Source organism: Topomyia yanbarensis, chromosome 1 (genome assembly GCF_030247195.1).
Source record: "Topomyia yanbarensis strain Yona2022 chromosome 1, ASM3024719v1, whole genome shotgun sequence".
Lineage (NCBI taxonomy): Eukaryota > Metazoa > Arthropoda > Insecta > Diptera > Culicidae > Topomyia > Topomyia yanbarensis.
In genome coordinates this window covers 78561088-78705266 of record NC_080670.1, presented here as the reverse complement: position 1 = coordinate 78705266, position 144179 = coordinate 78561088, and the positions used below count along the sequence as shown (strand labels likewise).

The 144179-nt window shown below is 37.4% G+C and overlaps 1 protein-coding gene and 1 long non-coding RNA gene across 3 annotated transcripts in view; both read left to right on the top strand.

Moving 5' to 3' along the window:
- Window positions 1–47742: 47742 nt before the first annotated feature.
- Window positions 47743–123014, top strand: LOC131677998 (uncharacterized). Its single transcript, XR_009303521.1, has 3 exons — window positions 47743–47800; window positions 122493–122590; window positions 122663–123014. It is a non-coding gene; the product is annotated as an uncharacterized LOC131677998 (long non-coding RNA).
- Window positions 123015–133749: 10735 nt separating this feature from the next.
- Window positions 133750–144179, top strand: part of LOC131677992 (beta-galactosidase-like) — a 327898-nt gene continuing 317468 nt past the window's right edge. For both annotated transcript variants that reach the window (XM_058958103.1, XM_058958104.1), the window contains exons 1-2: window positions 133750–133843; window positions 136574–136731. In XM_058958103.1, coding sequence (XP_058814086.1) covers window positions 133763–133843; window positions 136574–136731 — 239 coding nt within the window. In that variant the 5' untranslated portion in view covers window positions 133750–133762. The remainder of the gene's footprint in view (window positions 133844–136573; window positions 136732–144179) is intronic.

Below are 144179 nucleotides of genomic sequence, written 5' to 3'. Positions count from 1 at the left end.
CGGGTTACACATTGGAAGCGCGATAATTTCTTTGCAAATCACTGGGCATCTGCACACGTTCGAACGATATGCATCTGGTAGCCTTTTTATCTACTGACACTTTATCCGACAGCCAAACACAACATACATTCTTTCAAAAAAAATTCTCACGAGTGGCGAAAATCACATTCGCATGAAAATGCTGCCTCCAGATTCAGTGAGCGTGGCATTCGGAAGAATTTGCTTCATCCATCGAACGAAATGCTGTGTGAGCAATTCTAAGCTAGATTGTGCCAGCCTCTACTCAACTACGCCACTCATCAGGCATTGTATTCATCGCATGAACAGAGAGAGGGGGATGAACAAACTATTATTAGATTCGACGTGTGCATCATCACAGCACAAAGCGAAACGGGAAAAAACGACGTTCACTCAGCAATCAACAAGCTTGAATAAAATCTCGAATAAACTGAATACCCGCATAAATAAAAACTTTATCTGGAATCATCCATATTATACAAAAATCATAAGTGCTATGGTAACCACATACGTTAACATCTATTTATGATATTACAATAAATGCGTTTTCCTGTAAAATTATATGAAATTATAGAATGAAGATACGAGTTATTGTTACAATATAGGGAATGGTTGTAATATAATATTGTATGTTAGAAAAGAATTGAGGTGCTTCCGCAGGATTATTAATAAAAATATATCGAAACGATTTGAATTGAAGTCCCAATGATGGTAGTCGTTTTCATATGGTTCTGTAAGGTTTGCTTTAAAGAAAAACGTGTATCGCTACAATTTCCATAAAAGATTACCATAATGTTCACCTCAAGTCGAATCGTTTGGTTACAGTTTTCAGTAATCCTTTATATTGAATTGAATGTGTTGTTAAAATGAAATAACGAATCTTTGTTTATTGCACATATTTATTGGGAAAAAAAAATAATTTATCCACGGATAAAGTGCTTTAATACTTTATTATTATTTCTTACCAAGTTGAAATCTGATTATTTAGGTTGGATGAAAGAAATTCCAAATTTAATATTTCTTTCAAAAAAAATTCTCACGAGTGGCGAAAATCACATTCGCATGAAAATGCTGCTTCCAGATTCAGTGAGCGTGGCATTCGGAAGAATTTGCTTCATCCATCGAACGAAATGCTGTGTGAACAATTCTAAGCTAGATTGTGCCAGCCTCTACTCAACTACGCCACTCATCAGGCATTGTATCCATCGCATGAACAGAGAGAGGGGGATGAACAAACTATTATTAGATTCGACGTGTGCATCATCACAGCACAAAGCGAAACGGGAAAAAACGACGTTCACTCAGCAATCAACAAGCTTGAATAAAATCTCGAATAAACTGAATACCCGCATAAATAAAAACTTTATCTGGAATCATCCATATTATACAAAAATCATAAGTGCTATGGTAACCACATACGTTAAAATCTATTTGTGATATTACAATAAATGCGTTTTCCTGTAAAATTATATGAAATTATAGAATGAAGATACGAGTTATTGTTACAATATAGGGAATGGTTGTAATATAATATTGTATGTTAGAAAAGAATTGAGGTGCTTCCGCAGGATTATTAATAAAAATATATCGAAACGATTTGAATTGAAGTCACAATGATGGTAGTCGTTTTCATATGGTTCTGTAAGGTTTACTTTAAAGAAAAACGTGTATCGCTACAATTTCCTTACAAGATTACCATAATGTTCACCTCAAGTCGAATCGTTTGGTTACAGTTTTCAGTAATCCTTTATATTGAATTGAATGTGTTGTTAAAATGAAATAACGAATCTTTGTTTATTGCACATATTTATTGGGAAAAAATAATAATATATCCACGGATAAAGTGCTTTAATACTTTATTATTATTTCTTACCAAGTTGAAATCTGATTATTTAGGTTGGATGAAAGAAATTCCAAATTTAATATTTTGCGTACAGGTTTCGTTTTTGGATAAAATCTAAAGCTTCATTACCTTAATTCAGCAACAATTTGTTTATAAGCACATTCAGCAAAATGGTAAAACCATCGACACGACTAGACACTTGCATTCAGAAAGTGTATCACAAATCGGACTACCCCTCAGTGACTCTGGTAACTGGTAATGTCAAAATTGACATTTGATTAGAAAATGCACGAACACTGATGAATCTGTTGTTATTATTTGAAATAGCCTTTAGTTACCGTTGGGACCATTGGTTACGCTTTATTGCTTAACAAAGAAAAAGCGATTTTTTCTTGGATTGTTGGTCGAAGTTCGGCAGTATTTTCAAAATTTGATTAATTAATGTGCTTAGGATCTGAAAGTCATCAAGTAAGTCCTAGAACAGATTCCACCGTTTTTCACCGAATGGTTCCCTCACCCGGCGACTTAAGCTGGAATATCGGTAACGCCTGGGCCTACGAAGACTGGACATCGAGACAAAACATTTGCTTGTTCAGATGGCGGAAGCGGTCTGCTGTCTGATGCACGATTAACACCACTGCATCATCATCAAACTTTTGACTTATAAAGATGGGGCGTCTTATTGTCATAAATTCATCCGAAGATAGTATATCGCTACAACTAACTATTTCGAAGTTATTCAGAACGATCGCGTTTTTCGCGTTTTGGACCACTGTGCACTGTCGGTATCTGTGACTGTAGGATCCGGGTTAGACAGTACATACAAGAATTGATGCTGAAGGCGGCTATACGAGGGGCGAATATAAAAGTTAAGGGTGCCGTTTGTGGTGATGTAGTGGAACAGAAGGCATCCGATGATCCGTTGCTGGAAAACTACGCATCTGTATAAAGTTAAGGAGTTGCTATTGGCAAGGAGACCACAACTGCCGCGATATTCCATATGAAAATGTGTGCTCGGTAAGTTTGTGTTCATATTCGAACTAGAATCGTCATGTTTAATTTTTGTTTATGAAACCGATAACAAATATCAGTCCGGAAACGTCGCATTCTGAAGCACTGGGTAGCCAGTGGACAGAAGTAGAGGCAAGGATCAACCGGAAGCTAAGGCCTCGCAGAACAGATAGCGCTTAGAAGGAAACTGAGAAACATGTATCTGGAGGATTCTGCTACTTTTTGAACGCTACTCATAAGGATTGTTCATCGAACAGGGTGGGTAATGCGTCGTCGAAAGATTTTTAGAAGTTTTCGGAGAATTGGTTGGCCGGTACTGGAAAGACGGTAGTGATAGAAATGGTAAAGATATACTATTGGGGAAATAACAGACCGAGCAACAGGACAGCTTGTGGTTTCGTTGGGAAAAGATAAGCTGACGAAGAGTCTGAGCGAAAATGATATGGGTTGTGAGCGGCGGTTAGAGGCGGTTGAAACTGTACTGGATGACGGCGAGCGGAGCAGTTGAACGCAAAAAAAATCTCAGTGTGAAGTTTGTACCGAAGGATGCAATCTAAACATTAAACTTATTGTACAACATACATAGCAATGAAAACCCTAGCCGTGCAAGGATACCTTGATTTCTGTTATCGTCAAGATTGTAAAAGATGAAAATACTGATGAAAATATATGGAAGTGTGACTGACGTATGTGATCGTGAGATTGTAATAAACCTTAACCCCACACGGCACAAGCAAATGCACCAGCAAATGTGATGTTTTATAGTTGGTCAACTACGCCAATCAGAAGCGAAGATCTGAATGAATCTACTGATGGAACGAACACTAAAGCATCTGTAACCAATATTATTTGAGTTTTAAAATTTTAATAAATACGATAGTATTGCTGATTATCGCCAGCATATAAAACATTACTTTTAAGTGAATTCCCAAACGTTCAATTATATGAATATATATATTTAGAAAGGTGGCTGTTTTATAATAGATTACACAAATAGTGGGATTATTGCGTCACCCACACTAACTAATTTGTCAAACCGATGGATCGAAGAATTTGGGGTTCCAGAAAAGTTCGAAAACAACAGTGTTGTTTCAAAAAATGAGAAAATCATCGTACCAGGACCACGGCGTCTCGGAATGTTTATAAGACTGTTTTCAATGGACGATTTTATATCTTGGAATAAGGATAAATCCAAAATATGGCTTATGCAAAGCCAGACATTCAAAATGGCTAACTTACCATACATCAATTTTAAATTATTACATTTACATTTAAATTTTTAGAGTTTTAAACAAAAACAGTGTAGAACTATATCCAATTTTACATAACAAAATTAAAACCTCAAACACAGTAGTGATACACCCTTGATCGAGGTCTTATAAGATCGATGCATATTTATAAATTTCCAAAACCCACAAAGTTTCAAATAGCTTGGCGGAATCCCGGCGGAAATATGAAACATCAACCAAGATTCCTCGGCGGAACGCATTTTTAAATTGTTTTATTAATCGTACGATATTCTGCTAGTTTAAAATTGCACATCAGTGCAAGGAAAAAACTGCATCAGTGGTTTGCAAAAAGGGATCAGCGTATCACTTGAAGTTAATATCCAAAGAATTCGGTTTACGTGGGCGATTGAACTGATGGAATGGAAGTGATTGTAGTGAAAACGAATTGAAAATTACACTATAGGCATTGTATCACCGTGATTAACCTAGATACAGTCCAGCATTTCCTGAAATTTTCGCCCATTGGAAAAGGAAGAGCCTTGTACACTTCCTTGAAGTGCTTTTCCATGTATTTATTCAGGTTTATTCTCTTTTTAACGATTATAAATTTGAGGTTGTTTTCTCTCTGAAAAGTTGTTTATTTTCCGATAAAGTTTATCAATTGCTTGGATACGAAAATCAAACCAGTGTTGCGCGAGAAATTCTATTTTCATTATTGCCGAGGGGTAACTCGATGTACCGGTAACTGGCGGTAAATCACTAGGGCATTTTTTCGTCTAATTATTTTCTTGAGTTTCAGGTCGTGTCGTTGATAAAACTAATCATAATCAAATTTCGTATATGGCAAAATATATCACATCATAACACTGCCGTTTAAGAAGTTCTGTTAGTAGGAAGGAGCTTCACGAATTTAGGATGAACTTCTAAAGGAGGGCTAACAGCATGTATTGCAGTCTTAGCAACTCAAGAAATTCAAATCCTCCTCTAATACCCGAGCTTATACCTATTTCTTAAGTAAATCAATGTAAATGTATTAGATTTTTCGTATACATCACGAGTCCTTTTAACAACGTAAGTACAGCTGTCGGAAGTTGCTACACCTGTCAAGACGAGGAGGGATGGTCAATTCTAATAACGGATGCATCATCCAGATTCTCGATTTGCCTAACCAACCAGATTCAATGGTTTATATATTATATATAAATGTATTGTATCAAACACACGGCTCACCATCACCGAAAGGCTCGCAAACCTCCTCTTAAACCAATTCAGGGAAAATTTGAATTGAAGTTCCAACCACATAGGGTGTGCTCATTATGCAGTTCTTACAATCATGGTCATTCGTAATCATCAACAGTTTATTAGTATATGACATGTCGATTTACCCTCTTCCTAAAGTCGATTGTGGCTAGATTATTATGAAGACCAAAATACGTTCCACAAGATTACAGAAATAGCTCAATTGGTAAAAGCAGCAGTACCACCACCATAAGATGTCAATAACCGAACAATGGAGGTCGGCATGTAATCAAATCCAGATTACCATAAATCGATAGAATAAAAAACGTTATTCGAACTGATGAGGGGGGAGAGGGAAGAGGCTCTTGGGTGAATCAGAAAAAAAAGTTAAAGGGTTGTGTACAGGACACGACCACAGTGACATTAAAAATGTAGCTTTTTTCAAGAGCGTGCAAATGAATTTTATCTATCACACATATCAACTCACGTTCTTGTTCACTCGCCTGTTTTCATATGTTACAATTTGCTATATACCCTCCCCATCAAAACATAATTTATTGAAGGTCTTTTAACGGTAATCTATTAATTAATCCAGTATCTCACTAGGTGATTGGCATTATTTGGCCATCTAGTAAAAATAGGCTGGTCTGTCCAGAAAATATATTCAAAAGAAAAGTTCCATATTGAGAGCTGTGTTGAGGAAGCCCACGCCCGCCAATGGAAATATACAGATTCTCCATGAAATATCGTCGCTGTTGTGCTATCTTATGACAAACGCCATTTTGGGGTAAACTGGCTTAGATATACCACATTACTCGTCTAACGAACCTCTATAAGATGGCGTTTCCAGAATTTTGAAATTTTGCTTAGTTACTGAAATATAGCGAGAAAAGTGATTAGAAATTGTGAGTTTTTTTTATTCAAATCATTATATCTTGGGAATGGCTCAAGTTATAATGATGTTTTAGTTGCTTTTATGTGTAAAAATGTCGTAGGAATACAATGGCATAATAATTTTCGAAAGAAAAATACATGTATTGGGAGCAAAATGCAGTTTTAGCTTTAAACTGGAAATATTGCCTATTTGGCAACACTGTAACCAAAAATAACTATTTTTTGTAGATTTCCTGACTGATTTCCTTCAAAATGCATCTAACCGATTGTTTATAGACCAAATTAAACCAAAGATATGAATAAAAGTTCATAATTGGTGATTTTATTCTAGGGGCCGTACACAAATGACGTAGCTTTTTTTCGGCGATTTTTGACCCCTCCCTCCCCCCACGTAGCATTTGGTCACAAAATTCTAACCTCCCCCTCGTAAATAACGTATCATTTACCTACCCCCTCCTCCTCGTCCCATGCAAAGCGCCCGGGAGATGAAAAAAAATTACATATGTTTTTCAATTATTTTAAATACATGTCCTTTCAAAATGTTTGACGACTTTTATCAACATTTTCATTATAACAGCAAATTACGTGCAAAATAAGCCCATTTCATGACAAATATAGTGTTGATAGTTTTGTTCTGAATTTTATAAGTCAAAGGGAGCATGAAGAGAAGTTCTTTCAGTTCACAATCGTGCAACCGCCAATGATTGTAAGAAGCATACGTTCATCTAAATTACTAAATTTTGTTTGGTTGAATCCGAAGTGAAAATTTAATTCAGCTTTCAAACTAAGTCTACTAATTAGCAACATTAGCTAACTAATGTAGCAAGTTAAATCCGCATACAAAATCTTTTTGTATTTTCGCGAACTTGCAATTCCGCGAATCGTAAAATTTACCTCATGAAAAAACCGCATCAAAAGTAACTTGTTTGAATTTAAATTTATTTCTCTTGGGAATGGATGATCATTAAATTGTTTTCTCTAAACAATGGGTTTTAAACTTAATGCTACGTCGCACAACTTCTGACCCTACCCCCCCCCCCCTCGTCAAACTTCGTCACAAATTTGGTATACCCTCCCTACCCCCCAAAATGCTATGTCATTTATGCATGGTCTTTTAGGACTTAATACTTTAACACGCCGGAGACATGCAGCGCAAGCTACCTTCGTGTCAAAGATTCTGCTGGCTGAATATGATGATCCGGAGCTACTAGCGCAAATCAACCTCTACGCGCCTACCCGTTCTCTTCGCCCTCGAGCCCTGCTGCATTCTGAAATGCGCAGCACTAACTACGCTACCAATAGTCCAATTTTAGCAATGAGTCGTCGCTTCAACGAGTTTGCTGAAATTTTCGACTTCGTCATGAACTCTTCGCAGTTTCGTCGTCGTGTATTGTCACTATTTTAATTATGTTTAGTTTACCTTAGTTTAGTATAGTTCATTAAGACAAATTGTCAGTTGTACTTTTTTTTATACAAATACAAATACAAATACAAATGGAAAAAAAATCATGCACGATTATGACACGTCATACAATTTTTTTCAATACACACCTATGACACGTGTGAGTACAACTTTTGTTTACATTTTGAGTGAAAACTCGCAACATAGTCAACCGATCTTCGTAATATTCGTGAGATTGATACAGAATAGGTAGAAGCATCAATTGTCTTCTCTGAATTGTTTCTACCATTTATAAATTTCATGATATTCAATCTCAAACTTTAAAAATAGTTTTTCTCGAAATGTGCAAAATGGCGCTTGTCATAAGATAGCACAACAGCGACGATATGAAATTTCATTTTCCATTTAAATTTTCAATAATGTACTAATGGACTTAAGTAAACAATCTTAAGTTTAAGTATTTCTTGATCGATTAGTGGTGGAAAAAATGAAATTATTTGATAAATTACATTGTTATGCAACGTTCGCACTACCAGTTAAAACGGGTTTTTATGCTATCTTGGCGACATTTTTCTTGTTGCTAATTATTAAAACGTGTTATAACTCTGTAGTGTAAACATTGTATTATTAAACCAATTCTGCAGCATTTTATGTCATTTAGGTGTTTTATGTGGTGATAGGACTGACATAATTATATCTTCAGTACAGCGGTTTGTTTCATAATTTAAAGCAAATTTATTTTAAAATTTAAATTAGTATACCCAACCGTTCTATTTGTTGTATACTTTAAAACGCAATTAGAACTGTGTTTTAAATACATAGGGTAGGACAGATATTCTGACTGGATAAACTGGGAAAACAATTTTAAGTCCAGTAACGCTTAAGACATGGCTTGAATTTGAATCGAAAAAGAACACCCGCTTCAACTGCTGCTGGGACGGTAAGTTCTGTTTTAAAATTTTCCGTTGTGTGCCGTTCGAAACAAAAGTGTTTGAAATTAGAAAACAAAAAGTTCTGCTGGGAATGTGATTGTTTCCGATGCAATTACACTCAGATTTTTCACGCAGGGGATACAGGCCGTGTAAATGAAAACCGCGTAATTTAGAAAAAAAACGCGTTAATGAAAACCGCGTAAATTTCAAAATTTGCGTAAAAAACTACGCTGCTGAGCAGTGCAATAACTACAGAAGCACGTTGTCAGATGCCTTACTGATAAAAAACATATAACCGAAATATGAAACATGAAAACCAATAGGCTCTATACCCTACGCAGCTACAAAGCGCCGTAAACATGGATTAACAAGTTACAACGCACACGCATGCATAAAAATAATATTTTTTTCAAACGCAACACTCTTAAGCAGCACACACCGTATTGAATTAAATCCAAACCACCCCGCCCACCCACTTTGCAAATCATTCTGTGACACCGTGCTGGTACCCGAAAAATCCGCACACGGCCACCGCTGCCGAAATTGCATAGCGTCTACCGCTTATTGTAGTGCCCAGACGCTGCAGCCATGATCTTACCCGTTCGACATAAGAACAAAAACTGATTCAAACGGGTACGCGTCACCTCTATTTATAAACTAACCGTATATGGTTTAGTCACTTAGGTGCGAGTGTGTGCAAATGCCAACGTTACCGAAAATCGATAGCGCTTATTGCATCGCCCGGAGACGATGTTGCTCGTATTGGACAAGAGCAACAACTGATTTAAACGGACATGCGTTGCTTCTATTTATGACTTTTCGTGTTTCATTGAGTAACTAAGCTGTCCTCTCTTGACGGCTGTGTCTGAGAAATCTGCCTCACGAATGGTAATTTTCCCGTTTTTCGTGAACATTTTAATTTTACCAATTTCCAAAAGTCTACTTTTATTGTATTTGTATTTGTATTTGTATAAAAAAAAGTCCAACTGACAATTTGTCTTAATGAACTATACTAAACTAAGGTAAACTAAACATAATTAAAATAGTGACAGTACACGAAGACGAAACTGCGAAGAGTTCATGACGAAGTCAAAAATTTCAGCAAACTCGTTGAAGCGACGACTCATTGCTAAAATTGGACTATTGGTAGCGTAGTTAGTGCTGCGCATTTCAGAATGCAGCAGGGCTCGAGGGCGAAGAGAACGGGTAGGCGCGTAGAGGTTGATTTGCGCTAGTAGCTCCGGATCATCATATTCAGCCAGCAGAATCTTTGACACGAAGGTAGCTTGCGCTGCATGTCTCCGGCGTGTTAAAGTATTAAGTCCTAAAAGACGACAACGGTCCTCGTACGGTGGCAGGTTTAATGGATCGTTCCACGGCAATTCACGTAACGCATATCGTATGAATTTACGTTGGACTGCTTCGATCCTAAGGCTCCACGTTGCTTGATAGGGGCACCAAACGACGTTTGCAAACTCCAACTGCGGGCGCACCAATGAGCAATAAAGAGCCTTGAAGCATAGAGGATCCCGAAATTCGTTGGATATTTTGAAAATAAATCCCAGCAAACGATTGGCTCTGTCGATGGTCGCTGAGACGTGATGAGTATACGTTAGCTTATCATCAAGAATGACTCCTAGATCCTTCACGTGGTCAACGCGTTGTAGTAGAGTTCCTGCGATGTTATAGTTGAAGGTAACCATATTTCTCGTTCGATAATAGCTGATGACAAAACATTTTGCAACGCTAAGGACCATCATGTTTCTTACACACCAGCTATAAAAGGTGTCAATAAGATGCTGTAGCTCACGGCAATCGGCTTCATTCCGTATAACAAGAAAAAATTTTAAGTCGTCGGCAAAAAACAGCTTTCCTCCACGGCTTAGAACGAAAACCGCATCGTTCACGAACAGTGAAAAAAGTAGTGGACCTAGCGTACTACCTTGAGGAACTCCGGAAGTGTTGAAAAAGGATTCTGAAACAATATCGCCAATTTGAACAACGATTTCACGGTGCACAAGGTAGGATCGAAGCCAATGGCAGAATCTAGTAGAACACCCTAGCTTATCAAGCTTTGTTATCAGTATCTCATGATTAACTCTATCAAAAGCTGCCTTTAGATCAGTGTAAATAGTATCCACCTGCAATTTCTTGGACATTTGTTCCGTGCAAAATGACGTAAAGCAGACGAGATTCGTCTCGACTGAACGTCCTGGGAAAATCCGTGCTGAGATGTACTAATGTAGTGTTGACAAGCAGAAAATAACGCCTCGTTGATAATTGATTCAAACACTTTAGATTCGACTCCTAGCGAAGTGATTCCGCGATAGTTCGCTATGTTGCGTTTGTCACCTTTCTTGAATACCGGGAACATAACTGAGCATTTCCAATCCTCAGGAAACGTTTGCTGCTGAAGCGATAGGTTAAAAATATATGCAAGTGGTGTTACAAGTAAGTCCGAACATTTTTTCAATACAGTTGAAGGTATAGCACTGAGGCCGGGTGCATAAGATGACTTGGTTTTCCGAATTGCAGATATAACCATTTGTTCGTTTGCGGTTGGCGAGTCAGTTGAAAAAACACTCGAGAAGAATCTGGCAAACAGCGTACATTTCGCCACAGTTGTCGTAGCTTCTTCGCCGTCGTAAAGCATCCTTGATGGAAGTCCAGTTTCTTTTCGCTTCGTGTTGACAAATGACCAAAAGCCCTTCGGGTTTCGGCGTAGATTATACTGGATGTGGTTTACATAGCGTTTGTACAGAAGCTTGTTGTAACAACGATACTCATTACTGGCTAAAGTGAACATGCGCTTAGAAAGAGGACACCGTCGATTTGTGTACTCACGTAGGGTTTTTGCTCGAGTACGTTTTAGCTTTTGAAGAGTGCTGTTTGACCAGGGCGGCTTGCTAGGAGGCTGACATTTAGGCACTGAGGTCTCAACACACTTCAGTAGTAGTCGCTTGTAGATGGCAACTGCAGCATTAACACTCACTTGGGCATGCAGTACACTCCAATCAATTTGCGACAGAGAACTGCGCAGCTTTACAAAATCAGTTTTGCGAAAGTTGAGACGGTCGACAGAAAGAGTTTCTACATACTGAACTGATCGAATAGTGCCAATTGAGATTTCAAGCGCGGGATGAAAGTTGTCAAGTGGAACAATCACGCTGGATGCTTCATTGACGGAACATACAGGTATAATAGTTTCACTAACAAAGACGAGATCCAGAAAGCGTGACTGGTGGTTAGGAATCATGCTTACTTGACTTAGCCCGTTGAAAGCAAATCCGTCCAGTAGCAAACGACTGGCGATGTTGGTTGTCGAAGCAATCGGGTCTGGGTAAGCGTATCCGTGTCGTGACGGCACCCAAATGAGCCCTGGCTGATTGAAATCACCAAGGACAATCATCACGCCATCCGCGCCAGCTTGTGAAGAAGCGTTATTCACAGCATCCATGTGAAGTTGCATGATATTGCAGTCGAGTCGCTTTTCAGGAGGAATATAGACAGCACCAATATAAAAGTTACTCGATGGAGTTGTAATTCTAACCCAAACAGCCTCAACACTGGTTAAACTACCTACATCAATCTCACATGAGGCAAATGCGGTGGAAACAGCAATCAAAACTCCTCCTCCACGTCCGCGAATACTGTTGCCACTATTTCGGTCCGCACGGTATACGGTGCAAGCATCGCCGAAAAGCGGCACTGATGTTATACGCGCATCGAGCCATGTTTCGGTGAAGACGCAAACATCGTAGTCACCGTCCACAGCAGCTAAATACACGTCATCAATTTTCGTCTTAAGCCCTCTCGCGTTCTGATAGTAAATCCGCATACCATCAGTGTCATGTGAGAGGTGTCGTGCTGCATTCCAAGTTTCAGGACTGCGGGCTCGATGATCACTATCACCGCAAATAGCGCGGGGAGAGCAGGATATACTGTTGTCAGGAAGGGGAACAAGCTGCGATACGGAGGGAATGACTGCGTCATAATTGTTGCGTCCAGCGGCTGACTGCAATGGGAGGCATACTGAGCGGACAGATGCGATGCGATCGAAATTATCATTTTGACATTGAAGGTTCGCTGGAGCGGTAGAGTCGATTGAGTAGTGTTCATCAGCAGACTGTAAGTGAAATTTACATTGAGGGTGTGCAGCATCTTGAAGTGCTTCGGAAGGACATATACCCTTCTTGGCTTTACCTGACAGAGAAGAAGTTGCCGATTCGCCAGGTAGTCCGATGTCGCTCACCGAGGAACATGAAGTTAGAGAGACGAGTTTATCCGGGATAGCTTGGCGCTACTGTCCACCACCAGATGGATTCTTCTTCGCAGCGATCCTGATGATAGGCCGTTGAATTTTTGAATTGGTCACAAATTCACGAAAGTAGATGTTCTCCGGCCAAGAGTCTTTGGACAGAGCCTTATCCCTGCATGATTTGCTAACGCCAACTTTGAAGGTGATGAAGCTCAGCGATGAGAGATCCTTATCCTTAGGAACTAGGCGAACTATTTTTGGTTGCATATCCTTTCCCAGACAATCTTTCACAAGTCTAGAAACTTCATCGTCCGTCGTGCTGGGATCAAATGCAGACAAGTAGACCCATAACAGCTCCTCAGGTGGTGATACTGTTTTTATCGTTTCAAACGCAGCTTTTGCTCCACGAATATTAGTGATTTTTTCTTTGAGTGGATCATCTTCACGCTTGCGCTTAGGAGTGTTTGGAACGGGATTATATGCAGCAATCCCTGTCCAAGGTGTATTTACCGTTGGAGATAGCGGTTTTGTGTCGACTTTAACCGAGAGAGCTTTAACGACATCTTTTAAATCAGCTATGTCATCCTTTAATGATTTCAGAGAATTGTCGTCGGGCATTGCATTGTCGCAACAACGCGAAGCCATTCTGCGGAAATTATCGTTACAAAACAAATCAGCACATCCGTTACACATCCAGAATAAATTCCGTGAATGGATTCCCAGGACATCACGAACTTCATAATCCAACTTGACACATATCATGTGAAACGAATTTTCGCAATACCCACGACAGGTGATTCGCTCAGAATCATTTATGACTTTCGAACAGTTGGTACAAGCCATGCTTTTGAGCGAAGAAAATAACGCCTACCGGGTATGCAATAAACGCAGCAAAAATGAAGCGAACTTGCATGCAACTATCAGCTATCCACCAGAAGATGTCGCTTTTGTCAACAAAATGAGCGTAACGTTGTGCAAAGTGATAACGTCAAGTAGAAAAAAAAACACGAAACTATCACTTTCACTAAAAACAACACTTGCAGCTATCAGATATGATGCTGGTTAAGTTCACGAAACTTCAAAGTTCTTGCACAACCGATTAACACGAAAAATAAATAGTACAAAAATAAAAACGATCACGATTGTTCAACAAGTATAAATTAAAAAGAAAACTACTAGCTTTGTTGACGACCGGGGTGTAGCAAACAGTGATGCCAAGTTGGGGAGATATTAAATTATTACCAATATTTAAGTTAGGTGTTTCTGAATCGGTTGGTGTATGAATGGTTAAAATCCATCTAGTAATATCGGAGTTATAAGTGTGCAAACCTTACATAGTTTCGTTACATGGGAGATAGTTTAGATTTTAGAATGACACCCAGCCCCAGATAGTGGAGTAAGACATTTTTAATGTCAAAAGCGTTTCGGGGAAAAAGCCATATCAATTTATTTTTATAAACTTATGCTTGTTTATTTTACTGAAAAATGTGCAACCAAAATATTATAAGTTTGATGTAATGAAATAATTGCATTATTCTTTTACGTAAATTCAAACTTTCTTGACATTTTTATCACTAAAAGGTATGTAACCCCTTAATCGAGAATCCCATTGAAAAGTGTTTATGTCGTTAAACAAATATTCCAGTATTACTTTTTTATTTTCTTGTTTAGTGCCGAGGAAGAAGCAGAGAAAGAGATAACCACTACAACATTATGTATTGAATTTTACATAATTATTTATTTATTTTTGTATATTACATTTGTCTTAAAACTATCTTCATGTATGGTATTTTGTATTATTTCTATACAAGGAAAATATTTTTGGTTCATCTTCTGAATTAGAATATCTTTTCGTCTCTACTTTGTCCCCAGGAATAGGCACAAAACTGTGGAATTTTTAAGTTCCAGATATTGTTTTGGCGTTATTATACAGCGCTTAGAGTTCTTCTGACATTTTGTTGTACTGTTCAGTGAATATGTAGCAGAAAATTAATTTTGTGATATTTTTATCAGTTTCTTCAAGTTATACAACTCTCGGGGACTTATTATGGTATTTCCATAGTATCGAGCAAGACTGGCTCTTTTTGCCATTCGCTTGAGAGTGCCACCAATAGCATCACAGGGTCCTTTTCCATGGGATGCTGCAACAAACTGCCATTCTGCGCTTAACTCATACTTTGACTGGAATCTACACAAGCTTGCAAAGTTTTTCTTATTTTTGTATTGTGCTGCTACTCCATCAGACATAAAATAAATTTTAGAAAAGTTTGTCAATTGTTTCATAAAATTTATCAGTTTTGAGAGAAACAAATGAACTGCAGTCTTACTGTCTAAACGGCATAATTCCGAAACCATAATTTTTGAAGTTTTAAAGTTATGCAGAATTAATGATGTTAAACCCCAAAACCTTCTCTTGGCTTACACATCCAGAATAAATTCCGTGAATGGATTCCCAGGACATCACGAACTTCATAATCCAACTTGACACATATCATGTGAAACGAATTTTCGCAATACCCACGACAGGTGATTCGCTCAGAATCATTTATGACTTTCGAACAGTTGGTACAAGCCATGCTTGGAGTTATTTATTTTGCTTTTCATTTTCCGATATGTTTCAGATCGATCCGATGGTTATAAGTTAGAAAAAAAATGCAATCAGAAGGTTCGCACAAATGAACATTTTTGCACTGATAAGTTATCAAGTTCCTTCCAGACAACTTAGAAGTGTTCGGTGATTATTTCTAGCGGTTGTAGATAGAAAAATGAAATACAAAATTTGTTTTATCGAAATAATGTTTGGCTTATTTCAATGGATTATTACTATATTAAACAATAAATAGGCGACAAAGAGTAATCCACAAACAACAAGCCATAACTTTTAAAGTATTGAAAATAGATATTTGGAATATTCAGCAAAGTAATTCGCAAAAATAAGAGCTACAAACACGAATGAGAGTTTGTCCGTTACATACACACAAGGACACACACACAGACATTGTCCCAAAGCATCGAGCTGAGTCGATTGGTATATAAGACTCGGCCCTCCGGGCCTCTGAAAAAATCTTGAAAGTTTAAGCGAATTCTATACATTTCTTTTATAAGAAATGTAAAACGTTCTCGAATGTAGGAAAAAATTATTATTTATTCAACTAATCGTTAAGGTACGATACTCATATACTAATGGATTTTTTTTGAGTTTTGGGATTTTAGATGATCTATTGGTCTCCAATCGTGATCACCACTAACCTCTTAAATAAAAAAGCGTTTCGGGGAAAAAGCCATATCAATTTATTTTTATAAACTTATGCTTGTTTATTTTACTGAAAAATGTGCAACCAAAATATTATAAGTTTGATGTAATGAAATAATTGCATTATTCCTTTACGTAAATTCAAACTTTCTTGACATTTTTATCACTAAAAGGTATGTAACCCCTTAATCAAGAATCCCATTGAAAAGTGTTTATGTCGTTAAACAAATATTCCAGTATTACTTTTTTATTTTCTTGTTTAGTGCTGAGGAAGAAGCAGAGAAAGAGATAACCACCACAACATTATGTATTGAATTTTACATAATTATTTATTTATTTTTATATATTACATTTGTCTTAAAACTATCTTCATGTATGGTATTTTGTATTATTTCTATACAAGGAAAATATTTTTGGTTCATCTTCTGAATTAGAATATCTTTTCGTCTCTACTTTGTCCCCAGGAATAGGCACAAAACTGTAGAGTTTTTGAGTTCCAGATATTGTTTTGGCGTTATTATACAGCTCTTAGAGTTCTTTTGACATTTTGTTGTACTGTTCAGTGAATATGTAGCAGAAAATTAATTTTGTGATATTTTTACCAGTTTGTCCAACTGTCCAGTTATACAACTCTCGGGGACTTATTATGGTATTTCCATAGTATCGAGCAAGACTTGCTCTTTTTGCCATTCGCTTGAGAGTGCCAGCAATAGCATCACAGGGTCCTTTTCCATGGGATGCTGCAACAAACTGCCATTATGCGCTTAACGCATACTTTGACTGGAATCTACACAAGCTTGCAAAGTTTTTCTTATTTTTTTATTGTGCTTTTACTCCATCAGACATAAAATAAATTTTAGAAAAGTTTGTCAATTGTTTCATAAAATTTATCAGTTTTGAGAGAAACAAATGAACTGCAGTCTTCTTGTGTTCTAGTCTTACAGTCTTTATTCAAGTTTGTTAAGAATATATACCAAATTCGTTACTGATACTTTTTGCATGTATCAGGCAACTAGCAGCTGGGAAATGATTATGACTATCATTGGTTTAGTTTTCGATAAAAATACACTGAAAAAAAATTCAGTTTAAACAAGGAAAAGTTTTTTTCATATAACTTTTTTTCCTTGAAAGTGCCCATTTTGAATTTTTGACGGTAGGTAGGGAACATAATTAACTATCTTGCAACAAAATTTCATCCAAATCAAAAATGGTTTTTTTTTGTAAATCGACTTTAAATTTTTAAAATCGATTTTTTTAGTGTAGGAGTCCATTGACACAGAATTTTTTCAATATTTTATTTGCAAACATTTGACTAATTTTGTGAAAATGACTCCTACAATTTTTTTTGAAGGATTTGTCATTTTTAGACTATAACCATTTGAAAAAACCTGTTTTAATCCACCTAGCGGTGCAATTGTGCCTTTCTCATTTCTCTAAACTATGGCACGGAGGCTTTTTATGTTCAACATAATCGTGGAAATGTCCATTACATTCTTAGTACACTTTGCACTTATACATAATGGCATGCCAGCCACGAACTTGATGAGCTACGTGTCGACGGTGAATCAGGAATCAGGAATCAGAATATATTGGCTCAAATGGCACGTTCCCCGTACATAGTCGGGGATTTGTGCCTTGCCGTGTGTTTTCATCATTTCCTGAGCGGAAGGAAAGGACAAGGAGGTGTGGGGAAGTAGACTTGGAAGGGTGGGAAAAACAGCACAAAACAAAAAATAAACAACAGGTAAATTAAACTCACAAGTAGTTCAACTTGCCTGCGAATAAGCCTAAAGCTCTTTACCACATTGGATAAGAAACTTTAGTATGTCTCTGAGTTTCAGTCGACCAAACATGGTTTCGTCTATATAAGGACGGCTGAAGACTCGTAATCGCAATTGCGCTAGCGCTGGGCAGTTGCATATCAGATGATATGAAGTTCCGTAGTCGGATTCACAAAGATCACATGAAAAAGACTCAGCGCGCTGAATAGTTGCCATGTGATAATTGAGTTTGCAGTGGCCGGTTAAAGCCCTGGTCAGCATGCCGCAGTGGAGCTTCGAAAAATGTAAGAGATTTTTCGAAACCACTGGGCATGGTTGTTCTAGAAACACCTTTGTTTGGCGACACGTTTGTAGATTTCTCCAATAATTGCGGTGCTCGGACGAAGCCCAGGACCGTATTTTTTCCCTTATCCAACTTGTCGAAATTGGCAGCGCGGGCTCAGGACCAATGAAGTCAATCGCTGAACCTGCCCTGGCCAATTCGTCAGCCCATTCATTTCCAGTAATACCGCAATGTCCGGGCACCCAGACAAGGTAAATAGTGTTGACAATGCTTAGTTCTTCGATTTGGGTTCGGCACGCGATCACTAGCTTGGACCGGGATTTGTCTGAGCTAAGGGCCTTGATTGCAGCCTGACTATCGGAGCAGAAGTTTATAACTCTGCCGGACAAACTCAGTTGAAGGGCCGATTGCACCCCGCACATAATCGCAAAGATTTCTGCTTGGAATACAGTACAGTATCTACCTAGTGAGTGAGATTGTTCCAGTCTCATTTCACGACAGTAGACACCAGCACCAGCACGTCCCTCCATCAGAGAACCGTCAGTGTAACAAACCACTTGCGTTTGTTGTTGTCTTTCCATAAAGCCAGACAACCACTCCTCTCGAGAGGGAATCTTAACATGGAATGTCCTGTAAGGAAAACTACAAGTGAGTGTAATATCGCTGGGAGCAAGAATATCTTCACCCCATGTAACCATTTGTGACCACAATCGTGTATGACTGGTAGCAAGATCAACATGATTACTGTTCCAAAGCCCAGTAACCTGCAGTCTGTATGCACATGATAGTGCTTCTTGTTTTAAGTGTATGTGTAATGGTTTGATATTTAGAAGTGCCTCAAGAGCAGCAGTCGGAGTCGTGGTGAAAGCACCAGTCAACGCCATGAGCGCCATTCTTTGCAGATGGTTTAGCTTTGACTGGACTGTCACCACCTCTCCCCTCTGCCACCACACAAGGCATCCGTATGACAGTATTGGACGTACAATTGTCGTGTAAATCCAATAGATGTATTTAGGTTTGAGACCCCAGGTCTTTCCAAAAGTTCGTCTGCACTGCCCGAAGGCCATGCACGCTTTCTTGACTCTGAACTCAATGTGAGCAGACCAATTCAGTTTGGAATCCAATATGACTCCAACGTATTTGACTTGATCTGCACACAGCAGCTCAGAATCAAAGAACTGCAAGGGACGAACCCCGGTTGTTATTCGCTTCTTCGTGAAAAGAACCATTGAAGTTTTGCTTGGGTTAACTGATAGTTTAACTTGTCGACACCACTGTTCGACAGCTCTTAATGCCTGTTGCATCAAGTCAAAGATTGTTCCGATGCAAAATCCAGTAATTAGTATTTGGTAATCGTCAGCAAACCCGTAGGTTGGAAATCCAAGCTCATTGAGTTTCTTCAACAAGCCGTCAGCTACTAAGTTCCATAACAAAGGTGACAGAACGCCGCCCTGAGGACAACCGCAAATACTCAACTTCCGTATCTCAGCCTGTCGCAGTGACGAGCAAAGTATGCGGTTACTAAGCATTGCGTTTATCCAACCTGAGATACATGCAGGTATCCCATGACCGCGCGTCGCTTCCAGAATAGACTGGAAGGACACATTGTCAAAAGCACCCTCAATATCTAGGAATACACCCAAGCTAGATTGCTTGAGCGAGAAGGCTTTCTCAATGTTGTAAACAACATCGTGAAGCAGAGTGATCGTGGATTTCCCACACTGATATGCATGTTGCATTTTGTGCAGAGGATATTCAACTAAACTAACGTTCCTGATGTGATGATCGATTATCCGTTCCAAAGCTTTCAGAAGAAAAGAACTTAAGCTGATAGGCCTAAAACTCTTGGCTTCTTCATAGCTTGAGCGCCCCCCTTTGGGAATAAATCTAACAGTTATTTCTCGCCATGCTTTCGGGATATACCCGGTAGCAAGACTGGAAAGCAAAATCTTTTTCAAGACATGTTTAAGAATATCAAATCCCTTTTGCAGTAGCACGGGAAGTATCCCATCTTTTCCGGGTGATTTGTATGGAGCAAAGCTGTCAACTGCCCACTTGACCGATTCAGTGGAAACCAATGTGCGTGCTAGCGCCCACGAGTCCGAATCACCAGAATGAGATCTGTGAACATTGATCAACTCCGGATCGATACAACCTGGAAAGTGTGTGTCGAAGAGACAATTAAGAACATCTTTTTCGTCTGTCACATAAACACCATCTCTGGTTTTCAAGGAGTTCATCTGAAAATCATTCGATTTGGAGAGAATTTTATTTAATCTGCTAGCCTCGTTCAGACTAGAGACATTAGTGCATAGGCTTTGCCAGCCAGCCCGTTCTGCAGATCTAAGACATTTCTTATATGCACTACGAGCTGAGCTGAAAGCCCTGGAGTCATCACGCTGACGCCGGTTCCAAGCTCTTCTCATAACTTTCTTCATTCTATCAAGCTCAGCCCTCCACCAAGGGGTTCCCCTAGTCGATTTAACAGTACGAAGTGGACAAGCTTCTTCGTAGGATGCTAATATGAATGAGTTTGTCGTATCCACGACGTCATCTAAGTCGTCTAGTTGACTAATTTTCGGAAAATATCCATGAAATTTAGTCGCTAAGTTTTCCAAAAAGAGGTCCCAGTTTGTAGACTTAGGATTACGATATGTCACCACATTGAAGGTGACATCAAAATGCTCGAAAAATATATATTTATGATCGGATAGAGACGGTTCAGTTTCATTTGGAACCTGCCAATTTCCCAGTTCATGCAAAATTCTATCAGAGCAAAGTGTTATGTCTAACACCTCCTCCCTCCCAGACCTCGCAAAAGTTGGTCGGTTTCCCACATTCAGAATATGGAGATTTGTACTACTTATGTACTCCATCAGTTCAGAGCCTCTCAGATTGATGTCTGAGCTGCCCCAAATGATGTGATGAGCATTCGCATCACTGCCGATAATGAGCGGAAGCCCATTTCTGCTACAATATGATACAACGCTTTTGAAATCATCAGAAGGAGATGATTCGTTATGCGGTAGGTATGCTGAACAGTATATATATTTCTTGTCTACGTTTCCGACAGTCAATGTAACTGTGACAACACAGATATCGCGAGTTGTGAGCTCCGATATGAGACACGCGTCAATAGCCTTATTTGCAAGAATGCAAGCACGAGGCATTTCACGTGGGTTAGTCATGCCTGTCTTGTTGTAAGCAATGAAGGCAGTGTTAAGTAACTTTCCAAAATAGAAGTTTCCTTTATGGAAATACGGTTCTTGAACCAATGCTATGGAAGCTTTACCTTCCTGCATGAGTCGAGATAAATTCATAGTTGCTGTACGTTTATGTTGGAGATTGACTTGTGCTATTCTAACCATTGTTGATTAGAGAACTGTACATTTCATCTCCAACACAAATTGCACAACAACTAGAGGACACCAAGCGAGTTGGGATGTTAACGCATTTAGCGAGCCATATCAGGTTTAAATGGGACATGATCATTTGATTCCCACGATTTGCGAAGAAAATAATGGTCCACTGTGTCAGAGATTCGCATAACACAGCAAGGGCAAAACCCAAAATGCTCCGTGCGCGACTGGCATATTTTAGACCCTCCAATCATTAAGTCCTCGGCACGGAACTACACCTTGACTTAGGGTCTCCTACTTTCAGTCGCCTCCTACGACATGGCAGCAGGACTCCAGTGGCTCAATTCTAGGCCGGATACCACACGGCCTCTGGGCAGGTTCATCTGTACACATCGAAATTTGATAATCGAGACTCAACAAAACTTCACCGAACTACCATCAGCCGAGAGTCTCTGCAAACCCCCAGCCAACAAAAATTCGGCAAAATTAAGTGGATCATCGGTGAAAAAAATCGGAGTGTAGAGTGAACGTTCCGCTGCGTAATGCAGCGTACTTGGGAGTTCGCCCGACTCTTCCCAGGCTCCGTTCGCCATTGAGAATGTTTTCAACCCCCTCAACAATTTTACCCATAGCACGGGTCGCATGACACTATGGAATTGGGGTTCCCTGTATGGTAGATTTTTACCACTGAAACAGGTAGTCCGTAGTGTAATTCTTAGCCGGTTGAAACAACCACTACCGACACTACATGGCTTATCTAGGCTGTTCGGTGAAAGAAGCTGACATTGAAGAACAGCTTCCATATTCAGATGGGCGAACAGCCGCAGAAGGAAGGAAGGAAGGAAGGATAACGGGAGGAGAGGGATTTGGGCTAAGCGCTTATTTAAAGGCGGCACTGGCTCGCCTTGTCAGGGCTGCTTTAGGGCATGTGGTATTTAGGCCTAGGACGTATAGGGCCCACTACCTCGTCCTACCACACCCGCAGTCAGCCCCCGCTGCTGGTTCGGGTCGCGAATCACAACTAGTTGCTATCGCGATTAAGCATTATCCACCACCTATGACCCGCCCGGTTGCTTGCAGCTCAGCTTCCCACGTAGCGTTCCTCCACCACCACGGGGCCCGGAACTTGATGAGCTACGTGTCGACGGTGAAACACTTGAAACAAAAAAATATCATACTCCATTAGCCTAATCAGCATTAGATCAATGTTATCTGCTTGCTAACTCATTTTGTCATGCGGGGCTGGGTATGTGAAGAGGGCGAAAGTCCCATGAACGAACGACTCCCCAGCTTAAATTGGTATGCTTTGTGATATAGTGGTGGTTTAAAGATGATGGGGTTGAAAGGGAGGAGTATGAGGGCTGGATGGGGTGGTGGTCTGAGGGGTGATTTAAGGAGATTTTTAAAGGAAGGGCGCGAACAGTAGAGGGGGGGTGTAACCCCTCTCCGAAAAACCATCAACTACGCCCCTGTTAAAATCCAGAAACCCAAAACGAGTCGAAAAAAAAATTAGGTTGACGTTTTTCAGAGTGATTGCATTGAGTGATTGAGTTTGCATCAAATCTCGACGTTTCATACACCTTGAACACATTTAGCATCAAAAATAAAAATTCTATTTTTAATTTTTCCTATAGTTTATATGAGAAATTTCTGTGTGACCGTACTCTGAAACCCGTAATTCCGGAACCAGAATTCCGATCGATCCAAAATTCAATAGCAGCCGATGGGAAGGTTGCACCTTTCATTTGAGGCTAAGTTTGGGCAAATCGGTCCAACCATCTCTGAGAAAAATGAGTGACATTATTTGACACATACGCACATACACACACACACATACACACACACATACATACATACACACACACACATACAGACTTTTTCCGATCTCGACGAACTGAGTCAAATGGGATATGACACTCGGCCCTCCGGGCCGGGATTAGGTTGACGTTTTTCAGAGTGATTGCATAACCTTTCTATATGAGAAAGGCAAAAATGTGCCAAAATCCAAAAAAGTGAATCGTAGTCAAATTTTTTTTTCGAGTTTGCATCAAATCTCGACGTTTCATGCACCTTGAACACATTTAGCATCAAAAATAAAAATTCTATTTTTAATTTTTCCTATAGTTTATATGAGAAATTTCTGTGTGACCGTACTCTGAAACCCGTAATTCCGGAACCAGAATTCCGATCGATCCAAAATTCAATAGCAGCCGATGGGAAGGTTGCACCTTTCATTTGAGGCTAAGTTTGGGCAAATCGGTCCAACCATCTCTGAGAAAAATGAGTGACATTATTTGACACATACGCACATACATACACACACACATACATACATACACACACATACAGACTTTTTCCGATCTCGACGAACTGAGTCAAATGGGATATGACACTCGGCCCTCCGGGCCGGGATTAGGTTGACGTTTTTCAGAGTGATTGCATAACCTTTCTATATGAGAAAGGCAAAAATGTGCCAAAATCCAAAAAAGTGAATCGTAGTCAATTTTTTTTTTCGAGTTTGCATCAAATCTCGACGTTTCATGCACCTTGAACACATTTAGCATCAAAAATAAAAATTCTATTTTTAATTTTTCCTATAGTTTATATGAGAAATTTCTGTGTGACCGTACTCTGAAACCCGTAATTCCGGAACCAGAATTCCGATCGATCCAAAATTCAATAGCAGCCGATGGGAAGGTTGCACCTTTCATTTGAGGCTAAGTTTGGGCAAATCGGTCCAACCATCTCTGAGAAAAATGAGTGACATTATTTGACACATACGCACATACATACACACATATACACACATACACACACACATACATACATACACACACACACATACAGACTTTTTCCGATCTCGACGAACTGAGTCAAATGGGATATGACACTCGGCCCTCCGAGCCGGGATTAGGTTGACGTTTTTCAGAGTGATTGCATAACCTTTCTATATGAGAAAGGCAAAAATGTGCCAAAATCCAAAAAAGTGAATCGTAGTCAAATTTTTTTTTCGAGTTTGCATCAAATCTCGACGTTTCATGCACCTTGAACACATTTAGCATCAAAAATAAAAATTCTATTTTTAATTTTTCCTATAGTTTATATGAGAAATTTCTGTGTGACCGTACTCTGAAACCCGTAATTCCGGAACCAGAATTCCGATCGATCCAAAATTCAATAGCAGCCGATGGGAAGGTTGTACCTTTCATTTGAGGCTAAGTTTGGGCAAATCGGTCCAACCATCTCTGAGAAAAATGAGTGACATTATTTGACACATACGCACATACATACACACACATACACACACATACAAACATACACACAAACAGACAGACTTTTTCCGATCTCGACGAACTGAGTCAAATGGGATATGACACTCGGCCCTCCGGGCCGGGATTAGGTTGACGTTTTTCAGAGTGATTGCATAACCTTTCTATATGAGAAAGGCAAAAATGTGCCAAAATCCAAAAAAGTGAATCGTAGCCAAATTTTTTTTTCGAGTTTGCATCAAATCTCGACGTTTCATGCACCTTGAACACATTTAGCATCAAAAATAAAAATTCTATTTTTAATTTTTCCTATAGTTTATATGAGAAATTTCTGTGTGACCGTACTCTGAAACCCGTAATTCCGGAACCAGAATTCCGATCGATCCACAATTCAATAGCAGCCGATGGGAAGGTTGCACCTTTCATTTGAGGCTAAGTTTGGGCAAATCGGTCCAACCATCTCTGAGAAAAATGAGTGACATTATTTGACACATACGCACATACATACACACACACACATACATACACATACATACATACACACACATACAGACTTTTTCCGATCTCGACGAACTGAGTCAAATGGGATATGACACTCGGCCCTCCGGACCGGGCTTAGGTTGACGTTTTTCAGAGTGATTGCATAACCTTTCTATATGAGAAAGGCAAAAAGGCAAAAATGTGCCAAAATCCAAAAAAGTGAATCGTAGTCAAATTTTTTTTTCGAGTTTGCATCAAATCTCGACGTTTCATGCACCTTGAACACATTTAGCATCAAAAATAAAAATTCTATTTTTAATTTTTCCTATAGTTTATATGAGAAATTTCTGTGTGACCGTACTCTGAAACCCGTAATTCCGGAACCAGAATTCCGATCGATCCAAAATTCAATAGCAGCCGATGGGAAGGTTGCACCTTTCATTTAAGGCTAAGTTTGGGCAAATCGGTCCAACCATCTCTGAGAAAAATGAGTGACATTATTTGACACATACGCACATACATACACACACACATACACACACATACATACATACACACACACATACAGACTTTTTCCGATTTCGACGAACTGAGTCAAATGGGATATGACACTCGGCCCTCCGAGCCGGGATTAGGTTGACGTTTTTCAGAGTGATTGCATAACCTTTCTATATGAGAAAGGCAAAAATGTGCCAAAATCCAAAAAAGTGAATCGTAGTCAAATTTTTTTTTCGAGTTTGCATCAAATCTCGACGTTTCATGCACCTTGAACACATTTAGCATCAAAAATAAAAATTCTATTTTTAATTTTTCCTATAGTTTATATGAGAAATTTCTGTGTGACCGTACTCTGAAACCCGTAATTCCGGAACCAGAATTCCGATCGATCCAAAATTCAATAGCAGCCGATGGGAAGGTTGTACCTTTCATTTGAGGCTAAGTTTGGGCAAATCGGTCCAACCATCTCTGAGAAAAATGAGTGACATTATTTGACACATACGCACATACATACACACACACATACACACACACATACATACATACACACACACACACACACATACAGACTTTTTACGATCTCGACGAACTGAGTCAAATGGGATATGACACTCGGCCCTCCGGGCCGGGATTAGGTTGACGTTTTTCAGAGTGATTGCATAACCTTTCTATATGAGAAAGGCAAAAATGTGCCAAAATCCAAAAAAGTGAATCGTAGTCAAATTTTTTTTTCGAGTTTGCATCAAATCTCGACGTTTCATGCACCTTGAACACATTTAGCATCAAAAATAAAAATTCTATTTTTAATTTTTCCTATAGTTTATATGAGAAATTTCTGTGTGACCGTACTCTGAAACCCGTAATTCCGGAACCAGGATTCCGATCGATCCAAAATTCAATAGCAGCCGATGGGAAGGTTGCACCTTTCATTTGAGGCTAAGTTTGGGCAAATCGGTCCAACCATCTCTGAGAAAAATGAGTGACATTATTTGACACATACGCACATACATACACACACACACATACACACACATACATACATACACACACATACAGACTTTTTCCGATCTCGACGAACTGAGTCAAATGGGATATGACACTCGGCCCTCCGGGCCGGGATTAGGTTGACGTTTTTCAGAGTGATTGCATAACCTTTCTATATGAGAAAGGCAAAAATGTGCCAAAATCCAAAAAAGTGAATCGTAGTCAATTTTTTTTTCGAGTTTGCATCAAATCTCGACGTTTCATGCACCTTGAACACATTTAGCATCAAAAATAAAAATTCTATTTTTAATTTTTCCTATAGTTTATATGAGAAATTTCTGTGTGACCGTACTCTGAAACCCGTAATTCCGGAACCAGAATTCCGATCGATCCAAAATTCAATAGCAGCCGATGGGAAGGTTGCACCTTTCATTTGAGGCTAAGTTTGGGCAAATCGGTCCAACCATCTCTGAGAAAAATGAGTGACATTATTTGACACATACGCACATACATACACACACACACATACACACACACATACATACATACACACACACATACAGACTTTTTCCGATCTCGACGAACTGAGTCAAATGGGATATGACACTCGGCCCTCCGAGCCGGGATTAGGTTGACGTTTTTCAGAGTGATTGCATAACCTTTCTATATGTGAAAGGCAAAAATTGGTAAAAAATGTTTGGCCCTTTTCAAAAGACAGTCTAGATCATTTTTGGAAAAACAAAGTATGCAAAGTGGCTTTTTGTGACAAAGTTCTCATGTACAGAAAATTTCATTAAAATCTGAGAGGGTGCTGCAAACATTTGTTCGAGTTGGCGCGAAATTCGTCACTTGCGTTGACGATTGTACTGTGCCGCAATAGGAAGATCTACTTTGTTGCGACGAACAGTAGGGCATCGCAAAAAAAATTTTTTTTTTTGAATTCTCAAAGGCCCCCCTCTCATATTGTGACAAATGTCAAAGTAAACTCAGATGCCAAATTTCACATCATTTGGACAATTCTAGACCCCCGCCCACTTTGCTTGAAATTTTTGAAAATGGTGCTATGGGAAAATGTGGAGGAAAAATATATTAAATACTATAACTTTTGAAGTAGCAATCAGAAAATTACAATTTATACCTCTTTTTAAAGGAAATAGACTTAGTATTGTAATGAAGATATTCCTGTATCTATAAAAATACGGGAAAGTGGGTACTGGGTCATTTTGACCACAAAATCCCCTATTTTTTTAATTTTTCTGCTCCGTTGTGCAAACCATACATATTTTGTTGTTTTACATTTCTTATAAAAGAAATATATAGAATTCGCTCAAACTTTCAAGATTGTTTCCGAAGCCCGGAGGGCCGAGTCTTATATACCAATCGACTCAGCTCGACGATTTGGGACAATGTCTGTGTGTGTGTGTGTGTGTGTGTGTGTGTGTGTGTGTGTGTGTGTCTGTGTGTGTGTATGTAACGGACAAATTCTCATTCGTGTTTCTCAGCAATGGCTGAACCGATCTTATCCAAACCAATTTTAAATGAAAGAACTAAAAAACAGTATGAACGCTATTAATTTGTTTTTGATTCTGATGTTTAGTTTCCAAGATATGAATGTTTGAATGCGTAAAAATGGCGTTTTTTGCAGTTTTTTCGAATTATCTGCCGAAATTGACAATATAGATTAACAATTTATATGTTTTTAGACAGCTTTAACGAATACCTTTCGAACAAGCTATAGATTGTTGAAATCGGACTATAATAAAAAGAGATATTTAACATTAAATGCGGACGAAAGATTTTTATCATTTCCCATTGCCAGAAATATGACCAAAAACAGGTAATCTATTATTAACGCCAAAACGGCTTATTTTAGGTCAATAGTATCTTCGGAGAATTTAATGGAGGCAATATGCCCTTTCTTTTGGTATAGTGCTTTTCCTGATTAATCTCCCTATGAGTGAGATATTTTCATAAATTTTCTTGAAAGTGATTATATCGAAATGATTCCTTCAGCAAATTTGTAGCTCTTGCGAATAACTTTACTGAAGACTTCAAATATCTATTTTGAATACTTTAAAAGTTATGGCTTGTTGTTTGTGGATTACCTTTTGTCGCCTATTTATTGTTCAATATAGTAATAATCCATTGAAATAAGCCAAACATTATTACGATAAAACGAATTTTGTATTTCATTTTTCTATCTACAACCGCTAGAAATAATCACCGAACACCTTCAAGTTGTCTGGAAGGAACTTGATAACGTATCAGTGCAAAAATATTCATTTGTACGAACCTTCTGACTGCAATTTTTCTAACTTATAACCATCGGATCGATCTGAAACATATCGGAACATGAAAAGCGAAATAAATAATTCCAAGCAACGGCGTAGCCAAGAGAAGGTTTTGGGGTTTAACACCATACAACCCCCCTCCCCCCCCCCCCCCACCACAACCAAAAAAAATAATGGATTGAAGTTGAAAATTTATTGATGCAGACTGATTTAATTCAATATTACAATAACAATTATCTGATCCGTAGATTGATAACCTGTTGTTTTAAACATCATGAGGACTTTTGATAAATTGTCGGAATGGGGTCCCGATATGTAACTGATCTATTGGTCTTGATTTCAAAGTTGTCTAATAGCATCAATATCAAATTCCTGCCTGAAAACATTCCAATAGAAAATTCCAGAGTTCTGTAATCAATCATAATCCTCCAGATTTCTTTTCAAATTGAGCTCGCTTTTGTAGAGATGTACTGTAATAAAGGTCTTTATTTAATAGGAAGCGAAGTTAAAATTGATTTAATGTCTATGAAACATAGAACTGCTCACCAAAAAAATGCATAACTTTCAACATTTGCTAAAAATGTTTTTGCCTTTCTCATTCACTCTAAAATTCGTCAATCTAATCCCGACCCGGAGGTCCGAGTGTTATATGCCAATCGACTCAGTTCGTCGAGATCGGAAAATGTCTGTGTTTTTTTTTTTTTTTTACAATGGAGAAGACCTTTATGTCCTAGCCCAGTACACGTGCTAACGGTAGGGTCCAATCTACCACACGGGGTGCACTGGGGGCGTGTCGGACTCAAATGGTGACCAGCCATTAATACCGACTAAACTCCATTGGGCTCCGCCATCATTCCTCCCAGGAACTACCTCTCGGTATTACTTCTGGGGGGATGGCTGTACTGAATGTACTCATTCACTCTCACTCGCGCGATCATACATCCTGTATGAGGCTTACTTGGGTGCTCTCTCAATCACACTTTGATTCACTCTCAAACACTCCCACATGAGGCTGACTTTTGTGCTCACCTTTTACGTTCCATGCGAGGCTGACTTGTGTGCTCACCTTACTCATTCCTTGCTAGGCTTACTTTTGTGCTCGCCCTACCCATCCATGTGAGGCTGACTTGGGTTCTCACCCTATCACCTGATTCACTCTCAATCGTGCCACTCTATTGTACCTTTGTCACTCCCTCTGGCATCCCATGTGGGACATTTTTCTTAGGCCCCACTTCTGACATACCATGCGAGGCTGACTTTTGTGCTCACCTTTTTCATTCCTTGCTAGGCTGACTTTTGTGCTAGCCTCTACCAACCTGTGAGGCTGACTTTTATGCTCACCCTTAACATGCAGTGTGAGACTGACTTGGATGCTCACCCTTTCACTCCTCTGCCACGCCATGAGGCATCGATAGCTTAGTTCCAACATACTACGCTACGACCCTCCCGTCTTGGCATGAGGCAGTCCACTTATACGCCTATACACTCACTCTTCTGTCTTGCTTCGGGGTGGCTGGGTTTACCCCTTACGCGGTTGCCATTCGCTGCGCCAACCTACCTCGGCATGAACAGACCATTCACTCTCTTATTTTGCGCTTGGCCTTTTTCGCTCCAACTAACCAATCACTAGTTAGCCGTGCCCGCCGTCTGTTGCTCGGTTCGCCAGATTACCTGTAGCCTACTGGCAATCTGGATGGTAGCAGCCGAGACTGCGTTCCACTTCTCCACCGTTTGACACATCCGCTGAATAAGGGTATCAGGGGTTGTGTCCCAGCCACAGACGTCAAGCATTGCTCTTCTTTCGACGTCGAACCGATGACATACGAGCAGTATGTGCTCGGCAGTTTCATCTACACCTGGGCAGTCCGGGCAGACTGGGACCTCCGCGTGTCCGAACCTGTGGAGGTACTGACGGAAACAGCCATGGCCTGACAGGAATTGTGTCAGGTGGAAGTGAACTTCCCCATGGGGTCTTCCCACCCAGCTCGATATGCTAGGTATCAGCCGGTGGGTCCACCTACCTTTCGAGGAGTTGTCCCACTCACGCTGCCATCTGGCGACCGAGGTCACCCTGGTGCGCTCGCGGGCTCCCCTATTTCCACGTAGCTCAAAGCACTCCTCATCTTCCCGAATGACCAGCCCGACTGGCATCATGCTCGCTATCACGCAGGATGCATCGTGTGATACCGTGCGGTAGGCAGATATCACTCTGAGGCACATCACGCGGTAGGTGCTCTCCAGTTTCTGTAGGTAACTGGTTACCCTCAGTGCTCTTGACCATGACGGGCCGCCGTACCTGAGGATAGATACGGCAACGCCTGCCAGTAACCTACGTCTACTGGCGCACACCTTTGAGCTGTTGGACATCATTCTCGATAGTGCCGCAACAGCAGTCGGCGCTCTCTTGCACGTATAGTCGACATGGCTGCCGAAGGTCAGCTTGTCGTCTATAATGACTCCGAGAGACTTCAGACTTCGCTGTGAAGTGATCGCGACTTCTCCCACATGGATAACTGCATGTTGTGCCGACTTGCGGTTGTTGACGATAACTACCTCCGTCTTATGATGAGCGAGCTCCAGGCCTCTCGCGCTCATCCATTCCTCCACCGTGCTAATCGCGTGTTCTGCGGTTAGTTCTACCTCAGGAATTGACTCCCCGTAGACCTCCAAGGTTACGTCGTCGGCAAAGCCGACGATCTTGACCCCAGGAGGGAACTTCAGTCTCAGAACCCCGTCATACATGAGGTTCCGTAGCACCGGGCCTAGGATCGAGCCCTGCGGGACTCCGGCGGTAATCGGAACCCTTTTCTGACCGGCATCGGTCTCGTATAGCAGTACGCGGTTTTGGAAGTAACTTTCCAGGATCCGGTACAGACCCACCGGTAGGCTAAGCCGGTGTAACGAGAGCGCGATGGCATCCCAGCTTGCGCTGTTGAATGCATTCTTCACGTCAAGTGTCACTAACGCACAGTATCGAATACCTCGCCTTTTTCGTTGGATCGCTATCTCGGCAGTATTTATCACTGAGTTGAGAGCGTCCACTGTGGACTTACCCTTCCGAAAGCCAAACTGGTTGCTTGACAGACCGTCCGTACCTTCCGCGTACGGGGTGAGCCTGTTGAGGATGATCCTCTCAAGCAGTTTGCCAGTCGTGTCTATCAGACAGATTGGTCTGTACGCCGATGGGTCGCCTGGCGGCTTCCCGGGCTTCGGCAACAGCACCAGTTTCTGCCTTTTCCATCTATCGGGGAAACGGCACTCGTCAAGGCATCTCTGCATAGCTAGCCTGAACATGTTCGGGTTCGCTATGATCGCTGCCTTGAGAGCGTTGTTCGGGACTCCATCCGGCCCTGGAGCTTTGTTCATTGCTAGGGATTTAGCCACTGCGAGTAGTTCTTCGTTCGTCACTGGAGCCACCATTTCGACCGTGCCCGCACTGTCTCGTAGTGCAGGTGGCCAGGGGCTTGTGGCTCGAGACGGGAAGAGTACTTCGATAATCGTTGCCAACCGGTCCGGAGACCGTTCTGGGGGTGAGGAGCCCCCTTTGGTCTTGGCCATCACAATCCGGTAGGCGTCACCCCACGGATTCGCGTTGGCACTCTCACACAGGTTGTCGAAACACGCTCTCTTGCTGCTTTTAATAGCCTTGTTAAGGGCTAATTTCGCAGCTCGAAACACTTCACGGCGGTTCTCTCTTGCATCCTCGGTGCGAGCTCTTTGCATCCTACGTCTAGCTCTGAGACAGGCTGACCGTAGAGCTGCAATCTCGGCACTCCACCAGTATACCGGGCATCGCGGTGAAAGCTTCGCTGTCGAAGTGATTGGACTTCCACCCGCGTACCTGACAGGGATCTCCCGCCCTCGGATGCTGCACACCATAGTTGATCTTAAAGCGGATTGCTAGATGATCGCTATGGGTGTAGCCTTCGTCTACCCTCCATTCCATGCCTGGAGCCAGACTCGGGCTGGCAAAGGTCAAAGTGCTCAAAGTTATAGTGCTTTTCCTGATTAATCTCCCTATGAGTGAGATATTTTCATAAATTTTCTTGAAAGTGATTATATCGAAATGATTCCTTCAGCAAATTTGTAGCTCTTGCGAATAACTTTACTGAAGACTTCAAATATCTATTTTGAATACTTTAAAAGTTATGGCTTGTTGTTTGTGGATTACCTTTTGTCGCCTATTTATTGTTCAATATAGTAATAATCCATTGAAATAAGCCAAACATTATTACGATAAAACGAATTTTGTATTTCATTTTTCTATCTACAACCGCTAGAAATAATCACCGAACACCTTCAAGTTGTCTGGAAGGAACTTGATAACGTATCAGTGCAAAAATGTTCATTTGTACGAACCTTCTGACTGCAATTTTTCTAACTTATAACCATCGGATCGATCTGAAACATATCGGAACATGAAAAGCGAAATAAATAATTCCAAGCAACGGCGTAGCCAAGAGAAGGTTTTGGGGTTTAACACCATACAACCCCCCTCCCCCCCCCCCCCCCCACCACAACCAAAAAAAATAATGGATTGAAGTTGAAAATTTATTGATGCAGACTGATTTAATTCAATATTACAATAACAATTATCTGATCCGTAGATTGATAACCTGTTGTTTTAAACATCATGAGGACTTTTGATAAATTGTCGGAATGGGGTCCCGATATGTAACTGATCTATTGGTCTTGATTTCAAAGTTGTCTAATAGCATCAATATCAAATTCCTGCCTGAAAACATTCCAATAGAAAATTCCAGAGTTCTGTAATCAATCATAATCCTCCAGATTTCTTTTCAAATTGAGCTCGCTTTTGTAGAGATGTACTGTAATAAAGGTCTTTATTTAATAGGAAGCGAAGTTAAAATTGATTTAATGTCTATGAAACATAGAACTGCTCACCAAAAAAATGCATAACTTTCAACATTTGCTAAAAATGTTTTTGCCTTTCTCATTCACTCTAAAATTCGTCAATCTAATCCCGACCCGGAGGTCCGAGTGTTATATGCCAATCGACTCAGTTCGTCGAGATCGGAAAATGTCTGTGTGTATGTATGTGTGTGTATATGTGTATGTTGAAAAAAATGTGACCTCGGTTTCTCAGAGATGGCTGGACCGATTTGCACAAAGTTAGTCTCAAATGAAAGGTACAACCTTCCCATCGGCTGCAATTGATTTTTTTTTATTGATTGGACTTACGGTTCCAGAGTTACGAGTTGAAGAGTGCAATCACACATCAAATTCCCATATAAACTGAAATGAAACATTTGCAAAATCAAATTTGTATTTTTGATGCCAAATGACTTTAAAATGCATGAAACATTGAGATTTGATGTAAACTCGAAAAAAATAATGTTTGACAAAAATTGACTTTTTTGGACTTTTGCACATTTTTGCATTTCTCATATAGAAAGGTTATGCAATCACTCTAAAAATCGACAATCATACCGGCCCGGAGGGAGTATGCAGTGAGGGGTTGCTACTTTAAAATTTAAACTAGTTTAAAATTTCTTAACAAGTTGAAAATTTTCGGCAGGACCCGGACCTCCCGGATCTTTCTCCATGATCCGCCGCTGGTTTCAAGCGATGTTTCAGTATCACATAGTATCTCAAGATCGTGGCTGTTGATCCATTGTATGTATGTGCAAATCGTACTGAACATGTACTATTCATTTACACCATTGTATTGAACATAACCAGCCATGGAATCGTAGTCTGGACAAATGAGAAAAGCACAATTGCACCACTAGGTGGATTAAAACAGGTTTTTATTTTGGGAATGCGTCGAGTTGAGACGAAAACGTAATATGATTAATAACGAGGATAACACTTTCCGAATGTAGAGAGAAATTTATGAAATGCGACTCTAGCATGTCCTGATCGATTTTGATGAGCATTTCATTTTTGTTGTATGGCCAATTATATGTATAGGTCAAATGTTCAAAAACGGTAATTTAAGGATAGCATCATTCTGAAACCGCCAATCTCGGAGGTTTAGTATTTTCGATGAGTTTTACAAACGTTAAATAGCGCTTCATTTGATAAAATAATTCTGACGGTATATCGTCCAAGAAGTATTTATGGTTAATTTTCTCAGGTTAACATTCATGACTACAATAAAGACTCAACAAATTCACTAAAGACACGAACTCTGTTACTATTTTCTGAAAAATAATTCTGCTTAATTTTAAAACTTCAAAAATTATGGTTTCGGAATTATGCCGTTTGGACAGTAAGATCGATTTTCACCAAACCCTCACCAAACCGAATTTCTGGCTACGCCGCTGACTTCAAGTAAGTAGAAACAAAGTCGTTCTACACTCGTTGACAAGAACCTTCTTCGAATGCTGAATATCTATTATAATAAATTGAAACCCCGATTTTATCAGCCAAATATGAACACATGTTTGATGGGCTCTAGCAGACGAACAAGACTGAATTCGAGTAAATCCTTTCTTGAGCATGTTTCCTTATCATGAAGATGGAAATACGCAAAAATCAAAAGTTCATCATAATCAGAAATAGTTATCAGGCCACATCAAGGGACGGGAAGAATATTTTAACAGTTTCAGTTTATTATAAAGAAAAAAAATTGCCCGATTTAGTCAATGTCCCCATTTTGTCAGCCTAAAATGCACCAAGAGACTGATGAAAATGGGTCTTTATTGTATGTATTATTCACTGTGTTTCACATTAATAGGTACATTTCATTTTTGGGGATTTTTTATTGCTTCGAACTACAACAATTTTTAGGTAGTTTTCAAGGGACTATAGACTTCTTCCAAAATTTGGCGAACCTAGTCCAATTCGTATACCAATTAATTGGTATACTTAAGGGTTTATATGTTGCAGATAGAGAAAAAGCTGAAATTTTCAGCTTTTTTCCTACACAATATTACGAAAGCAATTTTACCTAATAAGTTTGTGAAAATTATAAATTATTTGAAATTTTTTAATAGTTTTATTTTTTATTTAACCGCGATTTTTTAATAAATAGTGACCAAATCAAGGAAGTCACCTTTAGAAAAAATCGATGTCGAAGTAAAATTTGGAACTATGCACGCATGCACTTCAGAGATAGCGTGATATCAGAAACTGCGATTTCATTTCAACGCTTTTTTGTGAAAAGGGCGATACTTACAAATGTAAATATAAGGCTTTTTTCATACATGCGAATGGGGGCTTTGAAACGCAACAAATTAACCTAAAAATTTGGATTCTACGATATTGCTTTCTTAAACTACAGCAAAAAATACAACGGGCGAAACTGTATTTTGTTTGTTTATTTAAAGTTTCGCCCTCCACGCTCCATGCAAACAAACAGGGCGATACTTTTTTTGCTAGCAGTTTTGAGGCGAGAAGTTGCAGCTATAGAGCCTTTTGTCATTTATATTAAATTTTATCATTTTCTCGTGCATATATCTTTATTATTCTTCATTCAATTTTCATAAATTGTACCTTGTTCAACGTGGAAAATCCTTAGGAACAAAATAAAAATAGATTCGTTACCGGTAAAATTCAGAAACATCAAATTATCTGACATATAGTCTCGATTTCACATTTTTATCATAAAATGGCACATATTAACTCCATTTAACTACAAAATTCTTAGTTCATTTACTATTTATAGTGAAAAATGCGCTTAGGAATCACATGAGAAAAGTTTCATGCCTAGAAAAATAGGTGAAGCTGAGGTATTAGGACATTTAATGAAAAAAATGTGGATTGCAGAGTTAATGTCAAAAAAATTTGATGCTTTTGAATTTTAACGCAAACGAATCTATTTTTGTTGTATTTCTAAGAATTTTCCACGTTCAACAAGGTACAAATCATTAAAATTGAATAAAGAACAATAGAGATATATGCACGAGAAAATGATAAAATTTAATACAAATGGCAAAAGGCCCTATAACCCCAACTTCTCGTAATCGGACAAAGGTCTAAAAGGTTTCGTTTGATTTCTGGGATTTTTTCACATTAGAAAAACTGCAAATTATGTATGGTTTGCACAACGGAGCAGAAAAATTTAAAAAATAGTGGATTTTGGGGCGAAAATGACCCAGTACCCCACAATCCCGTATTTTTCCAAGAACAGAAATATTTTCATTCTAATACAAAGGTTATTTCATTTAAAAAGAGGTATAAATTGTAATTTTCTGATTGCTACTTCAAAAGTTATAGCATTTAATATATTTTTCCTCCACATTTTCCCATAGCACAAATTTCAAAAATTTCAAGCGAAGTTGGCGGGGGTCTAGAATTGTTCAAATGATGTGAAATTTGGCATCTGAGCTTACTTTGACATTTGTCACAATATGAGAGGGGGGCCTTTGAGAATTCAAAAAAAAAAAAAATAAAGGATTGTGTACAGGACACGACCACGGCGACATTAAAAATGTAGCTGTAAGAGCGTGCAAATGAATTTTATCTAATATCGACTCACGTTCTTGCTCACTCGTCTGTTTTCATAGGTTACAATCTGCTATATACCCTCCCCATTAAAACATAATTTATTGAAGGTCTTTTAACGGTAATCTATTAACTAATCAAGTATCTCACTAGGTGATTGGCATTATTTAGCTGATCCATCTAGTCAAAATAGGCTGGTCTGTCCAGAAAATATATTCAAAAGAAAAGTTCCATATTGAGAGCTGTGATGAGAAAGCCCACGCCCGCCAACGGAAATATACAGATTCTCCATGAAATATGAAATTTCATTTTCCATTTAAATTTTCAATAATGTACTAATGAACTTAAGTAAACAATCTTAAGTTTAAGTTTTTCTTGATCGATTAGTGGTGGAAAAAATGAAATTATTTGACAAATTACATTGTTATGCAACGTTCGCACTACCAGTAAAAACGGGTTTTTAAGCTATCTTGGTGAAATTTTTCTTGTTGCTAATTCTTAAAACGTGTTATAACTCTGTAGTGTAAACATTGTATTATTAAACCAATTCTGCAGCGTTTTATGTTATATAGGTGTTTTATGTGGTAATAGGACTGACATAATTATATCATCAGTACGGCGGTTTGTTTCATAATTTAAAACAGATTTATTTTAAAATTTAAATTAGTATACCCAACCGTTCTATTTGTTGTATACTTTAAAACGCAATTAGAAATGTGTTTTAAATACATAGGGTAGGACAGATATTCTGATTGGATAAACTGGGAAAACAATTTTAAGTCCAGTAACGCTTAAGACATGGCTTGAATTTGAATCGAAAAAGAACACCCGCTTAAACTGCTGCTGGGACGGTAAGTTATGTTTTAAAATTTTCCGTTGTGTGCAGTACGAAACAAAAGTGTTTGAAATTAGAAAACAAAAAGTTCTGCTGGGAATGTGATTGTTTCCGATGCAATTACACTCAGATTTTTCACGCAGGGGATACAGGCCGTGTAAATGAAAACAGCGTGAATTTAAAAAAAACGCGTTAATGAAAACCGCGTAAATTTCAAAATCCGCTTAAAAAACCTGAGTGTACTCTCCTATATAAAATACTACGCTGCTGTCAGATGCCTTACTGATAAAAAAAAACATATAACCGAAATATGAAACATGAAAACCCATAGGCTCTTTACCCTACGCAGCTACAAAGCGCCGTAAACATGGATTAACAAGTTACAACGCACACGCATGCATAACAATAAATAAATTTTTTCAAACGCAACACTCTTAAGCAGCACACACCGTATTGAATTAAATCCAAACCACCCCGCCCACCCACTTTGCAAATCATTCTGTGACACCGTTCTGGTACCTGAAAAATCCACACACGGCCACCGCTGCCGAAAATGCATAGCGTCTACCGCTTATTGTAGTGCCCAGACGCTGCAGCCATGATCTTACCCGTTCGACATAAGAACAAAAACTGATTCAAACGGGTACGCATCACCTCTATTTATAAACTAACCGTATATGGTTTAGTCATTTAGGTACGAGTGTGTGCAAATGCCAACGTTACCGAAAATCGATAGCGCTTATTGCATCGCCCGGAGACGATGTTGCTCGTATGGGATAAGAGCAAAAACTGATTTAAACGGACATGCGTTGCTTCTATTTATGACTTTTCGTGTTTCATTGAGCAACTAAGCTGCCCTCTCTTGACGGCTGTGTCTGAGAAATCTGCCTCACGAATGGTAATTTTCCCGTTTTTCGTGAACTTTTTCATTTTACCAATTTCCAAAAGTCTACTTTTATTGGGGAGATATTAAATTATTACCAATATTTAAGTTAGGTGTTTCTGAATCGGTTGGTGTATGAATGATTAAAATCCATCTAGTAATATCGAAGTTATAAGCGTGCAAACCTTACATAGTTTCGTTACATGGGAGGTAGTTTAGATTTTAGAATGACACCTAGCCCCAGATAGTGGAGTAAGACATTTTTAATGTCAAAAAAATTTTTTGCAATGCCCTAACGAACAGCCATCCGCTGACTAACTCTCTCGCTGGCAAAACAACATTCGCTTCCCGAATCCAGCAGCGCACGAGCTGGGTGCTCATGCGCATTGTCGCAACTTGTTACCCCCGTGTGTGCAGCTGGTGTGGAAGAAACTGTGCCTTTGTGGGTAGGTAACGCTGTTGGATTTGAGTGGTTTTATTGTGGTGGAATCGAAGCTACTTGACTACTTCCCTCGGATCGCTGGATTGTACATAGCTGGGTATGGTGGCGACCACGGCATTTTCGACTGCTACTTTCCGAACTACAATCCTTCACCATATGTCCAAAAAGGATTCATACTTATAGTCTTGTAACAGGATACATTTTATTATCGTAGCGGGAAATAACTGTCAAATTCATTCCCAAAAGTGGCCGCGTCACTTATGAGGAGGCAAAGAGCTTTAGACCGATCAGTCTTACCTCCTTCCTTCTCAAATCAGTGGAACGTTTACTCGACCACTACATTTGGGATGTTAGCTTGGGCGAGCACCCGCTACATGCAATGCAACATGCATATCAGCGGGGGAAGTCTACTACCGCCCTGTTACACAATATTGTCTACAACATTGAAAAAGCTTTTTCACAAAAGCAATCAAATTAAAGATTTTTCTCGAAATTGAAGGTGCTTTTAATAACGTGTCTTTCGAATTCGTTTTGGAAGCAGCACGAGGTCATGGAGTACCTTCATATATCACGAACTGGATACACGCAATGCTTAGCAACCGACATCTGTGCTCATCGTTAAGACAAGTAGAGGAAATGGTTACTTAGGATGAATATACACTTGCCTCCAGTGACGTAAGGTCACACTCACATGTAGTTTTGCTTATAAAACTTTCAATGTGAGAATTCCTCTTCACAAGGAATGGCTGTCTGGCTGGATGGAGCGACAACTTGAAGAATACGTAGTTTGTTATACTGACGGTTCTTTGCTGGAGGGCCGAGGCGGTGCTGGTGTCTATTGTTATGAAATGAGATTAAACCAATCTCATTCGCTTGGTAGATACTGTACCGTATTCCAAGCAGAAATCATTGCGATTCTGTGTGGCGCACAATCAGCACTTCACCAGAGAATTTGCGGTAGAAGAATCTATTTTTGCTCTGACAGTCAGGTTGCGCTGAAAGCACTTAGTTCGGAAGATTCGAGATCGAACTCAAATCGAAGAACTTAGCCCTTCAAATGCTATCTACCTTCTATGGGTACCCGGTCATTCCGATATTACTAGAAATGAATGGGCAGACGAATTGGCTAGAGCTGGTGCTGCGACTGACTTCGTTGGTCCAGAATTAGTTCTACCATTGTCGATCAGCTGGATAAAGCCCAAGATTCGCTCTTGGGCTACATCCAAACATGCCAACCATTTATGTAGCTTGCAAACTTGCGTTCAAACAAAGACTTTTCTGCCGGATGTGAGTACGAAAATGTCAAAGAATTTGTTGCATCTTTCTAAGCACAACTGCAGTATTCTAGTCAGGGTACTGACTGGACATTGCACACTCAATTATCATATTATTCATGTGATCTTTGTGAATCCGATTACGGAACATCATATCATTGAATATGCAACTGTAGTAATGCAATTACGTATCCGGATTTTTGGTCCTCCATACATAGATGAACCTATGGACAGAAAGTTGAAACTGAAGGATTTGCTATTGTTCCGAACCCAGTGTGGTAAAGAGCTATAGTTTTAGCCGTATTCGAATGACAATATCTCTTTGGGGGTGTTATCGTTCTGTAATCTCAACATCCCCTCGGGAGTGTTAATATATCTTCTCACTGCTTAAATAAAAATTCTAAATCCCTCCGGGAGTTGGAAGTTTTATTCCTGCTATTGTAGTACCTGCAGATCGTTCAGCATTCCTCCGGGAGTGCAGAAAGTTCTGTTTTAATTGTTCTGTATCGTTATTTTCCTTACACCTAACCTTACCACTTCCCCAATCCTTCCCATCAGGAAAATGATGAAAAGACGATTCTATTGAAAAAATTCTACATCGACTCCTACACTGAAACAATCGATTTTAAAAATTTAAAATTGATGTACAAAAAACCCACATTTGATTTGGTTGAAATTTTGTTTCAAGACCTACCATCAAAAATTCGAGTTGGACACTTTCAAGAAAGGAAAGTTATTTGAAAAAAACTTTTCCTTGTCCAAACTGATTTTGTTTTTCAGTGTAATTTTATCGAAACTAAACCAATGAAAGTCATAATCTTCTCAGAATCCAATTTTCCAACTGATAGTTGCCTGATACATGCAAAAAGTATCAGTATAAATTCGTATATGTATTTGAATGTAAACTTTCAAATGAGTACAATAAATTATTAACACTAATAGGCTTCTACTTTTATATTCTTTAAATAATTAGCACGATGGCGAAGTCGACCGATAAATCGACACACAATGACCTCCACTGCGTGCCGTGTCCACCAAACCCGCCATTAAGCTGTGGAATAATATTTGCAAACACGGCCCATAGCAAAAATCAATTCACATCGACCCGCGAGACGGCCATGCCAGCGCGCACAGACCAGAGATCATTTGTTTGAGCAGGTGCGGAGTATGAAAAAACACCACACATAAAAAGGCCCAGAAGCTCTCTCGGTCTCCTCGATGCATTACTATCGAGGCGTAATGCAATAACCATAAAAAAACAATTGTCTGTCAGAGGTTCTTTAGCACTGATGCACGCAATATGCTTGATGAATCATCAAGTGATGATGTTTGCAATACCGTCGAACCCCTCCTCCTAGGAAGGAGGCAAGGTTGGATTTTTTTAAAACAAAAATGAGAATAACTCAAGAACTGTTCAATATATCAAATTATTCGGTACAATAAAATGGTGCATTTCTATGATGGAAATAATTTTGAGGAACTGAAATATTTAAAAATCTTTTTTTTTTCAAGAGTTGTCCTACTGGAGCTGTAGAGCTGGATTTTCGAAAGGGCTCTCCGTCAGAATCACACACTACAATTGCAGACGAGACAGACAACGTCGCCCACTAAAACACTACTTAAGGCAAATTGCAGCGGGCCGTGATTCCGAATGAAGAAAATAATATATTTCATATCACTAGAGTTCCCGGTCATGTCGCCATGGAACGTGCTGTCTAGTGGATATGAGCTTTATTTTTTTATTGGTCCAACTGAATGTATGGACCTAAGTTGCTAGGATGGAGGAAAATAATTTCCGGAAGTGACATGATCATGATCGCGCGAACACGGACGTTTGTAGGTTTGCGCTTGAGACCGCGTTTCAATCTTCGTAAGTGCTCAAACGTTTATGTTACTAACGGGGTGTTATCAAGTTTGCGCGATCGCGGGTGTTGATGTGCGTGGTTGATCGCAAAGGGCTGAAGCGTTCGAATGTTAAGGTGTTTGTCGCGTGTGCTCGCGTGCATCTGACTTCGCGTGTACGATTTTGTAATCGTGTGGCCATTCACATTTTCGCGTGCGTTCTTGGATGGTCACACGACCCGTCATTCTGATATTTAGTTTACGGTGTACAATAGAGTGACAGAAAAAAAAAATGACCCCCATCGGCCCACCCCCGAGTCGATTCCTAGTCCCACCAGGAGTGTCTACTCCAAATTTGAGCCAAATCGAACAAGTCTAGCTACCGGACCAACGTGCTTGAAGTTTGTATGGGATTTTTCGACAATTTACATGGAGAAAACCCTCTTGCTCACATTTTCGCCGCTAGGTGGCACTGTATACATCAGATTATCATCAAAAGTGAAACTTAAGAAGATAATTTTATTATCTACAACTTTGTTGAAGACTGCAAAGCGATCCGACTCCAATAGGAAAAGTTATTAAACTTTTAACGAAGTGATGTCTGAGTCAGTTTTGCATGGGGCCTAGCAGTGCATGGTAGTGTATCAGTACTAGGTTCTAACAAACTAAACATTTTTATGGAATAATGGTTAGATCTACCTGAATAGTATGTTCGGAAGAATTGTAGTACATAATACGAGCTATGTTTTGGTTAGAAAATTGTAGTTCCACATCTGACCGCATAGATGGCGCCAACACTAACTTTTCAACGAAGAGAGATAGAAATTAAATTTCTTCTACAAAGTTGTAGAACAAGAATATTGCAGTAATTCTTCCAAACATTTCGATATTCTATCTCTCTCCGTTGAAAAGTTAGTGATGGCGCCATCTATGCGGTCACAGATTGAACTAAAATTTTCTAACCAAAACATAGCTCGTATTATGTACTGCAATTCTTCCGAACATACTATTCAGCTAAATCTAACCTTTAATCCACAAAAATGTTTAGTTTGTTAGAACCTAGTACTGATACACTATCATGCACTGCTAGGCCCCATGCAAAACAGACTCAGACATCACTTCGTTAAAAGTTTAATAACTTTTCCTATTCGAGTCGGATTGCTTTGCAGTCTTCAACAAAGTTGTAGACAATAGAATTATCTTCTTAAGTTTCACTTTTGGTGATAATCTGATGTATACAGTGCCACCTAGCGGCGAAAATGTGAGCAACAGGGTTTTCTCCATGTAAATTGTCGAAAAATCCCATACAAACTTCAAGCACGTTGGTCCGGTAGCTAGACTTGTTCGATTTGCTTCAAATTTGGAGCAAGTACTCCTGGTGGGACTAGGAATCGACTCAGGGGTGGGCCGATTGTGTTTTCAAAAATTCATTATTTTTCTGGGCAGTCTAGTGTACAATTCACATTCTGACAGGGAGTAAGTTACCTCATATCACTGAAGCTCCCGGTCATGTCACCATGGAACGTGTTGTCCAGTGGATATGAGAGCATTCTTTTTTAATTAGTTTAATTGAAGGCATGGAGATTGCTGTTACCAAAGATAGAAACTTCCGGAAATGGCCGATTCATGATCGTGCAAGTGCGAGAGTTGTTGGGTTCACGCTTGAAACCGCGTTTGAAAATTTATAAGCGCTGTGATGTTCGCCTGATAACCGGGATGTTATCACGTTTACGAGATCGCACGTGTAGGTGCCATGAATGGTCGAGAAAGCCTCAAGCATTTGTACGTTAACGGGTTTGTCACGTGATCCTTCCTCAGGACTAAACAAGAAAATATATAAGTAATAATGGAATATTTGTTTAATGACATAAACTCTTTTCAATGGGATCCTTGATTAATAAAAATATACTTAATCGCTAAGTTAGACAATATCTTCTCGCAAACTGAGTTTTATTCGATTCTGAGATCATTATAACTTTCATTGGTTTAGTTTCGATAAAAATACACTGAAAAAAATTCAGTTTGGACAAGGAAATTTTATTCAAATAACTTTTTTTTCTTTGAATAGGCCCCAACTTGAATTTTTGACGGTAGGTAGAGAACACAATTACCTATCTTGTAACAAAATTTTATCCAAATTTTGTAAATCGACTTTAAATTCCAAAAATCGATTTTTTTCTGTGTAAGAGTCGATGACGAAATTTTTTAATATTTTTATTCAAAAATTTGACTAATTTTATGAAAATCACTCCAGCAACAAGTTTTTGTAGGATTTGTTAAAAATGTTTGACCCTTGTCAAAAGACAGTCTAGATAATTTTTGGAAAAACAAAGTATGCAAAGTGGCTTTTTGCGAAGACTGCATATCAAGAAGACTGGCAACTCTGTCCAGAATCAAGAGACAGTAACAGCGACGCAACTTGCGGGCAAAAGTGGTACTTCCGTAGTAGTGGTGGTAGTGATGCACACACACATATATACACTTTTACATAAAGCTTCCTACCATCCCCCAATAGAGGCGCTGTAACCTCTGTCGCTTCTCGTTTGTATGGGGGAAGGAAAGAGATATCAGTCTTCGCTTTTTGTGACATAGTCTTCATGTACAGAAAGTTTTATTAAAATATGAGAGGATGCTGCCAACTCTGAATATGATTTAACGCGAAATTCGTCATTTATAACATTGAATGGGGTAAGGGGTAAGGTAAGGTATTCTTGCCCTACTAGGGAAGGTACCACACTATTTCATTATTAATTTGATTATTTCAGCTTCTTTGCTTTGTTATTAAGAGCCATTTTTCGATTATACAGGTTTTAACTTTAAGGTCATTTGCCTGTTATTAAGAGTCAATATAATAAGAAAATTGTCTTGATAATGGTGAAAATCTTCTTTTTGAGCTCAGAAAAAACTATAATCGAGGGAATTGAAATGTTCAATGTTTACTCCAATTATCGCAATACCATTTGAGCCAATGCGTTGAGCAAAGATGGCAGACGCTGGGGTGTTAATAGAAACAAGGCAAAAATAGGCTTATTACCATACATGCCCTTTTAAACACGTTTTCAAAAAGGAATCAAGCGTCCCCAAATTAGGAATTGAGTCTCCACTAATCTAAGAATTTCTCTCTTTTTTGTTTTCCAGAAATGCTCATAGCTCATGTACAGTATAATATTTCTATGTATTTTTTATGATTGAAAGTCATACCTAGAAACAATATAAAACTACAAAAAATACATAATTTTTTTATCATTCCATGGAGTTGGATTGAAAAATAAAAAAGGGGATTTTTTTTATCCATTTAATTTTGGTTTGGAGGGGGTACCCCTAAAACCCCCCTCTGGCTACGTCGCTGGACCAAAGGAACATCTTTGAACTCCAAAACAAGTTATACATTCCAATTCCCTGATAACTAATTAAGGTCCATCAATACAGTAGAAATAGCAAATAATCTAAAACGATTCAACCAAAAAGTTTAAATGTGTCGCCAAATAGAATCTCAACGCAGCATTTTTTACCTGTAAACCAGTTTCAGAACAGAAATCGGTTTCAAAGCAGCTCACTTATATTTCCAAATGCATATTTTTCTTCTATAATTAATTTTAGTGATATTGAAGTGTTACAGGTTTGAAATAAGAAAAAGTTTGTTAAATCACCGAAAGTTCATGATTAACAAAATTTAGAAAACAGATTCATGCATCGCTTGTCATCGGTAGGCAAACATTCGAAAACAGGTTTCAAGCTAACGCCATTCCCGGGAAACATAAGATAAGAACTGTATGTTAAACTGTATGCTGGTCAATGAACTCCTGCAGTTAATATATCGGCTTTCTAAAGTATGGCTCAGTCAGAATAGAAACAAATTAAATGTAACCTTTCTCGAGTATTTGGTCATGCTGCTGACATCTAACGTAACATTGTCAGTTTTCTTGAAAGGAGGTTTGAGACCGCTCGTAATAGTAGGAATGACCGCCGAGTTGTGAATCTGAATTTTTTGACCGAAAATCAGTTTAAAATCCATACCAGTATAATGACCAATCAAATTTGTGTAAAATCAATATTGGCTTTGTCAACAAATCTAGCCATTTTTCAAACTGCTACGGTAGAACTTTCAAACTAAACTAATGTCATAAGAATTCATAACGGATTGAATGCAGTCAAAACCAGTTAACTGACATCCCTATCTCTACATACAGAGTTTGACAATTAGGCAATCCATGAGACGTTTCTGGTCAGCTAATTATTTCTTGTTTACTTCCTCTGACGTTACTCCGAGGGGTGCGACGTCCGACAATATCCTTGATTCGATCCAACATCGAACGAATCGCATTCCGAATCGGATTAAGGAAAGAATTTTTGTCGGACAATTTATTCTGTTCGCAGGAGTAGACTTGTTGACAGAACCCACCACTGAATTGTAAAACAAACGTCTAATGAATTGCCCAATAGCGAAGACTACATATTAAGAAGACTGATATCTCTTTCCTTCCCCCATACAAAATAGAAGCGACAAAGGTTACAGCGCCTCTATTGGAGGAAGGTAGAAAGCTTTATGTAAAAGTGTATATGTGTGTGTGCATCACTATGGGAAGTATCACCTTTACCCGCAAGTGGCGTTGCTGTTACTGTCTCCAGATTCTGGACAGAGTTGCCAGTCTTCTTGATATGCAGTCTTCGCTAATAGGCAACATCGTTTTTCCATTGATCGATGGGAGTCGATTTTACAACGTCAAAACCGCTTGAAATCTCATCAACAAAAAAAACAGTGGCATAAACAGAAAACAATTGCATACTTTATTTGATTTGTTGCAAGCTAAAGTGCTCCTCGTTTGTTTTTAGAACAAATTTCGTTAATTTTGTTACAAACAAAGTTCTTATGTTGACTACGATAAAATGATGTCATGTCACCCTCTTGGTCAAAACAAGCAAATTAGATATCCCGATACTAAAAGTGTCGCGCTTTATTGAACGTCTGAAACACACCTATTAATACATACGTTTAATCGGCTTTGTTTCTTTCGTTCTTACAGTGATACCCAGCAGTAGTACTTGAGCTGTGTCCAAGTGAAGTCGATCGGTTTAGTGTATAACAAGGTAATACCCGAAATTATCTAATTCTAAATTATCAATTCGTTTGTTATCAGTTTGGCCGCGTTACCTCATTTGCCCACAACATGCATATTCTGGTTACAGTTAAAAACTGGGAAATCCAACCAGCGACAATCGTATTTTCTCTGGATAAAACAACGAAATCACGTCAGAAGTAGTGCGCTCTATTCGTACAATGATGCACTATACAGCGCTCTACTTCCGACATCATGGATTAGCACTAAACAAGAGAAAAAAACGATTATCGTTGGTTGGATTTTTCAGGTTTCAACTGTACCGGTAATAAAATGCTGCAGCGCTAAAATTTAAACCAGTTATGCTACAATACCTTAAAATTTTTTGTTTAACATTTGTTTGAGAACGCGCCGAGGATAACTACAAGAAATCATTCAGTTTATAAATAATATTACACAGCATGTTTAATCATAACATAAACCATTTTACAATACTCATCCTGTTTATTAAGCATTCAAAACGTAGTAACAGGTTTCATCTTCCTATTAGTAATGTATGATATATCTTATAAGCTACGGCTACGTGTACAACCGAATGATATCTATAATAAATATGATGATTCTGTTTGGCCGTATTCGCCTGTAAAAATGCAAACAAAAGAAATATATAATACCTACATAATTTTCTTCGTTTTTTAATTGCGAAAACAGCTGTGTAAGTGAAAGTACGGAATTTATTGAATCAATGATGCATAAATTGGATTAAACAAAAAAGTGAAAAAATCGCGGTTTTGACTTCTTTTTACAAAAATTACTAGGGGAAGATGGGGTAAAACGCACCCCCGGGGCAAAACGCACCCCTTGCTTATATCGCAAGCTACTGAAAATTTATAGAAAAGGGTAACACTAGTCGGAAGTCCGCCAAAGTAAACATACTTTGTCAAAGTTTGATAACCGTACATCAATAGCAGCTCAAGAAATAAACAAAAGACAATAACGTGCTCTTCTCATGTCATTATCGTGGCTCGTGCAACAAGGATTTTCAGCTCTTATAAATGCAATTTGTATTATTATATCAGTGCATTCCAGTTCTATTTATACCGTTGTTCATTATTCTGTCGCACTATATATGAAAAATCTACTAAGTAATTCACTTTTTGCTAAATTTATATCTCTTCTCCATCGGGGGCAAAATGCCCTCTTCTTTGATTTGGCTGTTTTTTTAATCGAAAACAGAAAAATTGTTCTGAAAACCTACTAATTGCATAACCTAAGGCTATTTAATGGCACACTTTTGTGAAATCTCGTTAGAAAACAAAACTACTTGCTTGTTCACCGAGCATTCTGCCCCGTTGTTGCGATGCATTCTGCCCCGTTGTTGTAGTGCATTATGCCCCGTTGTTATGGTGCATTTTACCCCCGAACAGGTGCGTTTTGCCCCGCTTATTTTTCGAATGGCAATTTTCAATGATTTTGAAGAATTGAATATTTTTCATGTTCTTGATTAATTTTTAAAGTGTTATGATTGTGATTACAGAGGAAAATGTTGACAAAACGATATCATTAATTAAATTCTCTCGATTTATGTTCTATAGCTGAGGTATGATCATATTTCCTTAGGGGGTGCGTTGTACCCCATCTTCCCCTATAACTTTGCGACTTTTCAACCGATTTGAAAAAAATTAAATGATTCTAAAAGCTGAAATAATGATCTAGAAATGGCATAAAATGGAATTTTGATATTTTTGATAAAGTGCAAATATTTGGAACAGTGAAAGTTCAAAACTCGGGTTTTGGAAAATGCCACGAAATGGGGTGGAAATTTAAATGATAAAAATATTTCTGACCAGTACTACATTGGTAACACGTAATGTTACTGTTACAGTAGTTACTGTGCGCAAATTATACTCAACAAAAATGAGAATGATTATTAATTATCTAATTGATCCTACTTCCGGTTCCGGAAGTATAGGGTGATGAATACGAACACACAACAAATCCTGACTTCAACGTATACTGCCATGAATGTAAAATGGTGAAAATTTTTCGAAAATGTGACCACAACTGCTTGGATTTGAAGTTCCCTTTTTTGTCCGGAGGCAGGCCCGTAGCTAGGAGTTTATTTCGGGAGGGGCTTAAAAAATTATTGCATAAAGCTTTTTTATTTCGATTATAGAGGTTTTAACCTTATGGTTATTCGCCTTTTTTCGTGTTAGAATATTTCTTTAGAAAAATTTCTAACCCTATATGTGCGGGGTTGATAAACGAACCCTGATGAGCTGCGTACAAGGCAATCGATTTACCAACTACGCTTTACCCGCCCCCTGCATAAAGCTTTTAGTTCTAATGACTTGATATTGTCACTAGAAGCGAAATGAAATTTTGAAAAGTTCTTATTGAAAACAATGCCAAATCTAAGACAATCCATGTTCTAACAACGAATTATTGATGTTTAATATGATATTTATCATTTATTAACAAGTTACAATTTACTCTCGTTGCAACAATGGATATTCTAGAGTTCTCAGTATTTATGCGCTAACCGAATATGACAATCCTTGACGGTGCTGGAAAACGCAAGGTGTTTTAAGCTGCACGTTTAAAAGTTGTAGAAGACGCTAAATCGAAATGAGTAGAAATATATCCATAAAATGTTCGATCGAAGAGAATGTCAAAATTTGCACAAAATCTTCTGATTTAGCAAGCGAATTGTAGATGGTTCAACTTCAATTTTCTTGATCTGGCGTCCTGTAACTATTACCAGTTCTAATGCATCATGCCAGCATAATTTTTTGGCATATTCTATTTAAATGAAACTATTTTTGAGACTGGCCTTGGCCTAGCAGATCAGAACCCTAGGGGCAGATCACTTGTGATGCATTTTTAAAAATCGCCTAAATTAAATGCATTTCTTTCCATCAAAATAGAAATTCATAATGTATTTTGCGTTGCGTGTAAGACGTCAAAGCCCTACACAAACTAGCCCTACATTCAACAAAACGTCGAACAAAGTGAATCAACGTAGGACGTTTGTTAAACAAACTTTTCTGCGAGGAAGTGCAAGGTTGATGCAAAAATGGAAATTAAATGAATTTTTTGATGCAAGTTTGTTATACATTTCTAGAGTGATCTGCCCCTAGTCAAAACCCCAGTTAGGAAGGAGGATTTTGATCAATAGGATCAAAATATATGGATCATTCCACGTCAGATTTACAACCAAAATATTAATTCCTTCCAATTTTTTTTCTTGCATTCATTAGCTATAAATAATTGACACGTATTTTTTTTATTTTGGCTGAATATGATTTATTTTCAAGTTATTAGTTTTTAAACTTTTGAAGTTTATAACATTGATCATTTTTCAATCACTCGGAAACGATTGGATATATGGAAAAAAATATTAAATAAAAAAGTTGTGTTCTCTAACGAGCTTACTGAAAAAAATTGCAATTTCTTTTTGTTATATAACTTATGAAATTTGCAATTGTTTGAAACAAATTGATTTTTTTTTTAAAGTTGTGCCAATTTTTTTACTTATTATTAAGTATCATGTTAAAATAATTGTGCAAAACTTTGGGAGTGCATATCAAAATACTTTGCGAGATATTACAATTATAAACTTAAAACAAAGCAATTTTACACCAAACGCCTAGTGATAGGTCTATTGTAAATGAAATATCTCGTAAAATACTTCGAATTCCTTCTGAAATTCACAATCTTCTCGATATAATTATAAATTATTTGAAAATGCTAAAAATATTTTTTTGGTTCTATCCTGAAAAAAATTATTTGTTACTAATATTTGCATAATTCATCAATTATATAACAAAAACAAATATTACAAAAAAGATCCGGCGAGATCATCCGAAAACGCAGCTTTTATTATTTAATGCTTAATGTCTTAATTTAATGTCCAATTTTATTAAATTTATAAAACTTTTAAAAATATTATTAAAAGTCGATAGTTGCATGCATATGATTTATGGACTCCCAAACGGCTTAACCAATTGCCGTATAAATTTATACATAGTTGGAATGTGTTATGGAACGTGTTTTTTGTGCTATTGGTTGGGGATTATCTGCCTACAAGATGGCGCTTCGGAACAAAACGCGCGATGGGTACTAGCTAGTATTTTATAGAGTTAAAAAACTCATAACTTGAAAAAAATATCAAATTCAGCCAAACTAAAAAAATCGTGTCTATAATTTTCAGCTAAAAATGCAAAAAACATTTGAGGGAACTAAAATTATAGTTGTAAATCGTGGAAAGACTCGCATTCTGCAAATTTAAGACTTTTTTGGGGGTATTCAAATGTTAAAAGCAAATATTTTTTAAAAGTCCCCCAAAAACAAATTTATTTTGATTACATAACTATATTAAGAAGATTATGTGAAAATTTCAGAATGGAACTCGAAGTGTTTCTCGAGATATTTCAGTTGTAACAGACCTATCACTGGGCGTTTAGTGTAAAATTGCCTTGTTTTATGTTTACAATTGTAATATCTCGCAAAGAATTTCACTGCCAAATTTTTACACAATCTTTTTAACATGATTTTTAATACTTAAAGAAAATAATAAATAAAAAATATGGTCCAACTTTTAAAAAATTCAATTTGTTTCAAGTAATTGCAAATTTCATAAGTTATATAACAAAAAATGGAGGATGGAGGAGGATCTTTGGTGATGTGATGTGATTTTTTTTGTTAAGCTTATTTGAAAACGTAACTTTAGCTAGTCGTTTCCGAGTTATCAGTGATTGAAAAATGTTCAATTTTATTGATTTCAAAAGTTCAAAAGCTAATAACTTGAAAAAAAAAATATAATATTTAGTCAAAACAAAAAATACGCGTCAATTATTATTAGCTAAAGAATGTAAGAAAACATTTTGGAAGGAATTGAAATTTTGGTTGTAAATCTGACGTGCAATGACTTATGTATTTCAATGATTTAATCAACTAAAGGTAACTGCCCGGAATTTAATCTATTCAAGAAAATTATCCACAAATCGAATGAAAATCACTTAACACTGATTACTACTATCATCTAATTTACGTAAAATGTTACTAAATGCTTCATTGCTGACACCAACAACATAACTAGAAACTATAAATGTGAACAAGCTCAATAATTTCAGCATCTCTTCATTTCGACACATGAAAGGGAATACATCGCACTTAGTTCCCCTCGATTTCAATTTATTGATCCCTTTTTGCTTTTTTTCTGCATGATGTCTTATCATCTTATTCCATAAAGACCAAAAATAAAACGAAAGACTGTCATATACTGAAAACATGAAATCGATACAATAATCCCACCTTATTGATTTATAGACTCAACTAGTTACAACGCTTTAGTCGCTCTCCGTGATAACCTACTGATGTCTGATCAATCTATCGACACGTCGTTTTCAAACTTACATAGGCATTAATTAGAAACCATCGAAAGCGACTGAAATGCTGCTGGTGGTTGCAACATTATGTGGTTTAGCATCAATTGATCAATTGACATCCGAAGGAAAGTAAGTGTAAAATCACGTCAGGTAGTCCTACCGCTACTGTGTACGTTTCTGTATATCAACAAAATTAGTAATATACGATTCGTGGGTTGATGAACACCTCCGGAAAACCGCCGGTTTACCACTTTTTGGCTTGTTTACTTTTTCACGTTTTTCTTGCTTATTGTTCGATTTTCCAGACTAACAGTGTTTTAATACGGACCGCATTCCCCACATAAAATGAAATTGAGTGTCAATAGAAATACTATTGCATTAAAATGATGCGAAAATAAAAAAAAACTGTCGTCTCGGCTACAACTATGTCATCAGCTAACTGAATTATTTTTGTTTAGCGCGCTTGAGTGAGATGCCTGACGTTTATATTAAGCGTAGAGTGCTCTAATCTATTACAGAAATCCAATTTCCGTATGATTTAACTAACTTTCTTTATTCAGGCCAATATCTAGCATAACATGAGTTTTGTTAGATGCAATCACTAGCGATAAATGTTAATTTTGGGACAGTTTTTGTACTCAGTTTTCTATGAAACTTCTAAATTTTTATTATATAATTCGTTTATTTGAGTCGGCTCAATGCATTAGCTAAATGAAGCCTTGAGTCTTTAATATATTCCACGATGTAAACAATGAAAATGATAAAACGTTAATGGTTGTCCAACAGATCTCGTGCGATTGACCTGTTTACTGGCTGAGAAATATTTTTCATAACCAAACGCGTCTTGGTGGTCGTTCATTTCATCTCGTACACTTCCGTATTATTATCGTGGTAACTGCCATGTCCATGTTCGCAAATATCTGATTTCATCTTTGTTTTGTCCCCTTACGGGCCACCAGTGTCGACTTCCTCAATGATGATGCTAACTGTTAATTTTGATATACTAGGCGCAGTTTTTGCCGTCAATATTATATGAACAGCAGCCACAAATTTGGCAATTGTTTGTTTTTCAGGTAATAGTATTGGAGACTATGGATGTGCAAAGATGTAACGTGTATAATGATACTATCGCATTGCGTTTTGTACGTGCAGGGTCAGCTAGGACGAAATCCTAGCTGACCCTGCCCGTCTTATTCCTAGATGTGTCCTTTATAATAAATTCCATTTTTTTCCAAATGTGACAGGAATCTTTTAATGGCCACGGTTCAAGTAAGCTAAGTTTGTTTATTGGGGCTTTAACCAGGCCCGTAGCCAGGATTTTGTTTCGGGAGGGGCTTAAAAAAATTTGCATAAAGCTTTTAATTCTGACAATTTGATATAGTCACTAGAAACTAAATTAAATTTTGAAAAGTTCATAATGAAATCAATTCCAAATCAAAGACAATCCTAAAAATATGTTCATTGTCACAAGAAAGGTTATAGTAGGGGAGAGAGGGTAACAGTGGATCAGCAGGAACTATGAAACATTCGCAATAAAATCACAATGCATGATCGCAATCGTCTAATTCCCTCATATTTCACAATTTCTAATTCTTTACACGTGCTGCTATATTTTGGAAGAGATCTGCTAACTCTATCTCTTTTAATGGATATTTGTTTGTTTTGTGATAGCCAGAGTAAATTTGCAATGATAAACATTATTCCATCTTTATGAATTACCATTCATTGAATAAATGTTTAGTCTATTGCTATTTATAGCAAATTTTATGCTCAACATTTGCCGCGAACAAAGTTTTTTGGTAACTACTCATGGTTCTGTGTGATTTCACAATGTTCATGAATAGACCCATTGGGTAACTGTGAAACGATGGCGTATGGGGAACAGTGATTTTTGTTTGTTTTTGTGGTCTGTCTCAAAATGTCAATGGGTTCCGATTTTCCACACTAAATACTACTCATATAGTGCAAAATTAGTAAATTTGGCCAAATTTTGTAGAAATTGTCTCTTATTTCAGGATTGCAGCTAATATGCATATATGGTGGTTCGATGTTACGCGATGATATAGTGGATTCTTTCGTAAACAAACGATTTTCGCCTCAATATAACTTTAATTCAAAGCGTTAGGATCATTCTTCGTCAAAACAAAAGAATAAAATTTATAAGTAGAATATTTCACTATAGATGATATCGTGTTTCATAGTTCCTACCCATGGGGCACACTGATACATTTTACCACCAACTGTTTATTATCCAAAAAATGTTATTTCCCGTGAATTTTACCAGCTGGAAAAAATATATGTATTAGTTAACAACATAGTGGCACTATGTATCCCTTTTGATTACACAAATAACATGTATTATCATCAAAATTAAATTGTAGAAAAAATGTGTTTCATTGTTACCCTCTCTCCCCTACTTACTCTCGTTACAACAAAGTATACTCTAGAGTTCACAGTATTTATGCGCTAACCGAATATGACAATGCTTGACGGTGCTGGAAAACACTAGGTGTTCCAAGCTACACCTTTAAAAGGCGTAGAAGATGCTAAACCGAAATGAGTAGAAAAATATCCATAAAATGTTCGAACGAAGAGAATGTCGAAATTCGTACAAAATCTTCTGATTTAGCAAGCGATTTGTAGATGCGCAGAGACGGTTCAACTTCTATTTTCTTTGTCTGGTGTTCTGCGAGTGTTACCAGTTCCAAGGCATCATGCTAACACAATTTTTTGATATATTCTATTTAAATGAAACTATTTTCAAGACTAGCCTTGGTCGGGTAGATTAGAACCCCAGTTAGGAAGGATTTTTGGTAATCAATAGGATCAAAATATAAATTTAAATGATTAAATCAACTGAAGGAAACTGCCCACAATTTAATTGATTAAAGAAAATTGTCTACAAATCGAATGAAAACACTGATTACTAATATCTTCTAATTTTCCTTCAAATCGCCAGTCGCCGTGCATGTGTCGTTCACCGTGCAGTTTCAAAATCACGAAATTTAAAGAACTAGCTCCCTAAATCCATCGGAGAGATCCCAAATCCTTTCGTTTCATCGTTTTATTGAAACATTCCAACTAAAGTTGAATCAAAATTTTAAATACACCGTAAGTTGATCATATAACGTGCACTGGTGCCAAACAAATGTCCTCAACTACTTATTCTCGTTTTGTTGGTAATAGTTTTATATTATTTCTAAATTGTGACGTATTTAGATAGGTATTTTTACGGTGACTATGAGGGCGGTTTTCATTTTGATTAAAAAAAACAGGATTTGAAGTCACGTCAAATCCACCTAAACGCACGGTAACTGGGGACTTGACGGTACGTGAAATTTGTTAAATGTATTACCAAAAGAACTAGAAGGTCTACCTTCTGATGTCGCAAAAAGCAGAAGCAAAAAAAATTGCTACGCTATAGCAGGCTACAGGCACCAGTGAATCAAGCTAGCTATTGTTCTATATCAGTGCACATACAAATTGTATCGTTGCCCCCGGCTGCGGAGTAAAATGAGTTTGCCAAATGAAGCAAAAGTGCCTGTGCTACGGGATAACACGAACAGTTAAGGAAGTGGAACAATGAGTTAAAGTGAAAATGGAGCTTAATCTCGCTGAAGTTACCTACATTCAGCTACATCACGTAAAAACTGTGTTTTGATCACGTTTAGAAGCTTAGCACAGGCCGAAAACTTTATTGCAAAGAACAACATGCAACACGAGGTCGAATTTAATAACACCAGAATCAAGATCCCCGTGCATATGGAAAACGACATGGTGGACGTGCGTATCCATGATTTGGCCCCGCGCACGAAGGAGGATTTCATCAAACAAATCATGTCGCAATATGGAGAAGTAGAATCTATTACGAATGACACCTGGAGAAATTTTTTCTCCGGCATTCCCAATGGCGTTCGTATTGTGAGAATGCGAGTGACTAAACCAATACCTTCTTACATGACTATCGAATGCAAATCACCGAAGGATGGCGTGACCTATAAGCAAACAACGCTAATTACATATCCCGGGCAGACCCCAACATGCCAATTCTGTAACTATACAGCCTACTACGGAAAAACATGCGCCGAAGCAACTAGTCAAAACTCATCTACTACAGCCAACTCTAACACGCAGCCACCGATACCTTCAGATAAACCTAAAACAACGATCCAATTACCCAATAATGCAGGTACAACGACCACGACAACCGCTCCCAAACCAGCAACTAGCATCGCCAATAAAGAAGCAAATACCGATGAAGACGGATATACAACAGCGACCCATAAGAACGAGAAACAAATAAGAACCTCTGATCGTGAACAGGAAGAAAGCAGTACCGATGACGACATGGACGGGAACGATAACGTGAGAGAAGGCAGACTGAATGACCACCAAGCGGCCTCACCGCCAAGGAAAAAGATCTCAACACGCAGCAGCAAACTGCGTCAACAAGATCTGGCAGACCGACATTCTTAGAATTTTTTTTTTATTTTTACTTATTGTAAAAAAAATTAAAAGACCCACGGATCAGTTGTGCTAACGCATTGAGCCGTTTCAAATAAAATTTTAGATTGAAAAAAAAAGAAATATTATAAATATGAACAAGCTCAATAATTTCAGCATCTCTTTATTCCGACATATGGACGGGTATACATCGCACTTACTTCACCTCTGTCGAAGAGTAACGTAGGTGTAAGGCCAACTTTCTTTGATGATTTCTGTTGTTCTGTAGTTGAGTGCCCAGAAAATATAGAACAGCTGCTCTTGGGTCGATTTCAATTTATTTATTATTTTTTCTCTCTTTTTCTTCGTGATCTCTGCTCATCTCTCTCATTTTATTCCATAACGAACACAAATAAAACGAAAACATGAAATCGAAACATTAATCCCAATTTATTGACTGTAGACTCAACTAGTTACAACATTTTAGTCGCTCTCCGTGATAGGCTACTGATGTTTGTTCACTGTATCGTCACGTCGTTTTTAGACTTACATGGACATTAATTGGAAACCATCGAAAGAGACAGAAATGCTGCTGCTTACAACATTAAGTTTATTATGATTGATTGACTAATATGTGGTTTAGCATCTATTGACATCCGTTGAAAAGTAAGGATAAAATCACAACAGATAGTCCTACCGCTACTATGTACGTTTCTGTATGTGAACAACATTAGTAATATACGACGGTATACAATTCTTGGGTTGATGAACACCTCAGAAAAACCGCTGTTTTACCACTTTTTGGCTTGTTTATTTTTTGGCATTTTTCTTGCTTATTGTTCGATTGTTTAAAATATCACTACTTTGCGGACTAATAATGTTTAAATACGGACCGCATTCTCCGCATAAAATGAAATTGAGTGTCAACAGAAATACTATTGCATTAAAATGACGCGAAAACAAAAACTGTCTTCTCGACTATATTGTCATCAACTAACGGAAATGTTTTTGTCTAGCACGCTTGAGTGAGATGCCTGATGTTTCTACTAAGCGTACAGTGCACTAACCTATTACAGAAATTCAATCTGCTTATGCTTTAACTAACTTTATTCTGGCTAATATATAACATAATATCTGAGTTTTGTTAGACACAACCACTAGCGATAAAGTTCTCATTTTGGGACAGTTTTTGAGCTCAATTTTGTATAAAACTTCTGCAATTTTATTATATATTTCGTTTATTTTATTCGGTTCAATGCATTAGCTAAATGAAGCCTTGTGTCTTCAATATATTTCCATGATGTGAACAATGAAAGTGATAAAACGTAAATGGTTGTCCTACAGATCTCGTGCGAACAACTAGCGATTGCATGTGGAGAACTATTTACTAGGCTGAGAAATATTTTTCCTAACCAACAGTGTCGCGGTGGTGTTCATTTCTATCTCGTACACTTCCTTATCATCATAGTGGTTACTGCCATGTCCATGTTCGCGAATTTCTGACGGGTCACGAGTGTCGACTTCCTCAATGATGGTGCCGACCGTTGATTTTGAGATACTAGACGCAGTTTTTGTCGTCAATATTATCCGCACAGCAGCCAAAATTTGGCAAATGTTTGTTTTTCAGGAAATGGTTTTGGAGACTATCGCATTCAGTTTTTACGTGCAGGGTCAGGTTGGAGGAAATATATCTGTTCACCTAGATTTTCACCACAAAAACACCATTTAATATACTTCCTAGATGTGTCCTTTATAATGAATACCATTTTTTCCAAATGTGACAGGAATCTTTTAATAGCCACGGTGCAAGTAAGTGGTATCAGATCTTGTAGCCGAGCATTGATTTTCTCATCGTCCATATATATGAGGATCAACCACATGTTAAAAGTTGTTATGTAAAATGACTGGTTTCGCCTGGGCTAATTTGTTAAATGGCATCAGCACTGAACGCCTGACATGGTTAAACTCGTTAAAGGCGATGTTCGTAAGCATAACCTCCATAATCACCTTCAGCAAATATTTCACATCATTAATGTTGCTCCAGACAAATACGGAGGCTATTGACTTCAGGTCTTTTCGCATAAGATCGATCTTATGCGAAAAGACCTGAAGTCAATAGCCTCCGTATTTGGCTGGAGCACTACTTCTTGCTTCTGCGACTCAATCATTCGACAGATCCCCACAGCAAGAATTAAAGTAACAGTTTCGTTTGTCTTCCGACGAGTCACACAATATGAAGGGAACTGTTTTATCACACTCAGCATACTGAGTAGATATCCTGACCGCTGTCTTCGGTGGTTCGAAATAGCAATCTTCCTCACAATTCTCGCATTAATTTGTTGAAACCAAACAAGATTCATTTTTTTTAAGAGTCACCGAAAAACATGTTGTTTCTTAAATTTATTTTTGAAAATTTTCGGGGGGGGGCTTTAGCCCCCTAGCCCCCCCTCTGGCTACGTGCCTGGCTTTAACCTCTTGGTCGTTCGCCCGCGGTTCAAGTAAGTGGTATCAGATCTTGTAGCCGAACATTGATTTTCTCATCATCCATATAGATGAGAATCAACCACGTGTTACATGTTGTAATGCACACTGACTGGTTTCGCCTGGGCTAATTTGTTAAATAACATAAGTACTGAATGCCTGACAAGGTAGAACACGTTAAAGGCGAAGTTCGTAAGCATAAGCTCTATTTTCACCTTCAGCAAATAGTTCCCAGCATGAATATTCGGTCTTATGCAAAAATTCCGGAAGTAAATAGCCTCCAGGTTTGGCTGGAGCACCACTTCTTGCTTCTGCGATTCAATCATCCGACGGATCACCCCAGCAAGAATTAAAGTAACAGTTTCTTTTGTTCTTCCGACGAGTCACACAATATGAAAGGAAGTGTGTTATCAGACTCGGCATACTGAGTAGATATCGTGACCGATGTCTTCGGTAGTTCGAAATAGCAATCTTCCTGACCATTCTCCCATTAACCCTTAAAGGCGCAAGCCAATTTTTTTCATATTTTCTGAAAATTGTCTCACGGTTTTAATACGTTGCTACGATAATTTTGAGATGGTTTTTGCAATGTTGTTTTAAAACAACATTGCGCATTTAAGGGTTAATTTGTTGAAACCAAACGAGATACAATTTTTTACGAGTTACCGAAAAACATGTTGCTTCTTAAATTTATTTTTGAAAAATTTCGGGGGGGGCTTTAGCCCCTTAGCCCCCCCTCTGGCTACGCGCCTGTCCGGAGGGGTTTAAAATCGACATTTCTTGAGCGTTTTTTCAAAACGTCATATCTGCAATGAGTTACTCTCTTTGTTTACTTTCTCTTCTGTTAATAATTCGGTCACTTTAACATTTATCCCTCAACTCTTTGCATAATATGCTAGTTAAACCCACCGTCTTTCGATCTATACTGTAAAATAAGTGAAAAGTGTTATTGTGACGCCGTAAAAATTGAAAGAGAAAGTATAAACAGAGAGTAACTCATTGCAGATATGACGTTTTGAAAAAACGCTCAAGATTTTAAAATGTTTGCTGACATGGAGGTGCATGGTAATTAGTGCAGAGGCGTCGACTGTATAACAGGTCAAAATGTTGGTCGTGTGGAAGTTTTTGCTGAAGAAAAATGTATCTGGTGCTGCAATCTGGTTGACCACGTTGCAAACACCGTGTGTCGCCTGGATCAGAAAGCAAGACCTGCATATCCTAATGGCCGGTTTGTCAAAGTACACATCACCCAGCGATTTCAGAAACTATGAAGAGCTCGCACGCAGTATGGATGGAACCGTTATGGCCGTATCAAATTCTACGATAGTTTGTCCAAGTAAGCTCCAAGAGATCTGCCAGCTGTGGTATTTATCTTTGGAAGTGGCTCTGACCGAATTATCTCAGCAGTTCCCGATGAAAAAGAAGGGATGACATGCACTGAAACTGTCTCACGCATCGAATCGAGGACGATTTGAAGTGGGATATCCTTGGACCCAGATTTATTAGTTTTCTGTTGGTTTTATGCTGTGTATTTTAATTGAGAAAAAAAAAACAGTTTTCACCCTTGGTGCCGTAATTCTGGTAGTGAATCATCAGTGAACCATTAGGCGCAGCGTTCCCGGGAGGACAGTTGCCCACGTGATGCCAACAAGAGACTATCAGTTGCTGTGTTTGATCTGCCGGCTTTTGGAACTGCTTCTGCGTGCTGGTGTGAAGCCCAGACGACAGTTCGGAAGTCCCTCGCCGACTGCTGGATACCCAAGTGTACCGACATTCCGTCAGAAGTTGTCAATGCACCACGAAGTTTTTGGTGAGATTTGTCCATGCTTTTTTGATTATATTGTTTTCAGTAGAGCAGTGGATACATTGTAGGGTGACCATATCAGGTGAGTAAAAACCCAGGACAGTCGAAAGGAGACTGCCCCTCCCCGTTACCTCTCAATCGTCTGTTCCTTCTCCACAGGTTGTCAGTATTTGAGAAGTTCTGGGATCTGGCAGGCTGAGCTTTGGCAGTAAAAAAGTTCTGTAGGTGTGGGAAGAAAAGCTCTATCAGAAGATTTTACGTTTGAATTCGATCACCGTGCACTTTTTCGGATTTATACACACGAAGTTCTTGCTACACCACCATCAGCAAAAGATTCATGCGTTGTTCGAGAAATCGGCAATCTTGAATTGAGTGGATAAGATAAAATATTTTATGATCGTCTGTGCAGGACCGGCGAGGAATTTTCAACCCTAAATACACACTATTGAAATAAAGCAGAAATATCTAAGGTCCCAAGTAGCTTCCCTGCGCTATATCTTGCAATTGCCAACAGCTACAAAATCTACAGTTGCTTCCAAATTTCTGCATTTTATCGATTGTTGTATGAAAGCCGGCAGATAGGTTGGTGTAAATAATATCAGTTTGAGTGCGACATTCCATACTCCCTGTTATGTAGGATTCTAGACTCTACAGGTCAGTCGCTTTTCAGCGTCCAGACGTGATGCTATGTTAATCGTGGATTAAGTACTTTTTATTTCGTTTATTGTACACGGCTCAATGCGTTAGCTTACCTGAGCCGTGGATCTTTTAATATTTACAATATAAATAAATCGAGTTTAATTAGATATGTATCTTCTTTCTGGTGGGAGATCCATTAGTTCCATCGATTGTTGTGACTCGGGAATCACTTAGTCCGCATTCTCTCGGTTTATCGTTTTCGTGATGTCCGTGTAACTTTATTGTCGGTGGTGCTGGTAGTTGATTGAGAAGTAGTAGGTGCATCACAATGATCGGACACGCTGTGCGCTGTTTTTCCAGCATTCGTTGTTGCCTGAGCAGAGAATCCGGTTGTTTGTGATTTAGTTGATCTTGATGAGGGCTATCTGTTCAGTTTGCTGGTAGTTGATGTTGTTTCGTTATAGGTTTTTGTACATGGTTTTCCGTACAGTGTCGTTTTGTTACAGAGCTGGCACGTAGCGGTCTACCCTTCATATGGGCACAGCGTGATTTGAGATTTGGCTACGCTTTCTATTTCGTATTGAAAGTTCAGATATAAAGGAATAGGTTTCGTCACTCGAACTCTCACGACACCGTCGGAAATTCCTGAACAAAAATTCTCCAGGTTTCAAACTTAACGGATTCCACCATTAAGTATTTCGACATGATGGTTGTAATGAATTTACTGGTAGGACATGGGGATAGATCGTGCAGACGCACATCGATCTTATCATCGTCAATATAAACGTGAATCTATAGATTGTAATAGTTTTCCGCCGCGGCCAAAGTTTTAAATATTATCAGTACGTTATTACGAGTATGGTGAAACTGAATGACGACGACTTCCGTAAGTTAAGGCTGCATTTGTACCTTTAATAACTGTTCCACTTGGCGAACACAAAGCTGACTGATTAGGTACTCGTATTGAACCTGAAGTGGTTCCATAAACACGAGCTCGAGAGAGCGCTCAATGAAGTTATTCCACGATAGTTATTGATGTTCCGCCATTTTCCTTTTTAATGAATAGATTTCCAGTAGCACGAAAAATACCACTAACAAGAGAACTCAAGAAGAAGCAGAGTCATCAAAACGTCGATGTGTCTTCTCAAAGATACTAACGGAAACTCTTCTAGTTCCGGAATGAAAGACGATTTAAGCGCCAAGAAGAAGCTCTGGTAATCATCGTTTCATAGACATTGATAGCGGCTAGAGTTTGGTCCATAACTGGGAAAGAAAGGGAAGTATTGAGAGAATAAAAAAGACATCGGATGGTACAATGGGGAGACTCGAGTGTATTCAGTTTAGTTTGTCGTACGCTGAACGAGGTTGAGTATACGTTTCAGTTATGATTGCGATCAGTAGTAACTACGATCTGGAGCAGAGCGAATAAAGCGACTCAATAAATTCAAATATATTAAGTTTACAAAAGAAAAACCAGGACAAATCAAGCGTTTTTCTCAACTACCCAGGACACCAGGACAGTCAGTGAAAAACCAGGACATGTCCTGGGAAACCAGGACGTATACTATGCTATATTTCACCCTAAGGAGGAAAATTTGGTAAAAACCAAAATTTCTCACTAGGGTGAAAATTTGTTGGTAAAAACCAGTCTTTGTACAGGAGGGCACAAATCCTTATTTCATACTATGTTGCGTTTCGGCTTCGCCTCATCAGAAACCGACACTAACACATTGTCGGAATAGATTAGCGCCGGCTTGACGCAAATCCCGTATAGTCACCCTAATACATTGGTAATTTTATGAGTATTGATATAACTTCCAATATAGGTTTAAATAAAATTATTTCGCCTTTTGTTATCTCCGTTATCTATGAAAACTGTTTCGGTTCCGAGCGTTTTCAATAAGATGATCGGACTATTATCAAAATAAAAACGCTTGTAAGGACGTAGCCAGGTGTGTGGAAATAAGCGGGTCTACGTCATTGCAGATCGTGGCGAGAACTGATATGACAATAGATATGCTCAATTCTGTAACTCCATCCTACGATTTGCGCAGGTGTTCATGCTATGCTATGCTAAGCTATGGAGGCGCATGTTGATTAGTGCAAAATAACAACTAAATAAAACGTAAACAAACACTTTTTGTTGAGATTGAAAGAAGTTTTATCCAATTATTATGTTGCTATATCTAGTTTCAGTTATATCTCATCAGTAAAAAAATATTTTTCATAAAAATGATATTATGCTTATAAGATAAGATTCGATAGCACTGTATTGGAAAATCTATTTAATCTTTAATAACTTTTGACATTAAAAATGAGCTCAGCGCCCCAATATGTAATTTTCAGTCATATTGGGCAACATTTTTGGTTTCGTCCGACTTTTATTCGAAGTCCGGCCATTGTGCGTTATTAAATTCATATTAAAACCGATACCGCGATGAGAACAAAAAGGATTTTTTTTGACGTAGGACTACGTCTTTGTTTTCGATATAGAAGTGCACGTTGCAAATTCTACAAAAATGTTATGTAACAAAAAGTGGTCCAATTTTAAACGCATATAATTCAGCCATCCGACGATAAATTTTCAAATTTTTTGCGCATGTCGCCCCGAAATACTTCTAAGAATGGATTCCAATTGATAAACCCAAAGATTTTTGATATCATGGCATTAAAAATTTAAATAATGAACAACCTAGTCAAAATATCGCGTATTTACACACAGAAGATAGCGCTTCCCTAGTCCAGCACGACAGATTTATGTACCTAGCGCGCTGCGCTTCTATAGGGTTCGCAGTACCGACTCTTTTTAGCGAGAACCGGTAAAGTACCGGTACTCGAATATTTTTTTAAAAAAATCGAAAAAAGCTTCATACTGAAATTGAATGCTCAAACTGATGATCTTATTCTCAGATGATTGATTTGTGCTGATCAAAAAACATGTTTATTGTTTTTAGTGTATTGAACCCTATTAACAACAGTAAATCAAAGCGAGAATGGCAGTAAATCCGAGCAGGTTAATCGCATTTCCTCTCTTGCTTTTCTGAAAATTGGTTCCGACCTTTATGTCGTTTGCCCACTATTCTCTAATGCATATCAAGGCTCCTTGCTTTCCTGTAAACTATGGAGTTTTGCTGAATTTTTCGATCACCAATAATTACAAATCCCCATTTGAAGCAGTTCACCAAGTTTAAACGCTGTTCGTTCTTTTATAGATAAAGGTTTAAGAGCAAACCAAATACAGACATGACTCAGACCATAGTTTTATTACGCGCCACCCAGTGAATAATGGAAACAAATCGGAATGTCACTAATAAAACTTTAACTTCTAGAATATTATGATGATGGCCCTACCTCATTCCCACACAAAGGTGTTATCTCAACGATTTATCTAGAAGGCAAATTAATATAATTAAACGTTATCTTGCAGACCGACATTTTGAAACAGATCCCCCTGCAGAGTTAACATATTTGTCATGAAAAATTGTATAGTACCGAAAATACCGGTACTGGCTTTTATTCAGCACCGGTATTACGGTACCAAAAATGGGTCGGTATTCCCGGGATTTTCGGTACCGGTATTACCGGTACCACAACCCTACGCTTCTATGAATGACGTCATCATCGACTATTTAAACGGACGGATTTCGCCAGGGCAGCTAAGTTGCCTGTTGAACAGCAGGCGAAGCAGATCGCTGCGCTGTGTGTTTTCACAGCCAGTGTAGCTGAGTTAGAAGTCCGTTACACTGTCTGTGGAGGTACGCTACCCAGTGAATGCGACTGAGCTTGTCCTGTCATACACTATGCTATCTTTTGTGTTGTGCTCGTTTCCAGCACACTTTTATGTATAATTATTCGCATACAAAATAGTTTGTACATGCGAGCTCCATTTGCAAACACGGTTAACATAGTGTCGTGGTATTAGTTGTCTCTTTCGCTCTACCCATCATCATCGGCGTTCATTCATTTTGCTTTGTGCGCTTGGGTTTAATGTTTGAGGCGAATGTGTAGGTAGGTAGATCTAGTTTGTTACTAAATTGCACAACGAAAGTTTATTATTTACGTTCGATCAATTCATTTTTTCATTTCCCCATCACGTGATTCATTTCCACTCAGCCTATAGTATTTGATTCTACTAATAGGTACATACTACAAAGCCTATTTATGAATGAATACACTGCCTCTTGAAAAACCGTTGCAAAAACGCATCTTGTCCATATATAAAATTGTTTTCGAATCTTGTATATTTATAGTTTCGACAATGCATTCGCTATATTTGTATGCGTACTTTAGGAAAGTTACAATAACTAGATATGTAACTAGAATGCATGGTCTATACATGAAATATGATTATATTGCCTAAAATTTGATTTTTCTTGACTGGTCCGGGTATTTTACCACACACAATCGAAAAGTTTTTACAAGCTAATCTTATGCTATAAAGCTTTAGTTCCAGATATTAGTTCGGTCACAGTTTTCTGTCTTCTTTCTTCAGATCTTCTTAAATAAGTTTAATCGGATTCGATCACCTACTACAAATGAAATGACCTGATAACCAAGAAGGTTTGTTTCAATATGTAATATTCGATGTTGATTGGTTGTGATTAAACCATACGTAAGAAATATGTTTGTTTTATTATTACTATAAATGTACTAATAAAATAAATATTTTACATTAAGTACTATAGTCCTAAGTCTACAGCTCGTGCAACCCCATAGGGCTGCCCCTTGTAGTTTTTGCTAAAATGGGAGCCAAACATTTTGCATTTGTAGTTCTAGGTTACTGACGCCCCATCGAAGTCGTGTTGACCACATTGACCACCGTAGACGTGCCCGGGAAAAGCTCAGTCAAAAAAAATTCGGACGAACATGGTCAGGCGATTTAAACAGTTTGACGTTTGACTCAACTCATCTGTGCTAATTGCCCCTAGCAACAAATGTAATTTGCGAATGCGATTTAAAGGCAATTTCAATACTTACCAAATTTTCTGGCGGTTGAAATGGACTTGGTTGTTCTTCGCGTTTTTCCAACATGGCGGTGTTTGGCTTAAGCTCAAAATCGTTTTTTGGACAATTGGCATGTTCTCGCTTGTATTTTGTTTGTTTAGTGCACTTCATTAAGCCAACGAATGTGGGAAATTGTGTAAGTATGGTAGAACAAGATCTCTGACTTAAAATCTTAATGAACGACTTATTGTGACAAGTTTTGGAGTGCAATACCAATTTCTCCACTGCTTCTTCCTATAGTTTGGTGGTGATTACCTAGTATACTGATAAGTTTTGTGTGAGTAGATAATGAATCCGAAAATAAGTATTATTTGTAATTTCATATTAGGCAACTACGGGCGATTAAATGGCGCGTTCCGTGGACGATTTGGGGGCAATTTAAAAGCAGGTAGGGCGGTAAAAAAATGACGGCGGCAAAGCGCCAAAATGTTGCATTTGAAATAGCCCCCTAATTGCCAGCAATTTAATAGCATATTGAAGGATAATTAGCGCATCCGAGTTGGCTAATAGCCCCCCGTTAGCCAGCAACAGCCTTTTTGGCTGACAGAGACCATCTTTCAAAATTAAGGGAGGCGTTTGGTGTTGTGGGTAAAGAAACGACTTCTTTTTAATTCGCTTAATTGTTAGTATTGAACCTCTAGAATAGTCTTCCGCAATCTCTGTTGCCACGCTGAACTTTTGTTTCAAACGACCATGCGTTCCTCTCGCGTATTTGCTGTAACACATGCAAATTCCAATCTATCGGCAACATTAACAGCGTTTTTTCTCGAAACCGCATTTTTCAAATTGTCGGACACGATTACTTAAAAACTATTCAACTTGATTTTTTAACAACTGCTAAATATGTGTAGCCAACCGATGAACCATGGAAAACTGAATAAAAATTTCTCTCCATTATTGTGAGCGAATTCTATACTAAAATATGAGATTTTTCGGTTTTTATGAAGCCATTTTCCGAAATTCAGATCTTTTTCTATTTTTTTTTGTTAATCGAATAACTACAAGTCTAAGCTTTAAAAATCTTACTGAATTTTCTATTTGAGGCAATTGTATCAAGAGTTATCATGTCCGCCGTGGCGCTCCTCGACGTGGAAATAGTTGGACTCTTGGCACGCGCGCATGTGTGGCTCTGCATGGCTGAAAAATCCTTTTTTCGTACATACTGAATGTATAAATAAATCCTTATATTACACAAGAGGTACATTGTTGCCTTTCTTTCGAAATCGTAAAACAAAATTACTTTCGGGATGTCTAGTCTAGACTAGTCTACACCTACACAACCAATACATGTAGAGGTCCTGGAAAATTGCAAACGTTCGTCTACAATTTTTCTTGTCAATATTAATGTTTGTAGCACATGTGGTATGTGATACACTCATTAAAGCGGCCAGGCCAACTGTGCAGCGTACAAAATGGAGGTGATTCAAATTTATACGGCAATCAAATTATTTATTTAATTAGCGAATTATTCTGAACCTTGAATAAGGAAGAAACGTGGACAACCGTACCTACCGTTTCAATTTGATGGGATAAATCGTTCAATGTGACTTGGCTAAGAGGGTTTATGTCACTCCTTTAGTCCTTAAACAAATTTACATTCGGTTTGAGCACTTTACAGACGCCCCCCCCTCAATAAACTCATATTAGATTCTCGGAGATGATTGGGCAGATTTTCACAAAGTTAGGCTCAAATGATTATCTACATTATGTACATTATCTCGACAGACTGCTATGAAATTTCGTACGCATCGGTTAAATTGTTCCGGAAATATAGAATGAATCGTCCGGTCATATAAGAAATCCTCATATAAGTCGGGACCGAAATTTTCGAAACGTGAAATTGCGGTACGTACGGTCACAAATCCCCATATAAACTGGTAACACCATGGTGTCCGAATGGTGTAATACATATACAAATGGATTCAAAATTACGTGGACTAGCGGGGCTAGATCACTAATGACGAATCAAAGTAGCTTTGACCACATTGACCCCCGGGGAAGTTCCCAAGTTACTGTCCTATTTTCCACCGAACTCTTTACCGATTTTTACAAACTGGTCTAGACCACTGATGGCGATTCTTAGAATATATTCTGGTTGCAGTTGAAAATCGAAAAATTGACTTGCGCCTTTCGTTTTTCCCCTATTTGCCGAGTGGGCAACTAAAGCGAATCTTGTGTACATGTTAGAGAATCAACTTGCGCATCATCTACACCAGTAGCGCTTTAGTTCCGCACACTGGAAATAGGAGAAAAATCGAAAGGCGCAACTTCACTATTTCGATTTTCAACTGCAATCAGAATATTGTCCACTATCGATAATTCCTGGGTTCCCCGCATATTCCAGAACTAAAGCCACTTCGGTGATGACTGAATCAATTATCACTAACCTCAGTCTCAAATAGAAGGAATGATATAAAGTTGTGTGTTACACTCCCCATCCATCCCACTCCCTGCTTCCTCTCACACCCCTCCCTCTCAGACCAACCTCACACTCGCTTTCGCTTCATCCACCTATATACCAAAATACGTTCCCTACTTATCCTCCCCCTCCGACTAATTATCCCACACCTCCTTACCATACCATTTCAAAATATGTTAACAATAAAACAACATTGAACTCAGACTGATTAAGGTAATTAAATATTATATTTTTGGTTGTTTGAAGTGTGTCAGCGTCGACATGTTGCTCATCAGGCTCGTGACAGTCATGCACCTATATATACCTACCAAGTTTAATAATAATGTAATAGACATTTCCACAATGTTACATTGAACTTACCCAGCTATTAAATCATGGTTATGATAAATGAGAAAGGCACAATTGCCCCACTAGGTGAATTACAACAGGTTTTTCGTTAATATTTGGAAGTAGAATGTTTTGTCTTTTTTAGCATGGACACACTCCTCGTGCATTCAACTACTTCGTTAGTTATATTTAGCAACAGATTTTGTTAAATTCACCGAAAAACCTATGTCAATTATGGAAATATCTAATACATTCTTAGTACACTTTACACCTACACACAATGGTTTGCCAGCCACGAACCTGATGAGCTACGTGTCGACGGTGAAACACTTGAAACAAAAAAATATACTTTATTAACCTAATCAGCATAAATTCAATGTTGTCTTCCTGCTAATTTTGTCATGCGAGAGTGGGTGTGTGAGGAGGGTGAAAAACCTACGAACGAACCCATCCCCAACTTAATTCGGGATACCTTGTGTAATAGCGGTGGTATAAAGATGATGGTGTTGAAAAGGGAAGGGGTATGAGTGATGGATGGGGTGGTGGTCTGAGGGGGGTACAATGAGGGGTGATCTAAGGGGAATTTAAATTGGTGGTGACCAGTGAAGGGGAGGGGGGGGGGGTGTAAGGGAGGGCTTGTTAAAACCCAGAAACGTTATGTCAATCGAAAAAAAAAAATTGGACCGGGATTAGGTTGACGGTTTTTAGAGTGATTGCATATCCTTTCTATATGAGAAAGGCAAAAATTCGGATCAACTAAAAATTCAATAGCAGCTTATGGGAGCGTTATCCCGTTCATTTCAGTTTATTTATTTATTTATTTTTATTTATTTCGTCAATCGATGTAGACTGGTATAGTTACAGTAATGTTTACATTTTTCTTGTTTACTAAAATATATATATATACGTAATTTTATAATAAATAAAACAATTTCAGCTTTTACAGAATCATTTTCTTATGCGTTAGAATTTCTTTTATGTATAAAATATTGTGTGAGTTTTAGTTTGGACATTGTAAAATCAATTGATTCGCAATAGCGGTTATAAACAGCCATCATTCGATTTATAGGGCCATATTTTGCATAATTTGTGCGATATGGAGTTATTGAGAATATGCTTCGGTTTCGTAGCTGTCGAGAAGGTGCATAAAAGTTCAATTTGGATAAAATTTCGGATGAATCAATACGATGCGAGACGATATTATTAATGAACGAAAGCATTGCAAATTCACGACGTTCCTTCAATGTTTGTATATTGATAAGCATGCAGCGTGCTTCATAAGATGGCAGAGGAAATGCTATCCAACCTAGTTTACGAAGGGCAAATAATATGAATTGTTTTTGTACAGATTCTATTCGTTCTTCATGTGTGCTTGAAAAAGGGCACCAAACGATGCTGCAATATTCCAATATCGACCTAACATAAGCAATATATAATGTTTTGATTGTATACGGATCTACAAAATGATAACTAAAGCGTTTTATAAAACTGAGCATGTTGTTAGCTTTGTGAATAATTGTGTTATAATGATCAATAAAATTTAACTTGGAATCTAATATAACGCCTAAATCCCTAATTCTTTCACATTTTGCTACAGCCTGTCTTCCTAAGGTAATCACAACATTCGGTGTTTGTCGTTTTCGACTAAAAGTGATTGAATTGCATTTTTTCACGTTTAGCTGTAGGAGGCTTTTTTGACACCACGTGTGGAAAACTAGAATTTCGTTTTGGAATGTATCAATATCCTCGGCATTTCTTATCTCCAAGTAAAGTTTCATGTCATCGGCATAGATTAGTACTTTCAGTTTTTTGAGAAGGAAGGAAATATCGTTCACATATAAAATAAACAATAGAGGTCCTAAATGAGAGCCTTGTGGAACTCCTGAGGTGACTTCAATTGGATTAGATTGCTTTCCTTTGAATTTGATTATTTGCTGGCGGTTGGATAGATATGATTCTAACCACGTACGCAGCTCAGGCTCAATTCCCATCTTTTTTAATTTATAAAGTAACATTGGGATGTCGATTCGATCAAATGCTTTACTAAAGTCTGTGTAGAGTGCTTCCACGTAGTTTCCATTGTCCATTGCAATCAGTGAATAGTTAATAAATTCTAGTAAATTTGTTGAGGTCGAACGACCTTTGAAGAAGCCATGTTGGAGGTTAGTAATTCTGTTTTTTATTTGAAGAAATATTTTTTCGTTAATGATTGATTCAAAAAGTTTCGGAATGCTGGAGATTATGGCTATTCCACGATAATTGCGAACGTCAGATTTTTTCCCAGATTTATATATAGGTACTAAGAAAGAACTCTTCCATGTTTTGGGGAACTCTCCAGATTGTAAAGACATATTAAAGAGCCAGAACAATGGAGTTGTAAGCTCGGTTGCTAGGTTTTTCATAAATAATGGTGGAATTCCATCAGGGCCAGCACCTTTTGATGAATCTAAATGGTTTAGAGCATTGAAAATGTCCTCCACTATGACATGACTGACACCAATATCCATAGGAAAATCTGGAAGAAAAGCAAAATAATCGCGATCGCGGTCTTGTTCAGAAAAAGTTGTATATATTTCTTGGAAGAATGTTGCAAATAGGTTGCAGATTTCTTTCGGGCTATTATGTACGTTGTCATCCAAGTGCATTGTTGATGGGAAATTGTCTGATTTTAATTTAGTTTTGACGTAGTTAAAAAAATTCTTTGGACTGGATTTAATCTGCTGTTCAGTTTTGGAGTTGTAATCCGCAAGTGCAGAATCTATGGCAATATTTAGTTTGTCGCAAATGTCGAGATATTGTTCCAAGTGCTCGTTATTTTGATTTTTCTTGTATAGCTTGTGGGCTTTTTGTTTCCTATTTTTCAGATTTTTAATTTGCCTATTGTACCAAATAGGATGCTTCGAGCTACCGTGTCGTCTTTTCTTCTTAATGGGCACCTCTTCATGAATAATTTCGAAAATTATTTTGTAAAATACGTCCAGGGCGGTTTCAATATTCGCTTCATTCCTAAGAGTATTTTGCCAGTCGACATTACCTACCTTCCGTCTGATATTGTCATAATTAGCTTTATGGTATTCAAAGACTTCCTCAAAGTCATAGACGTTGGGTTCTTGATTTTTATGGATGAACAAAGAAAATTCAATAGCAGTATGAAAAGCTTCATTTTTTCCATTTTGAGCGATTTGGTTCAGCCAACTCTGAGAAAAGTGAGTGAGACTAGAAAATACATACACACATACATACATACACACATACAGACATTTGCCGATCTAGACGAACTGAGTCGAATGAGATATGACACACGGCCCTCCGGGCCGGGATTAGGTTACCGATTTTTTCCGAGATTACATCAAATCTCAACGTTTCATGCATTTCAAAGTCATTTGGCATCCAAAATACAAATTCGATTTTCCCTTACTTCCCCCTTTGAGAAATTTTCATTTTGGTTTATATGAGAATTTGCTGTGTGGTCGCACTCTTCAACCCGTAATTCCGGAACCAGAAGTCCAATCAACAAAAAAATCAATAGCAGCCGGTGGGAAGATTGTACCTTTCATTTACGACTAAGTTTGTGCAAATCGATCCAGCCATCTCTGAGAAACAGAGGTGATTTTTTCCACATACACACATACACACACACACATAAAGAGAGAGAGAGAGAGAGAGAGAGAGAGAGAGAGAGAGAGAGAGAGAGAGAGAGAGAGAGAGAGAGAGAGAGAGACATTTTCCGATCTCGACGAACTGTGTCGAATGGCATATGACATTCGGCCCTCCGGGCCGGGATTAGGTTGACAATTTTTAGAGCGATTGCATAACCTTTCTATACATAGGCGTGCGCAGCCTTTTCCATTAGGGGGGGCTAACGGCTTAAAAACATTCAGTTATGTTGAACCTCCATTATCAGGTAGATTTCTGGTAAAGGTTCGATTGCAAAACAGTTATTTTATTTTGTTATCGAATTATATATTGGACGGCACTTTTTGAAACACATGTCAGAATGGAACATTCGATGTACGGCTCACTCTATTTCGTACCACAACGATGATCTCGAATGCGGATTTTTTGAGAAAGTCCGTTACGATTCATACCATATCAGTACTTCCAATTCACAAATAAATTTGAAGTCATGAACTGTTGCTCTATTTTAAAATTATTAATATCATAATGAGAATATTTTTATTTATGCGAAAAGCTTTATTTTTACGGTGGCTAAAACACGTTGTATTCTTAAAATTTTTTAGGGAAACATTCACAATTAATTTTGAAATTTTGTCGTAAGCTTGCTATTATAATCACGAACAACATTCCAAAATTGAAGATTGGTATGTGATTTGGTTCACGAGATATCATGTTCACTGGAAACGATATCAAAATATTGGCGTTCAAGCACAAAAGCTGCAGCTTCAAGATTTTTCAATAAAAAATCATGCTTTTTTTGCAAGCGCATCAAAAAATGTACTATTTGATATTCTAAAAACGTTTTTAATCCACCTAACAGTGTGATGAGACATTTCTTATAACTCTTATCACTCTTCGGATATTATATCGTTTGAGAACATTTAGAACTCGATGCTTTGCGATGTTTTTGATAACACATACTAAATGGGATAGTGGCAGGACTCAGAGAATCGCTCAAATCAGCATAGGACAACATCAGTGCTAGAAATCTCAAACCAAATCAATGGGAAAGCGAAAAAATTGCCCATAAAATAGACATACCAACGAATTATTGTTAATGCTCTGTTAATAAAATATCTAAATTCCTCAATCAATGCATTGTGGTGGGAAAACTGAATTTTCCTAAAGGGGTTATATATTGCACTAAGCCAAAAAAATCGAAATTTTTTTTGAATCGATTTGAAGTTTATACTTTACTCAAATTTCCAACGCGACTGAGAACTAAGAAATCAACGCTTTTTTCTTGAAAAGGACGATACTAACAGTGATACTATTCAAAGAAAATCAACAGTGAATATTTCCAGACTTGGTTTTATTTCCTATTTAAGAACTATTGTGTTTTTTACATCCTAGATTGCATGATTCAGTGATCGAAACCCAAAACTTCATAAAGTATTTGAAATTATTAAATTAAAATTTGTTTTTGCTATTGCAATTGACAAAATGATAGTATCGCCCCTATGGCGATTGTTTACTTTTTCGGTCCCACATATCAGCATTGAAGTATCGCCCTTACGTTTTTTACAATAACTACTATTTTACACCACCGATTTCGTCCGGATTTTTGCAATAGCGATCATTGTTACTATTTACAGCTGGTATCAGCTTGATAATCCTAAAAAATACGAAAAAGACACGCCTCTAAACTGCTAGCAAAAAAAGTATCGCACTGTTTGTTTGCATGGAGCGTGGAGGGCGAAACTTTAAATAAACATACAAAAATACAGTTTCGCCCGTTATATTTTTTGCTGTAGTTTAAGAAATCAATATCGTAGAATCCAAATTTTTAGGTTAATTTGTTGCGTTTCAAAGCAATCATTCGCATGTATGAAAAAAGCCTTATGTTTTTGCATTTGTAACTATCGCCCTTTTCACAAAAAAGCGTTGAAATGATATCGCAGCTCCTGATATCACGCTATCTCTGAAGTGCATGCGTGCATAGTTCCAAATTTTACTTCGACATCGACTTTTTCTAAAGGTGACTTCCCAGTAGTATCCTTGATTTGAATTATTATCGCTAATCCTAATGCCAAAGAACAAATAAAAACCTCTCGAAAACGAACCGTTTGGGAAAATCATCATCATTACTAGAATTTTCATTTTCACGAAACTTTTCGATAACCTTCCGTCACTTGCCTTAATGCACTGGGTGCACAGTGCTCTGAAAATCTAGCGAAATCGTCTTAGGGCACCAGCAGGTCTAATTCAGAGCTATCTGCGCGGCGAGTTAAATCTGTAAAGAATACTAAAAATTAATTTCTATTCCATAATTTTCAGTTCAGCATTCGAGAGATCGTGCTCACTGCAAGCCATGAAAAATAGACTACGTTGTGAAGCGATGGTCACTATTTATTAAAAAATCACGGTTAAATAAAAATTAAACTATTAAAAAATTTCAAATAGTTTATAATTTTCACAAACTTATTAGGAAAAATTGTTTAATAAGCTTTCGTAATATTGTGTAGGAAAAAAGCTGAAAATTTCAGTATTTTCTCTATCTGCAACATATAAACCCTTAAATATACCAATTAATTTGTATACGAATTGGAATAGGCTCGCCAAATTTTGGAAGAAGTCTATAAAATAACCCCTTGAAAACTACCTAAAAATTGTTGTAGTTCGAAGCAAAAAAAAATCTCCAAAAAAGAATGTACCTATTAATGTGAAACACAGCGAATAACACATACAATAAAGACCCATTTTTATCAATCTCATGGTGTATTTTAGGCTCACAAAATGGGGACATTGACTAAATCGGGCATTTTTTTTCTTTATAATAAACTGAAGCTGTTAAAATATTCTTCTCGTCCCTTGATGTAGTCTGATAACTATTTCTGATTATGATGAACTTTTTTTTCGCATATTTCGCATATCTTCATGATAAGGAAAACATGCTCAAGAAAGGATTTACTCGAATTCAGTCTTGTTCGTCTGCTAGAGCCCATCAAACATATGTTAATTTTTGGCTGATAAAATCGGGGTTTCAATGTGTTATAATAGATATTCAGTATTCAAAGAAGTTTCTTGTGAACGAGTGTAGAACGACTTTGTTTCTACTTACTTGAAATCAGCGGCGTAGCCAGAAATTCGGTTTGGTGAAAATCGATCATACTGTCCAAACGGCATAATTCCGAAACCGTAATTTTTGAAGTTTTAAAATTATGCAGAATTAATTTTTCAGAAAATAGTAACAGAGTTCGTGTCTTTAGCGAATTTGTTGAGACTTTATTGTAGTCATGAATATTAACCTGAGAAAATTCACCATAAATACTTCTTGGACGATATACCGTCAAAATTATTTTATCAAATGATGCGCTGTTTAACGTTTGTAAAACTCATCGAAGATACTAAACCTCCGAAATTGGCGGTTTCAAAATGATGCTATCTTGACCTTAAATCACTGTTTTTAAACATTTGACCTATACATATAATTGGTCATACAACAAAAATCAAATGCTAATCAAAATCGATCAGGACCTGCTAGAGTCGAATGGAAATCGTCATTTGTCATAAATTTCTCTCTACATTCGGAAAGTGTTATCATCGTTATTAATCATATTACGTTTTCGTCTCAACTCGACGCATTCCCAAAATAAAAACCTGTTTTAATCCACCTAGTGGTGCAATTGTGCTTTTCTCATTTGTCCAGACTACGATTCCATGGCTGGTTATGTTCAATACAATGGTGGAAATGAATATTACATGTTCAGTACGATTTGCACATACATACAATGGATCGACAGCCAGTATCTTAAGATACTATGTGATACTGAAACATCGCTTGAAACCGGCGGCGGATCATGGAGAAAGATCCGGGAGGTCCGGGTCCTGCCGAAAATTTTCAACTTGTTAAGAAATTTTAAACTAGTTTAAATTTTAAAGTAGCAACCCCTCACTGCATACTCCCTCCGGGCCGGTATGATTGACGATTTTTAGAGTATATATCTCTATATGAGAAAGGCAAAAATGTACCAAAGTCCAAAAAAGTCCATATTTGTCGAACATTATTTTTTCGAGTTTACATCAAATCTCAATATTTCATGCATTTTAAAGTCATTTGGCATCAAAAATACAAATTTGATTTTGAAAATTTTTCATTTCAGTTTATATCGGAATTTGCTGTGTGATTGCACTCTTCAACTCGTAACTCCGGAACCGGAAGTCCAATCAATAAAAAATTCAATAGCAGCCGATGGGAAGGTTGTACCTTTCATTTGAGACTAACTTTGTGCAAATCGGTTCAGCCATCTCTGAGAAACAGAGTTAACTTTTTTCCTCATACACACATACTCACACATACATACACACACAGTCATTTTCCGATCTCGACGAACTCAGTCAATTGGCATATGACACTCGGCCCTCCCGGTCGGGATTAGATTGACGAATTTTAGAGTGAATGAGAAAGGCAAAAACATTTTTAGCAAATGTTGAAAGTTACGCATTTTTTTTTTTTTGGTGAGCAGTTCTATGTTTCATAGACATTAAATCAATTTTAACTTCGCTTCCTATTAAATAAAGACCCTTATTACAATACATTTCTACAAAAAACGAGCTCAATTTGAAAATAAATCTGAGGATTATGATTGATTACAGAATTCTGGAATTTTCTATTGGAATGTTTTCAGGCAGGAATTTGATATTGATGCTATTAGACAACTGTGAAATCAAGACCAATAGATCAGTTACATATCAGGACCCCATTCCGACAATTTATCAAAAGTCCTCATGATGTTTACTACAACAGGTTATCAATCTACGGATCAGATAATTGTTATTGTAATATTGAATTAAATCAGTCTGAATCAATAAATTTTCAACTTCAATCCAATATTTTTTTTGGGTGTGGTGGGGGGGTGTGGGGGTTGTATGGTGTTAAACCCCAAAACCTTCTCTTGGCTACGCCGTTGCTTGGAGTTATTTATTTCGCTTTTCATTTTCCGATATGTTTCAGATCGATCAGATGGTTATAAGTTAGATGGTTCGTACAAATGAACATTTTTGCACTGATAAGTTATCAAGTTCCTTCCAGACAACTTGTTCGGTGATTATTTCTAGCGGTTGTAGATAGTAAAATGAAATACAAAATTCGTTTTATCGAAATGATGTTTAGCTTATTTCAATGGATTATTACTATATTGAACAATAAATAGGCGACAAAGAGTAATCAACAAACAACAAGCCATAACTTTTAAAGTATTCAAAATAGATATTTAAAGTCTTTAGTAAAGTTATTCGCAAAAGGAAGAGCTACAAATTTGCTGAAGGCATCATTTCGATATAATCACTTCCAAGAAAACTTGTGAAAATATCTCACTCATAGGGGGATTAATCAGCAAAAGCACAATACCAAAAGAAAGGGCATATTACCTCCATTAAATTCTCCAAAGACACTATTGACCTAAAATAAGCCGTTTTGGCGTTAATAATAGATTACATGTTTCTGGTCATATTTCTGGCAATGGGAAATGATAAAAATCTTTCGTCCGCATTTAATGTTAAATATCTCTTTTGATAATAGTCCGATTTCAACAATCTATAGCTTGTTCGAAAGGTATTCGTTAAAGCTGTTTAGAAACATATAAATTGTTAATCTATATTGTCAATTTCGGCAGATAATTTAAAAAAAAACTGCAAAAAACGCCATTTTTACGCATTAAAACATTCATATCTTGGAAACTAAACATCAGAATCAAAAACAAATTAATAGCGTTCATACTGTTTTTTAGTTTTTTCATTTAAAATTGGTTTGGATAAGATCGGCTCAGCCATTGCTGAGAAACACGAATGAGAATTTGTCCGTTACATACACACATACACAGACACACACACAGACATTGTCCCAAATCGTCGAGCTGAGTCGATTGGTATATAAGACTCGGTCCTCCGGGCCTCGGAAAAAATCTTGAAGGTTTGAGCGAATTCTATACATTTCTTTTATAAGAAATGTAAAAATGTTAAAACAAAAAATAATGTTTATTAAATACAAATGATTAGTGTAATAAGAAAGGCCATATCACACTGTTAGGTAGATACAATCAATTTTTTATGTGAATTTCGGATTCAGTGACCCAAAATTTACTAAAACCCACTAAATATGCATTGTGAGTTTTTGCGGTTTTAATTCGTCTCGAATGAAAATTTGAGCTTTGGGCTTGATACGTGCATTTAATTTCTGCAGAAGCTGCTGATCAACACCTCTGGCTGCTTTTTTCCAGTATCTGGTCATTGAATTAGCATCCTAAGCCATGTTTCAATTTTTTATATTTATGGGATGTATAGATCTGGATTGGATGGGGCGGCAATTTGCGAAGTTCATCCTATTCTCAAGGACGTTGACGTCATTATCCCGGTACTGCTATTGCGCATTCTTACTGTAGTAGTTACTCGCCAAATCTGACAAAAACTTGAGAGGGGCCTAATTGATCACTAGATGTTTTTAAGGCTATCGTAGATGTATAACTCGGTTCATATTGTAGGTTGTGATGAAAATCGGAGTCTTGCGGCCATAACTGCAAATTTACTGCCAGATCATACACTTTTTCCGACAAACTTGTCTGCAACAACAATTTTATACTTCTTAGCAATTTGTGATCTTTGGCAACACAAAGCTTCTGTCTCGGAAGCTGTTTAAAATCAAATTTTCATTACCCTTTCAGATGCATTTGTTGAATTTGTTCAGATCCTGACCATACATCTTTCAGAACCGCGATTTTGGCCATAACGTTTTGCTTTACGGTCCAGCTCGATTGCTTGATAGCCCTATACGAAAACGATGACACCGCTTCGACAACACACCTTCAGGACAGCAGACAAACATTACATGAAATCTGTTTGTACTGCACATATAAAGGTTTGGCCATTGTGATCATCATACTCGGGTTTTCATTTCTTTTGTGCAGAATTAATTCTCTATTTTTCCATCGCGTGACAATTTATGAAAACATTTTTTTTTAATTTTTGCATTTCATTGCAAGCAAATTGCAGTCAAAAATTTACAGAACCGGTCACAAAAAGCACTATACTGGAAAAGACTCATAACGATTCTACATTCGTAGAGTTTCAAATGTTTCTAACTTGGATTTTTTTCTATTTTTTTAGAATCATGTTGGGAAAATTTTGTTAACAAATTAGAGTGGATCTCAACATACAAGCTATTTCAATTTTAATAGGCCGCCTGCTATAAAGCTTGTTTTAAAACCAATTAAATTTTTCCTGAACATTCAAAACTCAAGAATGTTTCAATGAAAAGTTTTACAACTGAACAAAAAGCAAAACATAAATAAAATCAATAAAAAAGTAATATGAACTGAGCTCGAAAGGTAGAAAAATCCATAAAAATGCATTATGAGATATAAAAAAAAAAACAAAAATATAAAATTGAATTTGAGTAATCAGATCAAAATATTTACGAAATATATTGTTTCTCTTTCTATCTCATCAGGATTTGGTAATGGATTATGGCCTACTGATTTTTTTCACTATTGGTTTTTAAGTTCAAAAAATAATTTTTATTTTACTTTAAAACTTTGTTAACTTCATTTTATGATATCAATTTTTTCAGTATGTGAATTCTGACCTAGATTTTCACCTAAAATTACTTTTTCAATTTAAAAAAAATCTATTTAAGGTATTGGGTGAATCTCTAATGGATTTATAAGGAAAATGATGACAAACAAATGCAGCCAGCGATCATCAGTCGTCCCGGTTATGTGTGTGGGATGGGTCAAAGGGTCTTCCAACCTGTCGCAAATGGCAAGTATACATCTTTTCCGAACACTTCAAGTGCTGATGTATTCTTCGCTTCCAGTTTTTTGCCTTTTGCTCCGACATCTTGTTATCAGATGCCAACCATTTCTCTCGACGACGATAGTCGTATTTTGGTGCGCGACACAGTTGATTAGGGATGTCTGGAATCCCTCACCACAGTCGACCAAGCGACCGTGAACCGTTCCGATACTGTTCGTGGAATTGACGAAAGGATCTTACTACACGGCAGCATTGCTTCGCTCTTTGCTGTACCTGATCCGTCGTCCAACAACATCGAGCTTTACTACCAAAATGTTGGTGGCTTAAATTCATCAACGGACAGCTATTTTCTCGCGACCACGGGTTGCTGTTACGACGTTATCGCCTTGACCGAGACGTGGCTCGACAACCGTACTCTGTCTCGCCAGGTCTTTGGTTCAACATTTGATGTCTACCGCTGTAACCGCAATGCCCGCAACAGCCACAAGACATCAGGCGGTGGTGTGCTTATCGCCGTTCGCCGTAGTATAAAAGCCCGAGTGATCAACGATGACCGGTGGGCGAGCTCCGAGCAAGTGTGGATATCAGTGAAACTTGCCGATCGCAATCTGTTCCTAAGTGTTGTGTATTTTCCACCTGACAGAATTCGTGATTCCAGCCTGATCGATGTACATATTTCCTCCGTTTCTTTTATCGCCTCGATCGCCGCCCCGTCTGATGATATTGTTATACTGGGCGACTTCAACTTACCTGGCTTGACGTGGTGCCAGGCAAGTAATGGTTTTCTACGATTGGATATCGAATAATCTGCGCTTATTAACAATGCCAGTTGTATTTTGGACAATTACAGCAGCGCAACTCTTCGGCAAATTAATAATGTCACCAACGAGAATGGACGTACATTGGACCTCTGCTTTGGAAGTGCCCGGGACTGCGCTCCGTACTGCTGCACTGCACTAACTCCTTTAGTCAAGCAGGTGCGTCATCATCCCCCACTACATCTTGTATTCGCTGGTAATCTAGTAGTGAATTTTGAAGACGTCTCAAGCTCTATCGTCTACGATTTTAAAAACGCTGACCACGACAGCATCGTTAGCACGCTGTTGGATATAAACTGGGACGAAAATATTAACAATGACGACGGGAACGAAGCAGCGATGACGTTTTCTAGTATTCTTAACTACCTTATCGACCGCCATGTGCCAAAACGAATAATTAGTACCGATGAACACCCTCCCTGGCAATCAACCGTCCTTAGACGTTTAAAATCTGCCAAACGAGCTGCATTTAAAAAATTCTCGAAGCTTAAGACACTTGCATTACGAAATCACTACTTTCAACTCAACCACGAATACAAACAGCAAAGCAGACGCGCCTTTTTTAGACAACAGTGAAACGTCGAGCGTCAACTGAAATCCAAGCCCAAGTCGTTTTGGAAGTATGTTAACGAGCAGCGAAAAGAATCCGGTTTGCCATCTTGTATGTCGTTTAATGGAGTTTTAGGCACCGACACTAAGGAAATTTGCCAACTGTTCTCCGACAAATTTTCAAGCGTTTTTTCCAACGAGCACCTGCCTGTTTTTAATTGATATCAAGTAAATTGTAGTAAGCCCCGTAGTCATAAGCGTGCGCAGCCTTTTCCATTAGGGGGGGCTAACGGCTTAAAAACATTCATTTATGTTGAACCTCCATTATCAGGTAGATTTCTGGTAAAGGTTCGATTGCAAAACAGTTATTTTATTTTGTTATTGAATTATATATTGGACGATACTTTTTGAAACACATGTCAGAATGGAATATTCGATTTACGGCTCACTCTACTTCGTACCACAACGATGATCTCGAATGCGAATTTTTTGAGAAAGTCTGTTACGATTCATACCATATCAGTAGTTCCAATTCACAAATAAATTTGAAGACATGAACTGTTGCTCTATTTTAAAATTATTGGTATCATAATGAGAATATTTTTTATTTATGCGAAAAGCTTTATTTTTACGGTGGCTAAAACACGTTGTATTCTTAAAATTTTTTAGGGAAACATTCACAATTAATTTTGAAATTTTGTCGTAAGCTTGCTATTATAATCACGAACAACATTCCAAAATTGAAGATTGGTCTGTGATTTGGTTCACGAGATATCATGTTCACTGGAAACGATATCAAAATATTGGCGTTCAAGCACAAAAGCTGCAGTTTCAAAATTTTTCAATAAAAAATCATGCTTTTTTTTGCAAGCGTATCAAAAAATGTACTATTTGATATTCTAAAAAATGCTAAAGCAAAAAATAAAAGCTCTATCGTCTACGATTTTAAAAACGCTGACTATGACGGCATCGTTAGCACGCTGTTGGATATAAACTGGGACGAAAATATTAACAATGACGACGGGAACGAAGCAGCGATGACGTTTTCTAGTATTATTAACTAACTTATCGACCGCCATGTGCCAAAACGAATAATTAGTACCGATGAACACCCTCCCTGGCAATCAACCGTCCTTAGACGTTTAAAATCTGCCAAACGAGCTGCATTTAAAAAATTCTCGAAGCATAAGACACTTGCATTACGAAATCACTACTTTCAACTCAACCACGATTACAAACAGCAAAGCAGACGCGCCTTTTTTAGACACCAGCGAAACGTCGAGCGTCAACTGAAATCCAAGCCCAAGTCGTTTTGGAAGTATGTTAACGAGCAGCGAAAAGAATCCGGTTTGCCATCTTGTATGTCGTTTAATGGAGTTTTAGGCACCGACACTAAGGAAATTTGCCAACTGTTCTCCGACAAATATTCTAGCGTTTTTTTCAACGAGCTCCTGCCACCACAACAAGTCGCTGCCTCCGCTAAGGACGAACCATCAACCGAATTTGTGTCGATAATGCTGCCATTCTTGCAGCAAATGCCAAACTGAAAGCATCTTGTTTCCGGGTCCAGATGGTGTTCCCTCGATTTTTGTCAAAAAGTGCATCAACGGGCTTCTTGAACCACTTCGGCGAGTCTTCGAGCTATCATGCCTAAACGATCGACAACGACAAACCTGCTCTCGTTCACAACATATGTAATGGATGGATTCGCTGACGGATTGCAAACCTTCGACAAAATCAACCATGATATCGCAATAGCGAAGCTGGACAAACTCGGAATTCATGGACAACTTCTGCGCTGGTTTCGTTCCTACCTCGATGGAAGGCAACTCCAAATCAGCATTAAGGACTGTCTATCTGCACCATTGTTCGCTACATCCGGCATTCCACAAGGAAGCCATCTCGGTCCAGTAATATTCCTCCTCTACTTTAATGACGTCAATTTCACATTACAAGGACCCCGCCTTTCTTTCACCGACGACATGCACATTTTTCAACAAATACGGGATAAAACCGATGCCGAGCTTCTTCAGAGGGAACTGGACAGCTTTAGTACGTGGTGTGATCTAAACAGAATGGTTTTAAACCCGAGCAAATGCTCAATCGTTACGTTCACGCGGAAACGCCAACCGACTCAGTTTAACGACCATTTCTTCGGCTCGAGCATTCCAAGACACTCTCACATCAAAGATCTCGGAGTCATCATGGATTCGGCACTAACGTTCAAACCACATACGTCATACATCGTGGATAAGGCATCACAACAGCTTGGGTTCATCTTCCGAATAGCGAAAAATTTCAGGGACGTATATTGTCTTAAATCGCTTTACTGTGCGTTGGTCCGCTCAACGTTAGAATATTGTTCAGCTGTTTGGAATCCGTACTATCAGAACGGGATTGACAGAATCGAGGCTGTCCAACGCAGGTTCGTACGCTTCGCCCTTCGTTATCGCCCATGGCGAAACAGATTTCAGCTGCCGAGCTATGAAAACTGTTGCCAGCTAATACACCTCGACACACTCAGCATTCGGAGGGACTGCTCTCGAGCCCTGTTCGTCTCGGACTTACTCTCTGCCAGAGTGGAATGCCCTACGATCCTCGGACGTCTGGATCTTCAAGCCCGCGAGCTCTACGTAATAACTCTCTTCTGCGAGTTCCGTTCAGGAGAACCAACTATGGTTGCCAGAGCGCTGTTACCGGACTCCAACGAATTTTTAACAGTGTGGCGACGGCCTTTGACTTCAACCGGACGCGGAATGCGATAAAAGCGAAAATGTTGGCAGTTTTAAAGTGTAATTAGTTTAAGCAACCACCATTGGGGCCAAGGGGCCTGTTGGTGAAGGTAATAAACATAAACATAAACAAAAACTTCTGAATAACTTCTGAGCAACTCCGAGAATCAAGTAGAAAATGGAAAATTTTCTTTCTGTAGGAAAACATTTAAAAACACTTTTCGATGTTTTTTGTGTGGTCCAAAATGCGTTTAGAAAACATATTTAGGAAAGAAATCAATTTTTTTTCGTAAACCTATGCTATTTATAGCGACTGGGTATTTGAGCCACTTTCCAGGGAGCCACTTTCCAGTCTCGCTCCACACACATATTTTCCTCGATTGCATACCTCCGGTGACAGCAACTCTTTACCCAAAAGTCGACGACGCCTTATAGGTTGTCTAGTAATCACTTTAACTTCTCCTCTACATGCCCAAAACTGAATATTATTTTAAACTGTCTCTAACATGCTAGTCCATAATTATCAAGCCTTATGCGCCCTGTCGTGATCGTCCTTTTCAGCGGCTTTCAGCTCACTACACTGTTCTAACATATAACCAGTGCGAGCAATAAGCTCCTGGTCTGATTTTTCTCATCTGTTGCTCGTTGGCAATCCACATCGAACCAGTTTCCTCGTGTGTTATCCGATAGACATGTGACTGCTGAGCTGATCACCTTATGAACTTGCTGCTACGTTGTGATCAGGCAATCTCTTGTTGATCGTTCCCCAAAACCTTTTGTCCTAAAGGCGGAATTATATGTCTCATGCTTTCCATGAAATAAGATATTTAAACATATATTTTTGGTATTTACTATTAAACTAAGATTGCACTTGTAGCGTGCTATAAAACTTCAATTGTTACTTGGGTAGGAACAGGCTTAGAAACTTCCGGACTAATTTTTTATCTTCTGCTGGTAGGAGTCGTGCTTAGACAGAGTTACTACGAATTGCTTAAATCTATCATATTTCACGGCAACAGCAGAGTCATCCCTCTTTACCATGAGAACCGACAGCTTTCCTATCTGTATATTCCAAATCCTTTCATAACTATTTTTTTTAAAACTTTTCCTACTTAGTAATTTCTATCCCAAAACAATTTCCCAATGCAAAAAAGGCATTACATCCTTTCGTGCATATTCCGAATTAGAGTCATGCCTTCTTCGCATTGTAGACCAAGCATAGCTATGGCATTATACCAACACAGCTTGATTCATGATGAAATAAATTGATTGAGAATACACGATACCATATTATCTGCCCGCATGTAAAAGTATTAGTTGGTTTTGCTTGCTGAGTCTGCCAAAAAGGTGGTGTATTCTATACATGAATACCTCTGTGGTGTTTGTAAGAACTTCTGTCTTTATACACAGTTACGCTTTTTTGTCTGCGAACAGCTCAATTCCAACCACACTAAAAGGGTTAACAGTTTACGTTCACGAGAGTGTATGATATACGCGTTATTTTTCCATAGCGAATGGCTTTTGCCGTAAAATCATCGCTCTCTCATTCTATACTTCAAAGAAAAGTGGAAGAAAATGATTTGTGCTCAGATTGATTTGCGATGATCGTTGACCAGGGCGATGATGTGCGCTCAAGAAGATGACATGGCGTCATATTGGCGTAATCAACATAAAAAACTTTGCAACAAAATTAATGAAATTTGTCTAAATACAAACGAGAAGCACTTTAGTTTCGATCAAATTAGAGACCCCCATTGATCGGTTGAAAAACGATGTTACCTAATGAGTTCTACAAGATGACGACACGAACGAACTTATGATGAATGAAGTTCATGTTTGACAATGCTCGGTGGTTTGTGTACTTTGTCAATTGCGTTAGTGCGAGTGCAACGGGTGCTCATCTGTTACATTCGAACTCACGTAACTCCTATGTAAACAAACCACCGATAAATGTCAAACAAAGTTCATCCGGCTCATTTTGTGGGGATATGTCGGTTGGTGTAAAACCCAATTGTCAAACTTTGTATGTAGAGATAGGGATACCAGTTACCTGTGTGCGCTGGATTCGCATGTTAGGGAAATAATACAAACTAAAATGAATAACTGCCACTGCTGCTCAAAAGTGCAAAACCATGTCATCACTGCCCTTATAGTTTATGATACTTTAAGCTTAAATACTTTTACTGCGAAATACTGATATTATATCACCTGAAAGTACTGTTGATATGAGGAATGCCAGAAATGATTGGCGGACGGCTTCTATCAGACAAATGTTGAAATTTGTTAGCCCAATGTTCCCATATAGGTAACTTTCTCCTGCGTATAGTTCGCTTAAAAAATCATTAATCATTATTATCATTTATGAACCTATCTAGTGGCTACAACTCGCATATCGCTGGTAAATTTAAGCTCAACATAAAATCAACACATAATCATCACCCACACCCCATCAATTTGATGATGCTATAAACTGTTCTCTCCAATATGCAGCATGTGATCAGTAGAAAGGCTAAATGGAAACAGGTCCTTGAGCGTGTATTAGTATTTTCAGAGCGCACATGTATCCGAGTGGAGATGTTCTTTACATGTGTATTAGTGCGGAGTCATTTCAATACTAATACTCCGATATCGTTAAATTCACTAATACATTCCCAGCTGTGGGTTTGTGTAAGTTTCTGTGGTGTAATCGCCATTTAATGCATTTTTGTCCCGGACCAATATCGCTTTCTATGCATTATACCAGTTATAATGCAAAATTCTCATTAGAATCATGCATATTCGCATGTAATTCATACGGTTCGCGTTTTGGGTGTATCTAATTTAATGTCGTTAAAATGAAAAGAAGATTGAAGTAGAATAAGTTGTTATCCAAATAAATAACATCTATATAGTTCTTCTAAGACTATATTACTGTTAAATTTTAGAAGAACGTTGAAAGTTTTCTTTTTCTCGCTTTCCATGTAATACCTCCTGGAATCGCCATATATGCCTTTACCGACTGCATTAATCGTTTGCAATAAAAACTTTATAATTTTTAGTCAAAGCAAAAAATGAAATTGATCACCAACACTCTTGTATTTTTAAGCCGGTAACCGAATCTTTGCTACAGTTACCGCTTCCTCTTAGCAACCTTATCTTATTATCGATAGAGATTCCTGATTTCAACGAACTTGCGCCAACTAAGATAACATGGCTTGCGTGACTCGGTTACGTAGAACGCCGAACAATGGCCAAATGAAGATTCTGGACGATGTTTCCACCAAGCAAACAAGAGAAAAAAGTTTATTGTGCGACAAACTGAAGAACCAAGAACCAAGAATCTAGTTTCTGAGTGGCTCTCCAAAGCCCTAGAGCGCATGACGACGATGATGATGCTGCTGCTGATTGAACAACGCACGATCCTTGGTGTCGCGCGTAAAAAAGTTTTTTTACTTGTGAAGTGATCAATATTCGTTATTAAAACGGTTTGATAAAAAAAATGTTCCATGTGTCATTGATGCATGTACCTTAGATACTTTGATGCATGTACCTTAGATACTGCTTTTAAACATATAACAAATGAAGAAGAAAAAAACATTTGTTTTGATTCGATTATCCGGATGATACGATTATCCCAAGCGAAATTTTTCTGCACCCTACGGATAATCGAATCTGGCCTGTATTATACCTCATTGAGGTATTAAGCAGGTATTGAAAAATGTTTCTTCAATACCTCAATGAGGTATAATAATCAATTAATACTAAGTTTTGGTATGAATACCAAAAAATAGTATTCTCGGATTATTGCCCAGTTATTTTCTCCTGGTCGGGAAAGGGCGGTTTTCTAATAACTGTCTTGTGATACAGGACGAGAATCCTGTGAAACGATTTTAGCCTTCATACTCAGTTGCGTTTCGGCTTCGCCTCATCAGAAACCGACACTAACTTATTGTCGGAATAGATTAGCGCCGGCTTGACGCAAATCCCTTAAAACTAAAACACACTTTGTGTTTCAATCGAACGACTGATCAAACGTGATGTCCCGTTCGAGCAGAAGTTCTGTTTATGCTGATGAGACACAGTGAAGCCGAAACTTGTCTTGGCTTAGCAGGCATATGCGAAAGCACTATGCTATATTTCACCCTAAGGAGGAAAATTTGGTAAAAACCAAAATTTCTCACTAGGGTGAAAATTTGTTGGTAAAACCAGTCTTTGCACTTGAGGGCACAAATCCTTATTTCATACTCAGTTGCGTTTCGGCTTCGCCTCATCAGATTTGGATCATATTAAACGCTATGTTATGGGCCAGCTTTAAATGAAATACCTCGTAAAGTAATAAAGTTCTCAATATATAATAATATTTATTCTGTATCGGTTTTGTTGGCTATTTTCGGCAAATTTGAGACTAAGAGAAACGGCGGCGGTAAAACATGATGATGAGTTATGTTCTACCATAGACCATGCGGTAGACTTGGGTGCAACGCCCAACTCCTACTCTGCAGAAGACAAAGAATTCTTCACCTTTCCTTTCGATCATGCCCATATGAGCCTGCCTAGTTCTAGTTTTCCGTTCTAAGTTTATAACTGATTCGCTCTAGAATACCTATCCGTCTTTCAATTTCATTGCTTTCGTTTCTCTCAGTCTCAAAATTGCCGAAAATAGCCAACAAAATCGATACAGTAGAACCTTGCGGCAATTAAAACATAGATAGTCACATATAACAATTATATTTATTATTATTTCATAGAATAAACAACTTTTTAGTCTAAGCTTGTTTTTTTAATTTGCTTCTAACATTTGCCAAATTCATAACAAAAATAACAAAAAAACTACATCATATTGTTATTGGTGAGCTCATACGAATACGCACTGTTTATTATTTACTTCATTTTTCCGTACAACGAATAGTTTCCGAGTTTTCAGTGTTTGAAAAATGGTCCAATTAATAAAATTCAAAAACTCATAACATGAAAAAAAAAATCTATCGTATACAGCCAAAACAAAATATAGATATCAATTGTTTTGTGCTAAGAATGCAAGAAAATGTTTTGGTAGGAATTAAAATTGTGGTTTTAAATCGGATGTGGAATGACCCGTACAATAAATATGTAAAATTACGCAACTTTTCGTTCATCAAGATGCCATTTTTTTAGTTCGTGAAATAAACGAAACGACCTATTTACAATGCATGAAAATGCTACGTTGCAGAAAACGAGTAATGGTTTCATTCGTCATATGATAATTTTCATTCCACCTAAGAATTTTGTTCAGTGTAAACAAAATTTTTGTTTGTTTTTTTTTCGAGGAGCGTCAAATTCAAAGAATAAAAATAGTGAGTGGTAAAGAAATTGACCCAAGCATGTTCATAATTTATTCACGTCATTCATCCTCACCACCTCTTTTCTTAGGAGATTATTTTAGTTTGATATAACTGTATTGATGAACTTCTTACCACAACATTTTAATATATCTCGCTGTTTAAGGTGATGCACCGACACATCGAAATGCCTAGCTGGTAGTGTATCTTAATCGAACTTCAGTCGTATGATGGAATTTATTATCTGCAGAATGAGTTATTCACAATTATAGTTAGATTAAGGGGGAGGGGGGATAACGGTCTCAGCAAGAAAAAAAATCACTTTTTTGCGATTTTTTTAAAACTTCAGGTAAAGCGAATTGACCAAAACTTTTGTGTGTTATAATGTACCATTTCAATAACATTCTGTAATTTTTTCATGCAAAATATTAACAAGCGACTCGGTGATGAAGCTTTTTGTAGAACGTCTCTGGAAAAAACACGATTTGCGGTGTTACCTGCCATTCAACAACTACTTAACCGATTTATTGTAAATTTTGCATACACATTCTATGTGAAAAATACCTAACCCCGCCGTTGAGTTTTATAAATTATTTTTCGATAAGGGGTTTTTTTTACTCATAGAAAGGCTGAATTTTTCGTGAAAGGTAGCAATTTTTATTTCAAACGATTAAAAAGCACCCTTAATTGAAAAATTATTTACAAAACTCAACGTAGGGGTTAGGTATTTTTCACATAGAATGTGTATGCAAAGTTTGAAATAAATCGGTTTAGTAGATGTTGAATGGCAAATAATAATTAACACTCGGAATACCAAGGGGGTAAAAAGTTACGCGGACTACCAAGGGGGTCTAAAAAAATGGGAACGCTTACTTTGACCGATCATATCTCAGCCGTTACATGATCGATTTTAAATCTGTCTTCACCAATAGAAAGGTATGTCTTTTGTAAATACGTCGAATTAAAAAAAATAGAAGAATAGAGTTGCCTACCGTAAGTTACAGTAAAAAGAGTATAACAAAGTCAGTGAGAAAAAAAATGGGAACGCTTCTTTGACTTGCCATATCTTAGCTGTTTGCTCACCAATTTTAATTCTTTCTTCACCACTGGATAGGTAAATCTTTTATAAAAACAGTGAACAAAGAATGATGGAAAACAAATTTGTATATCTGAAGTAATTGTAAAAACAGTAATTGAGAGTCAGTACAGACTAATTGAGTTTTTCTGTTCAAACAATCCTATCACGACCGTTTGTCAACCAATTTCAATTGTCCTTACACCAATGCAATCCTTAGAGCTTCTAGACTTGTAATATATGCAATAAATAGTAGATTTTCGAAAATTACTATACCTTTTCGAGTTTTTAGGAGATAGGATTGTTACAATGTACGTGGCAAACGGTTCATTGAAATTCTTTGCGACTTGTTAGTTTTACGGTTTGAAAATTACCTGTTTACTCAATAGTTCTACATATTATACATGGATATTATTATATCAAAATGTTTGCACAAACGTGGAGAAACACAATATTGTATGTAAGTTACTAAATAATAGAGTGTGTTAGGACGATTCAGTAAATACGTAAAGTTCAGAATTTTAAAATATTCGTCATATAACTTTAAATTTGAAGCGATGACCTATACATTTTAATACACCAATCGATTGTAATTGATGGCGGCTACAATTTCAGAAAAAAACACATTTTTATATTTTCTCAAAAAATAGCCAAAAGTACGTAGAAGTACAGAAATTTCATTTATTTGGCAAATAACGTCGAATTCAAAGCGATGGCCTATACCTTTTCATATACCAATCGATTATAATTGATTTTGGTTACAATTTCTGGAAGAACAATTTTTATATTTTCTCAAAAAATAGGCAAAAGTACGTAGAACTACAGTAATTTCATTTAGTTGACAAATAACTTCAAGTATTCAAAGCTATCACCTATGCAATTTATACACCAATCGATTGTAATTGATTTTGGCTACAATTTCTGAAAGAACAAATTTTTATATTTTCTCTAAAAATAGCCAAAAATACGTATAAGTACAGAAATTTCATTTAGTGGGTAAATAACGTTGAATTCCAAGGGATGATTTATACTTTTTTACACACTAATCGATTGTAATTGATGGCGGCTACATTTTTTGAAAGAACACATTTTTATATTTTCTCAAAAAATAGCCAAAAGTACGTAGAAGTACACAAATTTCATTTATTTGGCAAATAACGTCGAATTCAAAACGATAGCCTATACCTTTTTATATTCCAATCTATTGTAATTGATTTTGGCTACAATTTCTGAAAGAACAAATTTTTATATTTTCTCTAAAAATAGCCAAAAATACGTACAAGCACAGAAATTTCATTTAGTGGGTAAATAACGTCGAATTCCAAGGGATGATTTATACTTTTTTATACACTAATCGATTGTAATTGATAGCGGCTACAATTTTTGAAAGAACACATTTTTATATTTTCTCAAAAAATAAACAAAATACGTAGAAGTACGGAAATTTTAAGTAGTTTGCAAATAAGGTCAAATTCAAAGTGACGGCCAACACTTTTATATATACCAATCGATTGTTATTGATTTCGGCTACAATTGTTGCAAGATAAACTTTTCATATTTTCCCAAAAAACGACAAAAATACGTGGAAGTATAGAAATTTCGTCTGATTGGCACATAACTGCAAATTCAAAGGGATGACCTACACTTTTTTATACACCAACCTATTGTAATTGATAACGGCTACAACTTCTGAAAAACACATATTCATATTTTCTCAAAAAATAGCCAAAAGTGCGTGGAAGACGGAAATTTCATTTAGTTGGCAAATAAAGTCAAATTCAAAGTGATGAACTATACCTGTTTATATACCAATCGATTGTAATTGATTTTGGCTACAATTTCTGAAAGAACAAATTTTTATATTTTCTCAAAAAATAGCCAAAAATACGTATAAGCACAGAAATTTCATTTAGTGGGTAAATAACGTCGAATTCTAAGGGATGATTTATACTGTTTTATACACCAATCGATTGTAATTGATGGCGGCTACAATTTGTGAGAAAACATTTTTTATATTTTATCCAAAAATTGACAAAATACAAAGAAGTACAGCAATTTCAAATAGTTGGCATATAACTTTCAATTCATGTAACATAATTTGGGAAGTACTGTCTTAACCACTATTCTCATCAGACCTTACTCCCTCCGATTTTTGATCACTGTAGTCATTTCTAAGAGGAAAAAAAATCATCGCAATAATACCCTCCATATGGTCGCCGATGGGTCTTCGGTCTTCAAGAATGAGAAGTATCATATCAACTGAATTGAAAAATTATGCGTTTAATCCAAGATGAAGAGAAACAAACGTGGGAGCATTTGTCACTTTTAAGTGTATTAGTTTTTTTAGTTGTTAAATTAAACATGGTGTCCGGGACCCTGGAAGTAAACATAACCATCCGTACGAGTATGTTTAAAAAATTTCTGACATCAGGATCGGTAACAAAGTCGATTATGTCATTTGTTTATGTTTTTCTTCTTCATTTCTTCTCTGATAAAGCGGTTTTATCGAAAAAAATGATAACCGTATTCATACATAGAAAAATGTGGCCACCTGGCAGTCTTGCATTTCATAGATGTAAAATTATTCGGTTGTATTTGTAGCATCGACATTTTTCAGTAGTGTAATTCTGGGTTAAATTTTCAATAGAACCTCATGGCGGGATTTTTTTTTGTTTATAGAGATTTTAACTTTAGAATCATTCGCCTCTGTTATCGGGTTAGAAGATTCTATTTTTAAAAGATCTCAAAGCCTATGTACGGAGTGCGGAATCGATCCCAGTTGAGCTACGTACAAGGCATTCGATTTACCAACTACGCTATGCCCATCCCCATGATGAGATTCTCTTTGCCTACAATCGTCTTAGGGCGCCAGCGGGTGCTCGTTCAGTGAGCCATTTGCGCGACTTCCTGAGGGTTAACTATCAACAGCTGAGATAACAGTATGTCCAGATTTTCCACTCAAATACATTTTGATAGTTGGCTTTTACACTGTAATAATAATAATTTTGTTGAGACGTTCTATTCTGTTAAGGACTAAGTCTTGTTTACATTTATCCTTTAGCTCTTTGTATATTATGTTAGTCAATACCGTAATTTTTTGGTCTGTACTAGAAAGTAAGTGGAAAATTTTATAGATATGTTGTAATATTCAAAAAATAGAACAAAAAAATGGAGGCTGTCAATGTTTCTTAGGTCCTTTTGAAAATTTTCCCTCGAAATATAAAATAAGTAAATTATAGGAGGTATAGACGTACACAATGATAGTCACAGTGGAAAAATGCGTCATTATTTCCAAAGAAATTTATTTTGATTCCACACATTGGCTTCAGTTATCCATGTGAAATTGAATGAAATGCCACATTCGATAGTTCAAAACAAGAAATGGATTTCGAGAATGTACCTTTCGTACTTACACATAGGAAAGCTAAGTCTTGATGATTTTGACCATCTGTTCCTTCTGTTTAGACAGATGTGCTGCCTTTCTAGCGTACAGAATAATAGCATTGTCCGTGCTAGAATTCCAAGAATTCTTCTTAGGCTTGGTTCGTTTCGACGACGACTAGGTTTTGAAACCACTGTAACACTAGACCTTGTGCATACATCAACTTCTACAGTTTTGCTCTACCTCCTACTATATTGACCATAGTCTACAGGAACAATATTCTTTCTGGCTGTAATCATAAATTTATTTAGTTTTTGCTGTCCAAAACTATTTCGAAGCATGTCCGATTACAGTGAATGTGATTTTGAAGATCATTTATCATTGTGCTCAGAAGAAGAAGACGGGGACTACGAACTTTTCGAAGAGGTAGCTGATGAACTCGAAGCCGAAGAAGCAGATCTAGGATTGTTTCGTGCACGAACAGAGTATGTTGCAAAGGATGGTAAGCTAACTGATGGTGTTTGCACAAGGATGTCATAGTTGATACTCAGATCCTTTAGCGTTTTTAACCGACATAGATTGATAGAAATGAAAATTTGTATGATATAAACAAATTCGAATGAATTCCATCTCTATTTCGACTTTATCATGTAAATAATTTAATTATATTTATATTTATTGTAACCACAGATCCAAGAATATCTTTTTCGAGAAGTGTTTCGCGCAATTTAGTACAATGAATGCTTTTTTTCCAAAAGCTGTAATAAAAGAATATCTTATGCACGAAAATACGTAGTAAAATGCAAGGTAGACGAGCCCTTATTCATATCATTAGTCAGGAAGTCGCACTATTTCGTTAATAACTTGGTTAATTGTTACTTGATTTCGGTTAAATAGGGTTCTTTGCTTCGTTCTTATGAAAAATGCAATGAAAAATTTGGCCTGGAAAATGTAAAATACTTGCCTTGGAGCAAAGTGAAAATACGAGTACAACGCACCCTTATTCATCCTACCATTCAAGCTAATACATTGGACAGAGCGGACACTGCTCTAACTAATGTGTTCAAATGCGTGGAATGAATAGAGGTGCTAAGATGAATTTGGGAACTGTTACCATATTATTCATATGAAATGGGTGGTTGATCGGAGTACTACTTTCATCAACGGGAGCTTGGTATATTAGGGGCCATTCATAAATTACGTAACGCTTTTAGGGGGGGGGGGGGGGGGGGTTACCGACAAATTGTGACATATGAGGGAGTAAGCTAGAACGTTACGTAACATGTTTTACAGAAGAAAACATATTTTTTTCAAAGAATTTGTTACGTAATAGGAGAGGGGGAGATAGAGAAATTTATGACAATTTGTTACATGAGGGAAGAGGGGAGTCAAATTTGGCCAATTTTTGCGTTACGTAATTTAAAAATGGTCCATTATCTTGGTAGCTATATAATAATACTCAAAAAAATGTAATTCGATTGAAATGGCGTGGAATTTCGCGTTCTATATATTATTATTTTATTGAAATGAAAAAGCGACTAAGTATCAGTATGGTTCGTAATTCATTTCGAAACTTATATTCTTTTAAACTCTTTTTGTTTAAACAGGAACATTATGGACATCTGATAAATCGCTCGACGGATGCGATTTTACGTTTGATGACAGTCAGGCATCTCGTTTGACTGCGTACAGTGAAAAAATACAAACGCCAAAAGACGCTTTCAAGCTTTTATTTTCACCCGAAGCTGTAAGCATAGTACTGGAAAATACGAACAAACACGCATTTCAGTACGGGCAGTGGGATGAGCTCGAAGAAACGGAATTTGATGCCTTCATCGCAATATTTATTGCTATTGGTTTACAAAAAGCTCGAAAGCGGTCAGTAACATCACTTTGGTCCACCGATTATTTTTTTCGTGTGCCATTCTTTAGCGTTGTGATGGCAAGAAAACGCTTCACAGACATACTACGTCACTGGCGATTCGACGATCCCCAGACGAGAGCTCGTAGAATTTCGGAAGTAGGAGATAAGCTACAAGCTGTACGAGAAATTCTGGAAGTATTTCGTACAAACTTCATGCATGCTTATTTGCCATCCTCAATAATGACTGTCGATGAAAGACTAATTCCTTTCCGGGGTAAATGTGGTCATAAGGTATTTATGCCTGCAAAACCAGGAAAATACGGCATGAAAGAATGGGTTATTGCAGATGCTTCAAATTTCTACGTGTACAACATGCAAATTTATTTTGGAGGTAGTTTTATATCGAAATTTTTCAAATTCTCATGAATAATAAATAATTTAATAATAAACAACAGGATCACATCTACTCTCCAATAATTGGCAAGTGTCACCACCGAAATCGACAAAAGCTTCTAAAAACATAACGCAAGGTACTTCAGTTATTACTTCGTCATGAAATGAAATGAAATACATTTTGTAATTCCAGATGCGGCTGGAAAATTATCGAATAAAAAATCTCAAGTGAAACAAGTGGTTCCGAACAAAAGAAAGTGCAGTATTTCTTTGTCTAAATCCGCCAAGATAATTCGCAGCAGCAAAAATACTCCAAACATTTCAGATTGTCAGTCAGTCCAACGAACCACTCCGCAACAAGCCGATAAAGCATCTCAAAATAATGCACAATCTCCGGATAATGCCGTTTATAAATCACCACCAGTTCAGTCATCCAAAAATCCTAAGAATTTACTCCGTGAAGTGAAACAAGGCAAGCGCGTTGTTTTGGATATGGTAGAGGGTTTGGAAGGTAGTGGTCGAGAAATTGTTACAGATAATTTTTTTACATCAGCTGAACTGGCTGATGAGCTTTACGAAAAGAAATTACTGCTCACGGGCACAATGCGCAAAAATAGGACAGAGCTACCCAAAGAATTTTTGCCCAACAAAACTAAAAAAGAAGGCTTGATTATGGTAGCATACAATGGAAGCAAAACATTAACTTCGTACGCATGTGGAAAAGGCAAATCCGTAATATTTTTGAGTTCGAATCCTACACTTTCTGGAACAGAGCTGACTGCAAAGGGTGTCGTTAAAACTAAAGTAAATACGCATTACAATGTGTACAAGGCAGGAGTTGATATCATTGATAAAATAAGCCGAGAAAATTCTATAATGAAACCAACCCAACGGTGGACTGTAGCAGCAGTGTTGAATGCAATAGAAATAATTCTGCACAATGCATACATATTATTTATTACTAAATTTCCAGAATGGGAAAATTCTTGCCATCGAAGACGTGAACTTTTTCTTACGCATTTGGCGTATCAACTTGCGACGGAAAATGTGCAGAGACGTTATGCAACAGCGACAGATGAAGGCGGCATACACTCGGAACTATTAGATGACATGTCGAAGTTTTTGGAAAAAGTGCAAAATTTATATCAATCAGATACATGCTCCACCCAAAAATGTAACAAATGCGTGGTTGCTGCTCTATCGTGTGACTATTGTCATGAAAAAGTTTGCGAAAAACATACGCGCAACAGAAAACAATACATGTGTATCGCGTGTAGTGGAGAACCAACACAACACAGACCAAAGATAACAAAATCTATTTGCTACTACTGCAAAACTCACAAAAATAAAAGCTATGCAACTTGCAAATCCTGCCAAGTTGGTATTTGTAAAACTCATCGCATCACGTTAAATTCAACATCATGTATCACGTGCATTGAAGTAAATAAAAATTGAAGAGAAAAAATAAAGTTAAATAATTGTTTTTTAATTTTCGTATTTCTATGTATTTTTGTTTATATTTTGAGAAAATACAAAAAGTTCTTTCAAAAATTGTATCTGAAATTAATTACATCCGATTAGTGTACAATAAAGTATTAATCATCCCTTGGAATTCGACTTTATTTGCAAACTAAATAAAATTTCCGTACTTCTACGTATTTTTGGTTAATTTTTGAGAAAATATAAACAATTGTTCTTTCAGAAATTGTAGCCGCCATCAATTACAATCGATTGGTGTATAAATAGTGTAGGTCATCCCTTTTAATTTGCAGTTATTTGCCAATCAAACGAAATTTCTGTACTTCTTTGTATATTTGCCCTTTTTTTAAGAAAATATAAAAAGTTTATCTTGCAACAATTGTAGCCGAAATCAATTACAATCGATTGGTATATATAAAAGTGTAGGCCGTCACTTTGAATTTGACCTTATTTGCCAACTACATCAAATTTCCGTACTTCTACGTATTTTGTCTATTTTTTGAGAAAATATAAAAATGTGTTCTTTCAAAAATTGTAGCCGCCATCAATTACAATCGATTAGTGTATAAAAAAGTATAAATCATCCCTTGGAATTCGACGTTATTTACCCACTAAATGAAATTTCTGTACTTGTACGTATTTTTGGCTATTTTTAGAGAAAATATAAAAATTTGTTCTTTCAGAAATTGTAGCCAAAATCAATTACAATCGATTGGTGTATAAATTGCATAGGTGATAGCTTTGAATACTTGAAGTTATTTGTCAACTAAATGAAATTACTGTAGTTCTACGTACTTTTGTCTATTTTTTGAGAAAATATAAAAATTGTTCCTCCAGAAATTGTAACCAAAATCAATTATAATCGATTGGTATATAAAAAGGTATAGGCCATCGCTTTGAATTCGACGTTATTTGCCAAATAAATGAGATTTCTGTACTTCTACGTACTTTTGGCTATTTTTTGAGAAAATATAAAAATGTGTTTTTTTCTGAAATTGACACATCAAAAATAATTGTTAAAAACAACACAACTTCGAAGCCGCTTTTATATCAGCTTCAAAATTTTTGGAAAATAATCATAGCGAGTAAACTGCCCTTTTCTATAAAAATGGGTAATTTTATATTAAAATTTTGATTTTCATGGTTTTTTCAGGAAACTGATAGCTCCCAAAAGCAGCAATTGATCAAGCAAAAATCAAAAAATTAGTTCGTTGAAATAGCCATTTTTAATTGAAATAATCAAGACAAAAATTCGTTTTTGTGTTTGCGAGGTTTTCCGTGTACTTGTTAGTTAATTATTTTGTTAAAGATATAGCACTCAACTAGAGGTAGGGAGAACACATTCAAATGAAGATAATAAAATTTAGTGCGTCCAGAAATTGGAGATGGCATAATTTTTATTCGGTTGATGCATTCAAATTTGTTAGTAATTCAATTTGATTCAAAGTTCTTTGCTAGATAAGATAATATTCTGTATTTTCATACATTTAATACAAATGACGATATAACACCTAGGGGAATTGTGGGAAAAACCGACACTGTGGGTAAAACCGACACCCCACAACTTTTCCTAGAAATCAAATTTTTATTCATTTCATAATGATACAATATTATTAGTACGTTTATTTAGAGCATTTGAAGAAAAATTGGATTTACGTGAGTGCGCCGAATGTCATAAAAATTAACAAAACATTCGACAGCAGCGTTCATACTCGTCTGGATGTAAAATTTCGTTGGTAGATTTTAAGGTTTTAACCGAACGAAAGCTTTTCAAATCACCCCATTTTTCAGTACCTATTATTATCGGCCTGTCCTATGATCAACTAGGTGCATTGAAGACGAGTTTGAAAAATTCAATATTTTTAATTGCTTTTATAAAAAAATGTGCGCTGTTGGGGTAAAACCGACACCCTATGGTTAGGGTAAAACCGACACCCTGTTAAGATGGTTGTGTATAGTTGCGATTCATTTCAAAATACTGGGGATCTTTGTGACACTTCAATTAGCCTATTAGAACACTATAGTATTAGCAGAAACACACAGAAATACTTTTATTGTGTTTATTTCTTGTAAGTCTCTTTAAAAATCAAAAATTGGAATTTTTGCTTATCTGATTCTAACGAAGCTTTTGCTATTTCTGCAAAAAGGTCATCAAACCGAATTTATAGTGTTCTCTTGGTTTGTCATAGACGAATTTTATCACAATGAGACAATGATATTATGTATACTCCAATAGATCGTTGATGATCAGAGTCTGAAAAATCAAATCTGAAAAAGATAGTTTTACTAAGAAGTGTGTGTGTCACTTACAAGTGAATGAATCCAATTAGCAGAACGTAGAACGCTTGAAAATCTTCTCTTATGAAATAAAATGACACTGGAGGTTGCAATGATGTGCGCAAGGATTATTTGGAAATACTCATATCAATAAATAATCCTATAGCATAAAATACTCTTATTTATAGTACTACGCTTTCGAACTTTCTTCCCCTCACTACATGATGAAGCAATAAAAAGCACATATTTGCATCATACATACTCACACTTTATTAATCAAGCATATATCTCATGTTTAATAAAGATAAAGATTTTAATAAAGTGGAGAGAAAATAAATTAAAGGGGGTGTCGATCTTACCCCTATGGGGTGTCGGTTTTACCCGCAGTGCTTACAAAAAGTCACTTTGTTTTCTAAGTTTTACAACCAATATTTTTTAATGAAATTAATTTTTTGAAGTGCTGAAAAAATTAAGTCTTGTTAAGAATTTTCTGAAGAAGAATTCTGCATAAAAATTATAATTATATTGGTTTTGTGGCAACTTAGAAAAAGTGTTAAGCTTAAGGTGTCGGTTTTAACCATAATTCCCCTAATCATGATTAAATCCGTTGGTGTTTGAAACGTACATTATGGCATTGAATTCAAGGCTACATTGTTGTGATATTGAAAACAATTGAGGTACAGCCGCCAACAAATGCATCAATTAGAATATAAAATTGTGTAAATCACCACTTTGAAATCAAAAATGATTATGATTCTATGCATCTATCAAATAGCGATTAGACAAGTCAAGGTGTCTTCACTTTGCTCCATCGATTTGTTTTAACACTTTTTATTATTACTTAGTGTAGGATAATTTATTATCAATATTTAGTATCACTTTTTACAAAAAAAAGTATGTTCCTGATGGTGAAAATAGATATAACATAAAGTAGCTCAAAGTACGTGGGAACTTTTTACACCTTTTGGTTATTTTATATCCTCTAAGTATTCCGATTGTTAACCAATTTTAAGAATTACATGAAATAAATACACAAATCATAATCTCGAACGACAGTCGACAGCAATAAAACTATCGAGCAAATACGTTCGACTCGAGTCACTTTCGAGTTAGATTGTTCTGGTTCCATAATGCCAACACTTCTCAATAATATAGTACTACTTCGAGTGAACTCGAACAAAAATTTACTTTCGAGCTCGGTTTGAAATACATAATGCGAAACAAGGTCGAGTCGATAGAATTTTGATCGAATCGAGATGCGTAATGCCACCCCAGAACTTCTGCTCGAACGGGACATCACGTTTGATCAGTTGTTCGATTGAAACACAAAGTGTGTTTAAGGGATTTGCGTCAAGCCGGCGCTAATCGATTCCGACAATAAGTTAGTGTCGGTTTCTGATGAGGCAAAGCCGAAACGCAACTGAGTATGAAATAAGGATTTGTGCCCTCAAGTGCAAAGACTGGTTTTACCAACAAATTTTCACCCTAGTGAGAAATTTTGGTTTTTACCAAATTTTCCTCCTTAGGGTGAAATATAGCATAGATTTTAGCCTTGCCTGCACGACTAAACGCACTGCATAAACCAGCAATTAGCCATCTCGCTTTTGTTCCGCCATCTCGTATTAAATGGAAGATATAAGAGATATCCTACCAGCAGCAGTAGCGATAACCTACCTCGTTCTATCAGCAGAGTAGGTAATGAAAGAATTCGACCAGAAACATTCCTTTTACATCAAGCGATGAACTGTGTAAGACATATTATGTGTGTCGAGATGAGGTCTGTGTTAGGGAAAGTGTTGCGCAAATTTGTGAAAATTGTATATGTTTTCCCTATTTTTTGCGGATTTACGGATTTTTCAAATGCGCTAATAAAATACACAGATAAATTTGATAACAAGTTTTTACTGGCAATTTTCTAAATCGATTAGTGTTCGAATCATGAAAATCCATCCACAATTAACAAAATGTAAGTGAAATCTTTGTCTGTTTTCTTGCATTTTCCCAATGGATATACAACAATACGGTTTTTTCAATAGTGTACAATTGAAATACCTATTTAAAGTTGCAATCAATTTTTAAGTTGGACTTCTCTTAATCGATTGGTATATAAATGGTGCAAATCCATCAACAATTGACAGTATTACAGTCGTTGAAAATTATGCCACATTTTCGAGACGCGGCACAGTGGGGCCGAGCCGGTCAAAACCTCCAAAATTTATTGTCGATTTTCATACCTTTTATATATATATATATATATATATATATATATATATATATATATATATATATATATATATATATATATATATATATATATATATATATATATATATATATATATATATATATATATATATATATATATATATATATATATAAATCAATGTATGTTTGTATGTATGTATGTATGTCCGCTGACTACTTCTAAACTACAAGTCCGATCTTGATGAAATTTGGCATACGTATTCTTTTCCCCAAGAAGATGTTCATGGGAATGGTTTTATTTAAAGGGGGGGGGGGTATATTGAGGTTAAGGGGGGGGGGGGGGGGTAGGTTGTTTTTTAGGCAAAGAATTATTTATATCTCCATATTTATTAGTATTTGACTTATGTATTTCTCCCACTGAGCCAATGGTTGATGGGAGTGGACCACGAAAGGGAGGGGGGGGGGAAGAGGGTTCTGAAGTAATCCTTATCTATTCATTCAATGTGATTATTAGAAATGAATTAAATTTTGACATAAGTATTCCTTCCACTAAGGAGATGGTCATGGGGTGGTTTTTGTGCACGATGGAGATGGTGAGAAGTACCTAAGCCGAGGAAAGAGAGGGGGGGGGGGTACTGAAGAATGTTTTTTAGCTATATATATATATATATATATATATATATATATATATATATATATATATATATATATATATATATATATATATATATATATATATATATATATATATATATATATATATATATATATATATATATATATATATATATATATATATATATATATATATATATATATATATATATATATATATACAGGGTGTTTGGTTCATGGTTAAGAATCTCTCGGGGGGTGATAGACTGCCATATTTGGAGAAAAAAATTGTTCTACACATACCATCGAATCTCAACCGTTACAGAGTTATTGAACTTTTTGTGTAAAAAACTTATTTGTCTTGAAATACCTCTAACTTTAAAAGTATAGTATGTATTTTAGTATTTTAAATGTTTTAGTTCCATTCGAAAGGTAAGAAAATTTCGCATTGAGTGATGCCCTCACATGTTTCAGCTAATGAGTTTAAGTAGCCTTTTCAAAGTAATTTATTGAAAATTAAACAATTTTGAACGATTTTTCGTTCATTTCTTGAAAATCCTAATAGGTAACCTCATCATTTTAATAATTCAGATTGTTAGTCTTGATGAGCTGCTTAATTCGTTCTTTGACATGATACACTTACCTTTTCTTATTTTCATGATTTTGGGTTATTCAACTTGGATATTTTTATCTCATTTTCACTAGTACCAGCTCTAATTGAAAAATTATGGCACTTATTGTACTTTTTTTTCTTTTTATTCGAAAGCCAGGAAAATTTTACAGTGAAAAATCTATTAATACTTTTCAGTTAAGTGAATTTAGTATTCTTTTAAAAGTAAACTAGTTTAAATTTAGTGCAATTATTAGCATTTTCGTTAATTTTCTTAAAATAGTAAATAATAAACATCACCATTATTATCATGGAAATAATGCATCTCAGCAAGTTCTACAGTTCTTTCTTTGACTTCATTCAATTATCTCTTTTGGTTTCGACGCAAAATCGTTTTTATCACATCGTTTCATATGGAAAAATAACGATTTCGAACCCACTACATTTGTGGCGAGCTCATGCTATGTTAACTATTAAATAGCAGCAAAATGAAAATAGATATAGACAAAGTGTCAAATAAAAAGTTATAGAAAACATTAAGGGGCATCAAATGAACAATAGTAACGATAAATTTTGTTGATTAATAATTAGAATAATTAAAAAACTCTCCAAAAAACACAAGTTTTGAGTTATTTCGTTAGTAACAAATCATTTAGTACTCTTAACTAAAAGATATTTGTACATACACTGATAGGACATTTTCTCAGCTTTCCAATGAAATCTTGTAAATAACGATATAAAGCATATTTTTTAGATTAGCGTCTTTTAAGCACTTGCAAGTCGGTTATAGTAAAAGTATAGTAATGAAATTACAAAGAAATGAGAAGAGATAGAAATATGTCGTCCAAGAACAAATTATGAATCGTCCTAAAACCCAACTTTTGGATAATGGATATTGCTATAATCATACTTCATTATTTCGAGAAAATTACCAAAAACCTCCTCAAAAACACTATATTTTAACTACTTTACAGCTAAAAGGTAATTAAAACTAATTACTTAAAAGATATGAGAACACCATTCAATAGGAAATTCTCTCACCTTTCGAATGGAACTGAAATATTTAAAATACAAAATATGCTTTTAAATTTAGAGGTATTTTAAGACAAATAAGTTTTTTACACAAAAAGTTCAATAACTCTGTAACGGTTGAGATTTGATGGTATGTGTAGAACAATTTTTTTCTCCAAATATGGCAGTCTATCACCCCCCGAGAGATTCTTAACCATGAACCAAACACCCTATATATATATATATATATATATATATATATATATATATATATATATATATATATATATATATATATATATATATATATATATATATATATATATATATATATATATATATATATATATATATATATATATATATATATATATATATATATATATATATATATATATATATATATATATATATATATATATATATATATATATATATATATATATATATATATATATATATATATATATATATATATATATATAACTTTGTTGCATGTATGTTTACTAGCACATAAATGGAATGGCAAGAATTTATTTGATAGAGATCTATTACGCGAATGACAATATAACACAGATGAATTGCATGAATTTGTCGAAAATTAAATTGAAAATTGCACTTGCGATCGCTTCATCTGAAGTTAAATCAACATTGCTAGATTATGGACGAACTGCTCTGCCCTAAAATAGCCACTAAATCTTGCGCTTGCTGAAAACGTTACTTACAATATCAATCAAAATTCGGGTGTAAGCAAAATGCTGCAAGAATGCAACACTGTTATATAGGACGAATTCACGATGACCCATAAAAGGAACTAATCGAATATTTGGTGGCGTGGTCGGCGATCTTCGTCAAATTTTTTCCGGTTGTCGACACCTACTGATGAAATCAGTTCTTGATTAAGAGGGTAGGATTATTGTTGAAAAAAATATCGTGCTCAAAAAATTCCGAGAGTGTTAGTCTATTCAGACATTTTCTATTTAACATTTAAGCAATATTTTCCTTAATGTTCTCCGCAAAATATTGAAAATTGGGTGTGTTAAAGTGAATCTTCAGGAGACACCTCGAATAAATGCAGTGTACAGCATAACTCTAAATCTACTGAACCAAATTGTTTGAAATTTTGCACAGTTCTCCTTCATATCATAACATCATTAAAGATCATAAATTTGTTCACAAAAATAAGCTTTATAAATTTTTTAAGGAAAAATTGCATTTTTAGCTGCAGAATGCTATGAAAAATTCAAATATCAAGAAAAAAATAAAAGCTTCAATCAATACCTGGGGATATGTAGAACCTTGAAAACGATTGGTCCAAAATATTTTGATTTATGATGTACACCACAAAGCAAATTTTCAACGAGATTCCTCCAGAGATTCTCTGTCACTGGCTCAATTTTCAGTATTCTGCTATGATATTTGAAGAAATATTGTTCAATTGTGCAGTGATTATATGGAAAGTGAATGAATATACCAACACTCTCTGTATCACCAAAATATTTTTTTTAAATGTGCCATTTTTTATGAATTAACTTTACCCACGTCCACAAACACTCCGTTATGTCTTCGTATCATTGGAAATATGTTTCGAAAACAGAACTTTTCACTATATGTGCATACTTTTATTGAATGATTCTTATAGACACCTTCGCAGGTTAATTCGCCAAAAAAAATTAGAGGAGAGGGAGGGTTTCTGAGGCAATATCCATCAATTACTTCAAAAATCTAAAACTTTGTTGCATGTATGTTTACTGGCACATAAATGGAATGGCAAAAATTTATTTGATAGAGATCTATTACGCGAATGACAATGTAACACAGATGAGTTGCATGAATTTGTCGAAAATTAAATTGAAAAATGCACGTGCGATCGCTTCATCTGAAGTTAAATCAACATTGCTAAATAAGACAATCTGTTGAAGAATTAATCGATTGCGTATATTGACTTCAATTTCATACATTACTCCATCCAAAATAAAATCGATTGTAATTCTGTTACGCATATAAATCTATGGATTATCGTGTTGAATTATTTAATTCAGTCGATCCACCATGCTTTCAGGAGTATTGGTTTTATATGTAACCTACCCAGCGCAAGTCTCCGTCAGACGAAGGTTTTTTTATATTTAATCGAAAGAATAAAGTTGTTTCTATGAATTTTTGCAATTTAGGAAGTTGCTTAAGGTGTAAATTGATAAAAAATATTCAAAAATTGACAATAACTTTGTTGTTTCGAGAGTTACAGATTCATCGTTGCTATAAAAAAATGTGTATCGCTTTTAACAACTATGTAGAAGACCCTTTTAATAATAAAAAGTAATCATAAAAAGTTATATTCGAAAAACTGTTTTAGGGGATCTATCCCAAGGAAATCTACATATCTTGCTACTGTTACTATATACAGCTTTAGTATCTTCAGTAAAGATTTTCACAATAATATTTTCTAGAACTTAACTGAAGACAGCGACCTTCTAGCTAAATTATTTGGGGAAATAATTCTTCTATCTCACTTTTAGGGGATTAATCACTCAATTCATTATATCAAAAGATACATCTATTTATATCCAGAAACTTCTTCGAAAAAATCCATTCTCCAAAACCAATGGTTCAGGAGTTATTGAATTTTGCTCGTGAAAACGTCGTTTTGCAACACTGTGCACCGCATGTGTTGCAATTGAAACTTTGTGTGCCTATTATATTAGTTACTGCGCAATATCGACCCACCACAACTGTGCTTTGGTTGAAAAATTTCATTTAAGCGACCATTGTAACTAGAAAATATAAAGGAGCAGATGTACTGCTACTTCGAATTCAAATGATATCAAGGGATTTCAAACGATTGTGTGTAGGAAAACGGAGCAATTAATTTAATTGTGCTCCAGATGGTCAAACTAAGAACATTGTCTATCCACGAGAAAAAATATTTGTTATTTTTAGTATTTTTAAAATATTTCGTTTAGTCCTGATGGGTGTAGCGAAGCGCACCGGGTTACAGCTAGTTTTTTTTATAAATGTACATTACCTAAAGCTGTCTTCGCCAAATTTTTGAGTCAATCGATTGAAAAATATAAGTGCTAAATTTTTTTGAACCGTGCAAAGTCTTTTTTTTTTTATTCATTTCGTTTATTTGATAGGCACAAATGCGTTAGCTTGGCGGTGCCAAATGCTTTTGTTTTTACATTTGGATATCTTAAAACTAGGAGGTTACAATGTTGAAATATTTTTTTTTACAAAGGAAAAGAAAGTTTACAGCTATCTTAAGACTAGAAATAAGATTCAATATACAAAAGAGGGCCAAAAGATTTTTTTATGAAAAAATTTAAAACAAGAGATTCACTTTGATATACAAGAGTGGGAGTAATAGTATTTTACGAAATATTTTACGGTTATCTTAAAACTAACAATATAGTTTAGTACACAAAAGGGGGGAACAAATATTTATGAGAAATTTCACAGAAATCTTAAAACTAGGGATTCAATTCTATTTACAAGATGGAGGACAAGAGTTTCAATAAAGAGTAAAAATTATAGCTATCTTAAAACTAGGAATACAGAATACTAATTTGAATTTTTTAACTAAAACTTATGCTTGATCAAGATATTCAAAGGGTGGCTTATTTCCGCATCAGTGTAGCAGCAGTTGTATCAAGGACAGGGGAGAGACAGGGAAAGAAGAGCAAAACTTGCAACTTTTGCTCGAACGGCGGGGGGGGGGGGAGGGGGATCAGCGAATCAAATTTGCGCCTCAGTATAGTAAGTCGTCGAGTACCGGATTGGCGGATGGTATTCTTCGGACCCGCGAGGAATCCTTCAAAAGTCATCGGACCTCGAGTCGCTCTCGCTTCAGTTTCCTTCTATGCAGGCGTAGTGGTAAGGGCGATGGCGGTTACATAGTGGCACTCTGGAGCTGATCGGTTCCACAAGGCAGGAGGAAACTCTAAAAACGAGAAATAAAAGAGAGGGGCTAAATTGGGATATTTATCGTTTTTATGAAGGTATAAATAAGGGACATATAGGGGAAATCACGAGTTGCCAGCATATCTCGGACTGGTACATTGGGTGGTCTACCTCGGGCCCGAAGGGATTCCTTTAACTGAGACCTGGCGTCACAATACCCGGCGCACACCCAGACAACGTGTTCGATGTCGTGATAGCCCTCGTCACAAGCGCACAGACTACTCTCCGCAAGCCCAATACGCCGCAAATGCGCATCCATGGTGTAGTGATTGGACATAAGTCGGGACATTACACGAATAAAATCCCGACCCACATCCATCCCCCCGAACCAAGGCTTCGTTGATACCTTTGGGATAATCGAATGTAGCCATCGTCCAAGTTCCCCATTGCTCCACGAGGTTTGCCAACTGTTGAGCGTCCTCTGACGACAAATACTAAAAAATTCGTTGAAGCAGATTGGTCTTTCGTATATGTCACCATTTAATGCGCCCACCTTTGCTAATGAGTCGGCCTTTTCATTGCCCGGGATAGAACAATGAGAGGGGACCCAAACAAAGGTAATCTGATAAGATTTTTCAGATAACGTACACAAGGACTCCTGTATCTTCCCCAGAAAATACGGTAATTGCTTTTTAGGCTTCACCGCACGAAGAGCCTCGATAGAGCTGAGGCTGTCCGAAACGATGAAGTAGTGATCTGTGGGCAGAGTGTCGATGATCCCAAGGGTGTACTGAATTGCAGCTAACTCTGCGACGTAAACTGAAGCGGGATCATTGAGCTTGAATGAAGCGGTGATAGTATTGTTGAAGATACCGAAGCCAGTGGACCCATCGAGATTTGATCCGTCAGTGTAAAACATTTTGTCGCAGTCGACTTCTCGGAATTTATTATAAAATATATTGGGGATCACCTGCGGGCGTATATGGTCCGGAATTCCACGAATCTCTTCCTTCATGGATGTGTCGAAGAATACAGTAGAATCAGAAGTATCTAGGAAACGGACACGGTTGGGATTGTACGAAGAAGGATTGATGCTCTGTGCCATGTAGTCGAAGTACAAGGACATAAAACGGGTTTGAGAATTAAGCTCGACGAGCCTCTCGAAGTTTTCAATTACCAACGGGTTCAGAATGTCGCATCGGATGAGCAATCGATATGAGAGTTCCCAAAATCGATTTTTTAGCGGAAGAACGCCCGCCAGCACTTCGAGACTCATCGTATGGGTCGAGTGCATGCAACCCAAGGCAATGCGCAAGCAACGATACTGGATTCTCTCCAGTTTGATGAAGTGTATGTTCGCAGCGGAGCGGAAACAGAAACACCCGTACTCCATCACCGACAATATCGTTGTTTGGTACAACCTGATCAGGTCTCCTGGGTGAGCACCCCACCATGTTCCAGTTATTGTTCGGAGAAAATTGATCCTTTGTTGGCATTTCTGTTTCAGATACCTAATGTGACATCCCCAGGTACCTTTAGAGTCGAACCAGACCCCGAGATATTTAAATGTGAAAACCTGGTTGATCGTTGCACCCATTAATAAAAGCTGGAGTTGCGCCGGCTCACGCTTCCTAGAAAAAACAACCAACTCAGTTTTCTCCGTGGAGAACTCAATACCCAGCTGAAGAGCCCAAGCAGACAAATTGTCCAAGGTATTTTGTAATGGTCCTTGCAAGTCGGCAGCTTTGGGCCCTGTAACAGAGACCACCCCGTCGTCTGCAAGTTGCCTTAGCGTGCATGAATTGGCAAGACAATCATCAATGTCATTCACGTAAAAATTGTAGAGCAGGGGACTTAGACATGAGCCCTGGGGAAGACCCATGTAGCTAAATCGCGATGTTGTTAAATCGCCATGCGAAAAGTGCATGTGCTTTTCAGACAACAGGTTTAGCAAAAAGTTATTTAAAATTGGTGAAAGACCATGCTGGTGCAGCTTCTCTGACAGAATGTTGATAGAAACTGAGTCAAAAGCCCCCTTAATATCCAAGAAGACTGATGCCATCTGCTCTCTGTTAGCATAGGCCATTTGGATTTCTGTAGAAAGCAACGCAAGGCAATCGTTCGTCCCTTTGCCTTTGCGGAAGCCAAATTGTGTATCTGACAGTAAGCCATTTGCTTCAACCCAATTGTCGAGGCGAAACATGATCATTTTCTCGAACAACTTCCGAATACAGGACAGCATTGCAATCGGCCGATACGAGTTGTGGTCGGAGGCTGGTTTTCCTGGTTTTTGGATGGCGATGACCTTCACTTGCCTCCATTCATAAGGGACAATGTTACCCTCAAGAAACTTGTTAAATAAATTCAACAGGCGCCTTTTTGCAGTGTCAGGTAGATTCTTCAGCAAGTTGAATTTGATTCTGTCTAACCCTGGGGCGTTATTGTTGCACGATAAGAGAGCAAGTGAGAACTCCACCATCGAAAACGGTGTTTCGTTCGCGGTATCGTGAGAAGACGCGGCGCGGTACGTTTTCTGTACCGGGACAGAGTCCGGACAGATCTTCTTGGCGAAAGCGAATATCCAACGGTTTGAATATTCCACGTTCTCGTTGGTACTATTATGATTACGCATACGTCGAGCCGTACCCCAAAGAGTGCTCATCGCTGTTTCTCTCGTTAACCCGTCGACGAACCGGCGCCAATAACTGCGTTTTTTGGCTTTCATTAGACTCTTCATTCGCCTTTCTAACGACGCGTACTGTTGATAGCTAGTGGGTAACCCGTCTTCCCGGAAGGCCTTATATGCAGTGGACTTTTCCGCGTACAGCTCTGAGCACTCTTTATCCCACCACAGGGTGGGAGACCGTCCATGGGTATTCGCGCTGGGTACTGGTTTAGTCTGAGCTTGATTCGCACTGTCGAGAATCAAGCCAGCCAAAAACCTGTACTCTTCCTCCGGAGGAAGTTCTTGAGTGGATTCGATTTTAACGGATATCGCGGTCGCGTAACTCTTCCAATCAATGTTCCGTGTGAGGTCATATGAGACATTGATTGTTTTCGATGGTCTTGAACCGTTAGCAATTGAAATCACGATAGGCAAATGATCGCTACCGTGAGGATCAGGGATCACCTTCCACATGCAATCTAACTGTAGCGATGTCGAGCAAAGCGATAAATCCAACGCGCTTGCGCGTGCTGGTGGTATAGGAATCCGCGTCATTTCTCCCGTGTTTAAGATGGTCATGTTGAAATTATCGCAAAGATCTTGGATTAATGTTGATCTATTATCATCATGAAGACAGCCCCATACCGTACCGTGCGAGTTAAAGTCTCCCAGAACTAGCCGCGGTGCCGGTAAGGATTCCGTGATATTACAAAGCGTTCGGTGCCCTACCGAGGCTCTAGGAGGAATGTAGATGGAAGCAATGCAAAGGTCTTTACCTTTGATTAAAACTTGACAAGCGACAATTTCAATGCCTGGTGTCGAAGGGAGGTTAATTCGGTTGAAAGAATAGCACTTTTTGATCCCCAAAAGTACTCCTCCATAGGGGTTTTCTCGATCCAGACGAATTATATTAAAGTCGTGGAAGTTGAGATTTATATCGGAAGTTAACCAAGTTTCACATAATGCGAAAGCATCACATTTTAAACTATTTAGTAAAAATTTAAAGGAATCGATTTTCGGGAGGATACTTCTGCTGTTCCACTGTAGAACAGTGATCGAATCGGTGACCTCGTTCGATGACTTAGCCATCGAAGGATACGATCGCTGCAAGGAGGGGCCATTTAGTAGTCAACTGCTTCAAAAATGTTTGCACTATAGGGAGAAAACGTATCAGAAGGCTTTTAAGAGGATCAGTAACATTGAAAGCTGTGAAAATTAAGTCCACTATGTCAGAAAATTTCATTAGTCCGCTACTGGACTGAGTATCTGTTTGAAAAAAGGGGACACTTGGGGTTTTTGGTGTCCCTGGAAGTGGTGGGTACTCCTTGTTAGAATTAATATTTCCAAGTCCTGGAGCAAATTGCTTCGGCTTTTGTGCATCACTTCCGTTGGATTTATTGGTTGTAGATGGCGCACTCTGAGTGGACGACACCTTGGCACCCTTACGGGGCAATGTAGGGGAGGCTGGATTTCTCCTCTTCCTGGATTCCCCTGGGTTAACCAAAGATGTTCCCTCTCGTGGGTCGTCAGATTCTTGCTCAACGTTAGCCAAACCAGCATAGGGATTTTCGGACAGGACAGATGGCGAAGCATTCTTTAGCATTTCTGCATAAGAACGCCTTGAGCGTTCCTTAAGGGAGCGCTTAATTTTATCCCCGCGCTGCTTGTACGCAGGGCATGATTTAAGAGCATGTGAAGGGCCCCCGCAGCAAATACACTTTTCAGTTTCTTTGTCGCAAGAGTCATCCTCATGCTCTCCTTCGCATTTGCCGCATCGTTTCTTATTTCCACAATATGTGGCTGTGTGGCCCAACTGCTTGCAATTGCTGCAGCTCATGACCCGCGGTACAAACAGGCGAACTGGTAGGCGAACCCTGTCAAGGAGGATGTAGTTGGGAAGAGAGGACCCGGCGAATGTCACCCGAAGCGAGCCTGATAGAGAGTAGGTAGTCTTACCTCCCTCGGTGTTTGCGGTATACAATTGTTTGCATTCTAAGATCTTAATCTGTTCAAGAGAGGGGTCCTTAAAGCAGCCAACCCCGTGCTCCAACAGTTCTTCGCATTTCAGGCCCGGTTCGGACACTACCCCATCGATTTCACAGGCCACACAAGGCACGTACGCTTTAAATTCCCGCGTAAAGCGCTCACAGCAAGCAATCGCGTTTGCCTGCCCGAGATCATTCACTAGAACACGTATCTTGTTTGCCCGAACACGTGTTATCTGAGTTACGGCCGGGTAATTAGCAGTCAGATCTCGAGAAAGTTTTAAAATATTAACCGGTTTCTCTCCGGTCCGAAAATATACCACCCATGGCCCAGAGGAACCTTCTGGGTACTGCTTTATACGGGGAGCAATGCGAGTAATAGGGGGATCAGGGACTTCCATGATTACATCAGATGGTATTTCGCCCTCGGCCATTTAAGCAGGGCAGAGCGTTATATAAACGGGAATGTGTCTTATTATTTAATTACAAGGTAGAGTAAAAGTAGGGAAAAGGAAAGAAAGCAAACGAGGGAAAAAAAATAAAGCAAAACTTATCTGCAAACAACGTCGATTGTTCCGCACCAGCGAAAACAATGTGCTGGATTTACTTTCGGCACCAGCAGAACTGCAGCTAACGAACGAACAAAGGATGACCTTGACTCACTAAAATTTACACACCGAACACCACTGTGAAATATAACGATCCGTTCCGTTCAAAGGTTGGGAGACGTATGGCGTGCAAAGTCTTGAAAATCTGCAAGAATTTGAGTGACAAAAAGTTTTTGTTCATTTCAATTCATCTCGCTTTAATAAGTACTACAATGATAATTCAACAACACATACAGGCGTTTCTAATAGAGAATCATCTCAGGAATTCCTGAGTACCTCTGCAGGATATTAAACAGCTACTTTCAGAACCGCACACTGATCTACGAAACAATTACAGCGGGCGTTCCTCGGGGCTCTATTCTTGTCCTGACGCTATGGAATGTAGTACACGATGGAGTATTGAAGTTACACCTTCCCAGAGGTGTAACGGTTGTCAGTTTCGCGGATGATGTGGTGTTCCAAGTAGTTGGAGAATCGCTAGAAGAGGTAGAGGCATTCCACAGCGAATCGCCAGACAAAAGCCCGTGAGCAGGCTAGTTCTACCGCCAGAGACTATATCGAGTAGGTCGTGTGAAGTACCGACAGTGGGTCGCCGAGACATCAACGAGCCGGAAGCAGCGAGCTGGAGGCCACCCTCCATCCGGTATCACCGAACTGACCTCGTCAAGTAGTGGTTGATCCGTATAACCCGTCAGGGTAACAATTTAGCACTGGGTGGAAATATACCCTTTTTGTGTATACACTCCGTAGAGTGTATTTGTTTACTTAATGTTATGCTCACCGCTGTTCGATACCGTTCACATTTAGTTTGAAAATTTTTGTATAGTTTCGCCACAGAGAACAGATGTCCATCTTCATCATTCAACTTGTGTAAAAATCCCTAACGGTTTCGAAGGTAGTTCACCAGGTGCGCTACTGTCGTCATGTTTTTAAGTGGCTGAGTTCGAATGAATTGACAGCGGTTATACCCAGTCAAACAAGTTTGGAACCGGTTCGGACTTCTGAGTGAATTCAGTATAAATTCCAGCTCAAACGGTTGTTTTCTTTGCGCAAGATTCCATTGTGAATCCATTCAGGATTTCGAACTGGTTCCTGAATAGATTTGATGGATAGATGGGATAAGTTGGATTGGCAGCGCTAGTGTTTTATCGTATATTAATTCAAATGTTTACACACGTTTTATTACTATATTTGTTCGATCATGGATGTCTGTTCTCTGTGGTTTCGCGTTTGTGAACGGTTTTGTGCGTTAGGTGCAGATAGGTGTAGAAAATTTTGTTTTATGTTTGTGTATTAATAACATAGGGTTTAGTTAGGCTACCGTTCTCCTCTTGCGAAAATACGTGTACACTGGTTATGCTGCTCATCGTTGACAGCTATGCGAAAAGGCGGTTGGCGGTTTGTTATGGTCGAGAGCGGAAGGCGGCCATCGTGAAAAGACAGAAAGTGACAGACCACAGCCACGAACAGACGTTCGAAAGCTATTTTTTTCTTCAGGACCCGCCACCGTAGCAATCGGTGTGTAATCCGGGCATTTGTAGAAAAGTCCTGGTGTAGGGTCGCCAAACCGGGAAGCTAACCGCCAAGGAGCCACTCGCTTCCCCGGCTAAATAAAAAGGATCCAAGTGACACCAGTGCCGTTCTCACTGTGGAGGATCAGTCGAACGAGCCTAGCTCTCCTCCACAGTTAATCGCAAAGGAGAACGAAGCAGGGCGGACAAAGGTTCTCCCTGAGGTAGGCCACTGCGGTATTTCCCTGGGCCATTCACGGGGAGTAAGTGAATCCGGCGAAAATTCGGCAACGTCGCTAGGGAGGTTCCAACAAAGGAGCCAAGCTCACCTCCCCAGCTAAACGATAAGGACCGCTGCCGCAGCAGCCAACGAAAAACGGGAAAACTCGGCCGTTATGGTCCCAGGCAGTCGGAAGGAACCGCCCGCCTTTCCGTCCAGCAGTAGCAGAACACCAGTAGCAGCAGTGGAGAGAGTTGGAGGACAACAGAGTCGGTAAATTGTAATTTATTTTATTTTTTTGTTTACCTTTTTGTTTACATACGAAAATCCGAAATTCCGGTAGAAGCACCTAGGCCCCCCTGACAAGAAGGGTCCGCCGGGCAATCAGAACCCGAGAAGTGGACAACCACTACTTACACCCGTTTGTAGGATTTATGGGCTATCCGAGTAGATGGCGACAAAACTGAGAGCTAAATGACTCTCGCAACGGGGTTCGGTATCAGGAGAGCTTTTGAAGCTAAATGGCCAAATGACTCATGGAAGTTCTCCGTGGCGATTATCCGAATAGGTGTTCAGAGCTAAATGGCTCTAATGTATCCAGAAACTGATGCAGTAAAAGAAGAAAGCCACTTTCAGATAAATAGCTGGAAGAATGAGAAATTCAATGGATCAAGTGATACTCCGATTAAACTGCAAAAGCTTCGTGAGCAAAGCAAAAGACGAATAAATTTTGTTACCCCCCTGTCGTGTCCGGACGAACCAGTATCCGGACCTCCTCGTTCAAAATCAATCACAACTGACGAGCTTTTTCCTACTCGTTTAATTCTATCTCCTTTGAACAGTATACTCTCTCCGCTCCAACAATTTTATTTTAATATTTCTCTCTCATTCGTCTCATTCCCTACATCCTCCACTACCTCTACTCTCGTTTAGAATGTTTTATGCACATATTACAGCATCGTTCAATCCCAAATACAAATTAGGTACAACAAGAATTATCTGAACATCAGACCTGAACTCGAGACAGATACAATCAGGAATAAGTCTGCCAAAAGGAATACCGATACTCTATTGTTCTGTTAATTTGTCTTCATAATCGTCAAAACTTTCGATAAATCTAAGATTCTACTCAATGTTGCCGTACAAAACAAATTTTCGTTTGTTAAAAATCTATAACTTTGCAGATAAATCCATACTTTTGGCAATGTCTCGTCGGAGACGCTAAGCAAATGATTCAATTTCCGTTCTACACCACGACCCGCGTGTGTCAACGATCCAGAACCAGAGACCATGCATCCTAACGAAAGGAAAAGGCGATAGCTGCCAAAAATATCATACCCATTAGAAAGACCTCGCACTCTTTAGAAGTGCGATACGTAGAAATGACGCGATTTCTTTTTCGTTTTTCCGCTCCAAAAAACGACACCTCGCGTGGTTAAAAAAATCGATGCTGAAACTATAGTAAACATCCTTGCAAAACAAAATAACGATACCCATTAAATTTCTTTTTTTGCATCACACATGTGTACCAACATCAGCGATGCCAGATGTGAAGACATATTTTCATTTTGAAGACATTTTTTAGACGGTTTTTATGGAAACCTGGCTGATTTCTAGTTTAAAATCAACAACCGATAGATTTTGCCAGACAACCAGTGGCAACCCTGGATACAAACCAAATTCAACCTCGCGAAACAGAAAGGCGATTTAAATTTCATTTTTCTCGCTCCGGAAGCTCTACACCCCCTTCCAAGCCGCTTTCAATCCAACTTGTGTGGAATACCATGGCAAGCACTGTCGCAAAATGCAACAGTGATGAACCCATTTTTCGCCCACATGTGAACCATGAACAAGAACCATGCCTTGCCGGAGTCAACGCGAATTCAATTTCTCGAACTAAGGGCAACGAGAATTCCGTTCCGTCTCGCATTTTTCTAGCTTCGAAAACTCTACTTCCTTTGTTCAAATGAACCGGTACCGAAACTCTAGCAACCACACTTGCAAAATGAAATGGCGATAGCGATTTCATTGTGATGCGTAAAAAAGCAGAAACCTTGCTAAAATGTGCCAGCCCATTTTAATCTTGCGTTACGTGAATTTAATTTCACATTTTATTCGCTCCGAAAGCTATACAGCTACACCAACTTGTGTCGAAACACCCCAAAAGGAACACAGCAGGCACCGTCGCAAAATGAAACGGCGATACCATTTTTTCTTCACAGATGTGGGATAGGAGAAAATAGGTGCGTTCTTAAATCCACCAGCAACTCATCGGTATTTTGATGACTTTTTGTTGCGGGAGAGTAAAGCGACGCGCTGTGACACCAATGTGCAACATAAACAAAGCTTGATTATGTTGCGCGAGAGAGAGATCATCACATCAGACAGCTCAACAATCCATTGTACGGTGAGGGCCGATGATTTGGTCAACAAACGGCATCGAGAGGAAAGAGACTTTTAACGTACACATACCAATACACCAGTTATTTTGCATGCGCTAGTATTGAATTGCTGGTGAATAAGTTTCACTTCTGTGATTACCACTGCGTGTCAGTCGAGTGAGCAGTTTAGAAAGTGATTGGACTTGCGCCTGTCATTTTTTCCTATTTTCGGCTTATGCAACTTATACGCATCTTATGTACATTTTAGTTAATAAATTGCTTATCCTAAACACTAGTTGCGCACGCTGAAAATAGGAGAATAAACATAGAACAAGTTCACTATCTCGCTTTTCAATTGCAATCAGAATACTCTTTCTTTATGGACTATACTTTAAGGCTCAAGTTACCTCAAGGCTTGGTAGTATGCGTAAGAAAAATTGTGTTCAGCTTTGCCACCAGATTATCCATTTAAACCTTTTCAAAACTCTAAAAGAAGAATATCAGTCGATTTATTAGGCCATCACGATTCAATTCATGCAAAATACCTGCTGGAAAAACCATCGGCTTAGCTGGATGGTGCTTTTGAAAAAGTGGCTGTGATTTTTTATCACACTACCACACCGAGCTGGGGTACGCAACACAACTGCGCAATGAAAAAACCACAGCCACTTTTTCAAAAGCACCATTTAGCTAAGCCGATGGTTTTTCCAGCAGGTATTTTGCATGAATTGAATCGTGATGACCTAATAAATCGACTGATATTCTTCTTTTAGAGTTTTGAAAAGGTTTAAATGGATAATCTGGTGGCAAAGCTGAACACAATTTTTCTTACGCATACTACCAAGCGTTCAATTCTAACACATGCTTAAAAAAGGTAACTTGAACCTTAAATGCATTTTTCAGCTTCCTACAGCTAATTATGTAGCTATTTGAGTGTTTTTCCTGTTGGGTCTACTAAAAAGGTCTATATGTACTCGTCTCGATGCTTCAGGCATTAATTGAGATGAAACCAAAACTGCTATTAGCATTTATAATTTAAGTTTGATTCGGTGGTAAGTAGTTTCTTCAAAATCGTCCGTGCTTTTGAAGATTCAACATTTGAATATCTCATCTTCAGTTCGGTGTTTTCCGCACAGCTGAACGGTCAGTTAATTTTTTCAATTGATAGTTCAGCAACGTGGCTTCAATTTACTGATTTTCAGTAATATATTTTCCGAGTTTCAGCAAAATAAACGTCACTTGTACTTAGATCTTGGTTAGCACGGCTGCATAAAACTTGGTAAAAAGTTGCGGAAAAAGTGAGAGTCGGTAGAACAGAATTAGTGGTGTAGCTTCCAATCTGCTTATTTCGTTGACGTTGGAAAATGCCTGTATATTTTTATGAAAATATAAGGTAATGAGCAGATTTTCTCCTTGTTTCTATTATCACCCTACCTGTTAGATCAGAAAAGCACCTAAGCCTAAACAAACAGTATATTTGCTGTTGGAAAATAATTCAAACAATAATACGTTCAATGTTGCTGATGTATACCAATCACTTAAGGGACCATAGATGTTTTTCTACGTTTTCTGACCCGTCTTAAAAAAATCATCGAACACGAGAATGTAAAATATATTGAGGTCTCTTGCGTAGTTAAAACAAACTTTAGTGTTTAAATACAATATTTAGCGACATGCAAAAACTGCTTTACTGCCCCTCTTCGGTACCTTGAAATTTTTTAGGCAAAACAGATAAAAAGCGCAATAGTTGCAATGCTATTTTGAAAATACTTTCGAGAGTCCACAGAGTTCCAGAACAAAGAATAAGCCAGCGGTCACTGCTTGATGAATGTAAAATTCACAAATTTTACATTAAATGCGGTGTTGTTTTTGTCGAAAGGATTTTTTTAACTTAGATTGGAACGATTTGGAATTTGAATTCGAGTTTGTGTAAAATTGGTCAATTAATATTCTAGAACTTATATGGACCTTAATCCAGTCACAAAATATCAAAATTTTTAAAAAATGGGTTTTTTCGCAATTTAAATTTTTGTCATAAATTTTTGTTTTTTTGAAAAATGACACAATATTTTTTTCAGTGCATATTTTTTTCGGACAGAAGTATTCATTCCCTGTAACTTGTTCTCAGATAGTTTTGCTGTATAAAATACAGTAATCGAACAAAAAAAATTTGAAATTCATACACGTAGAAACGTTTACGCCCTTTTGAAAAATTACTCTTGTATCAAAATATTCCAATTGCCAGAGAATATCATGGAGATTCATACAGCGAACACACGTGCAAAGTTTCGTTCGAATCGACGATGGTCATATTTTGCGGTCGGCCGGTTTCTCATGGAATCCATTAATGTCTGAACCACGTAGTTTTCAAAAAACCAACCTCATCCCAGAAGCTAACAATCAGAATCCTAAGCAAATTTAATGCGTTAAATTATGCTATTGAGCCTTTCACTTCAAACTAATTTCAATCGGATCGCCCACAGACATTGTCCCAGTTGAGTAGTTTATGTTGTTTCTGTTTACGTTATATGATAGGGTCCGCTTCTTCATGACGGCACATAGATGTCCTAACCCTAAAATAACCTCATACCAATAAATTACATCCGGAATGAGATTCAGAATATGGGTTGATTTTTGCTGGAATTCCAACCGAATGCAGCAATCCATCCTGAATAAATCGGTTTTCGAATCGATTGGTACATTTGCTCATAAATTCTAAAAGAAAACATTCCGATTGTGATGAGTTGGGAATCTACTGTCAGAACGAGTGAAACAGAGAGTTATGGGAGAGTTTCAACTTTTCTTGGTGGAAACTAATGGGTAAAATGTATGGGCGCAAACAGTTTTTCTAGATTTTATTTGAAAATTTTCAAGTAAGTATCTCAATAAACTTCTACAAACTGGATGATGCAGAAAAATATGGAACATATTTTTCTGCATCAAATGTGTATCCATTTTACAACTACAATATTATAGTTTCTCCAAAATCCCAAGTTTTAAAATCTTTCCCATACATTTAAATTAACGTTAGCCACCACCAAAGCAGCGCCATCTCTTAAATATTTTCATGGAAGTATTATCTAATTCGTTGAATTGAATCAATTGATTTATATAATTCGGGAAAAGCCTTAAAATTTCTAGTACATTTCATATCATTCTAATTTATGCAAGTTACAAAAGAGAGCTTTAGATAAAACATGAGTTTTTTTTTGCAGTTCCTAATGCCCAAGCAATGATTAAATTTCATTACATATTGTTGCTGTTTATGGTTTCAATTTCGAAAGAAATTCATGCACACATCGGTGGAGAGATGGTAAGTGTAAACCATTGACATACCTTCATAATCACATGTGATAAAATATACATATATATCATCTATTCACAGAGATCGTTTACAATCGATTACGACCACGATACATTCTTGATGAATGGCAAACCATTTCGTTTCATATCAGGATCATTTCACTACTTTCGTGCTCTTCCTGGCTCCTGGCGACACATATTGCGCTCAATGCGAGCAGCTGGACTAAACGCAGTAATGACGTAATGTGTAAAATTGATGATTTTTGCAAGTAGTAGTAGCATAGTAGCACATGAGTCAAAATTTATCAAACGTGCCTCCCAAATTAGGTGAATGTGCAATTTCGATTGAATAACCATTTTGCCGGTAGTATTTGGTATTGTAAAATCAAAAATTGACGATAATATTGACATTTGAAGTTTTTATCCCGACACAACATTTTTTTCAGTGCATATTTTTTTCGGACAGAAGTATTCATTCCCTGTAACTTGTTCTCAGATAGTTTTGCTGTATAAAATACAGTAACCGAACAAAAAAAAATTGAAATTCATGCACGTAGAAACGTTTACGCCCTTTTGAAAAATTACTCTTGTATCAAAATATTCCAATTGTCAGAGAATATCATGGAGATTCATACAGCGAACACACCTGCAAAGTTTCGTTCGAATCGACGATGGTCATATTTTGCGGTCGGCCGGTTTCTCATGGAATCCATTAATGTCTGAACCACGTAGTTTTCAAAAAACCAACCTCATCCCAGAAGCTAACAATCAGAATCCTAAGCAAATTTAATGCGTTAAATTGTGCTATTGAGCCTTTCACTTCAAACTAATTTCGATCGGTTCGCCCACAGACATTGTCCCAGTTGAGTAGTTTATGTTGTTTCTGTTTACGTTATATGATAGGGTCCGCTTCTTCATGACGGCACATAGATGTCCTAACCCTAAAATAACCTCATACCAATAAATTACATCCGGAATGAGATTCAGAATATGGGCTGATTTTTGCTGGAATTCCAACCGAATGCAGCAATCCATCCTGAATAAATCGGTTTTCGAATCGATTGGTACATTTGCGCATAAATTCTAAAAGAAAACATTCCGATTGTGATGAGTTGGGAATCTACTGTCCAGTGGCGGCGCGAGGTGTTTTGACGCTCGGGGCCAAAAATTAAATTTGCCGCCCCTTTTATAATAAATTTTTAAAAGAGTTCGATTTTTTTCCAACTTATATGAAACAAATATGATAAAAGTATTAGAAAATGTCTACATAAAAATGAACTTTTTCACATTTTATTGTCAATATTTTTTCATGGCGGTAGTGCTGCGCATAAATGCCCTTGCGAAAGGTGGCGCTACGACTCCGCTCACCTGTTCGCTCCACGCTATTGGTAGATCCTCTATAAAATATAAGATATTAGTTATAACTACCCTAAATATAAAATCAAAGTATGAAATTTAAGTGCAAGAATTATTTTAATATTATACAAAGACAAAAAAAATCGCGAAGTTACTAAAAAGTTTCTATTGAATACATCAGAATAATTTTAAAAAAATTGACGTGTTTTCAAAACTTACATATTGAAAAACACTGATCAAAGAATGAGACAAATCATTTTAAAATATAATTCCTGTGAATTACTGGCGATCAACCATGTCTTTTTTTTTAATTCTCTAGCTAAACGATCAGAGAAACTTTATATACCTTTAACCCCATTAAACCCATTTCTATCTATAACAATAAGTTTTGGCTAAAGCAAGACTAGCTTATAAAATTAATTATTGAGATTATTAAATTTCATTTGAGCACTACCATATATACGTATTATTCGTAGAACTGAAGTAATTGCAATTGCTCTGGCTAAATACCGCCAAGGACAGTTTCTGTTAAGGGCGTAACATAAATTTTTGATTAATTTATGATGACTCGAAATATTATTGAAAACTGATAAACCCTATCAATTTAGGCTGTCTTCGACTACTTTTTCCATACAATTTGATTATTGTAAATATTCTAGGGGAATTGTATTGAGCATCGGATGGTAAATTTTGAGTAGCTTGCAGCACTGCGAAAGAAGAACCTTTTTCATGCTCCTTGATCCCCACAGTTGTTTTGGAGCCGTATATGCGCCAGGGAAAAGTCGGACATGAATGGGTTAATGTATATTATATAAATATTAACTTTTCATGCTAAATTATCACAATGTTCACTTTCTTCTTGCCTTTGGAGTATTACAAATAACACGGTGCTATAGTGATTTTGTACTTTTCAATTGACCTAGAATAGGTTGAATATCTCATCAAATGCAATTCAAAATAATGTATGAAAAATGCTGTATTCCCTCAAAATCTTGATATATTGCAAAAAAAAAATCGTATTTTCCGAACCTTCGCCGCTAAAAAAAATTTTCACTTATTTTTTACCCGATTTTCAAATTCTGTATTCTAAAAAAAGACTTTTCCAACGGTATGCTAAGTTATGGTCTTTTGTTTAAAATACTCTGCGAGTTTGGGACAACAATTTGTAAACAATCAATATTTTTCGATTTTTTGTGAAAATTAGAAAAATTACTCAACATTATTATTTTATTAAAAATTTAGAGAGATTTAGTTCAGCATTTAATTTAAAGTTAATTTTTGTTTCTCCAAATTAGATACTTACTTGCATGAACTCTTAAGGGATTAGTGAGGCATTGCGAGCTTCCGTTGTTTTTCCTAATTTTAACTTCAAAGTTTACACACATACTTTTAATATATACGTAATCGAGCAAAAAAATCGATTTTTTGAAAATTTTATATAAAACCGTAAAGTTAATTTGGAGAAAAAAAATGAATAACACTGCCATTTTTCAACTGATTGTTATAAAAAATACCGGATAATACTTTTAATAAAAGAACATAACAAATGACCGCGTAACTAATTTTTTAGACCAGACAAATAGTTTTTTGCTATAAATCAATATTTTAAGGGTACATTAATTTGATCAAACGTAGGTTTGTATTGTATATGACCAGACCTGCAACCATTTCTGGATCACTTGAAAAGTTACATTCTTTTTTTTTATTTTGCGGCACCGTGTAATTGTTCATTATTGTACAAGAGTCGACAATTTTTTAATAGTATTTGTTGTATTTTTATACTAATAACAAGGTCGCCGAATGGTGAATACTTGCCAGTATTTACCAGTTTCTAGCTCGTGCCTCAGCTCCCAAACGTCCCTCAGCTCCCAAAGGTCCCTAGGTGAAAGGGCGGCCAAGATGCGTCTGTCATATTTTCGAATTTACATAAACAAACTAACAATCGTCATCATTATCTTAGTGACCTAGTGATCGAACAATCCGGATAATCCGAATCATAATTAAATGTATTTTAGATTTCCAGGTTTTTCGATCTTGAACCGCCAGTACCATGGACGCCCACCGCACATGCATCTTCCTCAATTGTGCACAGCCAGCGAGAGCGGGGTTTTCCCCGAAGTCGACAACCTCTTCCAGGTCATAACTTTAACTGGTTTCTCTTTCGTCATTCCGCACTACAAGCCCAGTTCACTGTAGTCTGCCAAGTATATAACCACGCTGATAGCCTTTCAATGTCAGCATGGTTGTATACTTGGTACAGTTGCGGGTTCATGCTTCTGCGCCATTCTCCATTTTCTACTGTGCTGCCGGGTATTGAACGCAAAATTCTTCTCCCAAACAAACCGAGCACTCGATATCCTGCTTCCTACAACATCCATGCCTCATGGCAGTACAGAGCGACAAGGAGTATCAGCGATTTGAATAGAGCAAATTTTGCGCGCATCCTTAGGCTGTGGGACCTTAGCTGACTACGTAAACCATATTCGCAGCAGTAACATGAATTTCTCTTTCGCGACTAACATCGTTATCGTATGTCACAAGGGTTCTAAGATATATGAATTTGTGGTAACGTACCCCATCGATTCCCACCTCGAACCCAACACAACTGCACGTTCTCTACCAGCTACCATGTACTTTGTCTTGTCAAAGTTTATAGTCAGTCCGATTCTTGCAGCTTCCTTTTTAAAATGCAAAAATGCCTCTTCCACTGTACTGCAATCAACGCCAATGATGTCGATATTGATCGCATTAGTTTAATCAGTTTTGTCGGGAAACCATGCTCAACCATTATCTGCCACAGTTCATTTCGTTTTACTGAATCGTTTGCCGCCGTGCAATCCACAAACAGATAGTGAGTCCGCAAGTTTTATTCCCGGAATATATCCAGAATTAGTCGCATTTGGTCCGTCGTTGATCGTTCTTATCGAACCCCACTTTGATATTCGCCGACAAAGTATTCAGACAACAGGCGCAGTCTCCTCAACAGAACACGAGCAATGAACTGGATTCTAAGGTGTGGCAATGCTATATTGCTCTCTCGCTCAATTTCTGTAGATTTATTACGTAATAAATTTCGACTCCATATATATTTCATATATCCACGTTCTTTATAGAGACCGAGCGAGAGAGCAATAGCATTGCCACACCTTAGAATCCAGTACATTGGAACACGAGGACTACCTTGTAGGCGGCACACAGTGGGGCAGAATACAACTTTCGACGCCCAAACCCTCTAGTATTAAACAAATAAACAAATAAGTAGAAACCGATATAGATTAATTCTTTTGACATAAGCGTTCTATTAAAAAACTGTCTTCGGCAAACTTGTTTGTTTTGATATTTTTAGCATATGTACCAAAGACACTTTTGCTTTATAACCTATATAGATGGCGCTACATGACATTAAAAAAATACTCGAGAGAATAACATTTTAACATTTTTTTTTATCAAAAATTCTCTGGATTCAAATATTTTATTCCTAAATCTTCGAAAATATACAATATTTAAAATAGTTTTTAAGAGTGATAGATGTTATCATGACATTTAAAGGGTGTTTTCATCACAAATATTAAATAAAAAAATGTTCCACAAAATTTGTAATAACCCATGAAGCAGCAGATGGCGGCAGCTGTTGTTTGTGACGAGTAGAGAGAGACCTTTAACTTTATAACCACGATGAGAAATAAGTGGGCCAATGTGGGGCTTTTTTTCTACAGACACATAAGTAAAAAATAAACAGTTCAAGTGAAATAATTCTAGTTCGCTTGAAAATTTTTGAGTAGTCTATGCAAATATTTTCTTGTTTTTGAATTCAAATATGGTATTTCGGACTGAGAATAAATTTATAAAGTATTTTCTAAAGAAATTTTATTCAAACGCCGGGTGCGTCTTGCTTCCCAACGGCCTTATCGTTTTTAAGCTCTCGGATAATCTTCCGTATAGAAATCAGAGTTTATAGTCAGTGAACAAAAAATGTTGGTTTGTTTACCCCTTGCTAATCGCCGGTTCCAAAAAAACCATTCGGTCGAAAAACGTACGCTATCGCACGAAACTAACCTTCTATAGAACACTTATTAGACCCAGGCACGTAGCCAGAGGGGGGGCTAGGGGGCTAAAGCCCCCCCCCGAAAATTTTCAAAAATAAATTTAAGAAACAACATGTTTTTCGGTGACTCTTAAAAAAATTGTATCTTGTTTGGTTTCAACAAATTAATGCGAGAATTGTGAGGAAGATTGCTATTTCGAACCACCGAAGACAGCGGTCAGGATATCTACTCAGTATGCTGAGTGTGATAAAACAGTTCCCTTCATATTGTGTGACTCGTCGGAAGACAAACGAAATTGTTACTTTAATTCTTGCTGCGGGGATCTGTCGAATGATTGAGTCGCAGAAGCAAGAAGTAGTGCTCCAGCCAAATACGGAGGCTATTGACTTCAGGTCTTTTCGCATAAGATCGATCTTATGCGAAAAGACCTGAAGTCAATAGCCTCCGTATTTGGCTGGAGCAACATTAATGATGTGAAATATTTGCTGAAGGTGATTATGGAGGTTATGCTTACGAACATCGCCTTTAACGAGTTTAACCATGTCAGGCGTTCAGTGCTGATGCCATTTAACAAATTAGCCCAGGCGAAACCAGTCATTTTGCATAACAACTTGTAACATGTGGTTGATCCTCATATATATGGACGATGAGAAAATCAATGCTCGGCTACAAGATCTGATACCACTTACTTGCACCGTGGCTATTAAAAGATTCCTGTCACATTTGGAAAAAATGGTATTCATTATAAAGGACACATCTAGGAAGTATATTAATTGGTGTTTTTGTGGTGAAAATCTAGGTGAACAGACATATTTCCTCCAACCTGACCCTGCACGTAAAAACTGAATGCGATAGTATTATTTTACACATTATATCTTTGCATATACATAGTCTCCAAAACCATTTCCTGAAAAACAAACATTTGCCAAATTTTGGCTGCTGTTCGGATAATATTGACGGCAAAAACTGCGTCTAGTATCTCAAAATCAACGGTCGGCACCATCATTGAGGAAGTCGACACTCGTGACCCGTCAGAAATTCGCGAACATGGACATGGCAGTAACCACTATGATGATAAGGAAGTGTACGAGATAGAAATGAACACCACCGCGACATTGTTGGTTAGGAAAAATATTTCTCAGCCTAGTAAATAGTTCTCCACATGCAATCGCTAGTTGTTCGCACGAGATCTGTAGGACAACCATTTACGTTTTATCACTTTCATTGTTCACATCATGGAAATATATTGAAGACACAAGGCTTCATTTAGCTAATGCATTGAACCGAATAAAATAAACGAAATATATAATAAAATTGCAGAAGTTTTATAGAAAAGTGAGCTCAAAAACTGTCCCAAAATGAGAACTTTATCGCTAGTGGTTGTGTCTAACAAAACTCAGATATTATGTTATATATTAGCCAGAATAAAGTTAGTTAAAGCATAAGCAGATTGAATTTCTGTAATAGGTTAGTGCACTGTACGCTTAGTAGAAACATCAGGCATCTCACTTAAGCGTGCTAGACAAAAACATTTCCGTTAGTTGATGACAATATAGTCGAGAAGACAGTTTTTGTTTTCGCGTCATTTTAATGCAATAGTATTTCTGTTGACACTCAATTTCATTTTATGCGGAGAATGCGGTCCGTATTTAAACATTATTAGTCCGCAAAGTAGTGATATTTTAAACAATCGAACAATAAGCAAGAAAAATGCCAAAAAATAAACAAGCCAAAAAGTGGTAAAACAGCGGTTTTTCTGAGGTGTTCATCAACCCAAGAATTGTATACCGTCGTATATTACTAATGTTGTTCACATACAGAAACGTACATAGTAGCGGTAGGACTATCTGTTGTGATTTTATCCTTACTTTTCAACGGATGTCAATAGATGCTAAACCACATATTAGTCAATCAATCATAATAAACTTAATGTTGTAAGCAGCAGCATTTCTGTCTCTTTCGATGGTTTCCAATTAATGTCCATGTAAGTCTAAAAACGACCTGACGATACAGTGAACAAACATCATTAGCCTATCACGGAGAGCGACTAAAATGATGTAACTAGTTGAGTCTACAGTCAATAAATTGGGATTAATGTTTCGATTTCATGTTTTAGTTTTATTTGTGTTCGTTATGGAATAAAATGAGAGAGATGAGCAGAGATAACGAAGAAAAAGAGAGAAAAAATAATAAATAAATTGAAATCGACCCAAGAGCAGCTGTTCTATATTTTCTGGGCACTCAACTACAGAACAACAGAAATCATCAAAGAAAGTTGGCCTTACACCTACGTTATTCTTCGACAGAGGTGAAGTAAGTGCGATGTATACCCGTCCATATGTCGGAATAAAGAGATGCTGAAATTATTGAGCTTGTTCATATTTATAATATTTCTTTTTTTTTCAATCTAAAATTTTATTTGAAACGGCTCAATGCGTTAGCACAACTGATCCGTGGGTCTTTTAATTTTTTTTACAATAAGTAAAAAAAAAAAATTCTAAGAATGTCGGTCTGCCAGATCTTGTTGACGCAGTTTGCTGCTGCGTGTTGAGATCTTTTTCCTTGGCGGTGAGGCCGCTTGGTGGTCATTCAGTCTGCCTTCTCTCGCGTTATCGTTCCCGTCCATGTCGTCATCTGTACTGCTTTCTTCCTGTTCACGATCAGAGGTTCTTATTTGTTTCTTGTTCTTATGGGTCGCTGTTGTATATCCGTCTTCATCGGTATTTGCTTCTTTATTGGCGATGCTAGTTGTTGGTTTGGGAGCGGTTGTCGTGGTCGTTGTACCTGCATTATTGGGTAATTGGATCGTTGTTTTAGGTTTATCTGAAGGTATCGGTGGCTGCATGTTAGAGTTGGCTGTAGTAGATGAGTTTTGACTAGTTGCTTCGGCGCATGTTTTTCCGTAGTAGGCTGTATAGTTACAGAATTGGCATGTTGGGGTCTGCCCGGGATATGTAATTAGCGTTGTTTGCTTATAGGTCACGCCATCCTTCGGTGATTTGCATTCGATAGTCATGTAAGAAGGTATTGGTTTAGTCACTCGCATTCTCACAATACGAACGCCATTGGGAATGCCGGAGAAAAAATTTCTCCAGGTGTCATTCGTAATAGATTCTACTTCTCCATATTGCGACATTATTTGTTTGATGAAATCCTCCTTCGTGCGCGGGGCCAAATCATGGATACGCACGTCCACCATGTCGTTTTCCATATGCACGGGGATCTTGATTCTGGTGTTATTAAATTCGACCTCGTGTTGCATGTTGTTCTTTGCAATAAAGTTTTCGGCCTGTGCTAAGCTTCTAAACGTGATCAAAACACAGTTTTTACGTGATGTAGCTGAATGTAGGTAACTTCAGCGAGATTAAGCTTAACTGTTCGTGTTATCCCGTAGCACAGGCACTTTTGCTTCATTTGGCAAACTCATTTTACTCCGCAGCCGGGGGCAACGATACAATTTGTATGTGTACTGATATAGAACAATAGCTAGCTTGATTCACTGGTGCCTGTAGCCTGCTATAGCGTAGCAATTTTTTTTGCTTCTGCTTTTTGCGACATCAGAAGGTAGACCTTCTAGTTCTTTTGGTAATACATTTAACAAATTTCACGTACCGTCAAGTCCCCAGTTACCGTGCGTTTAGGTGGATTTGACGTGACTTCAAATCCTTTTTTTTATCAAAATGAAAACCGCCCTCATAGTCACCGTAAAAATACCTATCTAAATACGTCACAATTTAGAAATAATATAAAACTATTACCAAATACAAATTTGTATTTGCTATTACCAACAAAACGAGAATAAGTAGTTGAGGACATTTGTTTGGCACCAGTGCACGTTATATGATCAACTTACGGTGTATTTAAAATTTTGATTCAACTTTAGTTGGAATGTTTCAATAAAACGATGAAACGAAAGGATTTGGGATCTGGATCTCTCCGATGGATTTAGGGAGCTAGTTCTTTAAATTTCGTGATTTTGAAACTGCACGGTGAACGACACATGCACGGCGACTGGCGATTTGAAGGAAAATTAGAAGATATTAGTAATCAGTGTTTTCATTCGATTTGTAGACAATTTTCTTTAATCAATTAAATTGTGGGCAGTTTCCTTCAGTTGATTTAATCATTTAAATTTATATTTTGATCCTATTGATTACCAAAAATCCTTCCTAACTGGGGTTCTAATCTACCCGACCAAGGCTAGTCTTGAAAATAGTTTCATTTAAATAGAATATATCAAAAATTGTGTTAGCATGATGCCTTGGAACTGGTAATACTCGCAGAACACCAGACAAAGAAAATAGAAGTTGAACCGTCTCTGCGCATCTACAAATCGCTTGCTAAATCAGAAGATTTTGTACGAATTTCGACATTCTCTTCGTTCGAACATTTTATGGATATTTTTCTACTCATTTCGGTTTAGCATCTTCTACGCCTTTTAAAGGTGTAGCTTGGAACACCTAGTGTTTTCCAGCACCGTCAAGCATTGTCATATTCGGTTAGCGCATAAATACTGTGAACTCTAGAATATACTTTGTTGTAACGAGAGTAAGTACTATAACCTTTCTTGTGACAATGAACATATTTTTAGGATTGTCTTTGATTTGGAATTGATTTCATTATGAACTTTTCAAAATTTAATTTAGTTTCTAGTGACTATATCAAATTGTCAGAATTAAAAGCTTTATGCAAATTTTTTTAAGCCCCTCCCGAAACAAAATCCTGGCTACGGGCCTGATTAGACCGGTTGTCTTATCGGCTATGCTGGACCAACGTACCCGTTACACGTAACAGGAAAGGAACCACCTTTCCAATGAAATTAAAAAATTGAAAACACAAAGTATACTTTTTGAGTTAGAGACATTAAAAGACAAACAAGCTGTTTACGGAAAAAGTTGAATAACTTTGAAATATTTGAGATTTGATACATTTGATAACGATGAACCAAACACCCTGTATATGATAGAGCTTCCTGGTTTAATTCCAGCAAATTAGTCTGCATACTCCCACAACTTCAAGTGCGCTTGGAAACTCATCTCAGTTGAATCATTTGAGACTGAGGAATATGTGTATAGTTGTTCGATCGCATCCGTCAGTCCCGATCCCCTACCTTTTTAATCGTCAACAGACGCGAAAATAATGTACATTCAAGCGTTTCATCCGCACTTGATTTTTATCGAGATTAATGAAACTTGCACAATTATTAAAATATTAAAATTTGATGAGCAGGAAATGCCGCCCCTGATTTTGCCGCTCGGGGCGCTTGCCCCCTTCGCCCCCCCCCCCTTAGCGCCGCCACTGCTACTGTCAGAACGAGTGAAACAGAGAGTTGTGGGAGAGTTTCAACTTTTCTTGGTGGAAACTAATGGGTAAAATGTATGGGCGCAAACAGTTTTTCTAGATTTTATTTGAAAATTTTCAAGTAAGTATCTCAATAAACTTCTACAAACTGGATAATGCAGAAAAATATGGAACATATTTTTCTGCATCAAATGTGTATCCATTTTACAACTACAATATTATAGTTTCTCCAAAATCCCAAGTTTTAAAATCTTTCCCATACATTTAAATTAACGTTAGCCACCACCAAAGCAGCGCCATCTCTTAAATATTTTCATGGAAGTATTACCTAATTCGTTGAATTGAATCAATTGATTTATATAATTCGGGAAAAGCCTTAAATTTTCTAGTACATTTCATATCATTCTAATTTATGCAAGTTACAAAAGAGAGCTTTAGATAAAACATGAGTTTTTTTTGCAGTTCCTAATGCCCAAGCAATGATTAAATTTCATTACATATTGTTGCTGTTTATGGTTTCAATTTCGAAAGAAATTCATGCACACATCGGTGGAGAGATGGTAACCCGATCAGAACGACATAACAGAAAGCTATCAAATTTATATCTCATGTTGATATTTATTACTCACTGTGTTATTTTTGTGATATCCCAATCAGCAAGGCAAGCAAACTTATATCAAGATTATATCTTCTGGTGATATCATTGAACTGCTAATATGATTTTAATGTACGCATATGTTGATGTTATAATATATTACATATTCTTTCACAATTATCTTTGAACGCTAACTGTTAACTGTAAAGCGAGCAAATGACCAGTTGGTTAAAGCCCCAATAAACAAATCAATCAATCAACTGTGAATGATTGTTTGACCGTCTATTTGCTAATAAGCTGAAGCCTCTTTTTATGCGTATTTATTCAAGTTTTAAAGCAAATTTTCGAAGTTTTAATTGATTTCCTTATACTTGCGTTTTCCACATGGATATTCAAAGTTCCACGATTTTAAGAATAGATAAGTTTTAGATGCAAGTGGTTGGAAAACTTGAAAATAAGGTGTTTAACTTACTTGGTTGCATTTGATTAAGAGATTACCTATTTTCTGAGACACTCGTCTGACACGCTATTTCGAATATGTGGCTTATGAGTTCAACATTGAAGCCTTTATTCAAAAAGTTTTGGAATCGCAAAGCTATAAACAAGCTATTCTAAAAAATATAATTTTCATATAAAACTTATTTTAAATAAGATGCAGGAAGTATCAAGCACTCCAGATGAAATGAAGAAACGCGGATTCAAATACAAAAGCATTTTTAAACTATTTGTTATGGTTTAGTCAAATGATTATATAAATAATTTTCTTTTAATTAATTGTACATATTGCGAAAACGAATTTTCAGAACTTAAAAAGCTGTTTGATATGTACTGATTTCCACAATACCGTTATGAATTTTGAGGATCTTCGAGGATCTTTAGTCCGATTTCTCCAATTTATGCGTGTTTTTCATAAACAACCGAAACTTGTCCAGTTTGTGGGTATCTTATTTTGTGCGTTCTCCGAATCACTAAAGTATTATATTTTTTTTATTTAAACCCCCGCATAAAGATGTTTGAGTTTGAGATTGTTGTATCTTTTCATTCCACCTAAGAAGGTTTGACATATACAATGAACTGACAATTACTTTGAATGCGCATATTTACTAATGTTTCCGTTGTATTCGATGGTACTTCGTTCATCTTAAAAAAAACATCGAACTAACAAATTTTCGTAATAATCAAGATACTTGATTCATTTTGTAGAAAGTAAAAAAAAACGATTATTGCGACCTGTTCAAATTGTTGAAAGATTAATATGTGTGAGTATGCTGCATAAAGCTATCAATATTTCAAAATGGCCTAGAAATCTTTGAATATATACATATCCCAGCTGGTATTATTGTTTGCTGTTACAATTTAAATGTGTGTTTTAGATAGTGCTTGAAATAGCTAAAAACTTTAATGTAAAAATATTGAATAATTTCCTCCTTAAAACTAAATAAAATTTAGAAAAGAAAATGTATTCTAGAAAACATGAAATATTCTACAATTCGTCACACCGAAGAATCCTCAACAATTTCTTGAATTTTATAATAATCTGTTATAATATTCGCAGTTGATAGATTAAACTATTGTAAAAAGTTGTATTTCTGCGAATTTATTAGATATGAGATAATTGTACTGGTTTGCTTAATATTCCCCATATTAAAAATGCCAGTAAATAAACCCCGAAAGCGACTTTATTTGAAATCTCAAAATGCAAGCCTCAAAATTTTGGTATTTGTTTCTTTGAATCTATTCGGAATCATAAGTAAAATTTGTCGTATTCTCCGTAAAATAATGTAGGTAAATTATCCGCCAAATGTTACCATATCGCATCGACATTATTTCTAAAAATCGTGTAAATCATGTTAACGTACAAGAGAAGCACCGAAGCGCACTATTCAGAATCTAAAAATAGCCCCACTTTCCTAATCTGAAAAGATATTATAAAGCTATTTAGTCAATCGTAATATAGGCAGCTGTAGTAGTGAGCAAAACTATATGAAAACAAAGCGTATTATACAAGGAAAACAAACAGTCCTTTGGCTTTGGCAAAGTTCAATGTGTGCGTTCTGGAAACATCTTCTGCATCTATAATCGTTTTGCTCTTGACGAATGCGTAGAATATTATGCTAACATTAAACATCGGTCGAAAGCAACGTCGTTGGTTCATGCAGGAAACATTCCCATAAAACTCAGAATACCCAGGTTCAAATCGCTATATCCACAAATAACAATCAGCGTGTCATATATTCATAATAACAATCAGCTAGCATGAATGCAATCATTTGACAAAATTATAGAAAGCTTTTGCTACATAAAGCTTTTTGCTTCCAAACGAAAAACGCCTTAATGTATGCTATATTTTTCTTTTCGATTCTATTTTTAGACCTGCACGCTAAATTCGTTGATACTATACAATAGGTAATAAAAGCTATATTGGCCGTAGGTGAACCTAACAAATTTTGTTATAATTCTGATAGAAGCCTATCACAGGTTGTCATATTTTTGATATATACTAGAAGAATTTCTGTTATGTTTTCTGTTATTTTACCAACTAACGAGACCAAAGTTATAACACAACTTGTTATCATAACAAAGTAACTCAGTCTGTAATAATTTTGTTATTTCTTTTTGATCGGGAAGTGTAAACCATTGACATACCTTCATAATCACATGTGATAAAATATACATATATATCATCTATTCACAGAGATCGTTTACAATCGATTACGACCACGATAAATTCTTGATGAATGGCAAACCATTTCGTTTCATATCAGGATCATTTCACTACTTTCGTGCTCTTCCTGGCTCCTGGCGACACATATTGCGCTCAATGCGAGCAGCTGGACTAAACGCAGTAATGACGTAATGTGTAAAATTGATGATTTTTGCAAGTAGTAGTAGCATAGTAGCACATGAGTCAAAATTTATCAAACGTGCCTCCCAAATTAGGTGAATGTGCAATTTCGATTGAATAACCATTTTGCCGGTAGTATTTGGTATTGTAAAATCAAAAATTGACGATAATATTGACATTTGAAGTTTTTATCCCGTTTTTTTTAAACATTACTACGGGCGACCTATTCAACCGATTTAAGCGAACTAACCAGCTCTCTTCTATGAAAAGCTAGTGTTTTCTAACCAAAACATAACTTGTATTGTGTACTAAAATTCTTCTGAACATACTATTCAGCTAAATCTAACCATTATTTCCCAAAAATGTTTAGTTCGTGGGAATCGAGTACTGATACACAACCATGCACTGCTAAGCTCCAGACAAAACTGACTCAGACATCACTTCGCTAAAAGTTTAATAACTTCTTTTAACAAAGCCAGATTGAATAGCAGTCTTCGACAAAGTTGTAGACAATTGAATTATATTTCTTATTTTCACTTACAGTGATAATACGATGCATACAAATAAATTGTCGAAAAATCCCATACAAACTTCAGGCACGTTGATCCAGTAGCTAAACTTGTCCGATTTCTTTCAAATTTGATGCAAATACTCGTGGTTTGACTAGGAATCGACTCAGGTGTTGGCCGATCATGTTTTCGAAAATTCATATTTTTTCTGGGCAGTCTAATGGGCATGTTTCTTCACAATTGTTTAGTAAAACACTGAAACCCTAGCATTTTTTTGATTTGTTCAGTTCAGTTTGTAAAATTCGACGATAAAAAATGTTCGAAGTCCCACAAAGTTTATTTTTAAAAGCTGTCCTCAAGAAAATTTTAACTTGATGGTGTGTTGTTGCAGGTAATGATTACTAAGGTTTATATCGTTTTGGTCGTTTTAACGGTTAAAAGACCAAAATCGAAAGCAGCAAATTTGCGCTATTACACCAAAAAACCACCAGCACTTATTTTTGCAATCAATGTGTTTAACTTGTAAACTCTCTGAGGTGTAGAATTTTCGTAAAATATGTAATGATAGCAAAAATGAAATCAATATTTGTTGATATATTTTAAAAACCTATTTTAATCCACCTAATGGTGCAATAGTGCCTTTCTCATTTATCAAAGCTATGGTTTAATAGCTGGTTACGTTCAATATAACATTGTGGAAATATCTATTACATTCTTATTACACTTGGTAAGTATATATGACTACACAACCATGCACTGCTAAGCTCCAGACAAAACTGACTCAGACATCACTTCGCTAAAAGTTTAATAACTTCTTTTAACAAAGCCAGATTGACTAGCAGTCTTCGACAAAGTTGTAGACAATTGAATTATATTTCTTATTTTCACTTACAGTGATAATACGATGCATACAAATAAATTGTCGAAAAATCCCATACAAACTTCAGGCACGTTGATCCAGTAGCTAAACTTGTCCGATTTCTTTCAAATTTGATGCAAGTACTCGTGGTTTGTCTAGGAATCGACTCAGGTGTTGGCCGATCATGTTTTCGAAAATTCATTATTTTTCTGGGCAGTCTAATGGGCATGTTTCTTCACAATTGTTTAGTAAAACACTGAAACCCTAGCATTTTTTTGATTTGTTCAGTTCAGTTTGTAAAATTCGACGATAAAAAATGTTCGAAGTCCCACAAAGATTTTTTTTCAAAAGCTGTCCTCAAGAAAATTTTAACTTGATGGTGTGTTGTTGCAGGTAATGATTACTCAGGTTTATATCGTTTTGGTCGTTTTAACGGTTAAAAGACCAAAATCGAAAGCAGCAAATTTGCGCTATTACACCAAAAAGCCACCAGCACTTATTTTTGCAATCAATGTGTTTAACTTGTAAACTCTCTGAGGTGTAGAATTTTCGTAAAATATGTAATGATAGCAAAAATGAAATCAATATTTGTTGACATATTTTAAAAACCTATTTTAATCCACCTAGTGGTGCAATAGTGCCTTTCTCATTTATCAAAGCTATGGTTTAATAGCTGGTTACGTTCAATATAACATTGTGGAAATATCTATTACATTCTTATTACACTTGGTAAGTATATATGACTACACGACTGCCACGAACCTAATGAGTAACATGTCGACGCTAACACACTTGAAACAAACAAAAATAAAATATTTAATTAGCTTAATCAGCGTGAGTGCAATGTTAACTTCGTGTTAGCATATTTTGAAATGCGCGGAAGGGGAGGAGAGTAGGGGAATAATTATTGGAAGGAGAGGATGCGTTGTGAACAACATAACATATTTTGGTATACGGGTGGGTGAAGGGAATGTTGGTGTGAAGTTGGTCTGGGATGGGGGGAGCGGATAAGAGATTTGCGAGGGGCGTGGGAGCAAGAAGGGGGAGGGCTGCATGGGATGGTGCAACCGAAATGCATATTATACCTTCCATTTGAGACTAAGTTAGTGAAAATTGGTTCAGTCATCACCGAAGTGGCTTTAGTTCTGGAATATGTTCGGAACCTGGGACTTCCGAAATTATCGATATTTGACAATTTATTCTAAGAATCTTTGATTTACCATCAGTGATCTAGGCCAGCGAAGTAATTTGATATCAATAGACTTTTAGCCTATGAGGTATTACAATTGTACCGGTTTATATGAGAAATTCTCATGTGACCGTAATAACCTACCTGTAACTCCGCTTGAGCTTGAGCTTGTGCGACCACCCCTGTCTGCTATTCTGTTATCGATCTGGACTAGCTGAAGTACTCCACTAACTGGACTAGATATCGATTCACCAAACTCATGGAACGGGGACCAACGGCTTTACTTCCCTTCCGAAGGGAGACGTGACCATAGATTTTTCACCACATAAAAATCTCAACAACCTCGGCTGGAATTGAACCCAGGCCAACTGGAATGAGTGCCGGTCACGCTTACCACTCAACCACAAGATGTATTGTATCTTTCATTTGAAATTTACTTTATAAAAATCGGTTAAGAGTTCGCTGGAATATTGATGCGATATTAGCTTAGGAACTAGTCGAGTTTCTCGGGGGCCTCAAGAACCTTCATAGGCGGCTAATGGGGTCAAAGCTACTTTGATTGGTCATTAGAGATCTAGACCCGCAAATTTAAGTAATGTTGAACCTATAAGAATATGTATCGTTCGGACACCATGGTGTTACCGGTTTATATGGGAATTTGCTGTGTGACCGTACTCTTCAACCCGTAACTCTGGAACCGGAAGTAAGATCGACTAAATTCAATAGCAGCCTATGTGAGCGTTATACCGTTCATTTGAAACAAAGTTTGTGCAAATCGGTTCAGCCATCTCTGAGAAAATTGAGTGACGTTATTTGACACAAAACATACACACAGACACTTTGCGATCTCGACGAACTGAACCGACTGGTGTAAGAAACTCGACCCTGCGGGCCTCGGTTAAAAGGTCGAAATTCTCGTCCGATTGCTTAACATTTCTATATGAGAATAGCAAAAATGTGCGAAATCAACAGTCCCAAAAAGTCAACTTTTCAATTTTTTTTGGGGATAACAAAATCTCGATGTTTCATGAATTTAAGGACATTTGACATTAAAAATTTCTTATGTGACTGGACGATTAATTCTGTATTTCCGGAACCATGCAACCGACCCGTACGAAAGTTCATAGCAGTCTATAGGAATAATATACCTTACGTTTGAAACTAAGTTTGTGAAAATCGGCCCAACCATCTCGGAGAAAGTGATGTGAGTTTTTTAATTTTGAATTTTCCATTTTTCCGGGAACTTCCAGAACCGTCTACGGTGTCAATGTGGCCAACAAGATTTCGATGGGCCGCCAATAACATAGAACTGCAAATGCAAGATGCTCCTATTTTAGCAAACGAATTGCTTTCATCGTGGTATCGGTTTGAATAAGAGTTTTCTCTGTGACCACACTCCACAACCCGTAACTCCGCAACCGGAAGATGTATCGAAATAAAATTAAACAACAGTTTTTAGGTAGCAACACCGTTCATTTGAGGCTAAGTTTGGTCTAATCGGTCCAGACATCACTGAGCAATCGATGTAACTGTTATTCTGAATTTGAAAACTTCCGCTGGGGCTTCCGGAACCGTCGATGGTGACTAATGTGGCCAAAGAGAATTTGAATGGCTGTTAGTGACCTAGAACTACAAATCCAATCAGTTGTGGTGACATTTTGGAAAAAAATCACCTTTTTACATTCATCACCGTATATGTTAAAATTTAGATTTGATGCGTGTTCGAACTCATCACCCTGTAATTCTGGAACCATCACTCGGATCAGTTAGAAATTCTAAAGCAGACAATGGGAATGCTGTACCTTTCATTTGAGACCAAGTTTGTAAATTCGCTGAGAAATAGTTATGACATTAACTTAGTGACCCCGAGCAAGTTCCCCGAGGGCCTCAATAGCCATCATAGGTGGCCAATGTGATCAAAGCGACTTCGATGGGTCATTAATGATCTAGATACGCAAATCCATGTAATGTTGCACACATTTTAATGTGTATTGCATCATTTGGACATCATGGTGGTACCAGTTTATATGGGAATTTGCTGTGTGATCGTACTCTTCAACCCGTAACTCCGGAACCGGCAGTCGGATCAATAAAAAATTCAATAGCGACCAATAGGAAGGTTGTACTTTTCATTTGAGATTTGATAAAAATAGGTGAGATTGTTTGACACATACACACACATACAGCCTTTTCTGATCTCGACGAACTGAGTCGAATGGTATAAGAGATTCGGCCCTGCGGGCCTCGGTTAAAATGTCGAAATTCAGACCGATTGCACAACCTTTCTACATGAGAAAGGCAAAACTATTTATACTGAGATCAAAATAAGATTTTAATTTGTTGCCGAAATTCTTCGGCAACAAATTAAAAGGTTATGACGAAGAGCCTCGTAGTTTTATCCAATTTTATTATTAGTTTTATTAATTTTCTTTATTTTTGTTCTAACTACATTCAGTTGGCTAGAGGTCAGTAAGTAGGGAAAGTTGTCAAAAGTTTTTAGCTATAGTAATCAAATGCGAGAAAGGATTTGAAATATCTAGATCGAAAAACTACAAGTGGTAGGCTGGAAATCATGCGGACTAATCTTTTGTCTTCTGCTGGTAGAAGTTGGGTTTAGGCAGAGTCTCAGCGAATTATTAGTATATCTTTGCTATTGTGCTATCTTATAACAAACGCCATTTTGGGGTAAACTGAGTTAGATATTCCATGTTACGGAATTTTAAAATCTCTTCAGAATTTTTATATTCTGCAGGGGGGGTGGGCGTATCGTATTGGTAAATCGATTGCCTTGTACGCAGCGCACCTGGGTTCGAGTTCCGACCCCGCACATAGGGTTAGAAATTTTTCATAAGAGATTTTTCTAACCCGAAGAGGCGAATGACCTTAAGGTTAAAACCTCTATAATAGAAATAAAAAAAATAAAAAATCTGCTGGGTAACTGAGATATAGCGCAACACGATTATGACAAGAGACAAATTTTTCGAGTGATCGAGTTGTGCTATCTTGTGACAACAAAAAAAAACAGACAACTATCCTAGCTTGTTGGCTTGCTTGCGAGGTTCTTGTCTTGGGAGCAAAACTTTTCCAACTATAGTTTTTTTCTGGGAATTGTTGGTTTGTGTTTTCAAGATTATTGAACAAATTTCCTTTTGAGATTTCCACTTACTATGCCGAAATGTAATGATGTAATGATTATGCAAGAAGAATAATTTTTTCGGCTAGTTGCCTGTCAATAATAACATTGTTTGATATATATTGTCTCTAAATTGTTAATGAAACTGACTTTTATTTATTGTTTCTCCCGAAAAAGAAGGAAAAATGTGAAAACATTGTGTTCCAATACCATCATTTGGTAACCTGATGTTGCTGCTACCACATGGAAATGTATAACATTGGGCATAGTGATCTACAACGCATAATTTTACGAAGTTATGGTTCTTTTTATATGAAATTATTTTATTTATTTATCATTTCTATTATAGAGGTTTTAACCTTAAGGTCATTCGCCTCTTCGGGTTAGAAAAATCTCTCATGAAATTTTTTTAACCCTATGTGCGGGGTCGGGACTCGAACCCAGGTGCGCTGCGTACAAGGCAATCGATTTACCAACTACGCTATGTGCACCCCCTTATATGAAATTTTCTGTGCACATTTGTGGCACGTCATACATATTTTAAAATCAATTCACACTTATGACCAGGGATGCCAAAGGTACTGGTAAACTACATTTTTTTTCGGTATATTTACAGTTGCACAAGCCGTGCAGCCCGCTACAGAGACGCATCACTACAGCTCTTGCCAGAACGGTAGCCAGACCGAGTACATTTTCCCGTAGAGCAGTGGAATACATTTTTGTTTTGCTGCTGTACTCCGACTGCTCGGTGAGCGTGTGGCGTAGTAAAGTTTGTTCTCTCGTTTTGTACACTTTTCTCTGCGTAGTCAAAGGGAGAGGCCCGCACACGAAAGCGTTGATGCCGGTTGTGGCGCAAACGAACCGCATTTATTTTTGTCGTTAGTGATTGAAAATATTGAATAGATCAAAAATATTAAAAAGTGTAAAATAAGGAAAGAGAAGCTGTACCGCTCGCATCTGGTGGCTGTACTGGGGGCAGTATTTCTTTGTCATGTTACTGCTTTGCTTACAGACTGCCGTACAGCGCTGGGCGTCCTGCAATAGCGAACGACAGCAGCGACGAAAGAGAAACGAGAATGTAGGCAGAAAAATTACAGCCGCAGAAAAGGTAGGCATTTTGCATCCTTGCTTATGACACGTATGCGAGCCAATCTTCGCATGAAACGAGAGATTGATGATGATGATGATGATGATGATGATATAGGAACCCACCATTAGTTCATGGAATACTCCGAAAGCTGAAGATGCTTTTAACAGTAAGGATAAAATTATGTTATCAACCGACATTCACATTAACGTTGTATGAAAGGCCAAAATGGGGTGGATCCATAAACAGATTCATTTATGCGCAATCCGAAGGGACAGAGAATCTCCTTCCAACGAAAAGATGCAGCCAGTTGCATAACTCAATTTTCAATACTTGTTAAGGCAGTGAGGGATTCCATCAGAAACCGGCCGACCGCAAAATATGACCATCGTCGATTCGAACGAAACTTTGCAGGTGTGTTCGCTGTATGAATCTCCATGATATTCTCTGGCAATCGGAATATTTTGATACAAGAGTAATTTTTCAAAAGGGCGTAAACGTTTCTACGTGTATGAATTTCAAATTTTTTTTTCGATTACTGTATTTTATACAGCAAAACTATCTGAGTACAAGTTACAGGGAATGAATACTTCTGTCCGAAAAAAATATACACAGAAAAAAATGTTGTGTCATTTTTCAAAAAAACAAAAATTTATGATAAAAATTTAAATTGCGAAAA